The sequence below is a fragment of the Mesoplodon mirus genome (genome assembly GCF_964341445.2).
Source record: "Mesoplodon mirus genome assembly, chromosome: 2".
Lineage (NCBI taxonomy): Eukaryota > Metazoa > Chordata > Mammalia > Artiodactyla > Ziphiidae > Mesoplodon > Mesoplodon mirus.
The window spans coordinates 162,926,444-163,070,622 of NC_138977.1; positions in this window are offsets into that span (position 1 = coordinate 162,926,444).

The window sequence follows — 144,179 nt, forward strand, 5'->3', positions numbered from 1 at the left end:
TTTATCTTGTCACTACTAATAACAACACATTTTTGAGACTAATAACATGCCAGGCACTATTCTGAGAACTTTACATTTATTCACTGTTTGTTAATTATTGGAATTGTCTTGCAATATAAAGAGACATTTGTTATCTCCATTTTTCTGATGAGGAGACTGAGTCATGGAGTAGTCATTTAACTTGGCAAAGGATATAGAGCTAACAAGAGGCAGGGTCAGGGTTTGAGCCCAGGCAGTCTGGCTTTAGAGTCTATAGTCTTATCATTTATGGTTACAAATATGTGGCTAACATAAGGCTTTTCATATATGAAAATAATAAAACAAGGTTTAAAGATGCTAGGAAACTCATTGGAAGATACAATAGTGTGTATCAGAACCTAGACTAGACTCCACAAGACTGCAGGCCCATTGCTCCTTCTGCTTCATATAGAAGGTGCATCAGTATGGTAATATACAAGAAGGTTTTGGGGACATACTTGGCTGAATTAAGAGAAATACTTTTATACTATAAGAGATGATAATGCTGTTTCCTTTTGCACTGGTCAGACCAGAAGACAGAAGTGAGGTAGTTAACTGTCGTTTGTCTCGCTCTCCACATACATCAGCCTGGGCTTGAAGTTAATGTATTCAAAGGTAGAAGTAGTTTGTTATTGCTCCAGGTGAGTTCAAATTTGGGCAAAAAGACATTGATTGTTGAGGATGGCTCAGCTATCTTTATGTTCTTCTATTAAGCATGGTGTATGAGGTTGTACAGTCACAAAATATCTCACCATGAACTGCCTTAGGGAGACTGGCTTTACCTCCCCCAGGACTTGATCTATTGTGAAATTCATTCAGCGCTAAGAAGTATCAGTAAAACGGACTCAGGATTTATTTCTGGCTAGAAGTCAGCTTGAGGTGATGTCACACATATAAATTAGACCAATTCAGTTCCATTCTCAGCATTGTTTCCATTGAACTTGACACAGAGACAATTAATGCTGACTCAGAGCTATTTTCAAATGGAAACAGCTTTCTAAATTATCACATCCCACATAATCCTGGCCTAATCCCACTCCAGTCTCTGTCCTCATTGTCCCATCCATGGGGTGAGCCCATTCCAGGTGACAAGACTCCACTTATTTTGGACCCTTTTCCTTTCCTGCAAGACCCTGAAATTCCCCCCACCCTCTATCTATGTAGGCTGGCCCAGAAGAAACAATCCTTGAAAATAAACTAATCATTAGATGAAAGTAAAATATCATCTTTATTAGTGACACATCATAGTTTGGAGGATGTAGTTCATTTGTCCTGGCAGGTAGACTCCCCAGGGTTGGCCCCCTCCCCAAATTAGAAAGACTTACTCTTCCCTGAACAGGTATCACTAGACTCCTACAAACCTCTGCTCCTGGGGAGAGAAAACTACAATATATGACTGAAAGGAACAGAAGAGAACTCAGACTCTTCCAAAAGGAAAAGGAGGAATGGTGCCAAGGATGTACAGTTTATTATTTCCCAAATTAATCCAAGATTAGTCAGTTTCTCCATAATGTAGTGAATAATGGAACAGAGAAAAGCTAGGAGTGTTTCACTAAGTGATCTCGCTCCACAAGGAAGGAAATATGAGGGACAGGGGAGAAGTATTTCCCTTTTGCCTTCCTCTACATTTTGCTCTCTTAACACTGTGTTTTCCCTGACCGGGGAGGAGAGTGAAAATTTAACAAGCCAGTTCTTTCCAGACCTGCATGGGCCCCTCTGCCAATGCCAACATTACACCTTGGAGTAACATTCAGGAGGACTGTGATCAGAGCTGACTTCCCCCAACACCTCCTGCCCAAAGACTCTAAAATGGGTTAGAAGAGCACTTTACTTAAATCAACTACAAGGCTGAAAATTTAATCTCTAGTTGATTTTCCAGTCTACATTTTTTCCCAACAACATTGCTCAACATAGTCTGTTATGAGATCTGTTTTGAGAGCATGGTTGATGACATAATTATAGTCCAATAACAAAATTTCAATAAAGAGATTTCCCAAATTTGAATATAAACACTCTGCTAATATACTATTATTGGGCAAATATTAAAAGAGGGAGATTAAATTATTTTGCAAGTAAAAGTCCAAATATATTAAATTTCCATAGAATTAATAATTAAATTTCCATAAATTAATTAATTTTCCTTATGCTAGTGATTTAAAATTCCAAAGATTATAAAGTACTTAATTTTTAGTCCATTCAGTCTCAGTTGGAAGAGTTCTCAGCATGTTGGTAGAAACAGTGTTCTTTTAACTTATATATTGGCTTCTTTCTCACTGAAATATATCTCCTTAATGGCCTCAGAATTGTATTTGTTTAACACGGAGTCACTGGTGTTCCTAATTATTTTAAAGATTCCCAGGAGTTATTATGAAAAACAAGATCTCAGAGCACTGGCATCATATCCCCAGAATTAGAAAAACAAAGTAATCTCTGCTCTTAAAAGAGTTATCTCAAACAAAATTGTTTTCAAGCCAATCTTTTGTGTTGTTAAAGACCATAGCAGAGACTTATGATTATTCTGAAAGAAGATGTATGTCTTGGTGGGGTCTTGCTGGGATACCAGGCAGTTTATGTCAATTTCCTGCTACCTAAGACTTGGAATTAAAACTCATTTGGGCGACTCTCTCAGCAAGAGGTTAATTTTGGAACTATTTACTGTATCAATAAAATCCACTTATGAATACTGCCTGATAGATCAGAAGAGTGGTTGCCTTGCCTCCCGATTCAGGCAAATAGTGCTTAATTGAATCAGGGCTCTACAAAGTAATGTGGGATCTACCACCCACTCTTATGAGAAGGCATTTTTAGTCCTTCAATACTAAGGCTGTTTCTCCTTCATTTATTTTTGGAAGTTTTAAGACTTAAAATAATTTTACTTCTTAGAGAGGATTTCCTTCCATATAAGTAATTAAGCAATACAGTACTAGCCTGACACCAGATTGTGGTGAGAACTGGAAGGGTTAAGTGGCTTGATGCTTGACCCTGTGGAGAAGCCTGAGCTGGTTCCAGCCCTGAAATTTCCCTCCTTGGCATTGAATCCTTATTGAACCTGGGGGAGACCAATGCAGTCTCCTACCTAGGGCTGGTGCTAACGATTTACAGCAGAACGTCCTTTGTGCTCTGTAACAATCCACACTTCATTCATTTCAGACCCAACACAGCACATATTCTTCAGCTACTGATGCTGGAAAGTTCTGTAGTGACAATCTGTTCTCTACAATCAAATTCTTGCCTCTGCTTCCTTTTTATTACCAAAGCCTATGAGGGCAGCCCCTAGTAACCATGGTCCCCGCTCTTTACACACATAAACTAAGTAAAGGGCAAGGTTGAGGTGCTCTAACCTGCTTGCTGAGGCAGTCCACACATTTGTTGGGGTTTGAGAAGACCCTGCACATGAGTTGGGTCATTCTAGTCACTGACTCCATTTGCTGCAGTAACCTGCTAAAGTCAAAATACAGCAAAGGTTCAATACTACATACCCAAGCCACATATTCATAAAGCCAGTTCTACAACTGAGAAATCAGCAGTTGTGCAATGCTGGCTGCAAATCACTAGGATTTAAATGAAAAATCAACATGGTCTATGCTTAGGAAATTACTAACAAAGCTTATAGCCATCTGTTCAAACCATGCCCAAAGCCCAAATCATTCCATGCGTAATTTATTCTACAAAATTTTACACCTTGTTCATTTCTCAAGGTCCATAAGGCACACATTAGACTTACTTGAAAAGAGCTAAATAAACAACATTAGTCTTTGCTATGCCTGGGTCATGAACTAACTGAGAAATAAATAGCAAATAGGAGCCAAAGTATTTCCTTCATTAATAATAAAGAGTCGGTGGGAGGACACAATTTACATGTGTGAGAAATTGGATTTCCTAACATTAAACATCAGAATTAGCCACACTTACTGGTCACCCTACAAGGAAGCAGACTCTGTACAGTTACAGCATGGAGGAACAAGGGAAAATGTGTTCTTTGGAGGCAGCTCCTTCTCAAGAGGCTAAGAAAAGGAACAAAGCCAAGCAGGCCAAGTTTCAGTGAGAAAAGTTATTTCCTCAGCCGAAGTATAGAGAGAGTTTAAGGCAGACATCTGAGTACATCTGTACAAGTTGTGTACTGAATTATTCCACTGGGCCTATTTAAATAGAATACAATGTGAATGGTATCCATAGATTTGTGCAGTGCACAAGGTGAGCAACCACACTTAATGCACTGGTAAAGAGGCTGAAAGAAGCCAGGACATTACACTATTTGAGCTTTCTTCAAAAGGAAGGAAATATCAGGAGTAGGGAAGAAATATTTTTGCCAACATGAAGTGCCTAAGAAATTACTGAATACAAAATTCTCGTTCTTGGTTCAGTATACAAACTGTTCCTTTATTTCTTCCCATGTATCTGTTCAAGACAAAAGTAGTCTATATGTTGATTCACTTCTACTTAGTTTATTTCCTAATTTATTTGTGACTTTTCTTATTGTATTCTCATTATCATGAAGATGTTGGACTTCAGCCAGAACAACTCAATTGGACTATTTTGTTGAACTTTAACTCTGTTCTTTGTCACCTCACTCTTATCATGAATGAAGTTCAATATTAAGCAATCCCTGCTCATTATTTTTTCTGTTTCTTATAAATGCCTATTGATCTATGTTCCCTAAGTTTGCAAACTTAACTAACTTTGTATCTAACAAATATTACTGGTACATTTTCAGTCTCCAGTAACTCTTCCTGGTTTTCTCTCTCTCAACTTATTTTGCTCTTTCTCTCTCTCTTGATGATAGATACATAGATAGATCACAATAGTATGTCAGGAGAGACCTTCAAGATGGCGGAGGACTAAGACATGGAGATCACTTTCCTTCTCACAAATACATCAGAAATGCATGTACAAGTGGAACAACTCCTACAGAACACCTACTGAATGCTGGCAGAAGACCTCAGACTTCCCAAAAGGCAAGAAACTCCCCACATACCTGAGTAGGTAAAAAGAAAAAAAGAAAAAAAAAGAGACAAAAGAATAGGGATGGGACCTGCACCACTGGAAGGGAGCTGTGAAGGAGGAAAGGTTTCCAAACACTAGGAAGCCCCTTCACTGGCAGAGACGGGGGCGGGCAATGGGGAAGCTTCGGAGCCATGGAGGAGAGTGCAGCAGCAGGGGTGCAGAGGGCTAAGCAGAGAGATTACCACACAGAGGATTGGTGCTGACCAGCACTCACCAGCCTAAGAGGCTTGTCTGCTCACCCGCCGGGACAGGTGGGGGCTGGGGGCTGAGGCTTCAGCTTCGGAGGTCAGATCCCAGGGAGAGGACTGGGGTTGGCTGCATGAACACAGCCTGAAGGGGGCTAGTGCACCACAGCTAGCTGAGAGGGAGTCCACAAAAATGTCTGGAACTGCCTAAGAGGCAAGAGACCGTTGTTTGGGGATGTGTGAGGAGAGGGGATTCAGAGCACCACCTAAACAAGCTCCAGAGACGGGTGCGAGCCATGGCTATCAGCGCAGACACAAGAGATGGGTGTGCAACGCTAAGGCTGCTGCTGCAGCCACCAAGAAGCCTGTGTGCAAGCATAGGCCACTATCCACACCTCCCCTCCCCAGAGCCTGTGCAGCCCCCCACTGCCAGGGTCCCATGATCCAGGGACAACTTCCCAGGGAGAACTCACAGCACACCTCAGGCTGGTGAAATGTCATGCCAGCCTCTGCTGCCACAGGCTTGCCCCACATTCCATACCCCTCCCTTCCCCTGGCTTGAGTGAGCCAGAGCCCCCTAATCAGCTGCTACTTTAACCACGTCCTGTCTGAGCGAAGAACAGATGCCCTCAGGTGACCTACATGCAGAAGTGGGGCCAAATCCAAAACGGAACCACAGGAGCCCTGAACAAAAAAGAGAAAGGGAATCTCTCCCAGCAGCCTCAGGAGCAGCTGATTAAATCTCCACAATCAACTTGATGTACTCTGCCTCTCTGGAATACCTGAATAGACAATGAATCATCCCAAAATTGAGCCGTGTGGCTGACAGGGTCTTGGTGCTCCAGCCGAGTGTCAGGCCTATGCCTCTGAGGTGGGAGAGCCGAGTTCAGGACATTGGTCCACCAAAGACCTCCTGGCTCCATGTAATATCAGACGGTGAAAGCTCTCCCAGAGATGTCCATCTCAATGTGAACACCCAGCTCCACTCAACAGCCAGCAAGCTACAGTGCTGGACACCCTACACCAAACAACTAGCAAGAAAAGAGCACAACCACGCCCATTAGCACAGAGGTGGCCTAAAATCATAATAAGGTCACAGACACTCCAAAACATACCACTGGATGCGGTCCTGCCCAGCAGAAAGACAAGATCCAGCCTCATCCACCAGAACACAGGCACCAGTCTCCTCCATCAGGAAGCCTACACAACCCACTGAATGAACCTTAGCCACTGGGGGCAAACACCAAAAACAAAAGGAACTATGAACCTGTGAAAAGGAAACCCAAACACAGTAAATTAAGCAAAATGAGAAGACAGAGAAGCACACAGCAGATGAAGGAGGAAGGTAAACCCCCACCAGACCAAACAGATGAAGAGGAAATAGGCAATCTACCTAAAAAAGAATTCAGAATAATGATAATAAAGATTATCCAAAATCTTGCAAGTAGAATGGAGAAAATACAAGAAATGTTTAACAAAGACCTAGAAGAACTAAGGAGCAAACAAACAATGATGAACAACACAATAAATGAAATGAAAATTCTCTATAAGGAATCAATAGCAGAATAACTGACGCAAAAGAATGGTTAAGTGAGCTTGAAGATAAAATAGTGCAAATAACTACCACAGAGCTGAATAAAGAAAAAAAGAATGAAAATAATTGAGGACAGTCTCAGAGAACTGTGGGACAACATTAAATGCACAAACTTTGGAATTCTAGGGGTCCCAGAAAAAGAAGAGCAAAAGAAAGGGACTGAGAAAATATTTGAAGAGATTATAGTTGAGATCTTCCCTAATATGGGAAAGGAAATAGTCAAGTCCAGGAAGTACAGAGAGTCACATACAGGATAAATACAAGGAGAAACACACTAAGACACATATTAACCAAACTATCAAAAATTAAATACAAAGAAAAATATTAAAAGCAGAAAGGAAAAAACAACAAATAACATGCAAGGAATTCCCATAAGGTTAAGAGCTGATCTTTCACCAGAAACTCTGCAAGCCAGAAGCAAGCGGCAGGACATATTTAAGCTGATGAAAGGGAAAAACCTACAACTAAGATTACTCTACCCAGCAAAGATCTCATTCAGAATCGATGGATAAATCAAAACCTTTACAGACAAGCAAAAGCTAAGAGAATTCAGCACCACTAAACCAGCTTTACAGCAAATGCTAAAGGAATTTCTCTAGGCAGGAAACACAAGTGAAGGAAAAGACCTACAATAACAAACACAAAACAATTAAAACATGGGAATAGGAACATACATATCGATAACCACCTTAAAAGTAAATGGATTAAATGCTCCAACCAAAAGAGACAGACTGGCTGAATGGATACAAAAACAATACCCATATATATGCTGTTTACAAGAGACCCACATCAGACCTAGTGAAACATACAGACTGAAAGTGAGGGGACGGAAAAAGATATTCCATGCAAATTGAAATCAAAAGAAAGCTGGAGTAGCAATTCTCATATCAGACATAATAGACTTTAAAATAAAGACTATTACAAGAGACAAAGAAGGACACTCCATAATGATCAAGGGATCAATCAAAGAAGAAGATATAACAATTGTAAATATTTATGCACCCAACATATTAGCACCTCAGTATGTAAGGCAAATGCTAACAGCTATAAAAGGGGAAATCGACAGTAACACACTCATAGTAGGGGACTTCAACACTCCACTTTCACCAATGGACAGATCATCCAAAATGAAAATAAATAAGGAAACACAAGCTTTAAATGATATATTAAACAAGATGGACTTAATTGATATTTATATTTATATTTATAGGACGTTCCATCCAAAAACAACAGAATACACTTTCTTCTCAAGTGCTCATGGAATATTTTCCAGGATCATGTCTTGGGTCACAAATCAAGCCTTGGTAATTTAAGAAAATTGAAATCATATCAAGTACCTTTTCTGACCACAACACTATGAGACTAGATATCAATTACAGGAAAAAATGTGTAAAAAGTACAAACGCATGGAGGCTAAACAGTACATTACTAAATAACCAAGAAGTCACTGAAGAAATCAAAGAGGAAATCAAAAAATACCTAGAAAAAATAACAATGAAAACACAAAAAACCAAAACTCATGGGATGCAGCAAAAGCAGTTCTAATAGGGAACTTTATAGCAAAAATATCCTACCTCAAGAAACAAGGAACATCTCAAATAAACAACCTAACCTTACACCTAAAGCAATTAGAGAAAGAAGAACAAAAAAGCCCCAAAGTTAGCAGACAGAAAGAAATCATAAAGATCAGATCAGAAAGAAATGAAAAAGAAATGAAGAAAACAATAGCAAAGTTCAATAAAACTAAAAGCTGGTTCTTTGAGAAGGTAAACAAAATTGATAAACCGCTAGCCAGACTCATCAAGAAAAGAAAAGGGAGAAGACACAAATCAATAGAATTAGAAATGAAAAGGGAGAAGTAACAACTGACACTACAGAAATACAAAGGATCATGTGAGATTACTACAAGCAATTATATGCCAATAAAATGGACAACCTGGAAGAAATGGACAAATTCCTAGAAAAGCACAACCTCCTGAGACTGAAACAAGAAGAAATAGAAAACATAAACAGTCCAATCACAAGCACTGAAATTGACGCTGTGATTAAAAATCTTCCAGCATACAAAACCCCAGGAGCAGATGGCTTCACAGGCGAATTTTATCAAAAATCTAGAGAAGAGCTAACACCTATCCTTCTCAAACTCTTCCAAAATATAGCAGAGGAATACTCCCCAACTCACTCTACAAGGCCACCATCACCGTGATACCAAAACCAGACAAAGATGTCACAAAGAAAAATACAGGCTAATATCACTGATGAACAAAGAAGCAAAAATCCTCAACAACATACTAGCAAACAGAATCCAGCAGCACATTAAAAGGATCATACACCATGATCAAGTCAGTTTTATCCCAGGAATGCAAGGATTCTTTAATATCTGCAAATTAATCAATGTGATATGCCATATTAACAATTTGAATGATAAAAACCATATGGTAATCTCAATAGATGAAGACAAAGCTTTTGACAACATTCAACACCCACTTATGATAAAAACCTTCCAGAAAATAGGCATAGAGGGAACTTACATCAACATAATAAAGGCCATATATGAGAAACCCACAGCCAACATCATTCTCAATGGTGAAAAATTGAAACCATTTCCTCTAAGATCAGGAACAAGACAAGGTGATGTCCACTCTCACCACTATTATTCAACATAGTTTTGGAAGTTTTAGCCACAGCAATCAGAAGAAAAAAATAAATTAATCAAACTTGGAAAAGAAGAAGTAAAGCGGTCACCGTTTGCAGATGACATGATACTATACAGAAAGAATCCTAAAGATGCTACCATAAAACTACTAGAGCTAATCAATGAATTTGTAAAAGTAGCAGGATACAAAATTAATGCACAGAAATCTCTTGCATTCCTATACACTAATGATGAAAAAATCTGAAAGAGAAATCAAGAAAACACTCCCATTTACCATTGCAACAAAAAGAATAAAGTACCTAGGAATAAACCTACCTAATGATACAAAACCCCTGTATGCAGAAAACTATAATAAAATGATGAAAGAAATTAAAGAAGATACAAACAGATGGAGAGATATACCATGTTCTTGGATTGGAAGAATCAACGTTGTGAAAATGACTATACTACCCAAAGCAATTGACAGATTCACTGCAATCCCTATCAAACTACCAATGGCATTTTTCATGGAACTAGAACAAAATATTGCATAATTTGTTTGTAAACACAAAAGACTCCGAATAGCCAAAGCAATATAGAGAAAGAAAAATGGAGCTGGAGGAATTAGGTTCCTGGACTTCAGACTATACTACATAGCTACAGTATTTAAGACAGTATGGAACTGGGACAATAACAGAAATATATATCAATGGAACAGGATAGAAAGCCCAGAGATAAACCCACGCACATATGGTCGCCTCATTTTTGATAATGGAGGCAAGAATATACCATGAAGATAAGACAGCCTCTTCAATAAGTGGTGCTGGGAAAACTGGACAGCTGCATGTTAAAGAATGAAACTAGAACACTCCCTAACACCATACAAAAAAATAAACTCAAAATGGATTAAAGACCTAAATGTAAGGCCAGACACTTTAAAACTCATAGAGGAAAACATAGGCAGAACACTCTATGTCATAAATCACAGCAAGATCGTTTTTGACCCACCTCCTAGAGAAATGGAAATAAAAAATAAAATAAACAAATGGCCTAGAGCTAATCAATGAATTTGGTAAAGTAGCAGGATACAAAATTAATGTACAGAAATCTCTTGCATTCCTGTACACTAATGATGAAAAATCTGAAAGAGAAATTAAGAAAACCCTCCCATTTACCATTGTAACAAAAAGAATAAAATATCTAGGAATAAACCTACCTAAGGAGACAAGAGACCTGTATGCAGAAAATTATAAGACAATGATGAAAGATGATACAAACAGATGGAGAGATATACCATGTTCTTGGACTGGAAGAATCAACATTGTGAAAATGACTATACTACCCAAGGCAATATACAGATTCAATGCAATCCCTATCAAACCACCACTGGCATTTTTCACAGAACTAGAACAAAAAAATTCACAGTTTGTATGGAAACACAAAAGACCCTGAATAGCCAAAGCAATTTTGAGAAAGAAAAACGTAGCTGGAGGAATCAGGCTCCCTGACTTCAGTCTACACTACAAAGCTACAGTATTCAAGAGAGTATGGTAATGGCCCCAAAACATAAATATAGATCAATGGAACAGGATAGAAAGCCCAGAGATAAACCCACACTCATATGGTCACCTTATCTTTGATAAAGGAGGCAAGGATATACAGTGGAGAAAAGACAGCCTCTTCAATAAGTGTTGCTGGGAAAACTGGACAGCTGCATGTTAAAGAATGAAATTAGAACACTCCCTACCACCAGACACAAAAATAAACTCAAAATGGATTAAAGACCTAAATATAAGGCCAGATACTATCAAACTCTTAGAGGAAAGCATAGGCAGAACACTCTATGACATAAATCACAGCAAGATCCTTTTTGACCCATCTCCTAGAGAAATGGAAATAAAAACAAAAATAAACAAATGGGACCTAATGAAACTTAAAACCTTTTGCACAGCAAAGGAACCCATAAACAAGATGAAAAGACAACCCTCAGAATGGGAGAAAATATTTGCAAATGAAACAACTGACAAAGGATTAATCTCCAAAATATACAAACACCTCATGCAGCTCAATATCATAAAAGCAAACAATGGGTAGAAGACCTAAATAGACATTTCTCCAAAGAAGATATACAGATTGTCAAGAAAAACATGGAAGAATGCTCAACATTATTAATCATTAGAGAAATGCAAATCAAAACTACAATGCGATATCATCTCACACTGGTCAGAATGGCCATCATAAAAAATCTACAAACAGTAAATGCTGGAGAGGGTATGGAGAAAAGGGAACCCTCTTGCACTGTTGGTTGGAATGTAAATTGATACAGCCACTATGGAGAACAGTATGGAGGTTCCTTAAAAAACTAAAAATAGAACTACCATATGACCCAGCAATCCCACTACTGGGAATATACCCTGAGAAAACCATAATTCAAAAAGATTCATGTAGTACAATGTTCATTGCAGCTCTGTTTACAATAGCCAGGATATGGAAGCAACGTAAGTGTCCATTAACAGATGAATGGTTAAAGGTGTGGCACATATATACAATGGAATGTTACTCAGCCATAAAAAGAAACGAAATTGAGTTATTTGTGGTGAGGTGGATGGACCTTGAGTCTGTCATACAGAATGAAGTAAGTCAGCAAGTGAAAAACAAATACTGTATGCTAACACATGCATATGGAGTCTAAAAAACAAACAAAACACGGCCATGAAGAACCTTGTGGCAAGACAGGAATAAAAACACAGACCTACTAGAGATTGGACTTAAGGATATGGGAAGGGGGAAAGGTAAGCTGGGACAAAGTGAGAGAGTGGCATGGACATATATACAATACCAAATGTAAAATAGATAGCTAGTGGGAAGCAGCCACATATCACAGGGAGATAAGCTCGGTGCTTTGTGACCACCTAGAGGGGTGGGTTAAGGAAGGTGGGAGGGAGGGACATGTAAGAGGGAAGAGATATGGGGATATATGTATATGTATATGTATAACTGATTCACTTTGTTATAAAGCAGAAACTAACACACCACTGTAAAGCAATTATACTCCAATAAAGTTGTTAAAGTAATAAAAATTAAAAAAAAATAAACAAATGGGACCTAATGAAACTTAAAAGCTTTTGCACAACAAAAGAAAACATAAATAAGGTGAAAAGACAACCCTTAGAATGGGAGAAAATATTTGCAAATGAAGCAACTGACAAAGGATTAATCTCCAAAATTACAAGAAGCTCATGCAGCTCAGTATCACAAAAACAACCAACCCAATCCAAAAATGGACAGAAGGCCTAAATAGACATTACTCTAAAGACGATATAGAGATTGCCAGCAAACACATGAAACGATGCTCAGCATCATTAATCATTAGAGAAATGCAAATCAAAACTACAATGAAGTATCACCACACACCAGTCAGAATGGCCATCATCAAAAAATCTACAAAGAATAAATGCTGGAGAAGGTGTGGAGAAAAGGGAACCCTCCTGTGCTGTTGGTGGGAAACTAAACTGGCACAGCTACTATGGAAAACAGTATGGAGCGTCCTTTAAAAACTAAAAATAGAACTACCATGTGATCCAACAATCCCACTACTGGGCATATACCCTGAGATAAACATAATTCAAAAAGAGTCGTGTACCACAGTGTTCATTGCAGCTCTATTTACAATAGCCAGGACATGAAAGTAACCTAAGTGTCCATGGACAGATGAGTGGATAAAGAAGATATGGCACATATATACAATGGAATATTGCTCAGCCATAGAAAGTAACAAAATTGAGTTACTTGTAGTGAGCTGGATGCACCTAGAGTCTGTCATACAGAGTGAAGTCAGAAAGAGAGAAACAAATACTGTATGCTAACACATATATATGGAATGTAAAAAAAAATAATAATAATAGTTCTGAAGAACCTACGGGAAGGACAGGAATAAAGATGCAGATGTAGAAAAGGGTAAGCTGGGGCGAAGTGAGAGAGTGGCATGGACATGTATACACTACCAAATGTAAAATAGCTAGCTAGTGGGAACCAGCTGCATAGAACAGGGAAATCAGATCGGTACTTTGTGACCACATAGAGTGGTGGGATAGGGAGGATGGGAGGGAGATGCAAGAGGGAGGAGATATGGGGATATATGTATACATTTAGCTGATTCACTTTCTTATAAAGCAGAAACCAACACACCCTTTTAAAGCAATTATACTCCAATAAAGATGTTAAAAATGAAATAGTATGACAATAGTAATCAATAATTAATAGTGATATTTTCTATTTATTTAGTGCTTTTTAAATCCTGCACATTAATGTATAATATTATGATTTTTAATTTTTAACAATGCCTTGCAAATTGGGATTATAAACCCTCTTTAAAGATGGAGAAAAACTGCCTCAGCAAAAATAAGTATCTAGAGTCTATCCAGCTAAAAAGCAGTATGAATCTAAAGCACATATTCCCTCTACTCCACAGTGCTGCCTCAACATGGGTATAGAGCGTTAGGAAAAAAAAAAACCTAGAGTATTATTTATGCCAATTGTCACAATTTATACAGGGAAATTGAAGCCAATTATGTAAAGATCAAACATATGCTTAAGATGTAATATATATCAACCTGCAAACTAGATAACACAGAAACTTTACATCAAATTCTTGAAAATATATTGAGAAACCCCTCTATCTGTGATCTCTGGTTGCAGCTACTGGAACTTGGCAGAAAGTGCCTTAAAACTAGTCTAATTTACTGCTATTCATTAAAGTTCTCATGGGTCGATTCATTCATTCAAAACTTGGACTCCTAGTAAGTATCAGGAATCTTTACTAAGTCTTGAGGACATACCAGTGATGGAATAAAGAACTCAGAATCTAGGTGAGACCTAGAATGATAGGGCTATCACTAAAAATGTATAAATTTATCAGAACGAGCATGCTACTGGATGCACTTTCAAGGCCCACGGGTTGCACAGAGAGGAACATTTGTTCAGCTTCAGTTGGAGATTGTGAGCCTGGATTCTCAGAGAGGGTAGAAGAGGGATCTTTACTTGAGTTGGATTCATAAGGTTTAGTAGGACCTTTCCAGGTTGGGAAATGAATGAATGGAGATTCTTAGTATTAAGGAACACACTCTGTAAATACAAAGACATATGGTGTTTTTTGAGGAAGAATATAATTCGTTGTTATTGGAATATAAAGCATGGCAGGATAGATGGCTATGAGGTAAAAGAGATAAGCAGATATCAACTTAGGAAACTCATTTAGGAGGTAATTAGAAGATTTTGCAGGTTTTAAGCCAGAAAAATGTATGATCCCATGTGCCTTGCCATTTTTTGCTTGTGTATCTAATAGTTCTGGCAATGTAAATTACATTACCTTAAGCAAAATCAAAAATAATAAACATATCACTTTACTGAGGACTTACTGAGTACTGTGACCTGCACCCAGGCATTTGCACGTGTTGCCTCTTTTAATCCTTAAGGCAACTCTCTGAGGGTGGGGCTGATGTCATCTACAAGGTACGAAAAGTTACCTGGGTTCAGGGACATCCAGAACTTCATCTGAGGTCACACAATTAACAAATGATAGGGTCAAGTTCAAATTGAAGGTTTCCTTCTCCAAAGCCCAGGCTCTCACAAACTACATTCCACCTGAATTTATACATTCTGGACTCCCTTACTGTGTTGGAAAACATGAAGTTTTCCTTCAAGGGAGGAGGGGGAAGAAAGTCATTTGTAGTTGGAGAAGTTAGTTGGCGCCAGTGAGCAAGAAGCAGGCCCAGAGTTGAGGGTGAAATGGGTCCGATGTGAAGGAGCTTTAAGGGAAGAGAATGAATAAGTTGAAGATGTCCTGGAACCAAAACCAAAGAACTGAGCAAGGAAGCATTGATCCAACAGCGAAATCCAGGTACAGCATAAAACTGAAGGCAATTCTGGAGAACTGAGACCCTTCAGGAGGAAGGTGCCAGCCAGAATGCTGGATAGGAAGACGGGAACCGAGGTCTAGTTCAAGAAAATCTGCTTAAGGGTCAGGATAAGGTGAGATCAGATATGTGCAAAAACACCTAGGTATGGAGTAAATTAACTGAATGGAGAGTGTGTGCCTATAGTAAGTATTTATAATAATAATAGTGCTAATAATCTTATGGAACTAGTAGATTATAAAGAAAGCATAGAACCTGGAGAGAGATCGTCTGGGTTCACATCTCAGCTTTGTCACTACTAGCTGTGTGACTTTGGGCTGGTTAATTAACCACTCTCTGTCCCAGTTTCTGGATGAATAAAATGGGGTTAATGATAATGCTTATATTTACAGGTTGTTCTGAGAATTAAAGAAGATAATACATATATGTATATATAAAACATTTATTACAGCAGCTGGCACATCCCATAATACTTGCTGTCATCATTCTTAAAATGAATTTAATATGAGAAAAATGAAGCACAGAGAGGCTGTGTTACTTTCCTGAGATTAAACAGCTAATACGTGTTAGAGGTAGGATTTGAACTGAGAGCCTGTGGTTCCGTAATCAATGCATTTAACCATTATGCAAGGCTTCTTCTTTCAATATAGTATGACTTGGGCTTCTTCCTTAATATGATCAAATCTTGCTTTATAAAACATAATCTCAGTTGTATTATCAAATAATATTAGCCAGCAGCTGAATTCTATTCACTTATCCAGTCATCCATCTCATAGTTTAAAGAACATTTCTTGTTTTAACTAATGACTGTGTTCAGATATATCGTAAAATGTTTCACGCCTGTGGTTATTCATTGCTTTTGAAATGCCGTCAATCTCTGGTGATAAGTTGTATTAATTTTGTTATAAATTTGAAATCATGAAAAAGAAACACAGACATGAAGCTGTTCACTTTCTCAAGCGACCTGTCTCCATCTGTTGTGATCAGTCCATTCTAGCACCCCTCAGGATCTCTGCCAATAAATTAATGTCCTTTTGTAAAGGTGGCTTTTTTTGTGGGTTCTGTCATGTGGCTTTCCCCATTACAGGTGAGGTTAGCAAACAGTCACAAAGCAGAGAATGTTCAAATTGTCCAAAGATGAAGCAGAGGGTGAAATTCAACTTTGCCAGTGTATCATCCTCAACACTGTAGGGATCTTTTTATTTTCTTGCTAGGAAGTCAGTGGCTCCTGTTAACCAACTACTTGCTACCCTCTGAGATCTGAACCCTGCTGAGAGCCCAGATTCATCTTGCCATGCATATTCCCATTCTGTCCTCCAGTCAGATACACTTAGGGTTTTGTTTTGCTTTGTTTTATTGAAGTATATTTGACTTACAAGGTTGTTTTAGTTTTGGGTGTACAGTAAAGTAATTCATATATATATATATATATATATATTCTTTTTCAGAATCTTTCCCAGAATAGGTTATTACAAGATATTGAATATAGTTCCCTGTTCTATACAGTATGTCCTTGTTGTTTATTTTATATATAGTAGTGTGTATCTGTTAATCCCAGACTCCTAATTTACCCCTCCCTCTCTGCCCTCTCCCTTTGGTAACCATAAATTTGTTTTCTATGTCTGTGAGCCTATTTCTTATTTTTTGTAAATAAGTTCATTTGTATCATTTTTTAGATTCCACATATAAGTGATATCATGTGATATTTGCCTTTCTCTGTCTTACTTCACTTAGTATGATAATCTCTAAGTCCATCCATGTTGCTATAAATGGAATTATTCCATTCTTTTTTATGGCTGAGTAATATTCCATTATATCTATCTATCTATCTATCTAATCTCACATCTTTTTTATCCGTTCATCTGTCAATGGATATTTGGGTTGCTTTCATGTATTGGCTATTGTAAATAATGCTGCTATGAACACTGGGGTGCATGTATCTTTTCAAGTAGAGTTTTTCTCTTTTCTGGATATATGCCCAGGAGTGGGATTGCTGAGTCATATGGCAGTTCTATTTTTAATTTTTTAAGGAAACTCCACACTGTCCTCCATAGTGACTTCACTAGTTTATATTCCCACCGACAGTGTAGGAGGGTTCCCTTTTCTCCATACCCTCACCAGCATTTATTACTTGTTGACTTTTTGATGACAACCATTCTGACTCGTGTGAAGTGATACCTCATTGTGGTATTGATATGCATTTCACACTTTGAGGTTTTTTTTATTTTTTTTTATTTTTATTTTTTATTTATTTATTTATTTTTTAATTTTTTTAATTAGTTTCTGCTTTATAACAAAGTGAATCAGTCATACATATACATCCATTCCCACATCCCTTCCTTCATGCATCTCCCTCCCTCCCACCCTCCCCATCCCACCCCTCCAGGCAGTCACAAAGCACCGAGCACACTTTGAGTTTTTTAATGTTCCCTGCTCTCTCTCATTGCCTGAATTTTTCATGTATTGTTCTCTCTGTTTGGAGACAGACACTATCATTTCCCCTAAATCTGCCTCCACTGATAATGTCAGAACCTGATAAAGTTAGGATACCCTTTACAGACACTTGCCCTCTGTATTGGTTTGCTGGGGCTGCTGTAACAAATTAACACAGACTGGGTGGCTTAAGCAACAGAAACTTATTGTCTCACAGTCCTGTAAGCTAAAAATAAAAAATCAAGGTATCAGTAAGTTTGGTCTCTTCTGAGGCTTCTTTTCTTGGGCTCTAGATGGCCTCTTCTCCCTGTGTCCTTACCTGGTCTTCCCTCTGTGTGTGTCTGTGTCCTAATCTCCTCTAAATTTTACTGGATTAGAGCCAACCTAATGATTCCATTTTACTTTAATTACCTCTTAAAAGACCCTATCTCAAACACAGTCACATTCTGAGGCCCTGAGAATTAGGATTTCAACATATGGATTTGGAGAGGGTGACACAATTCAGTCCATAACACCCTCCAACCCTGGTGACCCTTCTGCTGAGATTCCTGAAAAGCAGAATGCCTCCATCAGAGCTCAGTTTACCTGTCTTATGATTCTCTATTCACTTGTTGTCTCTTAAAGACTGATCCCTCAAGTCATGGCTACCTCCTACTCATCTTCTCTCCTTAATTATGTAGCACACTTCCTAACAATATAGGTGGCTAATAAATATATGTTAAACTGGTCAGTGATCCAGGAGAAAGGAATAAAATTAATTTAAATACATTCATTAAAGTATAAGTATAAATTTGACTATATATCTATCTATGTATCTATCTATTGATCTTCCATGCACTAGTTACCTACTATTATTTCATTAGGAGATTTGATATCTGTTTGTTCTTCTATACTTGAAAAATTATTAAACGACTTTGATTTTTTTAATCAACTCTCAAGGTAACACTCAGCTTCTATTCTTGCTTAAGTATCACTTTCCCTTTCCTTCTATATTTCCACATATTTTAAAGAAGCTCCTATATTATGCAATTAGCAACAATTAATATATGGCTTTGAGACAGGGTGCCTGTGAGTGATTTTCCACATGAGGCATGATTTACTCTGGAATTTAAAGAGGAGGGAGTGTGGAAGTCAAACTAGAAAAGTAGTAAAAATAGTAAATATCTGGTTTATGGAAAGCACAGTTTGATTCCTTAGTCAGGATTTGCTCTGGTCAAATACAGCTTTAGGGAAAAGGACCATCAGGTTACATGATTTCTAAACCTCTGTGTTGGACATTCTTATATTTATCTGACTTCATTAATCACAGGAGACCTTCTAAGAAGGTCAACACATCAACAGAAAAGAGATCTGGGATGAGAGTGGGGTTGGACAAGGAGAGACAGATACTGATGGATCACATCCCTGCTCTGTCTGTAAATCTCTGTGCTCCCACCCATTGCCCTTCCGGCTCAGGGCAATGTTTGCTTCAGGTGTTTAATGAACTGCTGAGAGATCAATAGCCTATGGCAGATAACTTTGAAAAATTTCCCTTGATTCAGTCAAGTGTTTTAATTCCTCATTAATTCCGATGATGTAAACCTTTTGTGATTAGCTTGGTAGTTAAATATCTACTCATGAGTGGTGATAAAGTATAAGAAATTCATCCTCTTAGACCTCTGAACCCTACTGGGTTTAGCACTTCATTGGTGCCCATAGCTGTGAAAAATTACCTTCCCAACTTCCCAACTGGTAAGGTCATGTCTTTAGCCAGTTCCAAAGTCAGACAGGATACTTTTTTTCAGTACCTCTCTCCCCCAAACACTACATTACATAACACACACACACACACACACACACACACACACACACACACGAAGCATTTATTTATTAAAAATGTATTCTGTGACCAGTATATATCCAATATTGAACTAATTTTTCAATACACAAAGATGAAAAATTATGATCTGAATGAACTCAAATATGTGTAACTTGTTTTATTGTCAAACTGGGCTTGAGAAGGTATATAATAACTAGCTTTATTTTTTCTTCCACTGTCCCCTCAATTCCACTCTCTGGGATGGCACTTTCTCTATCTATGTTTGAAATTTTAGAACTATTCCACAACTTTGCTGATGCTTCCCACCCTTCTACGCTTTTTTGACGTTAAAAATCTGCTCTGATTGAATCATCAAAACTCTTAGCCAATTTAAAGCCCTAGATCTCATTTAGCCTTGGGAGTTTGCAGTGGGCAGTGGGTGAAAGTTGGCTTCTTTCTTCTTCTTCCACCCCATATTATTCAACTGCTATCCCTGATAGTTTCAGCAGAAGAAGTAATTTGAGAGAAATGGCTGGCAGTGTTGTGAGCCAGCATCAGTGCCCCTATGGTATCGGATGCCATTTTGATAGTTCTTTCATTGAGTACTTTTGTGGATTTCTCAGAGATTCTCTGCTTAGGACCTCAACTTCAGTGTCCTTGATTTGATCAATACTTCTTTTCTAGCTCTTTATGTTGACAGCACATAGGGGAAGTATATCTTGATTGCATCATTCTACTTTTTGCTCTGATATCAGAAAAGGACAACTCCTGAGCTTTTGCTCACAGTTAGACTTTCTTAGCCAGAACCAAAGGGCAACTCTATGTTCTGCCAACTCCTGAGAACCTGTGTCAAGCTCTCTGGGAGTTTTCCTTATAACCTTCATTTCCCTTAGGTGAGATCCTTGATGGACACATAGAACACCCATGATGTTCTTCAGAACAGTCCTCTCTTCTGAACCATTTCCACCTCAAGTATATCCTTGACAGGAGAGATCTTCTGTTTTGAGTAGGTGTTGATGAGAACTGATTCTTCTGTTTACAATTCAGTACATCTAATTATTAGAATAATTTTCTAGAGATCAGATGTTTGTTCCTTACATGTTAAACTTTATTGCTCCTCCATTATCCACATGCTTCTGGCACTAGGCTTCAAAGGACATGTTTATGTCATTGTATGACCCCTGCACTTTTGTGTCATAATGTACACCAGACTTACTCCTGAAAGACCTTCCCATGCTGGAATAGCTAACAGTAACTAGTCTTGAAAGTGAGTCTAAATTTTAAAAATATAACCTTCTAAGATTATGTTTATGAAACGTGATGAATCCCTACTTTATCTTCCCCATGGCCAGATCCCTAAATACCTATGAACTTGCCAATGAATTCAGAGGAAAGTTAGAGATGTAGAGGGAAGAAATAGTGGTTAAAATATTCTACTTTTGCAAACTTACAAACATATAGGATCCTACGGACTCACTGCCAGTGTCCTTCCCAGAGCCTTAGTAGGGACCCCTGCCAGAGAAAGCTCCTGAAGCCTGACATTTATTAGTTTACAGTTAATCTACTTCTGGATCCAATAAGCAGCCAGAGTTGGACATTTTGGAGCAACTCAAACCTAACAAATTCTGTAGTGAACACGGTATTGTGCTGCTCAGATTCTCCCTTTAGGACCAGGACACTCATCCCTCAGCACCTGATAGCTCTTGGCAGAATTCCTCTCTAGGAATGGCCTTAAATGAAGAGTTTCCTTACCGAAGATCCCTCTTTACTTAGCTAATATATATTGATCGTTCAGGTATCAGGTTTAAAAATATTAAATCAGAGGGTCCATTTCAAAACTCGCCCGGTTAGTTATGGTTATTCGTCAATGGTTATTGGTTATTTACAAGTAGCACCACTTAAAATCCTTTTTATGATGATATTCCCCATGCTTGTAGTTACAGGTGTGATGCCTGATACCCACTTACACTGCAAAAAGGAGAGGAAAAGAAAAACACCTGCATTGTTTATCACTTTAACCCCAGGATATAGTACCATACTCAGTGTATATTTGAAATTTAGTAAATATTTGTTAAACAAAAGGAAACACAGAATTACTGTTGTGCTTTAATCTAGGATCTATTTACTTTGTTAGGCTGCAATCAGATGGAGGGCTTCATTCATTATTATCCCATACCAAGTTAAGTCAAAATTCTTTCCAAAAGTTTTACAGCTAGCCCTCTTAGAAATCATACTGAAAAACCAAATGAACAAAATTAAAAGAAGAAAAAATAACCCCCCCATAAAAAAAAATCTCTCATTATCTATAATAGTGCCAACCAATGTAAATATAATATGTGTTGCAAATACAAGCTACATGTGCCTAGTTAAAGTCACATTAAAAAAAAAGCCAGGTAAAATTAATTTTACTAATTTATTTAATTTTGCTAATTAATTTTACTAAATTAATTTTACTAATATATATAATTTTATCCAATATAGTATTCTACATGTAATCAATGTAAATATTATTAGATATTTTGCATTCTGTTTTTAAATAGAGTATTAAAAATCAGATGTGTATTTTACCCTTACAACAAATCTCAATTGAACAAGTAACATTTCAAATCCTCAATAGACACTGTAATTATCTATTAATTACAGATAATCATGTTAGATACAGAAAGAAAAGAAAATCTCCTTAAAGGCCATTGGATTCTTTGACGATTAGCTGACCTTCAACTGGGAGGGTGAAGTTCCCAGAATAAGAATTGATCCTGTTTGAGTTCAGCAGAATATCACTTAGCATTTTGCCAGGAATACAAATTGCTCCTGAGAAGAAGGGTTCTATGAACTCTACCACTCTAGAAGACTATTTCTCTTCTCCAGCATGTGTTCTTTCTCTCCTAGAGAGATGGTGTCATGACCCACTCCTGTAAATTGTTTCTATTCCAGGTTAAATTTGGGAAAATTTTTCTTCTGCAAACAGGTTTGTTGAAAAGTCTTATACAGAAAGGCAAGAAATGTGGGTGAGAAGTAGTTTGGACCCACAAGTCACATATACAATCCTTAGGAGTTTAGATTTTATGTGTAGACTCTGAAGATCCATGCCTACATGCAAAGAAATTACTTATAGCTAATTAAACAAAAATATCTCTAAAAATCCAGAGTGAACATATTGAGATTGCTATCCAAGCAATCCCCAAGCCTTTAAGACTTTGGATTTATGCTGAATGATGACATCTAAATAAAAGTGAATTAAATGTTCATATACAAATTATGGACAACCTGGGTTATTCATCCACTTCCCAGTGTTTTGGGACATTCTTCCAGGAGCTTGCATTTCTCATAATCCCTTATTAATCTAATATTCTGTTTCCACTCAAATCTCCTATCTTGTTTCATTTAGTTGTTCCCTTTTCTGTACCAAATAATAATGAGAACAAAACAAACAAACAAATAAACAAAAACCCTTGGCCTTTATTTCCTCAAGGCACTGCTCTTACACGGTCATTTTTCCAAGCAGAAATTAACTGAATTTGGATGTTCATGCCAACAAAGAAATAGTAAAGAGCCAATCAACAAGTAATTTGTAATAATTATTTTTTAACATCTTTATTGGAGTATAATTGCTTTACAATGTTGTGTTAGCTTCTGCTGTATAACAAAGTGAATCAGCTATACATATACATATATCCCCATATCCCCTCCCTCTTGCGTCTCCTTCCCACCCTCCCTATCTCACCCCTATAGATGGTCACAAAGCACCAAGCTGATCTACCTGTGCTATGCAACTGCTTCCCACTAAATATCCATTTACATTTGGTAGTGTATATATGTCAATGCTACTCTCTCACTTCATCCCAGGTTACCCTTCCCTCTCCCTGCATCCTCAAGTCCATTCTCTATGTCTGTGTCTTTATTCCTGTCCTGCCTCTAGGTTCAACAGAACCTTTTTTTTTTTTTTTTATATTCCATATATATATGTTAGCATACAGTATTTATTTTTCTCTTTCTGACTTACTTCATTCTGTATGACAGTCTCTAGGTCCATCCACCTCACTACAAATAACTCAATTTCATTTCTTTATATGGCTGAGTAATATTCCATTGTATATATGTACCACATCTTCTTTATCCACTCATCTGTTGATGGACACTTAAGTTGCTTCCTTGTCCTGGCTATTGTAAATAGTGCTTCAATGAACATTGTTGTAATAATTATTAAGTAGCTTTAAAGTCAGCCCAAAGATCTATCTCTTGGATGCCTTATCTTCCAGAGCCCCTGACTCTTATCTTAAACATGGTCATTTCTTTCTACCACAAATTTTTGCATCTCTTTATTTCTGAGGATCTTTACCCTCTTCCCTCCTGTTCTGCCTATAGAAAACCTATGTTTTTATACAAAGCAATTAAGTTTTCCTTACCTTAAGCCCAGGACATCTGGGTCTTAGCCTGAAGACACTCTTTCCACACCAAATGTTCATCAAGAATTTTGCTAAGACACCACTATATTATCTCTGAGGAATTGTGCTGAAGTTGGCTCTTAGCCCATCTCTCCCTCCCACATTTCACCCCCAGCAAACTTATCAACTGTCTCAGAAATAATTCTAGGAAGCATAATGTACAATGTCAACTAAGATAATGGGATAGACTTTTCCACCAAAAGGTAGGAGTGATGTGGCAGCTGGACACAGTAGGCACTCCTATCACACCTAAGAACAAGGATACAAAATTAAAAATAAATGGGAGAGGTCTCCTTTGCAGGAGCCTAATGAGGCCATTCTAAGCTCTCCCTGGATATTCAAATCATAGTGTAAAACCATTGCATTTGCTAAGGAATTCTCTGAATGTTTTCTAGTTAATGACAGGTTCAAGTCCACTTTCTTCAAAAGACAATTCAAAACCACACCTCCCACTTAAAAAAAAAAGAAGAAGAAAAGAACACTATATAATTAAATGATTCATTCAAGAGAGCTGCATCTCCAGAGGAGGGGTGTCATCTGTTATCTGTAGAATGGTCTGATTGGATACTTTTTCCATGGCTATTATGGGTCCTGTGCGAGAAAATGCAGATTAGACTGGCAGGTTCATCCAAATGCTGTCATTCCGCTTTTGTGTTCACAGTGTGTAGCTACTTCACAGTGTGGAGTGAACCCACGTTGCCTCTACGTGGGGGACTGCTGAAGCAGGGGGATCCTCAGGGCTGTAACCTTGGCTCAGGCACATGTTCATTTCAAACTAGGCATCATCAACATTTCAGTACCTTCCTTCACAGCTAAGTTCTCTGGGAGCCAAAAATAAATACTATTTGAAAAGCTTTTGCATATATTTCCATTCCAGTGTTTTTTGTTTTTTGTTTTTTTTCCAAAATTAGAAAAGAAAAAAGAAAACAGATACTATCTCCTTGCAACCAATCAATCCAAAATATGTCTGTGTAAATGTGTGTTTGTCTAAAATGCTCCCTCCTCTTCAGTGTTTTATCATCATGTACAGAAATTGCAAAATGATGAAAATGTGACAAAAATCGTTTGCCGCATAAAGTGAAATCATGCCGTGTTTGTCTTTCTCTGTCTCACTTACATGTGCAATCTAAAAAACAAAACAAAGCAAGACAAAACCCAGACTCACAGATACAGAGAACAGATTAGTAGTTGCCAGAGAGGAGTGAGGTTGTTGGGGGAGGGAATGGGTGAAAGGGATCAAGAAGTACAAACTTGTAGTTATAAAATAAAAAAAGTCATGGAAATGTCAAGTACAGCATGGAAATGTAGTCAATAATATTGTACTAACCATGTATGGTGACGGGTGGCAGCTAGAGTTATGTGGTAGTCATTTGGAAATGTACACCAATGTCGAATCACTACATTGTACATCTGAAACTAATATAATATTTTATCTCAATTGTACTTCAATAAAAAGATGTTTTGCTTCAAGTTGAGATGTTTTATTGGAATTCATCACACAAGACCAAAGAGTTTTCTGTACTGGAAAAAAAGAGTGACATGTGTGGTATATGAATATCCCTAAAACTCTCATGGCATTTTTGCTTTGCTGGGTTGAAATTGGCTGCAATTTTTTTTGGGGGGTGGGATGGATTTTATGGCATTTATGATTTGCTGGATTAACAGCATAATTTAACAAGTTAGAATATCCCAAATATTTTATTAGTTGGGAAGAGAAGAGAAGAGTGGGGAAAAGATAATTAACATTTCTTGTACACCTATTTTGCCCAGATGCCGTAATAGACTTTACATGCATTATTGTTTAATCCTCACAAAACACTCATGACCTAAGAGTTATGTGCCCACTTCACAGATAAGTTGAAGTCTTAAACCTGCAATTCCATGAAAATATTATAGGAAGTTCAGACTACATTTTTCCAAGATGAGGGAATTATCACGTTCCATTGGTGTCAAATAGGGAGTTTCCAGGAGAGGAATAAAAATAAGAAGAGTGAATGTGCTGTCAATATTTATATATTGTGTAGCTCAAGTAAGCAATTCAGAATAGATTTCATACGCATTTGTTCAAAGCATGTTGTGAACTCTGCATTTGAGCCTGGTCTGACTTAAGGCACAGGTTAGAAGATACAGAGAAAAATACAGCCTCATTATGTCATGGTCACACTGAGTTATTGATTCCAAGCTGTGTCCTCACTTTCTCCACCAGCCATCTTCATTATTCTTGGTCCCATATGCCTTTGGCAGTTTCGAGATATTAAGTCAATGACCAAGACTTTGCCAAGAGTCAACACTGGTTAGTACAGGGAAGAGTTAGCACCAAAGGCAATTTTCAAGAACAGCTTCAGAAATTTTTTCAGCAATGTCTCCCCTGCTGGTAGGAATGCGTAGCCCCTTATAGGGCAATTAAGAAACTAGTCACAACCTTTTGCATGTAGATGCTGAAAATATCACTTATATTACTTTCTTAAATCACATGTGCCTGTGTATGAATAAATGTGTCTATTATGTGTTTATCTCTGGAGCTTACATTTATGTCATTAAAATATAATTTAATATCAGGTGATAATATTCAGTGATAGATAGGTCTATATCAATATTTTATATTATATAAAAGTATCTTATAACATACCATGTGTTAGGTTGAAAACCTGAAATGTGTGAATGTGTGTATGTGTCCGTGTGTGTATTTAGAAGCCAAATGCATATAATTTCTATAGTTTGAGCAATGGAGATATATTATACCTGATATCTATTAATTTCGCACTGTAGCCCAAGGGAAAAAGATAAATAGAAGCCATAACTCTGGGGAAAAGTATTTTAAAACTCCTATTTAAAATAGCAAAGTGAGATGATCAATTAAAGTGCCAGAAGTTCAAGAAGTTCATTGATATCCAGTCCACTAAGAGCATTCAATGTCAAAGTAATATCTTAATTATAAGCCTAATGCAACTTTCATCTGTTTAACATTTGCTGCTAAGGACAAGCTGCGTATAATTTTGTCCCATTAAAACATACCAGTTCAAGAATCAGAGGAGTAGGTTATAGCTCAAAGAAGATTGCTGCTTATAGATAGGACAAATCTGGCTGTTTGATTTATGTTTTGATAGCAATTTTATGGCAATATACTATGATTTTTTTCATTTATTTTCTTTATTTTAAATTTAAATAGGTATTTGACATCAGTGAAGGAACAGCAAGTCACAAAGCAAAAATATGGAATTAGCAAGGGTGAAGATTTGTAAGTAAAACAATTCACTACTATCATCTCATTGGTTTTCTGTGTCTGATATAAACTACTACTAATATTTTTATTATGTTTGTTACAAGTGAATAAGTTGACTTTTTAAAAATTAACTTTATTGAGGTAAAATGTACATAAAATCAAATTCACTTATTTTAAATTTTCCATAAATTTTGATAATGTATATACCTGTACAAACACTACTATAACCCTCACACTACATATATACACATATACATATAAATATGCTCAGTACACACATATTTATATATATATATATATATATATATATATATATAAATTGCACATGTATTTGGTTATGTAATGAGTAGTGAAACTCTAGTTTACAAATGACATAGTGATGTAGTATGAAACACATCCAATTGGAAATCAGGAAACCTGAAAATTGGTGTTTGAGGGTGGTTGTTAAATAGATGCTTCTTGTATAACCAGGGTCTGAACCCACTGAGAAATAAGGTAAAATAATAAAGTTAATAGTAGAGAGTTCTGAACAGAATCCATCTTGTGCAGGTTTATGAATCGATTATATCCATGTCTTTCCAAGTCCTCATTCAACTATGTTTAGTGTAGTAGCTTGAAATAAGCCCAGGTGTGGTTATGTATAGCACAGAACTTTGCAGATGCTACAGATCTGGGTTTTTTGTTTGTTTGTTTGTTTTCCCTTGTATAGTTAGTTGTAGGACATTTACCAGCACACCCCTGTTCAGAGATCAAAGTATTACTGTTATTACTACTAAAGACAGCATTGATGAAATGGGCTACCTGATGCTTAACTTCGGATACAGACTTCCCATTCCCATCCAGGCAACAATGGAGCTGTGAAGTCCATTTCCAGAGTGGCTGGGGTCTCTAATGAACTCACTGCACAGCCAAGGGCTGTCAACACTCATGCTCTACACAGGCAGGCCAGCTCCAGAGAAAAAGAAGGACATCTTTTCTATATATGCCTTGTTCTCGCTTCTGCATGCACCAAGCAGACAAGCAATCCATCTCCCAAGGAAGGAAGGTGAGGAGTCAAAGAAGGGACAGATGTTTTATGCTAATGGAGCCCTTCCACTTGGAAGAAAATAGCAAATGTGGGGGAAAATACTCTCATCCCTGCCATGCACCCCAAGACTGGATCTAAACTTATTCTGTGTCTCAAGTTTTTGGGCCCATTATCAGTGCTGTTATGAGTAGTTTCCACTTCTTTAAAATAATTTTTAAAAATTGCCTCAGATAATCTGAAAAAGCTCTCTGAGTGCCACATTTCTACTCTTTACAATTCTAAGTTTCTTTATCTGTAGTTTGCTCCAACAAAAGCTTGACGTTTATTTCAATACATGTATAAATTCTAAACAATTGAGCTGTTCCATTCAATAGCCCACCTTTCGGCAGGTCACTTTTGAAAACTTTTAACAGAGGGTAAATGGGAAGAGTCACCTGACCTTCTTTTATACGGGACCAAAGTCAGAATGAAGAAATAAGTTGTTACATTAATATAAATATGTATGTATATTCATAATATATTAATACATGTAATATATCTGTTCTATCTTACCATTTAGCAACTGAAGTAAATCTTTCTTTTCCCTCCTGAATTAATGGTCAGAAAGAATTGCCTTTTCACGTGAAGAAATCTCTAGGTTCAGATTTCTGTTGATTTGATATTATTCAGTAATTGTTAAGAAGGTCAGAGGTCCTCAGGTATGTGATTGTCCATCTTCTGTGCTTCTACTTCTTTCACAGCTCCTATCATTCGCTAATGTAACTTGTTTCTCATCAGCCCATTAGTTCCTTAAGGGCAGGGCTGTGTCTTTCATCTGTATCCTGAATGTCCAGTGGAGTACTTGGCATGGCAAGGGTTTGCAGTGTTTACTCAGGGAAGGCATAGTGAGTAGAGACACTCTAAAGTCCTTGCTTACCATATGGTCTAAAGTACATATGCTTATCAGGACATTTAGCTTCCATGCCTTGATATCTAGGGAAAAAATATCCAGGAAAAAATATTAGGAAAAAAATCCAACAACAGGAAAAAACAAAAGATCAATTATTGTGTGTTTTAACCCCTGATCCCAACTCAGTTCCATATTCTACACCACCTTGTATATTATTAATGGAATTCCTCAAACATTGAGAGAAAATGAGGACTCAAATGAGCATGATTGCAAGGACTGATGTGGAAATGTTTGATCTTCTAAAATATAGGAAAACCTCTCTGCAGGAGGCAGGACATCTTTGCAGTGTGAAGACTGCTGATGTTTATAACTGCTATCAAGTGAAAGCAACCAGAGGCAGTGACTTTCAAAATCAAATGTTAATTATAAAGAGAAAGCCAAATAGAAAGGCAAAGCAAATTTTCCAATTTAGCTCTTACTTAACTAGAAGTGGTACTAAGTAAAAAAATAAATTATTTGTAAAATCACTCAATGAATATTTGTGATTTCTCTGAAGTCCTTGGTTTTATTTGCACATACTTGGGGATACATTTGGTTCTAATCATCATCATTTTTTTTTTTTTTTTACTGAGGTATAGTTGATTTACAGATTATATTAGTTTCAGGTATACAACATAATGATTCAAATTTTTTTAACTTATACTCCATTTAAAGTTATGAAATAGTGTCTATATTCTCTGGGGTGTGTAATATATTCTTGTAGTTTATATATTTTATACATAGTAGTGTGTACCTCTTAATCCCCTACCCCTATCTTGCCCCTCCTCCATTCCCTTTCCCGGTTGGTACCCACTAGTTTGCTCTCTATATCTGTAAGTCAGTTTCTGTTTTGTTATATTCATTCCTTTATCTACTTTTTAGATTCCATATATGTGTTAACATACAGTATTTGTCTTTCTCTGTCTGACTTGTTTCACTAAGCATAATTCCCTCCATCCATGTTCTTGCAAATGGCAAAATTTCATTTTTTTATAGCTGAGTAGTAGTACAGTGTGTATATATATACACATGTCACATCTTTATCCATTCATCTGTTGATGGACACTTAGGTTGCTTCCATATCTAGGCTACTGTAAATAATGCTGCTATGAACATTGGGGTTCATGTGTCTTTTCCAATTAATGTGTTCATTGTATTCCAGTATATACCCAGAAGTGGAATTTCTGAATCATATGGTAGTTCTATTTTTAGTTTGTTAGGAACCTCCACACTGTTTTCCACAGTGGCTGCACAAATTTACATTCCCACCAACAGGGTTCCTTCGTCTCCAGATCCACATGTGTTATTTGTGGTCTTATTGATAATAGTAATTCTGACAGGTGAGAGGTGATATCTCGTTGTTTCGATTTGTGTTTCTCTGAAGATTAATGATGAGCATCTTTTCCTATGCCTGTTAGTCATCTGTATGTCTTCTTTAGAAAAATGTCTATTCAGGTCTTCTACCCATTTTTTAATTAGGTTGTTTGTTTTTTTGATATTGAATTATATGAGCTGTTTATGTTACATATGTGAATATATTTTAAAATATATTTAGATATTAACCTCTTATTGGTCATATCATTCACAAATATTTTCTCCCATTCTGTAGGTTTCCTTTTCATTTTGTCAGTGGTTTCCTTTGCTGTTCCAAAGCTTTGAAGTTTACTTAGGTTCCATTTGTTTATTTTTGTTTTTATTTCCTTTGCCTTAGGAGACAGATCCAAAATAATTGTTACGATTTATGTCAAAAAGTGTTCTGCCTATGTTTTCTTCTAGGAGTTTTATGGTTTCTGGTCTTACATTTAGGTCTTCAATCCACTTTGAGTTTATTTTTGTATATGGTGTGGGAGAATGTGCTAATTTAATTCTTTTACATGTAGCTGCTCAGTTTTCCAGTACCACTTACTGAAGAGACTATGTTTTCCTCATTGTATATTCTTGCCACCCTTGTTGTAGATTAATTGGCCATAAATGTGTGATATATTTCTGGGCTTTATCTTCTGTACCATTGATCTATGTGTCTGTTTCTGTGCCAGCACCATATCATTTTGATTACTGTAGCTTTGTAGTATAGTTAGAAATCAGTATATATCTGCTCAGACACAGACCTCCTGCTAATTTTATCCTTTGAAAATAGCACTCTGGATTGTGTGTGATTCCACCATTCTCCTTCCCCTCAATACAAGACAATCCTCATGGTTTGGCCTGTGACATATTTCTTGGGTTTAGTACCTTGTTCCCATACTCACTCCCAGGCCTTCCTCTTGTCTTGTCTTGTATTTTCCTATTGTGCTTGTCTTTTCCTGTTATTCAGGAACTAGTGTGATCTTTGCAGGATTCAGAGCTTTAATTAAACTCTCTACTGGGTTGCATTACATGAAAATATAGTAGATTCATTTACAAATTATTTAATAACCACCTGTTACATGCCAGGTACTGGACACTGCTCCAAAAAATAAACTTTCATAGCGTATTTTTTCAATTATATTTCTTGACAGTCTCAGATATGTATTGATCATATTGTCTATTTACACAGGAATATTGACTGGTCCCTGTGTGCACTGAACTCTATCTTACCTCAATGTCTTTGCACATTCTAATTCATATGCTGAGAATATCATAACCTAGTTTCCATTTGTTGAACTCTTATTCATCTTTAAGGCCCAATTCATGTATCAACTTTTCTTCATAACTGTATCTCACTACCTCTAAGCTTACTTAATGGTTATCTCTTCTGTGTTCCCTCAATCTTTATGCTAATCTCTATGACAGTACCTGCCTGATTACATGAGAATTGCAGCAATAGACTAGTGTTTCTTTACAGTAGAGATTCTTACTTAATCGTATTTATAATTGTAGTATACTGTAACATCCCTGAAATTCACTTCTTTCATGTGTTTCTTCATGAAAGAAATATTTACCAAGTATGCCTGAGCAGACACTCAATCCATCTAATATTCCTTGAATATAGCACAAGAACAAAAATTATAATACTCAGAACTCAATAAGGATAAACTTTGGGGTTAAAAGGATGAGTACAATTTTGACTACCATGTTCTAGCATTCTTTACTTTGGAGAACTTTCCTATCATTACATTATGTTTGTTTGTTTGTTTGTTTCCTAAACAGTATAACCAATGTAAAACATATACTCCATGACTGACACAGAATAAATACTTCAAAATTACTGATTATTGAATGAAAGATTTCATGAACTCTGGCTTACCAATTGCATGATTTATCATTATATCTTCATAAGCCCAGTCCTATGAGCTACATCCTCTTGTGTTAATCTCACATATGTACAAGGAAAGCAGAGTTGTATTACTGCATTATTTTATTTCCTTTCAGAAAAACAACAGAGACTAAATAAAAATTTAATGTAAATAAGTGCTGTTTTCCACTTAGAATAGGCAATGCCTTGAGTGAATGCAGATCAGTTATCTACTCCTAAATATTGATATTATCAATAATTCACTTAATCTTATTTTTCTGTTCAGGTAGGAGAGTGCTAATTAAAAACAAAACAAAAACAAAAATAACTGGTAATGCTGGCCTCCAAAGCCACTGATTTTGTGTGTGGCCCAGTTTTCCCTTTGCTGAGTTTTTTGCTTTTTGTTTTGTTTTGTTCTGTTTGTCTCTTTTATCCTCAAAGGAAACAGATGTGAACCTTGAATCCACATTCACTCCAGATAACCAGATAAGGGTGGGTCTTACCTTGGGAGAAGAAACATAACAACCTCCTGGTTACACATCAAAATAATTATTGCTCTCTGACTGGGGTAAATGAGTGGTGGCTTTATCACCCTATTAGAGGTTTCCTATGACTCTGACCAAAGAGGCTACTTCTACTTTGAAAAGATCACTGTTTGATTTACTATATATTGAGGTCACCACTGTACATAACCCAGAATCACTGATTAAATATTTATTATCTTCTGTATTTTAAACACAATGTTGGGTGTGGTTGAAACAGCAACTGTTGGTACCAAATTTCTTATAGTCAAGAAATGATCAATCTTGTAGAAGTGACACTACACATTTTCAAAAAACTGCAATCAAATTTGATATGTAATCTATGTATAAGAAAAAATAGATAACATATTCTCTAGAAATTTAAACAGGTTTTGATCATTTGGCTTGTGGTCCTCACTGGTTACAGGACAGAGTATTTTAGTTGAGTACTAAACATTGACTTGCAGTCTAATCAAGTCTGAGGATGCCACATATCATTTCTCCACAATGGAATTTTAAAAACAAAATCATACACTGCTGGGGCAAGAAGGTGGAGTAGAAGGACATGCTCTCACTCCCTCTTTGAGAGTACCAGAATCACAACTAACTGCAGAACAATCATCAACAGGAAGACACTGGAATTCACCAAAACAGATACCCCACATCCAAATCAAGGGAGAAGCCACAATGAGACAGTAGGAGGGGCACAATCACAATAAAATCTAATCCCATAACTGCTGGGTGGGTGACTCACAAACTGGAGAATACTTATACCAAAGAAGTCCACCCACTGGAGTGAAGGTTCTGAGACCCAAGTCAGCCTTCCCAACCTGGGGGTCTGGCAATGGGAGGAAGAATTCCTAGAGAATCAGACTTCAAAGGCTAGCGGGATATGATTATAGGACTTTGACAAGACTGGGGGAAACAGAGACTCTACTCTTGGAGGGCACACACAAAGTAGTGTGCACATTAGGACCCAGGGGAAGGAGCAGTGACACCATAGGAGACTGAACCAGACCTAACTGCTAGTGTTAGAGGGTCTCCTGCAGAGGCAGGGTGTGGCTGTGTCTCACCATCAGGACAATGACACTGGCAACAGAAGTTCTGGGAAACACTCCTTGGCATGTGCTCTCTCAGAGTCAGACATTAACCCCAACAAAGAGCCCAGGTAGGCTACAGTGTTGGGTCATCTCAGGCCAAACAGCCAACAGGGAGGGAACCCAACCCCACCCATCAGCAGACAAGTGGATTAAAGTTTTACTGAGCTCTGCCCACCAGAGCAAGAGCCAGCTCTAGCCATCACCAGTCCCTCCCATCAGGAAACTTGCACAAGCCTCTTAGATAGCCTCATCCACCAGAGAGCAGACAGCAGAGGCATGAAGAACTACAGTCCTGCAGCCTGTGGAACAAAAACCACATTCACAGAAAGATAGACAAAATGAAAAGGCAGAGGGCTATGTACCAGATGAAGGAACAAGACAAAAGCCCAGAAAAACAACTAAATGAAGTGGAGTTAGGCAACCTTCCAGAAAAAGAATTCAGAATAATAATAGTGAAGGTGATCCAGGACCTCGGAAAAAGAATGGAGGTAAAGATTGAAAAGATGCAAGAAATGTTTAACAAAGACCTTGAAGACTTAAAGAACAAACAAACAGAGATGAACAATACAATAACTGAAATGAAAAATACACTAGAAGGAATCAATAGCAGAATAACTGAAGCAGAACAACGGATAAGTGACCTGGAAGACAGAATGGTGGAATTCACTGCTGCGGAACAGAATAAGGAAAAATGAATGAAAAGAAATGAGGACAGCCTAAGAGACCTCTGGGACAACATTAAATGCAACAACATTCGCATTATAGGGGTCCCAGAAGTAGAAGAGAGAGAGAAGTGACCTGAGAAAATACTGGAAGAGATTATAGTTGAAAACTTACCTAACATGGGGAAGGAAATAGCCACCCAAGTCCAGGAAATGCAGAGAGTGCATACAGGATAAACCCAAGGAGAAACACCAAGATGTATAATAATCAAATTGGCAAAAATTAAAGACAAAGAAAAATTATTGAAAGCAGCAAGGGAAAAATGACAAATAACATACAAGGGAACTCCCATAAGGTTAGCAGCTGATTCTCAGCAGAAACTCTAAGAGCCAGAAGGGAGTGGCATGACATATTTAAAGTGATGAAAGGGAAGAACCTACAACCAAGGTTACTCTACCCAGCAAGAATCTCACTCAGATTTGATAGAGAAATCAAAAGCTTTACAGAAAAGCAAAAACTAAGAGAATTCAGCACCACCAAACCAGCTCTAAAATAAATGCTAAAGGAACTTCTGTAACTGGGAAACACAAGAGAAGGAAAGGACCTACAAAAACAAACCTAAAACAATTAAGAAAATGGGGATAGGAACATACATATTGATAATTACTTTAAACATGAATAGATTAAATGCTCCAACCAAAAGACACAGGCTCGCTGAATGGATACCAAAAAAACCCCCATGTATATGCTATCTACAAGAGACCCCTTCAGACCTAGGGACACAGACAAACTGAAAGTGATGGGATGGAAAAGATATTCCATGCAAATGGAAATCAAAAGAAAGCTGGAGTAGCAATACCCATATCAGATAAAATAGAATTTAAAATAAAGAATGTTACAAGAGACAAGCAAGGACACTACATAATGATCAAGGGATCAATCCAAGAAGAAGATGTAACAATTATAAATATATATGCACCCAGCAGAGGAGTACCTCAATCATAAGGCATTTGCTAATAGCTATAAAGGAGGACATCGACAGTAACACAGTAATAATGGGGAACTTTAACACCTCACTTATACCAATGGACAGATCATCCAGACAGAAAATTAATAAGGAAAAACAAGCTTTAAATGACACAATTGACAGATAGATTTCATTGATATTTATAGGACATTCCATCCTAAAACAGAAGATTACACTTTCTTCTCAAGTGCACAAGGAACATTCTCCAGGGAAGATCACACCTTGGGTTGCAAATCAAACCTCAATGAATTTTAAAGAAAATTGAAATCATATCAAGCATCTGTTCTGACCAAAATGCTATGAGATTAGAAATCAATTACAGGGAAAAAAACATAAAAACAAAAACACATGGAGGCTAAACAATACATTACTAAATATCTAAGAGATCAATGAAGAAATCAAAGAAGAAATCAAAAAATACCTAGAGAAAATGACACTGAAAGCACGACGATCCAAAACCTATGGAATGCAGCAAAAGCAGTTTTAAGAGGGAAGTTTATAGCAATACAAGCCTACCTCAAGAAACAAGAAAAATCTCAAATAAACAATCTAACTTTACACCTAAAGGAACTAGAGAAAGAAGAACAAACAAAACCCAAACTTAGCAGAAGGAAAGAAATCATAAGGATCCGAGCAGAAATAAATGAAATAGAAACAAAGAAAACAATAGCAAAGAACAATAAAATTAAAAGCTGGTTCTTTGAGAAGATAAACCAAATTGATAAACCATTATCCAGACTCATCAAGAAAAGAAGAGGGAGAGGACTCAAATCAATAAATTGAGAAATGAAAAAGTAGAAGTTACAACAGACACTGCAGAAATACAAAGCATCCTAAGAGGCTACTACAAGCAACTCTATGCCAATAAAATGGAAAACCTCGAAGAAATGGACAATTTCTTAGAAAGGTATAACCTTCCAAGACTGAACCAGGAAGAAGTAGAAAATATGAACAGACCAATCACAAGTAATGAAATTGAAACTGTGATTAAAAGTCTTCCAACAAAAAACGTCCAGCACCGAATGGCTTCATATTTGAATTCTCTCAAACATTTAGAGAAGAGCTAACACCCATCCTTCTAAAATACTTCCAAAAAATTTCAGAGGAAGGAATATTCCCAAACTCATTCTTTGAGGCTACCATCACCCTGATACCAAAACCAGACAAAGATAGTAAAAAAGAAGAAAATTACAGACCAATATCAGTGTTGAATATAGATGCAAAAATCCTCAGCAAGATACTATCAAACAGAATCCAACAACACATTAAAAGGATCATACACCATGATCAAGTGGGATTTATCCCAGGGCTGCAAGGATTCTTCAATATATGCAAATCAATCAATGTGATACACTGTATTAACAAATTGAAGAAGAAAAATGATATGATCATCTCAATAGATGCAGAAAAAGCTTTTGAGAAAATTCAGCACCCATTTATGATAAAAACTCTCCAGATAGTGGGCATAGAGGGGACCTACCTCAACATAATAAAGGCCATATATGACAAACCTACAGCCAACATTGTTCTCAATGGTGAAAAACTGAAACCATTTCTTCTAAGATCAGGAACAAGACAAGGATGTCCACTCTCACCACTATTATTCAACATAGTTTTGGAAGTCCTAGCCACAGCAATCAGGGAAGAAAAAGAAATAAAAGGAATACAACTTGGAAAAGAAGAAGTAAAACTGTCACTGTTTGCAGATGACATGAGAATGACATAGAGAATCCTAAAGATGCCACCAGAAAATTACTAGAGCTAATCAATGAATTTGGTAAAGTTGCAGGATACAAAATTAATGCACAGATATCTCTTGCATTCCTATACACTAATGAAGAAAAACCTGAAAGAGAAATTAAGGAAACACTCCCATTTACCATTGCAACAAAAAGAATAAAATGCCTAAGTATAAACCTACTGAGGGAGGCAAAATATCTGTATGCAGAAAACTATAATAGACTGATGAAAGAAATTAAAGATGATACAAACAGATGGAGAGATATACCATATTTTTGGATTGAAAGAATCAATATTGTGAAAATGACTATACTACCCAAAGCAATCTACAGATTCAGTGCAATCCCTATCAAGTTAACAATGACATTTTTTACAGAACTAGAACAAAAAGTCTTAAAATTTGTATGGAGACACAGAGACCCAGAACAGCCAAAGCAGTCTTGAGGGAAAAAAACGGAGCTGGAGGAATTAGGTTCCCTGACTTCAGACTTTACTACAAAGCTACAGTAATCAAGAAAATATGGTACTGGAACAAAAGCAGAAATATAGATCTATGGAACAGGATAGAAAGCCCAGAGATAGGCCTTCCCTGGTGACACAGTGGTTGAGAGTCTGCCTGCCAATGCAGGGGACACGGGTTCATGCCCCGGTCCGGGAAGATCCCACATGCCACAGAGTGGCTGGGCCCGTGGGCCATGGCTGCTGAGCCTGTGTGTCCAGAGCCTGTGCTCTGCAACGGGAGAGGCCACAACAGTGAGAGGCCCGCGTACTGCAAAAAAAAAAAAAAAAAAAAAAAACAAAGAAAGCCCAGAGATAAACCCATGAACATATGGTCAACTAATCTATGACAAAGGAGGCAAGGATATACAATGGAGAAAAGACAGTCTCTTCAATAAATGGTGCTGGGAAAACTGGACAGCTACATGCATAAGAATGAAGTTAGAACACTCCCTAGCACCATACATAAAAATAAGTCAAAATGGATTAGAGACCTAAATGTAAGACCGGACACTATAAACTCTTTGAGGAAAACATAGGAAGAACACTCTTTGACATAAATCACAGCAAGATCTTTTTTGATCCACCTCCTAGAGTAATGGAAATAAAAACAAAAATAAACAAATGGGGCCTAATGAAACTTAAAAGCTTTTGCACAGCAAAGGAAACCATAAACAAGATGAAAAGACAACCCTCAGAATAGGAGAAAGTATTTGCAAAAAATCAAAGGACAAAGGATTGATCTTCAAAATATATAAACAGCTCATGCAGCTCAAATTAAAAAAAACAAACAAACAACCCAATTCACAAATGGGCAGAAGACCTAAACAGACATTTCTCCAAAGAAGCCGTACAGATGGCGAAGCAGCACGTGAAAAGCTGCTCAACATCACTAATTACTAGCGAAATGCAAATCAAAACTACAAAGAGGTATCACCTCACACCAGTTAGAATGGGCATCATCAGAAAATGTACAAACAACAAATGCTGTAGAGAGTGTGGAGAAAAGAGAACCCTCTTGCACTGTTGGTGGGAATGTAAATTGATACAGCCACTATGGAGAACAGTATAGAGGTTCCTTAAAAAACTAAAAATAGAATTAACATATGACCCAGCAACCCCACTCCTGGGAATATACCCAGAGAAAACCATAATTCAAAAAGACACATGCACCCCAATGTTCATTGCAGCACTATTTACAATAGCCAGCTCATGGAAGTAACCTAAATGCCCATTGACAGATGAAAGGATAAAGAATATATGGTACATATAAACAATGGAAAATTACTCAGCCATAAAAAGGAATGAAATTCGGTTAGTTGCAGAGATGTGGGTGAACCTAGAGACTGTCATACAGAGTGAAGTAAGTCAGAAAGAGAAAAACAAATATCGTATATTAACGCATATATGTGGAACCTAAAAAAATTGTACAGATGAACCGATTTACACGGCAGAAATTGAGACACAGATGTGCAGTACGGATGGATGGACACCAAGGGGGGAATGTGGTGGTGGTGGTGGTGGTGGTGGTGTGATGAATTGGGAGATTGGGATTGACATATATACATTAATGTGTACAAAACGGATAACTTATAAGAACCTGCTGTATAAAACAAAAATTAAAAAATTAAAATTAAAAAAATAAAAATAAATTAATAAATAAAATAAAATTCAAGAGCAAAACATTAAAAAAACATACAAAAAGCAATTTAAGTTTAAAGCAAATATAAGAAATTGAAAAATAGAACATAAACCAATAAAAGTGAAAGTAGGAAAACAATAAAGAAAATCAACATAATCAAAGCTGTTTCTTTGAAAAGATAAATGAAATTTATAAATTCTACTAAGGGTAACTGTAAGGAGAAAAAAGAGGAGACACTAATTGCCTATATCAGAAGCAAAATAGGGGCTCATGACTACTCATCTAATAGACATTAAAAGAAAAGAATACTACAAACAACTCTATGTCCACAAGTGTGATAACTTACATGATATGGACCAATTCCTTAAGACACAAACTACCAAAATTCATACAATGAGATACAGACTATCTGAAAAAGCCTACATATATTAATGAAATTAAGTCAGTAATAATAACCTTCAACAAAAAAAGCATCAGACTCCTATGATTTCATTAGTAAATTATACCCAATATTTAAGAAAAATATTCTCCATACTTTATTCCAGAAAATTAAATTAGGGGGGAACACTTTTGAATTCTTTGGATGAGGCCCCTATTATATTCATATAAGGACAAGATAAAGATATTTCAAGAAAGGAAAATTATGGAGCAGGCCAATATCTCTCATGAACAGATGCAAAAGTCCCCCCACAATGTTAGCAACTAGAATCCAAGAATATATAAAAGATAATTATATGCTATGACCAAGTCAGCTTTATTCCAGGTATGTGAAGTTGTTTCAACATTTGGAAATCAATAAATACAATTAACTACATCAACAGGCTAAAGAAGGACAATCAAATTGTCCTGTCAATTGACATGGACATATCAAAAGCATTGACAAAATCCAGCACTCATTTATGGTTAAACAAAAGAGCAAAACAAAACAAATTCCAATAAACTAAGAATAGAGGGCAACTTCCTCAACTTGACTAAGAACATATACAAAAGTTCTACAGCTAATACCTTACTTAATGTTGGTAAATTCGATCCTTTCAAAGATTGGAAACCAGGTAAGGATAGCCTCTCTCATCACTTCTATTCTATGCTGGAAGTCCTTGCTAGTGAAATAAGATGAGAAAATAAAATATATAGAGTTAAAAGGAAGAAGCAGAAAAGTAACTTATTCACAGGTGACATGATTATCTATGTAGGAAATTCCAAGAAATGGACAAACACTCCTAGAACTAGTAGGGGAATACAACAAAATTCAAAAATACATGATTAAAACCAGTTGATTGTCCATATACCAGCAAAGAGTGATTTTGAAATTAAATTAAATTTGAATTTGACTTTAAAAGAAATCAAGACTAATGCCCAAATGTGGAATAAATTGAGCAACAAAATAAAGTAACATTGAATTACTTCCCAAAGTATAAAATAAATATCTGTGAGTCCACACTGATGTAAATAAATGAACAAATATGTAAGGGAGATGGGACAAATCTCAATGCAGAAGAATTTCAAATAATTTATGGAGATATTCCACACTTCAGAGGTGGAGCATAACCCCCCAACTCCTTAAGTATGAGATGCTCTAAGTGACTTCTTACTAAAGAGTACAGTGTGGAAAATGGTTTATACTGGAGAAATTATAAGTTTATACTGGAGAAATCTCACAAATACTACTTCAGTTAGGTGGTCAAGGTCAACAGCAATAGTAGTAAGTCATGCTGAATTCTGAGAAAGTGTCACAACCAAAAGGAGCCTCAAGAATCTAAATATAATATGGCATTATGGAACAGAAAAAGACATTAAGTGAAAAGTAAGAAAATCTGAATAAAATATGGATTTCAGCTAACAATAATGTATCAAGATTGGCTCATTAATTATAACAAATTCCCATACTAATGTAAATATTAATAATAGGAAAACTATTTGGGGGGATATATGGATATGCAGGAACCATTCATATTATTGTCCCAATTTTTCTGTAAATTTTAAGCTGGTATAAATAGAAAGTCAAAAATTATCACATTTTCTAAGACATAATCGAGGCTTAATGCTTCAAATGAATCTGAAAGAATTTTGCACTTTGCAGTGAAAATATTAAGCTTCTTTTTTCTTTTTTCTGTTCCATCATAAACCTGATGATCTTGGAAAAGTCATTCAATATATTTTTTAACATCTTTATTAGAGTATAATTGCTTTACATTGTTGTGTTAGTTTCTGCTGTATAACAGAGTGAATCAGCTATACATATACATATATCCCCATATCCCCTTCCTCTTGGGTGTCCCTCCCACCCTCCCTATCCCACCCCTCTAGGTGGTCACAAAGCACAGAGCTGATCTGGCTTTACTATGCAGCTGCTTCCCACTAGCTATCTATTTTAAATTTGGTAGTGTATATATGTCAATGCTATTCTCTCACTTTGTCCCAGCTTACATTTCCCCCTCCCCATGTCCTCAAGTCCATTCTCTACATCTGCATCTTTATTCCTGTCCTGCCCCTAGGTTCGTCAGAACCATTTTTTATTTTGAGATTCCATATATATGTGTTATCATACAGTATTTGTTTTTCCCTAACTGACTTACTTAACTCTGTATGATAGACTCTAGGTCCATCCATCTCACTACAAATAACTCAATTTCATTTCTTTTTATGGCTGAGTAATATTCCATTGTGTATATGTGCCACATCTTCTTATCCATTCATCTGTCAGTGGACACTTAGGTTGCTTCCATGTCCTGGCTATTGTAAATAAAGCTGCAATGAACATTGTGGTACATGACTCTTTTTGAATTAGGCAGGTTCTGAATCTGTAAGTCGTAAGATTCAGTCCCATTCCCTTTCAAATTTTAGACTTCACATTCGAACCAGAGGGGGGAAAAAAAAAACTGAGGAATAGACCCGTGGGTACAATGTGAAGAAAGGTTATTAATTATTTCCTATGTCTCAAGTGAATTACCAAGCACAGTTTTTAACTATTATGGAAGAATTTATTTATTGCCAGACAAGTTTGAAATGAAGTATTTTTGTGAGAACTTAAATATTATAGCTACTTTTCTTCTTTAGTAATAGACTTACCTTCCAAAAAAGTCTTTTAGTGCCATAAGAATGCAAGGAAAATATAAAACTAAGAGGAAAAATACAAATTATTTTTTTCCATGGAGCCCAGTGTAAGTAACAAATCAGTTTCAGAATGAGAACAGCATGTCATAATTTTTCTCTTGTTATATGTGCTGCTGTGAAATCTTGCTTGTATAATTCAGGACATGTGCCACATAGTTGACAGAGAGATATAAAACAATCTAATAACAAGGGGAATCATTAACTATAGCAGGAAATATGGAAATCTCTCTCTCAAGCCTGTCAAGGCCCTTCTTTACTTAGTGTTAAGAGAATCCCTCAGAGATAACACCAGCAACTTTTGAGGAAAACAAGCTTCAAATCATAAAGTAGTAAGTGGTAGGTGATCTAGTAAAGTGTGTGGAGTTATAAAAGAGAGAGGGAAAAAAAGAGATTAAGCAAATTGTGGAAATTAGTTTTCTGGACATATCACATCTTCTCATTTTAAATGAAAAATAATTATTTGGGAAAATGTGTTTTTTTAATATGGGATTTTGTTATTTTTCTTGTGTTTTTAATTTGTTTTGGCTGCAGTGTGCAGCACGTGGGATCTTAGTTCCCAGACCAGGGATCGAACTCATGACCCGCTGCAATGGGAGTGCAGAGTCTTAACCACTGGACTGCCAGAGAAGTCCCAGGGAGAATGTTATTGACTGTTATATTAGCAGCACAAGACAGAAAAATAAAGCAAGTAATATTTATTCCAAGAATATTTGACAGACCACCTGCTATGTGTCAGTATCTCTCTAGATCCTGATAATGCAGGGCCGAAAACAGTAAATAAAAATACAAGTGAATTAGAGATGATATGAAAGTACACTCAAGCAAAACACTCTAGTTACTTCTAGTTACCTCTTCCCCAATCCCTTTTTTTAAACCCTATGGGACATTCCAGGGAATTGAAAACAAACACTCAAATAATTGTACACAAATTCTCACAGTAGCTCTATTCAAGATATTCAAAATGTAGAAACAAATCACAGCCCATTGACAAATGACTGGATAAACAAAATGTATATCTGTACAATGAAATATTTTTCATCTGTGATTAAGAATGAAGTGCTAACATGTGCTACAACATGGATGAAATCTGACAACATTACAAGTGAAAGAACCCAGGTACAAAAGACTGTGTATTGCATGATTTCATTCATATGAAACATCTAGAATAGGTAAATTCCTAAAAACAGAAAGCATAGTGATGATTGTCAGGGCCTTGAGATGGGAATGAGGACTGGAGAGGGTGTATAAGTTGTTTGTAATGAAGAAAAGATTCTGCAAATTGATAGAGGTGGCAGTTATACTACATCGTGAACATACTAAATGTAGCTGAGTTGTACACTTTAAAATAGTAACTGTTGTGTTATGTGAATTTTACCTCAATAAAAGCATCTATTAAAACAATAATGTTATCCTAACGTCTGGATGAGCTGAGAATACAAATTGCCTTGCCAACTAAAGTGGATCATTGAACAGTTGATTTGACTGAGATGACCATCAAGATGGCAGAAATCATTTAAATAGCCAAGGCTGGTTGTGTACCCATGTCTAGACATAGTCCCAGCCAGGGCTTTCTTTACTTCAAAATCATTACCAAGTAGATTGTTTTAGGGTTTGGGACATGGCCCTTGGTTGACTAAATTTGCATGATGTGGAGAATGTTGTATAAGAGCCAGGAGATAGCAGTTCAATTCTAATTTACTTGAAGACTTCAGCTTCTCTTACAGCTTGGAAGAAAAGTAGTTATTTCCAAGAAAGAAGTAAGTTATAACATAATTCATGAGGCCTTCAAATTTCTAGGTTGAAGTCAGTGAATAAACTATTCATCCTACATGCTAAAAATATGCATAAGAAATAAACAATCTTTAATTAGAAATTTTAAAGTCTCTGCTAAATCTGTCTTTAACCACATAAATCAGATGATCAACTGTTATTTCTTCTTAATGTGTAAACTCATAATGTCTGTAAAGTTGAGATAGTCACTTCCCCCACAGGCATCAGATGTACTGCATATTGGAAATGACTGCATTCTTGGAAAGGACATATTTATTAAATCCATAAAATGATACATAAAATCTAGGTTTCTAGAGATTAAAAAATAAGAAAGGGGAGAAACCATAGAAGTCAGACACAATTTGGGAAATAAAAGAGAAATAAGCCCCACCCTATTGATTTCTACATCTTATTTATGTTTGTTTCATCATAATTAGATAAAAACTGTATCCAAAATCTATTTTTCCAAGAACGTAGGATCAAAATTTGAGCATCCTTCTTAATCTACTCTTTCGAATACCCTGTCCCACCATCCCATCAAATTAATTATTCCAAGGTCTGTATTTTTTAAATTGTTCTAAATGAATCTGCTATCCGCTCCTATCTCTTTAGTTTTATTATCATATTTGTAGGCATGTTAGTATTCTCCAGAGAAACAGATGCAGATATGAGATATGATATACGGGTATAGATTATACCTCTACCTCTATCTCTATTTACCTATCTATCTATCTATCTATCTATCTATCTATCTATATATCTATGTATCTATGTATCTATCTATCTATCTATTTACCTGTCTATCTATCTATATCTATTGAGAAAGAGAAAGAGAAAGAGAAAAGGGAGAAAGAAGATGAGAGAGAAGATTGATTATAAAAATTGGCTCATGTGATTATGGAAGCCAAGAAGTCCCATCTGTAAGCTGGAGAGCTCTGAAAGTCAGTGGTTTAATTCAGTCTGAGTCCAGGAGCTCAAGAACCAGGAGAGCTGGTGTCTGAGGGCAAGAGAAAATGGATGCCCCCTCTCAAGCAGAGAGAGTGAATTCACCCTTCCTTCACCTTTTTGTTTTATTTGGGCCCTCAGTGGACTGTATGATTCCCACACACATTGGTGCAGGCATCAAACTTTACCCAGTCTACCAATTCAAATGCCAATGTCTTCCTGAAACACCCTCACAAACACATCCAAAAATAAAGTTTTACCAGCTATCAGGGCATTCCTTAGCCTAGTCAGGTTGACACATAAAATTAACCATCAGAGTTGGTAAACAACTTTATTTGAAAATTTAAAAAGTCAGTGCTAAAATATGTCATAATTCACATACATCACATTACTTCTATGTTTTATAACATGTTAATTTATTTTGTCTATAAACTGGTCTATAAACAGGGATCTTTGTACATTAAAGTGATAAGTTCTTGGAAAATAGCACATTATTAATTTTACTGCAATGCTACCAAAAAACTAGTTTGGTTTCTACAGTGATATTGAATATTGTATGAGTTATCTATTTCTGTGTCACGAACTACCGCCAAACTCAACCACAAGTATTTATTGTTTCACAATTCCTAAGGATCAGAAATTTGGGAGTGGCTTAGCTGGATGGTTTTGGCTCAGAATCTCTCGTGAGTTGGCAATCAAGACAGCAGACTTGGCTATAGTCATCTCAAGCCTTGACTGGAAGAGGTTCTGTTTCTGTGGCTGTTGGCAGGCCTTGGAAGATCCTTACAGCTCACCCAGCTGGTAGAAAGCCTCAGAAGACCTTCTGAGTTGACTCATGTAAGCCTCTCTGCAGAGCTCTCTCATGACAGGGAAGCTGGCTTACCCCAGAGCAAGTGATCTAAAAGAGAGCATCCAATATAGAAGCCATCATCTTTCTTTCTTTTTTTTTTTTTTAAAGAAGATGTTGGGGGTAAGAGTTTATTAATTAATTTATTTAGTTTTGCTGTGTTGGGTCTTCGTTTCTGTGTGAGAGCTTTCCCTGGTTGTGGCAAGCGGGGGCCACTCTTCATCGCGGTGCGTGGACCTCTCACTATCGCGACCTATTTTTTTGTGGAGCACAGGCTCCAGATGCACAGGCTCAGTAGCTGTGGCTCATGCACCTAGTTGCTCCATGGCATGTGGGATCCTCCCAGACCAGAACTTGAACCCATGTCCCCTGCATTAGCAGGCAGATTCTCAACCACTGCGCCACCAGGGAAGCCCTGAAGCCATCATCTTTTACAACATAACCTTTGGGGTGGGAATCCATCACTTTTGCCATTCTATTCTTGAGGGATGAGTCACTAAGTCCAGCCCACACTTGCTTACGTGGGGAGATTACACAAGGGAGAGAATATCAGGAGACAGACATCACTGGGACTTTCTTGAAGGCTTCCTACCACAAAGAGCAAATACATGCTATCGATCCTTATAGCTATTCATGAAAAATGTCTGGACTTTGAATCCAGATCTGGCCACAAAGTATCTTCTGAGAACTTGAGTCATTTTTTTAAACTCTTATAATTTTTGTTTTCTTGTCTTGTAAAACAGTATAATCATACAAATCTCACAAGGTTTTGGGGAAAATCAAACAATGATCTTCAGGGTAGATGCTATGAAGTGATGGCAGAGGGCTGTCACAGGCAATCACCAATCAAAAGAGAGTCCTCTGCTTATTGAAATCTCTTAAGTTCTTTCAAAATGTACACATCAGCATCCTCAGGAGAAGGAGGACAAAAAGCTGTTTTGGCCATTTGATATTGGTTTCTGAGTTATATAAGCCTTAAAATGCTTTATTCCTCATCATCTTCCTCAATCTTTTCTCAGTGGCTACCCTTGATCTCCATACCCTTATCTCTATTAGCTGCTGAGGCATTTAAGATGGGTCAGTGCTTGGTGGAAAGACACACCATACATACCCAAGTACTAATAAATTCCCCAATTTTAAAGAAAGTATATTGAAAACATAGGTGCTAGTAGATTTTCTAATCATCCCTAGTTTGGAAAAACAACTGAATTTGTACTATACCATGTCTTTTTAAACTCAAAACTTGTACAACAATACCAGGAGACCTTACAATTTCATTATTTCTGTTAAGGAAATGTTTACTAGCTCTAAGTCTGTAAAGACATGTCATCCTCTAGGAGAAGAAATGTTAGGGAAATGTGTGGAAGAAATCCAGTTTTTATGTAGAAATGAGGTAGATTTAACAATAGGTGTAATTTTCCTTGAAGACTATCTCTGCCTCTAACTAACTTTCCTCTATCATTGAAAGCATGGTGCTTTGCAGTCTTGAGAAAAAAAGCAGAGCTGGAGGAATCAGACTCCCTGACTTCAGACTATACTGCAAAGCTACAGTCATCAAGACAATATGGTTCTGGCACAAAAACAGAAATATAGATCAATGGAATATTTTATAGAAAGCCCAGAGATAAACCCACACACCTATGGTCGACTAGTCTATGACAAAGGAGGCAAGGATATACAATGGAGAAAAAACAGTCTCTTCAATAAGTGGTGCTGGGAAAACTGGACAGCTACAAGTAAAAGAATGAAATTAGAACACTCCCTAACATCATACACAAAAATAAATTCAAAATGGAGTAGAGACCTAAATATAAGACTGGACACTATAAAACTCTTAGAGGAAAACATAGGAAGAACACTCTTTGACATAAATCACAGCAAGGTCTTTTTTGATCCACCTCCTAGAGTAATAGAAATAAAAACAAAAATAAACAAATGGGACCTAATGAAACTTAAAAGCTTTTGCACAGCAAAGGAAACCATAAACAAAATGAAAAGACAACCCTCAGAATGGGAGAAAATATTTGCAAATAAATCAACGGACAAAGGATTGATCTTCAAAATATATAAACAGCTCATGCAGCTCATTATTAAAAAAACAAACAACCCAATCCAAAAATGGGCAGAAGACCTAAACAGACATTTCTCCAAAGAAGACATACAGATGGCCAAGAAGCACATGAAAAGCTGCTCAACATCACTAATTATTAGAGAAATGCAAACAAAACTACAATGAGGTATCACCTCACACCAGTTAGAATGGGCATCATCAGAAAATCTACAAACAATATATGCTGAAGAGGGGGTGGAGAAAAGGGACCCCTCTTGCACTGTTGGTGGGAATGTAAATTGATACAGCCACTATGGTGAACAGTATGGAGGTTCCTTAAAAAACTGAAAATAGAACTACCATATGACCAGCAATCCCACTACTGGGCATATACCCAGAGAAAACCCTAATCCAAAAAGACACATGCATCCCAATGTTCATTGCAGCAGTATTTACAATAGCCAGGTCACGGAAGCAACCTAAATGCCCATCGACAGATGACTGGATAAAGAAGTTGTGGTACATATAAACAATGGAGTATTACTCAGCCATAAAAAGGAATGAAGTTGGGACATTTGTAGCGATGTGGTTGGATCTAGAGACTGTCATGCAGAGTGAAGTAATAGAGACTGTCATACAGAGTGAAGTAAGTAAGAAAGAGAAAATGAAATATCATATATTAACGCATATATGTGGAACCTAGAAAAATGGTACAGATGACCAGGCAGGGCAGAAATTGAGACACAGATGTAGAGAAGAAACGTATGGACACCAAGAGGGGAAAGCAGCAGGTGGTGGGGATGGTGGTGTGATGAATTGGGCGACTGGGATTGACCTGTATACACTGATGTGTATAAAATGGATGACTAATAAGAATCTGCTGTATAAAAAAATAAAATTCTAAACTGCAAAAATAAAATAAAATAAAAGCCATAGAGAAAAGGACAAATTACCACCAAAAGAATAGCTGAACCAACATGTAACATTGATGACAAAGGATGGGGGAAAAAAAAAAAAAAAGAAAAGAAAGCATGGTGCTTTGAACTCCTTTTTATTCCTATATTCTTATCCTGATTTGGTGTGATGAACTTATTTCCAAATAGCAGCCTTGCACTTTACTTAGATGCTGCTTTCAGGAACTATTTTTCTTTTCCATGAACTTCAAGGATTGTCATGAGGTGCCCAATCTATGTCTTGCCCAGACTTTTTCAAAAACACCTTACCCAGGTACACAGCAACTATTATCCTGGGGCTAAGAATCTCTGGGCCTGCATTTCCAGTGAATCTGCAGAATGGGCTTGAGTTAGGGAGATTTTTCTGCTCTTACTATTATATTGATTCAACTATACCCACAGGCAGGGGCAGTCTAAAGAATCATGGGTTATATTGTTTGTGTAGCCCTCTTTCCAGAATCCAAGTCTTCCTGCTTTAAAGTTTGTGCTAATTCATCTTTATATTCCCTATGCTGGGAATTTAAGAAACACTCAGTTGATATTTTATTGAATGTAAATATGTATTGACTAAAAAATAGCAGATGAAGAAAAAATGTACATAGAGCATTATGAAATAAGAAGACCACCTTAAAAACCATATTTAAAGCAAATAAAGACTTCTGTGGGGTCCAAACAGAAAATAATGACCCCTGCCTGTCTACCACCAAATTTATTGATTTGTAAAAATCAATACAATAATGTGGGAATGAGTGATTCTAAGACTTAAAAAATCAGCGTCATTCCTTTTTTTTTTTTTTTTTTTTTGCGATACGTGGGCCTCTCACTGTTGTGGCCTCTCCCGCTGCAGAGCACAGGCTCCGGATGCGCAGGCTCAGCAGCCATGACTTACAGGCCCAGCCGCTCCATGGCATGTGGGATCTTCCCGGACCGGGGCACGAACCCGTGTCCCCTGCATCTGAAGGCGGACTCTCAACCACTGTGCCACCAGGGAAACCCCATTACTTTTTATGAACATCATAAATTCCCAGAGCTTCTCAACTCTATTTTCCCAGTGTACACACTGATAATTACACAGTGAATTTTCCCAGTGTACACACTGATAATAGCTAATATTAAGCCATATTAAAAAGCTACATTGATTTTATTATTTAATTGTTTCCCATTAATCAGCACACAAATGTTTGTAAGCATATGCTTCTATATTCTCCTGGTAGAGTATTAGACAAAGTGTATACGTATAATATAGTCTCTGTCTTCAAGAAACATTGACTTCATGGTGAGAAAGGCCACAATTCTATCTCTACTTGATGAAACAATGACTACTACTTTTACTACTACTACTAATAATAAAAATAATGTAAAGAAGAAAGAGGAGGAGTGACAGCAAAATTAGCAGTAACAAGCAATTACTTGCATATATTGAGCCCTGGGTTAAGTAATTTATGTGGATAAACTCACGGTTACCTTATAATGAAGACATTCTTTTTATCTCTGATTTACATTGGTGGTTAGCAAGTTAAATTATCAGGTTAGCAAGTTTAAATAACTTGACCAAAGTCAGGGATGGAATCGGGATATCAGAATTTGATTCCATGCTGTCTGAATCTCAGAGCCTGGTTGAAGATTATGATCACTTTACAGATTACTCTTATTTTCATTGGGTGGCTGAGGAAATTGAAGCTCAACAAAATTACACCAGTTCAAAAGGACTGGGAAATGGAAGAGGCAGCAATGGCCATGGTTCCCTGGGACTCCCAAGATCTAGCCTCTTCCCTTCCTAGTGACACCTAGTTTTCTGCCAGGGTTGTTTTCATGCATTTTGCCAATGATCTGGTCATGGGTTTAGTGCTGACTACTACTTACTATCCCCTGGTGCCTCTACAGTTGATATGACTGCAGAACAAAAAAGTGAGTTCAATTTTGAGCAGTAGAAGTATAGGCTTTGGAATAAAAATTTGCTTCAAATTTTGTCTAAACCTTTTAGTAGTTTTGCAACCTTGCATACATTATTTATGTTTTCTGTGTTTCCACTTGCTCCGTTCATTCCTTCAACCATACTTATCTGGTAAAAATTCTGTTCCAGCATCTTTCTAGACACCAGAGAGATGACAGTATACATAACCATGCCCTACCTTCAGGGAACACAACTTAAAAAAAAAAAAAGCATTGAAAATATAAAGAACATATAATAATAAAGCAGGGCAGAGAGTAAGTGAGGGGAAGGATGCAACTTAAAAATAAGGTGATCATAAACAGTGGTAATTCAAATATTATTATTTCAACTTGTGTTGAAATGTAATGTCAATAAACCATAGATTATACATTTTAGAGATCTGTTTCCAGATTTGGAGGTCACCCTGCAGAGTGAAATCTTTCTGGAAAGACGACAGCTGAGATTCTTGAAGAAGAGAGACTGTGAACCATGTGATTATAGTAGGGGGAAGAGAAGAGCCGGACATGCAGAGGAAACAGTAAATGCATAGACACTAGGGTTTTTGCAAAAAGGCATGAGATCCCATTGCTGGAATGGGTTGGGGGGTGCTGGGGAGTGGGGAGAGGAGTGGGGCAGGAAGTCAGGCAGGTGTGCAGGCCCCGGTTGGCCATGGTTAAGGCTTGGGGTTTTAGTCTGTGCATGAGGGGAAGCCATCTAACAGTTTTGAACAGGAGAATGCCATGCTCTTATTTTCTTTTTAAAATGGGACATTTTATAGGGAGATGATTGTTACTTAATTTGTGAGCTGCATGCAACCGTTATTTGAGATAAACAATAAAAAATGCACCCGACCCCATTCCTGACACAAAGATATTAGTTCTGGCCTGGCTCCTTCTCTTATTTAATACTTAGGCTTAGATTTCCACAGACACGAAGAGGCATTCTTAGAAGGGGGACTCTCAGTGGTGCTGTTTCCTTGGAAAGTAGTTCACTCTCCTTTGTTCTTTGGCTGCCAGTTGGGCCTGGGACTGAAAGAGTGGTCTTTAAACCCTGGCTCTTGCAAAGTCCCTTTGGAGGTTGGCAAATGCAGGGCCAGAATAAGAACGAAAGTTGAAGGGGGATTTGATCCAAGTGGGAGGCAGATAATGAGAGGATTAACTCAGGTCAGGCGAAGAAAAAAGTGAGAGAGAAAAATAGATGAAGTGGATGCATATTGGAATAACAGTTGACTGAATGTAACCTTTTCTGCCGCAGATGGCACAGCCCGCTAGCAGGGCGTGCTGCAGCAGGCTAGAGATCTTCCTGGAACTGCAACTCTCTCAGGGGGAGGTGGGAGGGAGTGCCAATGCAGAGCACAGAGAGGTCAGCTCAGTCCTCCTGCAAACAGCTGATGAATGGTAAAACTTGCTTTCAGAGCTGATAAAAGCACCCTCAGGGGAGCTGGTGGCTTCTACAGTTGCTTCCAAAAGAAAATTCTTTCACTCCCATGATTGCAAACTGGGTCAAACTGAACTCCACAAGCATATTCTAAATATAAAGTATGTCAGATGGTTATAAATGCTGGGGAAAGCATAAAGGAGGTTAAGAGAATTAGAGGGTTCAAAGGGTAAGTGGAGAGGGTACGAAGGTAACAACTGAGACAGGCAGGGAGAGGGTTAACCCGTGCTGTCTGGGGGAAAACATTTCCTGGAAGAGGAAAGGACAGGAAAGGCCAGCATATCTGACCTGGGTGAACAAAGAAGGGAAGCCTCGCTGAGGTCAGAAAAGGGAAGCCAGGACTTCCCTGGTAGTCCAGTGGTTAAGACTCCTGCTTCCACTGCAGGGGGCACGGATTCAATCCCTGGTCAGGGAAGTTCCAAATGCCGCATGGTGTGGCCAATAAGGTAAAAAAAGGGAGGGTTGGGTGGGCACAAGTCATGCCGGCCAGGTAGGCCATTGGACGGTGGTTGGTTTTTATATAACTGGTGAGGTGAGAATCCACGGGAGGGCCGTGAGCAGAGAAGTGATCTGAACCTGCTGTAAAGGGTCCTTCTGGCCTCTGTGCTGAGAACAGTCTCCAGAGACTTCAGAACAGGTATAGGGAGGCCTGTACAGTGATCTGGTCTCCTGGTGGCAAGGTGTGGACCCAGGATTGGAGGCAGTAAAATGGGGGAAGACTATGGGTCCATTTTAAATTTAAAGCCAAAGGGTAGGTTGATCTATTAGATTTTGTATATAGGAAAAAGCAAGGAGTCATTTGCTGAGATTAGAAGGACTTTGAAAATGTGGACGAAGAATGTTGCCCTCCATATCGGTAAACAAAGGGTGTTGTGGCTATCAAAGCAGCAGCCACTGCAGCCATCCTGACTGCACCCTGAGGGGATTCAGGCTGGAGAAAAACAGGATGCTGGCCCTAGATAGTTACGGTGCATATCAAAAGAATGATTTCAGTGAGTCCAGACTCTTGCATCTTCTAATATGTAGAAAAGTGCTAAATTCATTTAACTTGAGATGTCTGTTTTTTTTCTTAAAACAGTAATCTTTTGATGTTCTGACTACCTGCTTTGGGTTTTTTTTTGTTTTTTCCTGCAAAAACATCTATATATCCTGGCTCCTCTCACTTTTTCAAAGCAGTCCCTCAGAGCTATCTGAGATGCTGTTTCCTGGGTTTAAGTGCTCAGCAAGTCCACCAAGTAAAACCTAATTCTCAACTTTTTTGGTTGTGATTTTTTTTTCAGTTGACCAAAGCAAGTTGGGGTGCTACGGTTGAGGGGAGATCAGGGGTTCATTTGGGGGTTTATTGCATTTAACACGTCTATTAGACAGCAGAATAGAGATCTTCTGAAGGCCGAGTGTTACTTGGGGAAGGTTTCTTCTCTCATGTTGACTCTGATAGGTAAGCAGGGGCTGATCAGAGTGCCATGGGGTTCTGGATTGCAGAAGACCCATCTATAATAGAAAGACTTGATTGATTAGCAGTGCTGACCATGGCTGCAACAACAGAGAATACTTGAAATCCACATCCCTGTTTTAGATCCTGGTAAGCCTTTTTTTTTTTTTTTTCTGCGGTACGCGGGCCTCTCACTGTTGTGGTCTCTCCCGTTGCGGAGCACAGGCTCCGGATGCGCAGGCTCAGCGGCCATGGCTCACGGGCCTAGCCAATCCGCGGCATGTGGGATCTTCCCGGACCGGGTCACGAACCCGTGTCTCCTGCATTGGCAGGCGGACTCTCAACCACTACGCCACCAGGGAAGCACCTGGTAAGCCTTTTTTTTACACTTTTTTCCATAGATTAGGTGAATGACTTAAGGTAAATTTTATGTTTAAATTTGATCTCCAGAGGCTCCAGTTTAGACCACTTTTCCCAATCAGCTTCGATACCTCCCATAGATGGATTTAAAGGAAACCCACTGAGCTCAGGCTGGATCCAGGATGGATGCTGAATGCAGAGAGCTCCTTTGAATCTTATCCAGCTGTGCCTCCCTCCCCTTCACGACACTGGGGACCTCACCATCCCACAGCACCTAGTAGCACTTGCTATGAAGGAAGCTCTAATTAGAACTGATTACCTGCTTTTTTCTTGGTAGAGAATTATCACTAATCCCAACAAACGTATATCTTTACCTCCTAGTCCGCTAGTCACCTCGTTGCTCACTCTCTCTCCTAAGGCTATGTACAGCTCCTGAGCAAATTCAACTCTTCCTAAATTCTTCATCATCTGATGAATTCTTAAAGTCATTGCCTCTCACTAACAAACCTGAAAATAACTTTCTAATCTGCACATCCCCAAATTTACCCATCTATCTGTATCTCCACCTTTATTGCCTTCTTCCTGCCTATTCTTACTTCCTTTCCTACTACAATAGATGAACCATCCTCCCTCCTATAGAAGTCTAAATCCTGGATTTATGCGTCAAATCCTACAAACAATTATTTACTCAGGTAAGCAATTACTTACTCTTCTGTGATTATTCCTTTCCCTCCTGCAACTTGAGGTTTTCTTTGTTGAATCAAGTCTAATATTCCCTGTAGTGTATTACAAAATATTCTGCAATAGCTCCCTTCATCTTCCATCACTCTAGCTACTTCCCAACTTCTCTAGTTCACTTAAAGAAAACACTTGGCTCCACTCACTGTCCGCCCATCCTCACTTACCACATTTTCTTGAACTCATTCTTCTCTTTCTCCACCATATCACTAAAACTGCCTTGGTCGAAGTTACTAGTGACCTTAACACAGCTGACCCAGTGGTCAGTTCCAGTCCTCACTGTATTTGACTTTTTTGCAGTGTTGAGGAGAACTGAACCCTCCCCCAGATCCAAAATGTTTTATTCATTTAATATGTCCTAATTTCCCCTATATTTCACCAGCTGAACTTCCTCAGTCACCTTTATTGGGTTTTCTATTTCTCCTAGACACCTTGTTCTTATGAAAATTAAATAAGATGATGTCTCTAAACTACCTAAATGTACAACACTGTCAGTAGTTCTCTTCTTCCACCCCCCTTCCCCTGTTTGTGTGTGTGAGACAGTGTGAGTGTGTGTGGACCTGTGTGAGAGTTTTTGCAATGTGTGTGTGAGCTGGTGTGTATGTGTGTGTGTTGGTTTTGTTTTGTTTTTTACTTTTCCATGTGAGTTGATTTATTTAAAATTACTCTAGTGAGCACTTTTGCAGTAGCTTGGAGCTCATGTTTTAAAATTGTTGTCTCTCCTGCTCCATTTCCTAGTTGATCTAACTGAATTTCATGGCTTTCCAAAGCATCTGTATGCCAAACATTCACAAATTAAATTTCAACCCATCCTCTTTTACCTGACCTCAACATCTAATGCATTACTGGCATGTTCAAGAAATATCTCACAATTAATATATCCAAAAGAGAAGTCTCAATTAAAAACCTTCACACAACATCTTTTCCATCTCAGTAAATGACATCATCATTGAATCAGCTTCTAGTTCCAAAACCTTGTGGTCATCTTCAAATTCCTTCTTTCCTTCAAAATCTTTATGCAGTATACCACTATGTTCTGTTAGCTACACCTTCCTAAAGTAGACTGCATCCAACCATTTCTTATCATTTCCAGTGTTGCCAGCATTATTTCAGCTGTGGGCTCTCACAACATTCTCCCTAGTGATCTTTCTACTTCCATTTTTGCCCTCCTGAATATGTATACTATAAGTCTTTTTTTCCCTTTTTTTCTTTGGTCCTTTAAAAGAAAAACAAACAAACTAGAATGTAAGCTCCACTGATGAAAAGGACTTAACTGTTTTGTTTACCAGTATATGCTCTGTACCTTGAACTATATAGCCTGACACATAGTAATTACACAAAATATAATGCTGAATAGAATCACGGTAAGTGAATGAATGCACATATTATGAAAACTTATCTGAACACTAAAAACATCAAAGCACCAAGGTAAATGTTATTGTTCTAATATTACTCAGTTAATTTTACTCACCTTAGCTGTCGATACAGTAAACAAAGCCACCCAGATATCTAGAAATTATAGTTTAGATACAAACTTGCTATAAACTTGCAATTTGCTTACAGGCAAAGGCACTCATCTATCTGATATCATTATGCCTTTCTATAAAATGAAGATGTTAAAGTTAATTACTAAGTTTTTTCCCATGAATCCCAATTTCATGTCTACTTTAAAGCACCAAAGCATTGATTCTAAATAGTTTATATGTTTACAATTGTGCTTTAGTCTTAGGCCATATAACTAATACCAATATCCTCTTATAGCATAGAAAAATCCTCACCATGCCTTTTTGTATAAGGAGGTGCAATTTTTCCTTCAAAAGTATCCCTATTGTTGGAGGTGTTTTACTTAATAGATTTAATCAAATAACATATATATATTTAATATATTTATTACAATATATATCCCCCGCCAAAGTTCCAGTGGTATACTGCAGCCGGCTTGTCCTAGGTCATGAGAGTTAATTGATAACTATTCAGAAATTTTGGGAAGTGATTGTCAAATATAATATCTTGAAACTTGCCAAGAAGGAAGCCACAGACATCAGCAAGTACTACAAATCAATTTTTTGTTTGTTTTGATTTTTTTTAAAGGGTGCCTTAGCTAGGTGCTTTGTGGACTCTACTTTTCTTGATTTTCATAAAAATAAGGTCAATGTCATGATATTGTGTCCACTATATAAATGTGGAAACTAAAAGTAAGAGGGCTGCATCACTCCTCCATTGGGTATTCTCTCTTTTTTTCTTTTGCCTTTTCTTTCCTTTCCTTTTTTTTTTTTTTTTTTTTTGCGGTGCACGGGCCTTTCACTGCTGTGGCCTCTCCCATTACAGAGCACAGGCTCCGGACGCACAGGCTCCGCGGCCATGGCTCACGGGCCCAGCCGCTCCGTGGCATGTGGGATCCTCCCGGACCGGGGCACGAACCTGTGTCCCCTGCATCGGCAGGCGGACTCTCAACCACTGTGCCACCAGGGAAGCCCTCCTTTGTTTTTTATTCTCCTCTCTTCTTTCTTTTCTCTTCCTTTTTTTCTTTCTTCTTTCCTCCTTTCTTTCTTTCTCTCTCTCTCTCTCTCTTTCCCTCTGTTTCTTTCTTTCAAAGAAAAAAACATTTTTTAAAGAGGAGATATACTGTATTTTTGTGAGTATGATTTTCTATTTGTTTATAGAATTATAAAATTTTAAATATATGGAGCTACAGGTAGAGGTGATAAATGAGGCAAGGAGAAAGGAAGAGGAACTGTTAGAAGTAAAGTATGTAGAACACAAAAATTAAGGTCCATGGGGGAGAGGTGGAAAAGGAGGGAGGATAACCTCATTGCTAAGGTGTGAATTAGGAAGAGGAGGAATGGGATAGTAAGGTGGGAGCTTACTTCATATTCTTCATTCATTCATTTATTCAACAATGAAATATTGCATGTCTCCATGTGATGAACAACATGGAGACCCTATGGGACATTATGAGGCAAGTTAGAATTACAACTTTTTAAAAATATTCATTTATGTATCTAGATAATATAGTCTAAATAAGCCAGGAAATATAAAGTTTAGAAATTCTGCATTGATCAAGGATAGTATAGTAATCAGTGTTCTCCCTAGAATAGAACCAATAGATTTATTATAAGGTATTGGCTCACATGATTATGGAGACTGAAAAGTCTTACAATCTACCCTCTGCAAGCTGGATACCCAGGAAAACCAATGGTAGAGATTCTAGTTCAGGTCTGAAGTCCTGAGAACCAGGACCACCAAGGGGAAAAGTTCTATGTCCCAGCTCAAAACAGTCAAGCAGAGTTAGTTCAACCTTGCCCTGCCTTTTTTGTTCTATTCAGGCCCTCAATAGAATTGGATGAAGCCCACCCACACTTAACGTGGTGGGGGGGTCCATCTGATTTACTTCAGATTTACTCAGTCTACCAATTCAAATGCTAATCTTTTCCAGAAATAAACTTGCAGACACATCAAAAGAAAATGTTTAACTAGCTTTCTGGGCAAGTGCATGGCACAGTCAGATTGACACGTTAGAATTAACCATCACAGATGGGTAAGATTCAGGCATGAGAAAATAATATTAACCATGGTTTGCTTGGAAAGTATAGAATTTCCTCGAACTGGAAACTAGAGATCAAATCTCAGAACAAAGGAAATCCATTCTAGATTCAGAGAAGTACCTGCTATAAATCCAGCCAATCATATACAACTTCCCAAAAAGTACCACTTTAGAAGAATCAATTCCAGCCTCTATTCCAGGCTGTAGGAAATTCAAGTCAGCCTTCACTGGAAGAAAAGAGAGAGAGAGAGAGAGAGAGAGAGAGAGAGAGAGAGAGAAAGAGAGCTCAGATTTATTAGCCTTGACTGAGAAATTAAAGCTGCTTATATTTCTATTACAGAGTTTAGTCTCCTCAATTACACTATTTAAAATAGGAAAGGAAGTAAGGGAAACAATAGATGACAAATGTGCATGAATAAGAGTAGAGTAATAGAATATTAGAAAGTCAGATTGGAACAAGTTCATAGAGGATCCAACTTCTCCAGTTTAAGGAGTGTGATTTTGATCCTGACAGCTACAGAATTCCAGGTGTAAATAATTGGAGAGCTACTTTAGAAATAAGCAAACAACTGCCAGGAGATCTGCACTTTTCTTTAGAGTTCTATGATTATGCAACTAAGAAACTGAGGGCAAATAACTTTGTGATGTTTACATTGTCTCAACTGTAAAAGAAGGGATATTGTTATTATTTTTAAAAGGCATTATTAATACAGTCTCAATGTAAGTTGTTGAATGAATGAAAAAGTAAAGGATGAATGCAAAACAGTATGAGCGATTGAAGGGGTAGGTGATGGAGGTGAGAGATAAATTAGGGATCTGTGTGTTATGGTGTGATTTGGAGGAAATAAGCCCCTACACCAGCAGGAGTGATATAGCAAGGAAAGGGAAGGGTACCCATAAAAGAATTTTCATGACAGTAGATGGGAATGTACAACATGACTTTGAGATCTAAGTTTCGGGTACTCTTTTACATGACAGTAGAAATTAAACAACTATGCTTGCCTATTGAAAGCGTCTTGACTCTTATTCCTCCAGCCAGATTGCCTGTTGTTAGAGAGACCACTGAATTATAACGGGAAAAAAACTTTGCACGTTCTCAAACAGCCTATTTTTAGGGAGCATGAATAACTACTCCAGATGGCTCTTTAAATCTGTTGGAATTGTTTCTACTGTACATTCATTGTTTAGAGACCCATTTTGTTAGATTTCTAAGAGAAGTACAAAGTTGCAATAGTCGTCCTATTTAGCATTGATCTCTTTTGTAAGTTTTTAAAAAAACTTCCACCCATAGAAGGTTAACAGAGATGCTGATGTGAAGATTTTTAATAAAACATGTTGGCAGTGGAGTCAGAGAGCTCCTTCCATAAGAAGATAGTTTGAACTTCCAATGGTTGTTCTGCGTGCCTGTGTGTGTGTGTGTGTGAGTGTGTGTGCACACGTGTGCGTGCAGATATGTATCGTAGCTCCTTGTTCATAACGTCTTAGTTCAATTCTTTATGAATGCAGAATGATTCAGGATAATTTTTTAAAATAAATTTATTTATTTTATTTATTTATTTTTGGCTGTGTTGGGTCTTAGTTGCTGCACAGGCTTTCTCTAGTTGTGGTGAGCAGGTGCTACTCTTCGTTGCAGTGTGCGGGCTTCTCATTGCTGTGGCTTCTCTCATTGTGGAGCAGGGGCTCTAGGTACACGGGCTTCAGTAGTTGTGGCTCACAGGCTCTAGAGCGCCGGCTCAGCAGTTGTGGCTCACAGGCTCTAGAGCACCGGCTCAGCAGTTGTGGTACACGGGCTCAGCTGCTTCGTGACATGTGAGATCTTCCCAGACCAGAGATCTAACCCGTGCCCCCTGCAATGGCAGGCGGATTCTCAACCACTGAGCCACCAGGGAAGCCCCTGATTTAGGATAGTTTTATCAGCATGATTCAATAGAGAGGCACTGACTTTTTTATTTTCTGCAGCACATGAAAATATGATGTTTTTTTCTCTCTCTTTTTTCCTCCCTCCCTCCTTCCCTCCCTTCCTTCCTTCCTCCCTTCCTTCCTTCTTTCTTTCTTTCCTTCCTTCCTTTCTCTCTCTTTCTTTTGTTCATTGGTTCATGCATCTGTTCATTGATTTGTTTATATTTTTAAGCTTCTCTTTCCCATACACTCTGATTGGTAAGCCATAAATGGAAGCTCATTTGTGGTAAATTGTCAAGTATATGATAAAAAGCAGAGCAGGAAGACTAAGCAGTTATTTCTTCTAGCAGAGCAGATGCAGAGCCCGGTTATTATATTATAGGATGAATCTTGATACTAGACCTTCCTTTATAGCAGTGTTTCTCAAGCATGATCTACATGGATCCTCTAAGTTATCCCCACTCATATAATCACCTGCCGATTTGTCTGATGGTCAGACATCTGAGAAGCATATTCACCAAGAGCACAGTAGCAAATTAAGTTTATGTTTCATTACTATAGCAGTAAATAGCTTTCAAATATTCATGCACTTGGTTCTACATCAAGGGGAAATGATCTTTACCTAGAGAAGTGTTTGAAAGGGTTTAGAAGCAACATAAAGAGATCAAAATAGGATTGTGACAGATAATATCAGATAGATGAAAGAGTAAAAACTCTTAAAAGCAGGGAAGAAAAAAACACAAGATTAGCAACTGGGAGGCATTTAGTGAAAAAACAAAGAGCTCTACAGTCCTCAAAAAAACTGCAGATTTTAACAAATAGTGTTTATAATCAGAAACTTGAATCAGTAATAAAGTGTTTCCACATAATTCTGATCAGAAACAACTCTTTTAAAATTAGACAAAATAAGACTAAAATAACAAGATAAAGGAAGCCATCTATTACCTCTTTATTCAGAATTTTTTACAAGAAATTTTAGGCAAATATGAAGAAAAATTAACATGACATAATTATTGTAGGAAAAATATAATCTTTACCTTTTGGAAATAATCATATAAGCTCTTACCAGGAAAATACACTAGATTCCACTTAAAAGAAACATTTGAGATAATAAGTAATAATAGTGAAATTGTTAATTTTCAAGGCAAAATTAATATTTTCTTTATTACATTATAACTACTTCAAAATAAAAGATTCTAGACATAGTGAAAACAGAAATGTAAATAACTAAGAATACATTGATCAAGAAATCTTCAGCGACTATAAGATTATAGTTTTAAAAAATATGAAGAGACATTATATGAAGGACATTAAAGTTACACTGAGATGTAGGTAGAATTTAGATTATGAACTTAAATGAGAAGAATTAAATTATGAAGTTTTCATATCTATCCAAACTGGTAACACTTTTTAAGAAACAGAATCTTAAATGTCAATGGGGTTTTGGGACACGTTTGACAAAAATATTTTTTCAAGTTTCTCCGGAAGAGTAAACAGAACAGAAATGCAAGGAAAAATTATAGAATGCCTTGTCTTACTATTATTAAAACACAAAACTAAAATAATTTAAATGCTATTATAACAATTCATAAATAAACAAGCAAAATGATTCAATAGAAAAGAAAACTCAGAGATTGAACCATGTTTGTAAATTAAGAATATGGTAAAGGTTAAAATTTAAATGATCGTGGAAGAATAGATTATTTAGAAAGCATATTGGAAGGTTCTTCTGGAAAAATAAGATTTGATCAGTATCTTACTATTTATACCAAGATAATTTACACATGTAATAATATGTTAATGAAAGATATAAGTATAACAATTCTAGACATGTATGGATATTAATTTGTAGGGAAGAACTTCACAAGTCGTCTCCAAAGTCAGAAAGAAAAAAATGAACATACTATTACATTTGACAATTAAAAATGTAAAAAAAAATGTATCATAGAAATCATAATTCAACAGTTATACAGCAAATAATTATTTTGGGAATATTTTTTTTAATGTCAGGAAACGAGTTGCTCATATGCCAGAGAATTCTTATAAACAGGGGAAAGATGAACATTCAATAGAAAAATGGGCTATAGTTATTAAAAGCAACTTATTCCAGAAGGAACAGAAATGGAACATTCAACTCTTTCAATCATTTAACACATGTGTTTTTATTAATTGCCTATGATGTGGTAGGAACAAACAAGATGCTAGGGATAATCAGAATGGAGAACACAGGCAAGGTCCCAGGCAACTCTTTACAAAAGGGAAACAAAAATACAAGATACTTTCAGATAACAGTAGATGCTATTAATGCAACAAAACAGGGTAATCTGACAGAGAGCCACTGGATTAGAGCAAGGGCCTCCTTGATTAGAGTCCTCAGGGAAGACCTCTCTGGGTTGGTGATATGTGAGCTGAGTCCTGAATCAGGAGAAGGGGGCAGTTGTACAGCTGTTCCAGAGTGTTCCAAGCAAGGGAAGAACAAGATAATTCCTTAAGGAAAAGAGCAGAGTGGATAAAGCTTAAGAGGGTGGGAATGGGTCGGGGTGGGTAAAGCTGTGGGAAGGAGTTAATAAGCAGAGTATGAAATTAGATCAGGCAGGTAGGCAGGAACCCTATCTAATAGGATCAATTAGATTTTACTCTAATAGTAAGAAGACCTTATTTAAGGGTTTTAATTGGAGAAGGTGATAGGATGGTTTCACTTTATTAAGAAATCCATTAGCTGCTCTGTGGAGAAGAGATTGTCAATGATAAGAGCTGAAGCAAGAAAAAGAGGTAGGAGATAGAACCTTGGACCAGGCAAGTGATGACTGTGACAAAATAAAGCAACACTGACATATTTTCTACCTATAATATTGACAAAGATTAAAATAATGTTGTTAGTGTGAAAATGAACATTCGTATATGTGTGTATATTTATATATGCATATATGTATTTATATGTATACATACATACACTGTTGTCATATTTTTAGACATTTAATTACTTAGCAATATTTATCAAAGTGCTACTAACTAGGTGCATATACTTTGACCAGAAATTTAACCTCATAAAGAATTATCCTAGTAAAATAATTGAATCAATTCCCAAAGGTTTCATACCATAATTTCATCTCAGAACTATTTATAATATGGAAAAGTTGAAGTGCCTGAACTAACCTTCAAGAGAGAATTGGTAAATAAATCATGCTTTGTTCATTTCATAGATTGATTACTCAAAAGTCATTAAAAATGACATTGCAAACTTCCACTTAATGAAGTGAAATAGCATGCAGTGATCAATTTTGTTAATACACATGTCTATACATACATATAAAAGAATGAAATATTATAAACCAGAATATTAATTATTATAATTTATGAGTGTGAGATTATTACTTAATTTCTGATATATTTTTATTTTATTATGCTTCCATCATGTAATGAAATTCTTAAACATATCAAAAAGTAAAAACACAAGCTGTACTTGTTATATTATTAAAACCATATGGCATTGCCATTAAAAGTATTTGTATTTTATAGATATTATAAACTTTTATAATGGCCAGGCTTAATAAATAAACTTTTATTATTGAAAACTGACTTCGATAGGGATATTGCTTTCATAGCTGAATAGCCATCAATAGTTTTTATATATCACTCAGGTCCCCTTAATTTTGGCCTATGTCAACCACTCTAACTTTATCTCTCAGTGCATGAGACATGACAACACCTCTGAGCTTAACTTGCAGTTTCCCTCAGAGACCAGGCTGAACAACTCAAGACTCCAATCTACTACCATCGGCTGGTAAACTCTTCTGCTGTATTTTAGCTCAGTTCTAGGATTTCTTACTTCAGAAAGTTCTGGTCCCACTAAGGAAGAGATAGGTGTTTCTCTTCAGAGTTCTCATCGTTCCAGTATTCCCGTCTATGTTTGTCCTCTCTCTGTTAGACCATGAACTCCTAGAAGGCAGTAAGGTGCTGACTGAATCACCTGTTTCCTTAGTGCTTGGTTCAGGCTCCAGGACACAATAGGTACTAAATATATGCTGGGTGAATTGAAGTATGGAGCATCCCCATAGTTACACACACATACACACACATACATATACACATATATGTATACATGTGACATTATTATGAGTAATTTATACATTACTGTGTAAAAACAAATCAAAAAATACTAATATCATATGTCATTAGGGAGTTTCACATTAAAATAATGAGATGCCACTATACATATACTGGAATATCTAATTAAAAAAAAAGAAAACTGACAATACCAAGTGTTGGTGAGAATGTGGAGCAACAGGAATTCTCATCCACTGCTGGTGGGAATGCAAAATGGAACAGACACTGTAGAAGACAGTTTGGCAGGTCCTTACAAAGCTAAGCATACTCTTACCATACAATCCAGGAATCATGCTCCTTGGCATTTATCCATATGTGTTAAAAATTGTGTGACCACATGAACACTGCACGCAAATATTTATATCACTTTTATTTCTAATTGCAAAATCTGTAAGCAACTAAGATTAACTTCAAAAGAGGAATAGATACACTATGATACATCCATACACTGAAATAATTTCTCAGCGATAGGGCTTCCCTGGTGGCGCAGTGGTTGAGAGTCCGCCTGCCAATGCAGGGGACGCGGGTTCGTGCCCCGGTCCGGGAAGATCCCACATGCCGTGGAACAGGTAGACCCGTAAGCCATGGCCACTGAGCCTGCGCGTCCGGAGCCTGTGCTCTGTTACGGGAGAGGCCACAACAGTGAGAAGCCCGCGTACCGAAAACAAACAAAAAATAATAATAATTTCTCAGCGATAAAAAAGAAATGAGCCATAAAGCCATGAAAAGGCATGGAGGGACTTTTAATGCATATTACTTAGTTAGAGAAGCCAGTCTGAAAGGGCTCCATACTGTATAATTCCATTTACATGACATTCTGAAAAAGGCAAACTATATAAGCAGTAGCAAGATTAGAGGTTGCCAGGACTTCAGAGTAGGGGAGGAAGGATATATAGATGGAGCACAGTGGAATTTTAGGACAGTGAACTATTCTGTATGATACTGTAATGGTGAATACATGACATTGTACATTTGTCCACACCCATAGAACAGAACAAAGTTTGAACCTTAATGTAAATGATGAACTTTAGTTAATAATAATGTATCAATATTGATTTATTAATTCTAACAAATGTACCACACTAACGCAAGATGTTAATAACAGGGAAAACATGTATGGGAGGGGAGGCAGTATATGAGAAATTTTTATACCACCTGCTCAATTCTGTAAATCTAAAACTGCTCAAAAAATAAAGTTTATTAATTAAAAGAAAATAAGTGGGTTCATTGTTTAGCTGAGGTTTGTTCTAAATCTTTCTCGACCTTACCATTGATTCAAATAGAAACCCGAGTGATATTTTAATTGAATACAGGATTAGGTCTGAGGTGTTCTCTACAGTGCCCATATTAGAGTGCTCTGTAGCCTGAAATATTACATGTCCTGGGATAGACTATGTGCAATTAGGTGCTTAACAATCACAGTCTATTGCTCTTTTGTGTATATCCCTCCAATGGTTTGCAATTGCACTTAGAATAAAATCCAACTCAGGGGTCTGGCAGGAGCCGGCCACCTCTACTCTTCATTTGCTCAGTGCGGCTACATCAGCCTCTTTCTGTCTTCCACTTGAAGCTCACGTGAATCTCACACTTGTAATTTCTACTTCTTAAAAACATATTTCATCACTCCATTGGCTCTTTTTCAGAGTTGTTATTAACATGAACAGGAATGGCACACCCTTTCTTTTCTAGGCTACCAAAAATTACTGCTTCACCCCAGTCACTATCTCCAATGCTTGCATTTTCTTCATTGTGCTTATTTTTGGTCAAATGTATTTTGTTTCTGTTGGATGCTCACCACTAGACGGGTAAGCACCTTCAAAAGCAGGGATCTTGCTTATCTTTTCACCACTGCTTCCCCTATTGTCTGTCCTATAGTGGGTACTCCATACTTAATCATAGGGTAAAATGAAGGAATATGTGAAAATGAGATTAAGGTCATAGAGCACAGAAGTCTGGTTAGGTGGTCCTGGGATCCAGTTTTGCCACACATCACTTAAGAAGTTCATGCAACCTAATTTACCTCACTAAGCCTTAGCTTCCTTTTGTATAAAATGAAACTTTCAGACTACATGAGATCTCAAGTCTTTTTTCTTTCTTTCTTTCTCTGAAATCCTGCATTTATGGTTCAAAATGATTGAACTCCCACTAGAGAGCTGCTAATTCAATATATTCTATTAACAGTGCAGTTTCTGTGATGATCTATGCCAGTTCAGCATACTGGAACCACCTTCCAGAGTGACATTGTCACACATCTGGTCAAATCAATGAATGTTCCCATCTGGATTGACTCTTTTGGCAGGAACACCAAGTATGAATGCCACATGACCCTTCCTTAATAAAACAGAAAATGCGTTATGATTTGCATCATCAGGCAATGAAACTGTTGGCTTTCCATTTTCCTGTTTTTTCATGGAGATTCATTCATTGACCTACACCTGGCACACCACCCCGTCATATAAAGGGACCCAAAGTCTCACATGTCTTCACGGGGCTGTGTGTGCCCTTTGTTCTATCCTGTTTCTGTGGAAAACATCAGCATATACTACATCAGTCATTATTTTAGGTAAACTATAGCATCTGTGATTTGAAATATCAGTGGATATTCTTATTGGGGGGGCCCAGATCCTGAGAAGACCCCACATAATTTCAAGTTGATGCTCCAGGAGAAGGCAGCTTTCCTGCAGTGGTGTACGTGCAGACTTTTCACCAGGAGGATTAGGGACTCCTTTTTCTTTCCCTCACAAAGGCACCTTCAGTTGGTAATGACAAGACAACTGGTGTATCTATCAATCTCCTGACTTGTATGTAACTGCTTCTTGCTTCAAATTTCAGCTTAGTTGGTCATGTTGGATTTGAGCCAGCACTTATAACACTGTCACATCTCAAGGATTTTACCCTTTCCTCTCTTGCTGGAGGTAAAACAGATGAGTCACTGATAACAAAGTAATGGTTGCTTTATGAAGAGAGTGCTGTCTGCCAAAAAGCGCTAGAAAGCCCACACACCAGAGTGATAAATGACATTTAGGGACACTTCTAACAATGCTGTGAGATCGTACTGTTCTCTCTCAACCAGATCCTAGCAAGGAAAATGTTGATGCAAAAATGTGAAGACAAAATTGAAGAAAAAGGATTAGCTATTAACCCAACTGAACTTAAATGCCAAAAGAATCATTTATATTTTCCAAATATATATGAAGAATAGAAACTCCTGCTGGGAGGTAAATAATGTATTTTAAAATGCCTGACACATATATTTGGCAAACATTAGTTTTCTTTTTATTATAAAAAATCTTCATATTCTATTTGCTTAACTCCAAGAGCAGCGGTGCTTTTGAGAACTTTCTATGTGCATAACACCTGGGAGAAACTGGGGTGAATGAGGCACCAACTCTCACTTCATCAAGCTTTCCCTCTACTGGGGGAGACAAAAATGCAAACATGCTTGAGGATGAAATAAGTTCCAAGGAGAGGCATGGCAGGGCAGGGCTAAAAGCCTAGGTGTGTGTGATTAATTTGAGTCAGAAAATTGGAAAGGGACCATAGAAGAGATATACCAGCTGAGGTTTGCAGAATGCTTAGATTGTGAGGAGCAGAAAGATGGAGAGAAAACTATGATTTAAAACTTGATGGTGGAAAAAATCATATTATCACATTTAAGGTACCTGGAGTAGAGAAGATGAGAAGCTGGTTGTAATACTTGACAAAAAAAAAAAAAAAAAAAAAAAAGGAAGGAAAATATAGTATTAGATAAGCCCGGAAGGTAGGGGAGAGGTAGGTCATGAAGGGCAATTAATGCTGAGCTATGAAGTTCCAGTTTTATTCTAAAACTAAGGGAGAATTAATGTAAAAGGTTTTTCTGTTTATTTGTTTTTGCTTACTGGCTTAATGAGGGAAGTGACTTCAGTCTGAGCGAGAAAACTTTGTATTCCAAAACTCATGGCAAAAAAAAAAAACACATGCACACAGGTACAGACACACACACACACACACACACACTACATCACAAACAGACACAGGCACAAATTAGCCACGTGTGTCTATTAAACTTATTCATTGTGCTACTATTTACTGCTAGTATAATGTGTGTTTACTGTCATAACCTGAGCTGCCCTAGCTACATATTTCCAAATTGAGACTTCTAATCAGTGACACTGAGCTGTCAATGATGGAAGTTTGCTTCATGAATTGAAGGATACAACATGTGGTAGACACTACCTCTGTGGAGGGGAGAGCAAGTATAATGGAATGAGGTGACAGAGCAAGCTCCAGTATTACCAGGAAGCCACCATGGGAAGTAGAAAGGAGGACAAGGCCAGGGTTGGGTCATGGTGACTGATCCCTGTGGTGGGACTAAGACAGAAAGGCGGCAGCCTAATGGACACTTGGTTCCTAGAATCTTCTGCATGCTTCTCTCACTGGCCTGGGTGTGGACAACCCCAGTCTTCTCAGGCCATTCACTAGGAGGAATGGGACTCCTCTGATTTTGCAAAGTGAGATTTTGGTGGCTCCAGGGACTGAATGGGGCTGAGAAATCTCATGAGAGCCATCTGTAGTCTATACAGGTGAGACAACACTGGAGGTGAGGGTAGAAATTTGGATAACAAAGGATTGGGTAACAAAGGAATACAGAGTATAGTACGTACCCTATGACCTCTTACCAGCCAATTGAAGTATCAAGATATACTTGACAGTTGACATAAGCTCTCTCTCTTACAAGCTCAAGACAACTTTTGTGTATACACAATTCAAAAAATTTCCCCTTCATTACCCTTGACTTGTTTCACATTCCCCATTCCCCCGACCACTGTTCCACAGGATCCTACCATGTATTTACCATATACTCCATTTTCACATAATTAAAAAATAATAACGTAAGTTCAGGAAGATTGTGGTCCTATTTCTAGGGAACTTGTGGATCGTGTATGCAGTTTTGATAAAGTTACTTAACTCTGCTGATATTTTCTGATATATTTTGATTTATCTCACTCATAGATTAAAAACCTTATTCTTTCTATGATTCCTTGTTCTGGTAGGTAGATATAATTCTACTGAATAAACCAATGTAATTCTTTTTATTTCCACTTGATAGATTTTGTTTTAACCTTTCCTTGGCCTCTCATTGTCATCGTGGAGAGTCATTTCCATTTATCTGTAAAATGATGTATACACTGGAACTAGTTATTTCATATGCATGTGTAGATTTCAAAGGTTAATGTATATGAAATTAGTCTCAACATTGAAAATCATTAAAATTGTTTATTTGAGACAAAAGTAGTGTGACCTCTGTGTATTAGAAAGGACATTTTTATTGGTTTTGTTATTTATGTCTAAAAAATTGAACACTATGTTAAAAATGCCATCATATTTAGTATACTAGATGCCAGTGAGGGTGCATTACAATAAAAATTAAATTTAATTGCTGGAAAATTGGTGCAAACTTCTGTTAGAAAAGTGACAACGTGAAAAAAAATCTTGAAAACTTAATATCTTTGGATTTGTTAATCTGATTTCTATCAATTAATCCCTAAAATATTTCTCTTCAAGAATAACAATCACAACATTACTTATTAACTCAACAAGTATTTATTGAGCAGCTATTATGAGCTGGACATCATTTTAGGATATGGAGACAAGCATCAATTCTTTCATAGACCTTGCATTCTCGCTAGGGAGCCTAACAGTGATTAGTGCTAACATACAGTCTTATGGAGAGAGTTATTTTAGGTATCTGGGGAGACTTTTCCAATGAGATGTCACTTGAGCAGAGATTGAATTAAATGAGGAAGTAAGCCTTGAGATATCTGGGGGCAAATATTTACAATTGCAAAATCTGTAAACTACTCTAATACAGAGCAATAACGAGTAGTAAAATACTTAATATGGTCACATCATCTTGGTCTGACCAGGAAAGCTGTGGTTTACACCTGTTGATCTAGAATAAATGTAATAACATCCTACTTTCCTTTTATAAATGGTCTGGAATGAGCACTACATTTTATAAACATCCCTCATAGAATTAATTCATATGTAGTAAGTTGAGAAGATCTCTTTTTTTGTGTGACAAACCTTATTTTCTTACCCAGGTGTCTTAGACATCCATCTCCTTGGTATAAATGTAGGGTTTTATGAAAGGTCAAACTACATTTGATTTTGTTTTTCTATACTCTCTCCGTGTATGACTTCATTTACTACTTTAGCTTGAAAACTAACACGTTATTCATATTCAAGCCACAGCAATTTTACTGAACACTCACTCACTCTGACAAGTGCTGAGGATACATAGAAGAAAACATTAATGACCTCTGTTCTCACAAACCATACTGTGTAAAAGGAGGAGATGGATGAAAAAATCAGATACTCATAATACAGTTTGGAAAAGATCTGTGATATGCGAAGGAACCCATGGAACCACAAGGCAAGCATTTCCAAATTGGTGTGGGAGCTCTGAAAGAAAGTCACTTCAAATATGGTAATATTTGCATTCTTTTTTGGAGTGCTGTTAACTAGGTGAAGATGGAGGAGGGTAAACTATTCCAAGAAGCATGAGTTGAGGAGGTGTAAAGTGCAGAAGAGCTCATGGCGTGGAAAAGCAGAGGCAATTATTTTTTATGATTCAGAAAGTGGTAAACAGAAATGACTGGAGATGAGCCTGGGGACTTAGGAAAAAGCCAGTTAATAAAGAACATATGTGTTGACCACATGTGTTTGAATTTTATCCTGTAGGTCCAAGGAGATGTTATTTTAAACTAGTAAGTGACATAAAGGGAATTTGGTTTTGAAAAGATTATTTTTTAGCAGGCAGACACGTAAATCATTAAGTTCTCTTTTATTGAGATGTAAGTAATATATCATAAAATTTACCCCTTTAAAATCTATAATTCAGTGGGTTCTAGTATATCCATATACTAGATGTGCAACCATAACCACTATCACTAATTTCAGAATGTTTTCATTGAAACAAAAAGAAATCCCACACTCGTTTGCAGTCATTCTACATTCTCCTTCCTCTCAGCCTGTGGCAACCTCTAATCTAATTTCTATCTCTATGGATTTGCCTATTCTTGATATTTAATATAAATGGAATCAGGCAATACATGACATTTTGTGTCTATATTCTTTCACTCAGCATAATATTTTCAGTGTTCATTCCTGTTATAGCATGTATCAGTAGTTCATTCATTTTTCATGGCTGCATAATATTCCATTGTTTAACTATACCATATGGTGTTTATCGGTTATCAGTCAATTGGTTGATGAAACTTTGACTTGTTTCCACTTTTTTGGATATGAATGTTGGTGCTATGAACATTTGTGTGCACATTTTTGTGTGAATAAATGTTTTCAGTTATTTTGAGTGTATACCTAAGAGTGGAATTGCTAAGTTATATGATAAGTTTATGTTTAATTTTTATATGACCTGCGTCTGTGTTGGGTCTCCCTTATTCTTTAATTTTTCTATTTGAGCATTTGCACTTCAAGATAGAACACTACATCTATCCCAGTATTAAAGAAACTCCCTAATCATAACTCTCTATCCCACTATTATGTTTTAGCACTTGTAATTATCTAAAATTTTCATACTTACCTCTTTATGTTTGAACTTGTTTTCCTTGACTAGAATGTAAGATTCTGAAGGGAATTACTATTTATTATTTTTCTTATTAGTCAACACTATATTAAGAGCATCTATTTTAGTGCTTGACACATAACATAACTATGTGTTGAATGAAAAACTTGAAAACTATTATTGTTCATTTCATTAGTTTTACTATGTCATTTTATCCATTACATGTATTTAAAAATTGTGATTTGTTATCTAAAATATTAGCACTTTTTCTAACAGATCTCCTATTAAGGGACATGGATAAGCCATCTCTTTAATCTTGATTCCCTCTCTTTGTCTACCTCACTAAAATTTCTAATGACTTGAAAAAGGGCAAAAGTCAGACATCAAGAGGGAGATGAGGCAGTGTAGGACTGAATAATTCATGGCATGGATATTCAATGCCTGAATAATGTAGAGTAACTGTGTGTAAACTCAAAGGAAAGGAGAAGAAGTTATTTATAATAGCCATTTCTTTGAATGGATTTATTTTAAGCATCTCTGGTGCTGTTCTCTGGAGACCAGCTGATAGTATGGAGGTCTTGGAGATTAGGGGACATAATTCTTAGTAGGGTCAAGAGGCATGGTAGCCAACTCCAGATTTCTGTATCTCACCGAGCTCTGATATGGCTGAAATACAAATCATGACACAGGCATCTATTCTGCAACCAGACAAACTGTTCAAAGTCCCAGAGTCTTGTTGTTTCCATAAAAGAAATTTACCACTTTAAAAGTCTGAAAGAACTCAGAAATGAAGATAATACCTGAGTCCCAAAGTCTGGTTATCTTCTTTGTTTTTCCTACAAATGCTCTGTCATTTGTAGGAAAAACTCGCTGTTGTAAATGTCTGTCAGACTACAACTCACCACCAATACACTGCTAGTCTGTATTACTTTAAAAACCAACAAACAGGGCTTCCCTGGTGGCTCAGTGGTTGAGAGTCCGCCTGCCGATGCAGGGGACATGGATTTGTGCCCTGGGCCGGGAGGATCCCACATGCCATGGAGCTGATGGGCCCGTGAGACATGGCCACTGAGCCTGCACTTCCAGAGCCTGTGCTCTGCAATGGGAGAGGCCACAACAGTGAGAGGCCCGTGTACCGCAAAATAATAATAATAATAATAATAATAATAATAATAATAAAAACAAACAAACTTTTGGCTAATACCCTCATTTGGTTTGAGGGAAAACATATTAATTAGATCAAAAAGGAAACTAGGACATGCATCTCTCTATCCAGACCTATCTACGTACACAGCTTAGAGTTCATGTTCAACCAGTGTTTGCTCCAGTGGGGGTAAGAAGTTGAGTTAAGTAGAAAATGTAACTACTGGGAAAAGAAGGGGAGATTTTTTTTTTTAAAGAAAGGAAACAGTAGCATTAGAGGAATTCAGAATAAAAGGGAAGTCCTCTCATTCGACCTTCATTTGGCAAATAAGTACTGTGTCTATTATATATATGGTGGTGTACAATGATGATACCTGCCCAAGGGAATGAAAGGGTTAAACAGCAAAATTTCAGCAAGGTAGAAAATAAAGAGCTTTAATTCCTGTTGTTGAAATGGCAGTGAGAAACGGAAGGTTGTAGCATAAATAGTTGTAATTTGACTATAAGTAGTGGGGGAATTCCTTTTAGGGGGCATCACCGTGAAAAGGAGATGTCACCCCAAAATAGCTTAGTAAGAAAGAAGACCTTGGGGCAATTGTATTTGATTTTTTTTTTTTTTTTTTTTTGGTGAGGGGATGAGAGCAAAACTTGGAGAAATCCCTGTATTTCAGCAAAAACATTAAATAATGCATGAGAAAACAAATACCAAAAGCTGTAGGAATAAAAGTAATGACAACTTTCTTTCTAAGCATAAGACTTGGAAAGAGGGGCATATGGTTTCTTAATAAATGAAAGCAGAGGCAGTTTCACTACATGAACTTGGGTATGTTTCTCAGGTGCCTTAATAGGAACGTTGATATTGTAACAAAGCTATGCTGCACTTCTATGTATGGAGTATTTGTTTGCATTGTTTACCTCTAAAAGGAAAGGAGGGATGGATAAATGCAATGGGCTCAGAGAAGAGGGAAGGGGGCTTCTGAGACAGAGCTCCAAGTCTGAGATCTTGAGACAGGGTCTCTGTTGAGGACAATCTGACTGGCTAAAGTGTTTCTAGATTTGAGGAGAAAAAGGAATTGAGAAGTCAGATGTCACATATCTCAGAGGTCATAACATTTAGCTTTTGTAGAAAAATACTATATTTGTTCAAGATTTTCATATTTTTTTATATGGCAGCTCAGATATTGACATCCTGAGGTGACATGCCTTCTGGATGTTTATTTATCCAGAAAACATTTGCCCAGTATATACTATGCCTTTGGAACTTTTCTGAGGCATGAGAAATACAGTGAAGAAAGCCAAGTCCCTGCCATCATGTACTGACACCCCCATTATGAAGAGAGAACAATAAACAAAGAGGCGAATGCATTTAAATCAAATACTCAGTTACAGGTGCAAAAAAAGAAAAGAATGAGTCAGGAGATGAATTAATGGACTCACTATTTTATGTAGGAACTGGCAAGATCCTTTTCTGCTCCACCATCACCAAAGAGATGCTTTAAAAATATTATTTAAGAGCTGGTTCAGAAATGATGTTCTGAGCAGAGAAACCCTGGCTAAAATTGATAATAAGTTGGATTGGTCAGGCAGCCTTCTCATTCTGGAGGATGTAATAATTCATGCATTTCTATAATATTTTAAAGTCTGCCTTCCATATTCAACTGTAAGCTTTGTGGGAGCAGTGACTATGACTATCTGTTAGCTGGAGGGATAAATGAATGAATGAATGAATGAATGTAGCAATCAGTATTACCAACATTGGTCATTCTATGATAGTCACGGTGCAACAGTGCCACATTTTTGAAAATTAAAATATATATATATATATATATATATATATATATATAGAATTCAATTTGCTTGTCCCCAGTACCCAAGGATGGAAAGAAGTCTAAGATAAGACATGTTTAGGGCCTTCTCCCCATCCCTAGATTTACATGGTCCAGGAAAAGAAGAAGGACCACAGCTTATACTGTGATAATAGATTCCTTAGGGATCAGGGGCTGGTATTTCCAAATCCCTTTTCTATAGCTTGACCACAGGGGATTCTACTCAGTTTCTCATGGCCTCAGTGCTGGAGCCTAGTGTCCAGAATCATCCAGTGGTCACATCAGCCCCATCTGGATCTACTGTATTTGACTGCAGTTAGCTCACTGTCATTCCTCAGAAACTCCCCAGGTATTCCCATTTTTGAGCCAGTCCACTTTTTTAATCTTTTTTTATTTTTTGCGGTATGTGGACCTCTCACTGTTGTGGCCTCTCCCGTTGTGGAGCGCAGGCTCAGCGGCCATGGCTCACAGGCCCAGCCGCTCCACAGCATGTGGGATCTTCCCGGACCGGGGCATGAACCTGTGTCCCCTGCATCGGCAGGTGGACTCTCAACCACTGCGCCACCAGGGAAGCCCGAGCCAGTTCACTTTTAAAACTGCATGCATCTTCCCCTTTCTGAGACAACACAGTCTAATGCTATCAACAGCTCTACATGTTCAGAACATAAGACTACCCCACCAAATACATATTCTTACTGTGAAACAAACAAACAAAATTTTAAAATTAAGGAGAGGGACTAAACACAAAAAGGAGTGTTTTTCCCTTTGATGGTGAGTCCAGGCAGTGGATGGAGAAAAGGCATCACCACTGGCCAATTTGCAGCAGCCCTGCAACAGTTAACTGTAAGTTAATTTATACTCTATTAGCTAAACTTATTACAAAAAAGATGTATTACTTTTGTAATTCAAAGTAAATTTAATAAAGTTGAGAGAAGCAAGATAGTGCTAAAAAATCAATCTAATGTCATGGTAAATTATCACTCATTTTAAGAAGCATGGCATAAAGAAAAATTCAAATATGACTCTTACTTTGTCTAAATAAATAATTATAGTAAATTAGAAAATAATAGAATGATATGTTCAAGGTGAAGTAGGAAGGGATTTAGCTTGGTTCCCTTTTTTTGACAGGGAACAAACATATCACTTCAGCAAATGATGAGCATGTAATATTAAATAGAAGAGGAAAATAAATCATTTGAAATGTGGTGTCCATTGCTTTGGCAAAGCTATTGCACTTTTAGAAAATTTTCCTAAGGCAGTAATTTAGCAGTACTACAAAGATGAATGTACAAGGATATTCATCTCCATTTTGTTAATCAAAGCAATGGAAACAAGCTAAATGTACATCAATATTGGATAGGTTATATAAATGATGGTTATTCAAGTAATGGAATACTCTGCAGCCTGTACAAAATCTGATGCATATTTGTTTTTTACATTGACTTGGAAAAACTCCCATAACATATTTTTGAGTGGAAGAGCAATGGGATAATCTTTTTTATATAAAATTATCTGTGTATGTAAGGGAGAAAAAAAAAAGTCAGAGGAACAAGAGCCAGTTCCAGAAGGAGAAATCAAGCAGATTCTGGAAGAGAACACTGGTGTTTGATGTCCCAGGTTGCTTGAAATATGTCATCTATGAGTCTGTGGCTTTGAAGGAGTTTCTGCAATTAATAGTTACTGCTTACATATCCACCAAAATGTTAATATTTTTCTCATATTGTTATGGGCTGGATTGTGCTGCCCCTCCCCTCAAATGCATATGTTGAATCCCTAACCCTCCAATGTGACGGCATTTAGAAGTGGGGCCTTTGCGAGACAATTAAGTTCCGATGTGCTTATTGAGGGTGAAGCTCTCATGATGGAATTATTGTCCTTATAAGAAGAACCACCAGAGAACATCCTCTCTGCCATGTTAAGACACAGAAAGGAGGTGTTTGTATGCAAGCCAGGAAGAGAGCCCTCAATGGGGACCCAGATGCATTGGCACCTTGATCTTGGACTTATCCTCCAGAACTGTGAAAAATCAATTCTTATTGCTTAAGCCATCCAGCCTATGGTGCTTTGTGTGGCAGCCTGAGCTATGACACATTAAAAACTGTATTAGTCACATTTTTTAGTTGTTTACTGCCATATAATGAATTACTCCAAAGCGTTAGTGGCTTAAACAACAAACTGTTATTTTCTCAGTTTTTGCAGCTCAGGGATTCAGAGGCAGTTTAGCCGGGTGATTCTGGTTCAGATTGAATCTATATGTCAGTTGGGCTGCAGTCATGTGAAACCTTGACTGAGGCTGAAGGATCAATTTCTAAGGTCATTTTTGTAGCTGTTTGCCAGAATTCTCCATTCTTTCTGGCTGATTGCTGGGGGCCTCAGTTACTCACCAAATCATCATTTCCTCACACATGACAGTTTGCACCCTTCAGACGAAGTGATCCAAAAGAGAGAACCCTATGATATCATCACTTCTGCCCTATTCTATTTCTAATCAGACTGATATAACATGGGAGGGGACTACACAAGGTTATAAATATCTGAAGTCAGGGATCGTTGGGAGCCATCTTGGGACCCAACTCCTACAAAAAGTCACTGCCGTATTTCACTTGTTTTCTGTATTGCATTTGTATTATATTATTGTTTACTATAAGAGAGTATATTATCTCTACAAACAAGACATACCTTCTAGAATGATTTCAAAAAGGGTTAAGTATGTTAAAAATAAACCCAGAATTCCAAGAATAATTTTAATGTATCTTGTTACAATATAAGTTTAAAGTCTATTTTGTCTGATATCCCCAGCTTTCTCTTCATTTCCATTTGCATAGAACACCTTTTTCCATCCTCGCACTTTCAGTCTGTCTTTAGATCTGAAGTGTGTCTCTTGTAGGCAGTATATTTATGGCTCTTTGTTTTTGCATCCATCAGCTACTCTATGTCTTTTGATTGGAACATTTAGTCCATTTACTTTTAAAGTAATTTTTGATAAGTAGACACTTCTTGTTAATTGTTTTCAGGTTGTTTTTGTAGTTATTTTTTGTTCCCTTCTTGTTCTTTAGTTTTCTTCTCTTGTGATTTGATGACTACCTTTATTGTTATGTTTAGATTCCTTTTCTTTTTTTCCTGTGTGTATCTATTATATATATTTTTTTAGTTTTTGGTTACCCTGAGGTTTATATATAGTGATTCATATATCCATGTGATTATATTAACTTGCTGATCTCTTACATTCAAATGCATTTTAACAACCCTGCATAATTACTCACTCCCAACCTGTTTACTGTTTTTGATATAATAATGTACATCTTTTTGCCTTGTGTATCCCTTAACTCCTTATTGTAGATATTGCTGATTTTAATACTTTTGTCTTTTATCTATTCTACTAGCTTTATACATGGTTGATCTACTACCTTTACTGTATATATGCCTTTATTGATGAGAGTTCTCCTTTCATAATTTTCATGTTTGTAGTTGTGGCCTTTTCTTAGAGAAGCCCTGTTAACATTTCTTGTACAGCCGGTTTGGTGGTACTGAACTTTTTTAGCTTTTGCTTGTCTGTAAATTTTTGATTTCTCTATTAAATCTGAATGAATGTTTGCTGGGTAGGGTAGTCTTGGTTGTAGGTTTTTGCTTTTCATCACTTTAAATATATTGTGCCACTCCCTGCAGAGTTTCTGCTGAAAAGTCGGCTTATAACCTTATGGGAGTTCCCTTGTACATAACTTGTTGCTTCTCCTTGCTGTTTTTAATATTCTATCTTTATCTTTATTTTTTTTTCCATTTTAATTACAGTATGTCTTGGTGTGGTCCTCCTTGTGTTGATCCTTTTGGGAGCTTTGTGTGCTTCCTGGATCTGGATGTCTTTTTCCTTTGACAAGTTAGGGAAGTTTTCATCTATTATGTCTTCAAGTATGTTCTCTACCTCTTTCTCTCTCTCTTCTCCTTCTGGGACCTCTGTAATGTGAGTGCTAGTATGCATGATGTTGTCCTAGATGTCTCTTAACTGTCCTCATTTCTTTTTATTCTTTTTTCCATTCAGCTTCAGTGATTTCCACTATTCTGTCTTCCAGCTGGCTGATATGTTCTTCTCTAACATCTCTTGATTCCCTCTAGTGTATTTTTTTTCTTTCTATTATTGTATTCTTCATCTCTCTTTGGTTCTTCTTTATATTTTCTAACTTCTAACTCTATTTAATCTTCTCCTGAGTTCTTTAAACATCTTTATAATCATTACCTTGCATTCTTATCAGGTAGAGTGCCTATTGCCATATCAGTTAGTTCTTCTTCTAGAGTTTTATCTTGTTCTTTCAACTTACTCTTCTGTTGCTTCATTTTGCCTAACTTGCTGTTTTTTATTTCTAGGTATGTAGTAGTGTGGTTATATTTCCCAATCTTAGAGAACTGGCCTCTTGTAGGAGATAGCCTATGCATTCCAGCAGCTCACTCCTCTCTGATATCCAGGCTATATGCTCTAGGATTGTACCCAACGTGGGCTGCATGGGTCCTTCTATTGTTGCAGGCTGACTACTGTGGGCAGTGTGGTAGATGTGGCTGCCCTCACTCACATTGGATGCCAGGCCCTGCATTGTGTGGAGGCTGCTGGGAACTAGTGGGTGGGTCTTGTTCAGGAGGCTGATGGCTGTGAAGCCCTGTGGGGCCCTGGGGTTAATACTGGCCCACTGGTATGTGGAGCTGGTTCTGTTGTGGGTGACTGCAGGGCTGGGGGCACTGGATCTAGTGTCCATCTCTTGGTTGGCAGGTCTAGTTCCTGAAATGCCTGGCTATGGAGTTTATGAGGGGTTCCAAAGCTGGCGTTTGCCCATTGGTGTTCATGACTGGATCCTGGGCTAGCTAGCTGAGGGGTCCAAGGTGTCTCAGGGCCAGTGTAGGCCCCCTGCTGGATGGGGCTTCTGCCCTGGGGGGATCCTAAGTCTAGTGTTAACTCACTGGTGGATGGAGCTGGGTCCCTGGGGGTGTCTGGCTGTAGAGCCCTGGGGGTATTAGAGCTGGTGTTGGACTACGAGTGGGCACACTGGTTCTTGTCACAGCTGGCTGCAGGGTTCATGGTGTCCTGAAGCTGGTGTTAGCCTACTGGCGGGTAGGGCTGGTACCTGGGGCAGCTGGCTGATGGTCCCAAAGTGTTCCAGAGCTTGTGTTGGACTCCTGGTGGCCTGGGCTGGGACCCAAGAGTTCCCAGGGCTGGTGCTGAAATGATGATGGATTGTCTGTGTCCTGTCATGGCAGGCTATGGGGCTGTGGTGGCCTCACACCTAATGTCAGCCCACTGGTGGTTGGTGTCAGGGCCCAGGGGTTTCTGAGGCTGATGACCACCTACTGGTAGATAAGACTAGTCTCAGGGTCACTTGCTGCAGGGTTCTGGTGGTCCTGGGGCTAGTGCAAGTGCACTGTTATGCAGGGCAAGGTCTTGGGCTCTCTGGTGGACAGGACTGGGTCAGGATAGGCTATGGGGTCAGGTGATCTTAAGGCAGCAGGCCTGCAGGTAAGTTGGGCTGTATCTCCCCCCAGCTAGTTGCTTGACCTGAGGCATCCCAATAATGGTGCCAACAGGCTGGTAGGCAGAGCTAGGTCCTGATGCTAATAAGCTAGAGGGAAGATTCCAAAATGGTGCTTGTCAGAACCAGTGTCCTCATCATAGAAAGTGCTCCTAAAAATGGCTGCCACCAGTGTCTGTGTCCCCAGGGTGGGCTCCAGTTTCCTCTCAATTCTCTGGGAGGTCCTCTAAGGTCAGCAAGTGGGTCTGACTCAGGCTCCTTTCAAATTACTGCTTCTGTTCCGTGTCTTGGAGTGTGTGAGATTTTATGTGCACCTTTTAAGAGTAGAGTCTTTATTTCCCCCTGCCCTCTGGCTCCCCAAAAAGTAAGCTCTTCTGGTCTTCAAATCCAAATATTCTAGAGGCTCATTTTTCCAGTGGAGGACCCCCAGGCTGGGTAACCTAAAGTGGGGCTCAGACCCTTGACTCCTGGGGTAGAACCTCTGCAATTGTAATTATCCTCCTTTTTGGGTCATCTGCCCAGGAGTATAATTCTTAACTATATTGCATCTCTGCCCCTCTCTCCCATCTTGTTGTAGTTCCTTCTTTATATCTTTAGTGGTAGAGGATCTTTTCTGCTAGTCTTCTAGGGTTTATTATCAACAGTTTCTCTTTAAATACTTGTAATTTTGGTATGCCTGTGGAAGGAGGTGAGTCAGGATCTTCCTACTTCACCATCTCAGTCCCACCCCCTTCTTTACTTTAACCTATTAACACAGCAACTGTTCCATATTTTGTATCTGTTAATTCCAGTTTCTGAATTTCTCAGGGAGGCTTAAATACTTTCTTTACTTCGTTTTTCTTATTGTCATTCATTATGAACACTTTCTTTACCTATTTGGCAATTATTAATTTTGATCTCTTATTTTGTTGAATGTAATCAGTAGGAAACAAATACAAATGTCTTAAGAATAGGAATTTAAGATACAATACAAAATAGAAATTTAAGGATATCATATATAAATTGTGATTATTAATGTAAGCAACATAAAAACCTTCCAAAATATCAGATAAACAATAAATTAAAAAGAAAACATAGAAGAAAGGCCTTATAATGAAGTATTTTTTAAAGGTTATAAAAACAGAATAGACTGACAAATCTAAACCTTAGCATATATGTATATCCATAAATATAAATTAATTAAACTCAATTTTAAGAAAAAATAATATTTTATAATTTAGCAAACCCCAAATTTATGGTGATTATAATAGATACAAATTATTTCTAAATTTTTGAAAATAAATGCATAGTACTTTGATTTCTAAAAATATATTATGCTCTGTTCTCTGAAAAACTCTCCTTCTAAACATACCTCGTTCATGAAAAAATTATAAAATTGTAATTTCTAGGGTACTTCTGGCTCATTAGAAATTAAAGAAAATCTCTAAGGGTTAAAACAAACAAAAAATAAACGAATAAATAACAAAGATGACAACAATCCAGGAAGCAAAACAGGGATGAGGAGAGATAAGTAAACATATAAGACAGTATCTTCTTGAATGCAAACACTGCTATGATCATCTGCTTTACCTTGGGCAGAGTAGGAGATGAACTCGAGATTCCTCCATTAAAGTAGGGACTCTCAAGAGGGATTAAATAGCCTCAGGTTGATGTCAGCATGTAAGACCCAACAGAAACGAACCAAATCTTCTGGTCAAAGAAAAATAAAGACTAAATTAATCCTTTGGTGAGATTCAATAGAACATCAGGCACAAATGAGCAACATTAGGAATAAAAAGGAAACCATAAGTAGAAATCAAATTAAACAAGAAAATATCTAAAATAATTTGTGAATTACCATATACAATATGTTTAAAACTCAGGAAATTCTAGAAATTATAAATAACTGAAACTGACATAAGAAAAAAATAGAAAGCCTGAAAAACACTATAACAATTAAAGCAATCCAAATTAATAGTTAACTAAAATTGCACAGGAAAGACAAATGGGCAATAAACATACACAGTAAAAAAAAAACAAAAAACATAAAACATATTAAGTATGCTCCACTTCATTAGTAAGTAGGTAAATCTAGATTAAGACCACAATTAGATATCATTTTACGCCATGAGATTGGCAAAAAAAAAAAAGTCTAATAATATCAAATGTAAATATTTATTAATGAACCTTGGCATATTGCTGGTGGGATTGTAAATTAATCCAAGCATTTTGACAAATAATTGGGAGTTATATTATAAACTCGAATGGGTGCATAGTACCAACCAGCAGTCCCATTTATAGAACTTTCTTGTAGAGAAGCTCTTAAGTACCATAAAACAAAGGCAAAAATACTTACAGCAGTGCAGCTCATACTGTCAAGAAACTGCTAAAAACCCAATGTGTGAAATATTGTACTACAATGAAAATGAGTCAATCAGAAAAATATACAGCAACAAGAGTAAATTTATATTGAGCTAAAATACCATAGATGACCACAAACAATATGATTCCATTCTCAGAGATTACAAAGCAAGAAAACAAAATGTTATAATGTTTAATGAGACATAAGTGTGATTCTTTGTTCTTGTTCTTAAATTATATGTGGATTTCTTCTAGATAATCTAAATAGATAGATAGATAATTGATCAATAGATATACAAATAAGGTTCAGTACTATATAGGGACAGAAAATATTTATTAAATAACAAATAAACTGTGTTAAGATAAAAAATTTCTTTTTAAGTGTTAAATGAAACTAAATGTCTCCTAACCCAACCATACAAAATTTTCTACTTGAGGCATAACTGCATTTAGAATTCCAAGGTAAGTGTTCCTACTGATTAAAACTAACTATAACTTTAAAGCAGTGATAATTCCAAAGGTATTTGAATTGTTTTCAAGATTTGTGTGATATAAATTGACACTGAAATTCAACAAAAGAGGTGAAACAGAAAAATCTCAGTTCATTGAATTAATAAATGTCAATATATTCTTGAGAAATTACTTATATGACAGGCAGTTTTAGATGCTGAGGTTTTAATGAAAAAAAAAAGAAGATAAATTTTGTCCTTAAAGACCTTTATTGTAATGGGAGAAGATAGATAACAAAAATCAATGAAATAAATGATTTGATGCAAAAATCATAAATTCAGTTTCAGCAAGTAGATTTTAGAAGCATATCTGAAAAATTAGTAGACCATCATTATGTAATACTCAGGAAGATAATGATTCAAAACTAAGAATGTTTTAATATAATTAATCATATTACTTGATTTCAGGGGAAAAAGATTACATCTGTAGACATTAAAGTGGTCTTTGATAAAATTAAATATCTATTATTGATTTCAGAAAAAAACAAAAAATACAAATATAATAATTTATAACATTAGTAAATATACTTTCACCTCAGTCTCAAAGCCAACACACATGAAAGGAAAACAAGAAAGGATTCTTAGCAAAGCCTAGGGCAAGGACACTGACTATTAATTATCATATTGCTAAATACAAGCAAACATAAATATATAAGAGAAATACATTATAAGTATAAAAATGGTAGAGCTTCCTTGGTGGTGCAGTGCTTGAGAGTCCGCCTGCCGATTCAGGGGACACGGGTTCGTGACCTGGTCTGGGAGGATCCCACATGCCGTGGACCGGCTGGGCCCGTGAACCATGGCTACTAAGCCTGCGTGTCCGGAGCCTGTGCTCCACAACGGGAGAGGCCACAACAGTGAGAGGCCCGCGTACCACCAAAAAAAAAAAAAAAAAAAAAAAAAAAAAGTATAAAAATGGTAAAGTAGGAATTAAAATTATCACTACTGGCAGGTAAAATGATTATCTGGAAAATTAAAGATAATCAACTGAGAAATTATTGCAACCAATGCAAGCAGTAAGGTAATGGGATACAGCATAGAAATACATAAATGAGTAAAACCAATAAGCAAGAACATGGAATAAAGTAGAATTACATGGGATAAAGGAGATCCTTTTTATGATCTGAAATACAAGAGATAAAGTAAACTTTAAGACTTCAAACGTCTTTGAAGGACTATAAAAGAAAGCTTGAACAAATGGAATGTACATTATAATTTTGGATGGGGACTTTAAAACAGTAAATAAGTCAATTTGTCCATGTTAAACTATACATTTAATAATTTACCATTATACTCATAAAAATAACAATGCACTTTGTTTTCATTTGTCTTTTTTATTTCAATAGAAAAGATTATTCCAAACTTTTTTAGTGAAAAACAAATTAATCAAGAATAGAATGGACAAATATGAATCAAAAATAGTAATGACTATTAGATGCAGAAAAAATACTGTCTGATTCCACTTATATGAGGTACCTAGAATAGCCAAATTCATAGAGTCAGAAAGTACATTGGTAGCTGCCAGGGGCTAGGGTGGGGGGCTGGGGGGGGGAATGAGGAGTTAGTGTTTAATGGGGATAGAGTTACAGCTTAGGAAGGCGAAAAATTCAAGAGATATATGATGGTGAGAGTTGCACAACAATGTGAAAATACTTAGTGCCACTGAACTCTAGAGTTAAATATGGTTAAAATCGTATGTTTTATATTATGTGACTTTTACCACAATAAAAAACACATTTAAAAAGAAGAAAAAATAGTTATGACTAGAGTCTACACCTACTGGATATTTAAGTAATTACAAAATTGTTAAATGGTATTGATATGTTACATGAACTAAAGACATTAAATTATTAGAATACACATCCTAGAAATAGACCCATATCCATACAGAAATTTAGTTGTGACAAAAGTAAAGTCTAAAATACTTGGGAGAAATATTGGCTCTTTAAAAAACATCTTGGCATGAATACGTAGACATATGAAAAGAAATAAAAATGATTGTGCCTATACTTCAAATGTTAACCAGGAAAATTTCCAAATAATAAAAAAGGTTTAAATGTACAAAATACATCAAAACATAATGAAAGAAACAATGGAAGAATTACTGTATAACTTCTGAAATGGCAAGGTCCTTCATGATGTGTAAATAAATGCCATAAAGCATTCAACTTCTAAAACTACATCAAATTTAAAAAAATATATTATGGTAGTTTTGACATATTAAACATTGGCAATTCATATCACAGACACAAAGCTAATTTCCTTAATTTATAAAAGGCCCAACACATTGATGAGGAAAAGAATAACAATCCCCCAGGGCTTCTCTGATGGCACCATGGTTAAGAATCCACTTGCCAATGCAGGGGACACAGGCTCGAGCCCTGGTCCAGGAAGATCCCACATGTCGTGGAGCAGCTAAGCCCTTGTGCCACAACTACTGAAGCCCGCGTGCCTAGAGCCCATGCTCTGCAACAAGGGAAGCCACTGAGTGAGAAGCCCGCACATGGCAAAGAGGAGTAGCCCCCGTTTGCCACAACTAGAGGAAGCCCACGCACAGCAATGGAGACCCAATGCAGCCAAAAATAAACAAAAATAAATAAATAAATAAATTTATAAAAAAAAAAACAAACTCCCCCAAATTGTGCAAAGGATATGACCGGACTGTTCATTAATCAAAAACTATTACTAGATATTCAACATATTAACAAAATTCCCAATTTCAGTCAAAAATAATCTAAATGCAAATTCGAACTAGACTGGCATGCCAGTCTAGTTTGACAAAAGTCAGACAAAACATTTGATATAACTGTGTTCACCTGCTACTGTGGGAGGAAATGAGGAATGGGAATTGGAATAGCCACTATGCAGAACATATTGAAAGTTGCACCAAAGCAATGAATGAAGATGCATTTTTACCTAATAATCAATTCTGCAGATATACTTGCATATTTGTGAATTTTTGTATGTTTAAGTTTATTCGTTGAAGCATTATTTAAATTAAAAGAAAAGACTGGAAAGTACCTAAAGGTCTATATGTAAGATTTAATGTAAAAAACTATCGTGTATCCATACAATGTAGCATAAAGGAAAATAAGCTCTTATGTACTTAATGGAAAGATCTCCAACATAGGTAAGGAAACTGTAAAGTGCAGAGCAATGTCTATAGTAAGGTTACATTGATTAATTTATTATATTTTATATGTATTTATTTACTTATTTATAACTTGGACTTTTTGAACTTATAAATATGTTACCTAAAATAATAAAATGAAATAAAGTAAAACTCCAGTGATTTTCCCAAGAAGCATAATAATAATAAAAATAACCTTCAAAGAACATGAGAAAATTCAGGCTTAGCTAAGGGCCTTAATTGCCCATTATGTGTGCCCATCAAGATCCAACCAAGGTCTGTCTGATTTACAAAATATAAAGGTGTGCATTTTATGACACTGCTGTTCCAATGAGCATACCAAGGGCCCCTCAGACAGTGGGGATCCTGGGTCACTTCCCTATTCTCCCTTTCTATTAATTATGCTTTTGAAAGGGTTTCTTAACTGAGCAGTAAGCTTCTTATTTAATAACTTATTTTCCTAGCAATACACAGTAAACTAAAATGACTTTTTAATAAGATAGTCTCCGTTGCCAGAAAATTAGTTATTTAAGGGATTTCTCAGAACATGCATTAGCTATAACTGATAGAGTGGAACAGCTCTTATAATATGTATTCTCTGCGTGGAAAAATGAGTGTTTACAAGCTCAGAATTGAAAATGGGTCTCAGGTACATATTATTCATGATAAAGTTCCCTCCCCACTCCCAAATCTGTCTGCGAGGTGGGGGGAACAGCTTTAACTGGGTCCACATTTAATTTGAGATCTGTGACATAAAAGGTTTTCCTCCTATAAAACATGTTTTATTTGCCAAATGTAGTGTGAAAAGTTAAAGCACAAAGGTGATTTTTTTTCTTTACTTTTTACAGAAAGACATTTCAATAATTGATGTTAAGGATTTCCATGAATCAGGATCAAAAAACACATGAATCACCTTTTGTTTTATGAGAGTTAAAGAGCAAAGGGAACTGTACAGTAACTCCTCTTGAAGGTGCAGGGGGTTTTAGACAGATGAGGGAAAGGAATATAGGGTGGTGAAACTATACAATTGGAAGAAAAGTATAACAATTTCTCCCTTTAGCCTTTTCCCTATTCTGGGGATACAAACAATCATTAATGCCAGGAAAGTCTCCAGGCTCAGGTGGATCAAAGTTCATATATATGGTTTGAAATTAGTTTCTGCAGAAGTTTGATGTTCTTGGAAATTTGCAATCCATCAAATCAGGTTAAGAAGAAATATCCAAAGGTAATCTACACAACAGTGAGGCATACCAATATACAGGTTAATATTTTGATTCAGGCTTGGGACGTGATCTAAAGACATATTTTGAAGTTGAAAAGGATCCTAGAATTCACCTTATCAACCCTCATGGACCATGATACTTAGATAGAGTGGTTTTGAAGACTGGCATATACAAGAGATTCGAAACAAGATCATCTCTGTCTTTCTCTTGTTATGTGTCAAAGCTAAACAAAGCTGGACACTGACTAAAGCTGTAAGGATAGATTTTATTCACAATAACTATTGCAATGGGGAAGAAGAGGGTCCAGCATGAACTGAGCTCAACTTCACTGAAACAAAAGGCTGAAGACTTTTTCAAGATTGGGGGTGCTAAGGGAAAGGCCACCATGCTATTCCAAATCCCTAGTGGACACTGTGAGAGCTTAAGTAGAGGAGTGAACCCTGAAAGCACTATCCATTGGATATCCCCAAGGCCTGTACCAGCTCATGAGAACACTTTACCACCATTGGTCCTATATGGATGCACAGAGTTTTAAACATATGTAAAGTCTCACCAGCAAAACATGATTCAAGCTAAATCACTGTCCTCTTTTGTGGAACAGAAAAGCAGTGCTATTCCTAAACATTCTTTTTCAGGATTATAATTTGTGGGTCTTGTCTCTGTTCCAAGTGTGCAGGCAGCACCTGAGGTGGCAGGAAAGAAAGCTGGCTTGGGGTCACACAAACTTAGTTGCAAAATCTCAGCTTTTTCAATTTCTTATTACTTGTGTGATTTTGGTTAAAACATTTAAACTTTGTGAACTCGTCTTTTTATCTGTATTTATTGTATTTAATTCTCAAATACAAACAATAGTAGCTATTTCAAAGGGTCATTGTGAGAATCAAGAGATATGATGCATGAATTTAGTGAGGATTTGGCAAATAATACATATTTGGTTTTTATTATTAATGTGCTATTTAATTTATTAAGTAATTATTTAATGTTTTAATGAATTATATATTGTTATAAAATACATAATTATATAGTTCACCCACTTAAAGTGTACTATTCAATGTTTTTTATCCTTTAGCCAGATTTTGCCCTTCTAGCTCAGGGAGGTAAAAGAACTTTCATGGCTATTCTTTTTATCCCCAACCATTGCCAAGCTCATTTTGCCAAAGGATCAGAAGAAAAGTTGTACAGTTACTTGTACAGCAGGATACCACTGAGAAGTAATAACCACCTTTTGTCCCTACTCCCTACTTCCTTTTACTGTATCCATTGTCTCAAGAATTTGTTCTCTAAGTACAAAATAGTTCAATTATTGGCTTTTGCATTCCTAAAGCAGACATTCTGGCTTATACAATATAATCGGAATATTTCCTGAGCCAGCTTTTCTTTTCCTGCCCAAGAAGAAATAAAGCCTTTCCAGAAAAAGGAGTATGGATACAGTCAGATGGAAGAGCTACAGGGTCAGATTTTCATGGGGAGGTTGCAGGTGGGTCCCGCGCTCCCTCCCATTCTACCCCCACCCCCAGTGCAGCTCCAAGGCTGGGAAAGGGTAATAGGTTGGGGATCTGGAAGTGGAAATCACCAATACTAACTTGTCACCTGAGGCTCTTACAGAGGTCACCTTCCCATCATGGACTCAGAGCAGACCAGGCTGAGGCAAAGAGACAGCTATACTCGGCATCCTGCATCCCCAGGAAGTGCAAGACCACAGTTGGCCTTTCCAGGTCTTTGGGGAGGGTGCAGAGAGAGGAAGTCTGTAGACTTTCAGGGGCTTTGTGATCAGAACAAGGTGATCCCTGCAGAGGATATCAGCATGCATCCTGGGACAGGAAGCAGATGGAAATACAGAAGTCTCAGGAGGTGCCTGAATGAACAGCTGAAGGAGAAAGAACACTGGGCAGCCTACTCACCTCTGCAGATGCCAGGTGAGGAAGCAGGACAACCTCCAACCAGATGCATGCTCCTCCCCCAAGCCATGGTGCTCCTTAGGAATTTAGATGAAATTCTAAGTAATCTCCTCCCTCTCATCACCTCGGTAATCGAGATGAAATCCTGGGTGCGACAAGGAAGCGAGAATACCCAGTATTGAATTTTTCTTGAAGTAAGTCTCTGAAAAAGAGAAGCTGAAATTTAAAATATCAAAATTTTGACTCCACTGAGTTTGATAATTTTCGAACTTTTTACCTACTCTTTTATTTGGGATTTGGTGATGTGTTGGTTGTAACTGAGTCTGGAAGACCAGTTTAGCTTTTACCTGTACAGTCATTTGGAAGCCATGTCCTGCCAGTGTTTTTTCTCCAGTAATGACTTAGGGCTTTAAAATGTCAAAAAGCAGAGGCTGGTCTTTCACCTGTATGCACCTGTATATAGGAACTGCTCATCTGTTGTTCCAGTGATTTTCAGAGAGCATTTCCAGTCTCTCTTTTGGTGAGAATTTCCACTTTGCTCTAAAATTCAGATAATAGCTGAGATTGCCAAATAAATCCATTTTGTATGAAGAACTCTGGAAAGTACACCTAAAAAACAAACAAAAAACAAGGAAACAACACATAGATGCAAACCTGAAATCTAAGATTCTCAGAGCCAAACACAAACTTAGAGATCAATTCCAGTTTCCTCATTTTACAAAGAATGAAATCTTGATTCAATGAGGCATTTGAATTACTGAAGATACCAAGCAGATCTGTCCCAGGGCCTGACTCAAGTGTCGATCACTTGACCTGTTTGTTCACTTTCCCCTACCATGCGGGTGGCACTCAAAAGAGGCTCTAATTCAGGATCTTGGCAAAGAAGAGTGATTTTCCCTGCGACAGCAAGACAGACATGTGGGAGATAGCAACCTCCTCAATATACTAGATACATTTAAAACACATTTGCATAAGCGTCAAAATGCCGTGGATGTCTTGTGCTCTATATAAATTATAAACAGTAAATGAAGACTTTGGAAGAATGCCAATGCATCAAAATCAGCACTCAGCCCATTAGAATCTATGCTCCTCACCTTTGCTTTTTTAAAAAAAACAAACTATAAACATTGCACGGTTCATCTGTGGGTAACAATGAGCACGTCCATACATGGTCTCTTCCTTCCTGAGGATAAAGGAGCAATTATCATTCTCATTTTATACATGTAGAAACTGAGACTCAGTGAAATTGTCACAAGCTAAAAAGTGACCGAGTCAGGACTTGAATCTAAGTGTAAAGATTCTAACGGGATCATGTATCTTGACCCCCACAGCAGTTTTCTTCTGTCAGACAAGAATTATGAAGGATCTCAGGGAATCACCTGAATGTTATTTATTAGTTTGCTCTGGTAGAATTGCATACGGTTTGGTTTCTGAAATCTTGGTTCTATCACTTACTGTCTTTGTGACCATGGCAAGATCCTTAACCTCCCAGAACTTAATTCACAGATTCATTAATTCACTGAGCTTTTATTATATGCTTATTCTGTGCTAGACACCACCAGGTGCCAAATACATAGCCTCATAAAGGAAAATAACAATACTGCCCAGGCTTCATAAAGTTCCTTATTTTCTAATGGGTAGAATGTGACTTAGAGTTGCTCTCATGCTTACCTCAGAGGTCTGTTTCATGAACTGAATGAGATATTATGAATGCTTCATAAAACATAACATAATATATAAATCTAAAGGGTTGTGATCAGTATACTTTACCCAAGGGCAGAAAGTAACAACCTGTATATTTTTCTTTATTTTCTAACCCTTGACTTTTTAATGCTCCTAAGAAGGCCTTAGATTCTCCAGGCAAGTTAATAGGAACTGAATTGATTTTAAGAAAATGCAAAGTAGGTTGTTCCTTCTCAGTATACTCAGGCATTAGCTTTCCTTTTGTTTGAAGGAAACAAACAAAAAGGTATTGCATTTCCTTTAGTTTGAAATGCAATAAAGCATTGCTTTCCTTTTGTTTGAAGGAAACAAACAAAAAGGTATTTCATTTCCTTTTGCTTGAAATGCAATAATGCATTGCCTCCAGAAGTTCTGGCAAGAATTTGATCTCTTACCTGGGAGCGTATATGATTTCAGTGCAGGAAACAGAAAATACTAAAGTGTTTACCAGGAAAGGATTCAATATAGGGAATTAGGTGCTTACAAAACTGGGAAGGCTAAGTAAGCAAGTTTGGAGTAAGTTCTAGAACAATACCAGTCTCTTCCACTAGGGGAGCACCTGCCTCCGTGAGCTCCACCATCTATTCTGGAAGGAGGCTCACACGTGTAAATATAGTTGTTGGAACTGAAATCCTGGGATCAGGAAACTCCTATGGCTTCAGCTTCTCAACACTGAGAAATCTGGAGAATAAACACTGAAAAGCACCTTTAAGAAGACCTCATGCATCAACTATCTTGTTAGCACTAACAGCCTGGGCCTTAGGACATGGCCTCTGACCCACTCCTATCTCCCAAATATCTCCTGAATTCACCTAGAATCCTAGCAGCAAAGGAAGCTGTCCAAATGAAGTTTATAGCTTTCCAACCTTTCCAGCTTGAAAGAAGATAAAAAATGATGAATGAGCCAATCTTCAATTTTTCCTTTGCCAATTCCAGTTTCACCACGGAGAATGAATATATGAGGTTTTGGATAGAAACACAACCTCTATTTCTCTCCCTGTGAAAAGGAAAATATACACCTTTCTCATTTTACCAGATTGCTATATACAGTCTATGAAATTAACAAATGTGAATACGCTTTGTAAAAGGCTACAGAAAAGAAAAGTTGCCCGGTTTTTTGTGGCCTTTTCTTTATTTTGTGTATGTTATTTTTTTCTACTTACATGTATGTGAGTGCATGTATCTTTCTTTCTTTTTCTCTTTATTCTATGCAAATTGGAAAAGAGCTCAAAATCAAAAGCTACCTGAGGAGAATTGGTAAGGAGGAATGGGGAATCTCACATTAATGAATAGAAAAACTTCTTAAACTTAATAAAGGAAGATTGCCTGCCCAGCTTTGTGTGTACTGTGACACCTAGTACAGTCCCTGGAAGGCAAAGACAATCGTAGAGCCATTTTGGTATAGTGGCTGCTGTTCGAAATCAGGATGAGAAAATTCAAACCCCGGTATCACCTCTCCTTAGTGGTTGGTTATGCAATTAACTTCCACAATAAAAGTCAGGTTTCTTATTTACATACAGGGTAGCAATGTTTACCTTCACAGGATTTCTGGGAGGCTGGAATAAAACGGCATTACAAAATGGATTTGTAAGTTCAATGCTAATTACGTGCAAGAAAATATTGAAAAAATTGGCATAAGAACACTGAATCACTAGAATAAAACAAAGGGGAAGGTATGTTAGAGGCAGACTTTTTTTCTCAGGTGAGGTCCTTGAATAACAAACAGCTACTGGCTTGCATGGGTCCATTTGAGACCCCTCAGATAATAGTGAGGAGAGAGCTGGAAAGGAAAGAGCACTTAGGAGAACTCTTAAGTACCTGGGACTGTGATTTTATAAGTAAGCTTTTATTTTCAAAATAGATGTATGAGGTAGGTTTTTTTTTTTTTTTTTGGTTGAAGAAACAAACTTTGAAATGCTAAATGGTGCAAGGTCACTTAAGCACTGAGTGGTAGAGTCAGATTCAATCAAGATTTATCTGACCTCCAAGCCTGTGTTCTTTAAACTATACAATTCTGCCTCTGAGTAACAAAGCGATCTCATTTAAAAGAGTCAAAATGGTTTAGTAAATGCTCAAAAAGCATTTTCTGAAGAAAGTTGCTGAATTTTCCAGAGCTGGCTCTAGGGCAGACCACCTGGTTCTGAATTCTGGATCTTTCACTTGTCAGCAGTGTGAGCTAGGCAGTGACTCTGTGTCTCAGCTTCTTTATTTCTAAAATGGGTTTAAATTAGTAACAACCCCATAGGAAGTTTGAAGGTTAAGTGAATTAATACCTAAAAAGAGCTGAGAACAGGGCTTGTCATAGTGTGAACCCTCAATAAATGTTTGATATTATTAGGAAAATAACAGTGAAAAGACTGAGTGACACAATGAGCCCTGATATGAACCCCCAGCACCCTCTCTTTAGCTCTCACTAAGAAAACCACTTGAAAGAGAACCCCTGGGCTTTAAAATCAGCCAAACTGCTCAAACAGAAATCCAGCCACACTGAGAAATGCCAAATAACCCATTACCAGAACAAGAATGGATTCACTCACTGCACTTTTACGAAGTACACGTTAAGAGACTTCATATTCACTTGTTGTCCACGAAAAGAGTTGTAACCACAAATAAAGGTAAAATTCACTAAGTTCAGTATGAATAGTCTTTGAAAGAAGATAAGTAGCCATCAGGAGGGGATTCGTATTTATCAAGGCACTGCATGCCATAAATTTGATATATATATTTTTTTAACCTTCGCATCAACTGTATATAGTATAGATGGTGATTCCTACTTCACAAATTGTTCCATTGTGTATGAAAAAAATTGATTTGTCAGAAGCCCTAGAGTTATCAAGTGGAAGCACTAAGACTTCGGCGTATGTCACTTAGATCCTAAAGCCTACTCTTCCCATTACACCACTATATCCCAATGGGTATTGTTTAACACAATAGTTTTGCAAGGTGATTCTTAAACAAAGAAACCAAAGATTTCATGGCCAGAAGGGGTTAAATCACAATAGCTTTTTCCTATTAGAGGTTCATTCTCCCTAGCCCAGGTCTTGGCAAACTGTCACAATTTTTTAATGAATAAAGTTTTATTAGACCACGGCCATGCCCCTTCTTTTGAATGTCATCTATGGCTGCTTTAGTACTGCAATGGCAGAGTTCAGAGAGTTGAGTTGCAACAGAGAATAGATGGCCTGTCAAGTCTAAAATACTTTCTATTTGACCCTTTACTTAGAAAAGTTTGTTAATCTCTGTTCTAGACTCTTCAAGGATCTAACACAGGGCCAAAATATTTTTAGAAAAATACGTTCAGCACATCATTTCTACATTTGTGCGTGTACTTCTCCTTTATTTTTGTAACATCCCCACTGAGGTCTACACTTTGAGAAATGCCACTCTGAGCTGAGGGGCTTACGTTAAAAAATCAGACTTCTTCCCCACCATGTAGATATAACTCATAGCAGAGTTGTTTCTCACATTCTAGAATAAAATTTTAAAATTCAGTGAAAAAGATCAACTGTTACTGAATATGAACTATAGATACGCTTGAGAAAGTGGAAAATTCCATTAAGACAACAACTTTCCAGGACAGTTTAGAGAATCTTTAGAGATTCAGAAAGTTCTAGTATGTCTACAGTTTCTTTTATTAATTGAATATTCTGGAAATTGAAGTTCCTGAGTCTCCAGGAAAATCTTAACAACTGGAAAACTTCCTCAAAACAATTTGAAAGCCAAATTAGAAATTTAAGAAAAAAAAATTAAGATGTTTAGAATGTATTGGTCACTTCAACTTGGGGCAAAATTTCCCCTAGTTGTTAAATTTGAAATGAATGAATGAATTGATTAATTAAAAAGACAATAAAATAAAGCAAGAATAAAACAATACATAGCTAGGTAAGAGTAGCTCTGGAATTAACAACATGAAATAAGATTAAAGTCCTGATTTATTACAATTATGAAAGGATCATTACAACTGTGACCCATACCTTTATCAAAATTTTATCGGTATCTCTGGGAGTACAGGACTCTACCCAGAAGGAGAAAATTGAAGTTCAGTCAATGTTATTTATCTCACTTTCATTTGCAAATTTGCTAACTAGAGATAAACCAAACTGATGGGTTAAGATGACTTTGTTCTGATTAATTTTACAGTAATTCTGAGGGCTTCAGTTTTAAATGAATTGTTTGAATACTAAATTATGCAGCTTTATGATGCAGGAGATAAGCAGCAGCTCTAAAGATGCCTCTGAGACTTAAAAGAGACAACATTAGAAGCTCATTATTACCGGCACATTTAACATGGTTAAAGTAGGGGAAAATAGCCATTAAGTTAATGTAATAGTTAAACTGCATTAATTTGAAAAACTGCCCAATGAAACGCTTACAGCAGAAGATCTATTTTTTTTTTCCCCTTACATGGAGACATTTAAAAAAAAAATAAAATAAAAGGAATTTTAAGATATTTTCCTCCCTTCCTCAAGGCACTCTGCAATTTGAAATTCTAGGCTTTTTCTGTTGTGGATATACTAAGGACTATTCTCTGTTCTGTCATACGATAAAGAACAGAGGATGGTCTTGTCCCATTTGTGATCCATGATCTGTGAGGTCCCATGTTAAGATGGGTGGTCCATTCAAAGAACAGAAAGCATCACCAGAGTTCTAACCGGAAAGCCACTGAGAACATAAGAATTTGTATCTTGGGGAATGGAAGAGGATTTTTAACCACTTGCAATCTGGCTATTTTCTTGAGAAATCAATAAAAATTGAGTTAGAAAATTCTCAGTGATAATTCCCAAATGATCACTTCATCAGTTCTCTTTCTCCTTGAAAAAATTCAAGCTTTGGCTCCTTGAAATCTTTCCCTCCATTAGCCTTCATGTTAGTGCATTGTCCTGTCTCTGTGGGCTTTCCTGCTGTTCTTTTCTTTTATTACTCATTTTTTTGTTTTTATTTGTTTTTATCTCAAAGAAAGTCCACTGTTTTCTTTTAGTTACTTGAAAAAATAAAATGGTATACCAGGCTTCTTATGATCACTGTTACATTTGATGATCAGGATGAGGGGTGATTTTGATCACATGACTTCATCCCTGTCTTCCAAGTGGAAGACTCTTATCTCTGTTTTTGGATTTCTTAAGATCAGGGTGTCTATTATTAACTACTTCATGGACATATAAACCTGAACACATTACCAAAAATAGAATGGTCTAAAAGCTTAATGAATAAAATTAAAATAACATAATAAAATCTCATTCATACCCCAGTATACTCATTCTCAATTCTCCATTTCAGGAAATAGTACTAATACGTTTTCAGTCATATATATATATATTTTTTTCTTTCTTTCTTTTTTGTTTTTTGTGATATGCAGGCCTCTCACTGTTGCGGCCTCTCCCGCTGCAGAGGACAGGCTCTGGCTGCACAGGCTCAGTGACCATGGCTCACGGGCCCAGCCGCGCCACGACATGTGGGATCTTCCTAGACCGGGGCATGAACCCATGTCCCATGCATTGGCAGGCGGACTCTCAACCACTGCGCCACCAAGGAAGCCCCTCCTTCTTTCTTTTTATCCTCTCTCAGTCACAGAGACCAGCTCATAGAACACTGTTTAAGCGAGAAGCATGGTCACATCATTTGAAACTCTTTGAACCAAGGCCAAGGCAATATGTATTTTAAACTAAGAGTTTTTGTATAAAAGTTCTACTAGTGGTAACCAAGGATCATAAACCAGAGCCCAGGGACATTTCTGCGGAATACAAGTAAAATGGGGTTGGTTGATGAAATATGACTCGGAACTACACCTATACTTCATTCCGGCTTGAAACAGCAACACTGCTCAGGACAGAGGCATCAAAATGCTGTATTTTGACTTTACTCTCTGACCCTAGTTTAGAGACATAGGAACTATGCTGACTATGTAATGAGGAAACATCTTTTTGTATAGGTGGGAATGAGGAATGATTCTCTAACTTAATACATCAATAGATGTATTCTCTTCCCCTCTACTCCTCTCTCTCTTCATTGTGTTCTATAATTTGACACCCAATCATAAAACCAATTCTCAAACCATATAATATCTGGGCTAAAAGGATGAACTCCATATTCTAGAGAAAGTTCAGCTTTTTGATGTAGAGAGTAAAAGTACTGGGACTGTGTATGCAGTAGGCTGTTGCATTTAATATGCTACACCTGAATAAAGGACAAGAATTAGAGTTTGCTTCAGATTCTCTGCAGTGTCTCAAATTTTAGATAACCCTTGGAAGAGTGTTAAAAATGCTAATTCTGTGCCCTCCACCCTAATTTTGATTCTGTATGTCTGGAGTGGTACCTCTGAATCTAGAATCATAATGATTCTCACATAATTCAGATGTTGGACAGCAGGTGTTTACTTGAGTGATGCCTTAAAAGATACACTAATTTGCAAAAGATAAATTTTACTTCAATACGGAGAGGAATAGGATGAATGCATGATAGGCAGTGGAGAATCACCACCCTACTCTCCAGTTTTTCATCAATACAAGACCACTTACCAATGTGTAAGTGGACAATGAAGGAATTAAGTGTATGTAACTAACAATTGTTCAAAATGAGTCACTTTTAAGTTTGAAAGTGAATGCAAAATGTTTTATATATTTTTAATTGACTAACAAGCTTTATTATATTAGTGGACTTGTAAAATAGTTATATATGTTCAAAGTTGTATTTTTATGGTTAATAAATTTGAAATAGTTGACACTTCCAATTAATTTTTCTCTGTAGGACAGACTATTTTTAGTTAAATAAACTTCTGAGATACCTAGTAAATTGAAAATAACTTCATTAAATTGAATATATTTTCAATTTAAATTTTTCATTTAAATATTTTATTCTAAATATGTTCATGTTCAGAGGTACCATCTTTTTTCCCTCTGCCTCAGGCAGAATTCATTTATTTGACAGGTGATTTTATAAGAAACTTGTCAACTAAGTTGCCCCTATAGCCTTTTGTTTCACCAAATTTAGCTGCAGCAAAATCAGGTCTTCTCAATTTCATTCCTCTTGATAGAATATAAATTCGCCCAATAAAATATAGGGGCCCTATCAAGACATTCTTCCCTTGAGTTTAAATACCCAGGATGCAATTATTTCATATCAAAATTAAATATTGGACTCACAGTTTATATTTTTTTTCAGTCCTTCACTTGCTGTTGTAAAAATAAATCCAAGGTTTTCTTGTTTGCAAGGTAACAATTGGCCAACACCTTCAAAAGCTGAGGTTTTTTTTAATTTTTAAGTTCCAATCACTAAATACTACAATAAAAATTTCTAATTGATTTCAAAAACATGTGAAGAGTGTTTAAATAATTTATTTTAAACATTTCCACTCTCACCTTAGGATACTTAAAAAGATTTATAAACTGGATTCAAACATTTTTAAAATGAGAATGGAGATGAGCAGCAGAGAGAAACTGTGTATATTATACTTAAGCATTCATAACAAAAATTGTGTAGTACTACTATAAATGTGTATACATAAAGCTATTTGTATTTTTGACAAACACAGCTTTTATTTCAATCAATAGTATGTTGTTGTTGGTTTGGATGCAATTATAATTTATAAGTGGACAACAAATAATTCCACTACATTTCTGCTTCATAGTTGTATGGATTAAACAACCACATTGTTCTTCTATGATGTGGTGTCCTACCGAAATTTATATTATCACCATGAAAATAAATACTGCCACTTTCAGCACTGAATTTTTAATTGAATTTACAATGGCATTTACAAAATCATCAAATGCTTGATATTAAACAAAAAAGTGTTTCAAAAACTTCACTGGATTCTGTGATATAGACAAAACCCATCAAAATAGAGTTAACTGAGTTTTTTATTTGAAGCCTTTGAATGAAGTTTTCATAAAAGAAAAACTATTCTTTGAAGTTGATGCTGACATACCTTCCAGCTTTTACGTGAACAGAATGCACCATGGCTGTATGGTGGTCATTTTTGATAAGCATGTTGAACAAATTATTGGTTCATTGTCAACTTTTTGGAGAAATGGTAATTAAGAAATTAAATTTTTATTACAAATGGACTTTAATTTTTCTACTCAGTGCTGCCAAAGCAGCTTATAGAAAATGCAAAAGAAGTACTACCAATTAATTAATTAATGGACTAACATAGTTAGATTTATATCATATAATAAAGGAACAAACCACTGTAGCAAGAACATTCAAAACATGGTCTATATACTCTAAGACAGGAATTCTCAGCCTTTATTTTCTATGTTTATTTCACATACAGGTAAATTATAGCTGTACCCATTTGCTATAGGATCAATGGGATGGTGGCCTGACAACTTTATGCTTAGACCACAGTGAAGGTCAAGGCAGTCAACATTTCCTGATACTCCAAGTGGTAGCAAAAGTACTCATCTTGAATACTACTCCTACCTGCTTAAACAAGGAGTGAGAACTGTCACTAGCCAAGTCACCAAGCACCCCACAAACTTTCCTTGAAAAAGGGGTGTTAATTTTGCCTCATCTGGAAAGGTTAAGAAAAGGAGAATGAGTTGTCATTTGTTTAACTGAGTAAGAACTGCCTTCATTCTACGTGCATCTCACATGCATTTGGAGGAGACTGTGACATAAGTTAAAAAAACAAAGTGAGTATTTATAAAAGAGACTCGGGTTTACTTCCATGCAAATATTAATACAAATACCTTATTAAAACTAAAATCCTAAGACCAATTCTACACAGGACAGGATGCAGTGAAACAGGAATAAATTGACCTGAGTTGGCAGAACAGGATTTATGGTCACTGGGGTTACAAGCAATAGTACTGTTGGCCCTGGCATGTTTGCAAACATGGGTGCAGGGTACACAGAAGAGCAAGAGAAAATCAAGCCAAAACAAGAATGGAATGGGCACTATAAAAAAGAAACAAATGATTCAAAAGAGTACAGAAAATATTTATTACAGGAAACTGATAAAAGTTTTTTTTTGCATACAGTATGCCTGTGATCATTAATAAAATGCATCAAGGCAGGTTACTTCTTAAAAACCAAACAAACCTACATATTTATCTTCAAAAAAACAAAAATGAAAAAAATATTCTCCCCCTCTTCCTTCTTTTTCCTCTTCCCATGACCCTCCACCTCCCCTTCCTTCTCCCCCTTCTCCTCCACCTCCTCCTCCTCCTTCTTCTTTTTCTTCTTCTTCTTCTTCTTCTTCTTCTTCTTCTTCTTCTTCTTCTTCTTCTACTACTACTACTTTTCTCTCTTTCTCTCTCTCTCTCTCTCTCTCTCTCTCTCTCTCTCTCGTTTGCTTTCTTGACAGATGTTTCTCTGAATATGTACTCTGCAGGAAAAGGGCTTCATGTGACTTTGGTTATACCTGGGTTTCATAAATACTGGTGTACTCCTGCAAGATTGGTTTCTGTGCAACCCATTTGTGTAGGTATATTATTTTCGCTCAGACCGACATAACAAAATATCACATAATGGGGGACAAACTACAGAAATTCACCCTTTTCCAGTTTTATAGACATTCGTGATCAAGATGTCAGCACATTCAATTTCTTCTGAGGTCTCTTTCCTTTCCTTGCAGATGGCCTCCTTCTCCCTGTGTCTTCACATGATCTATGCTCTGTACATATCTGTGTGCCAATCTTCTCTTTTTATAAGGGCACCAGTCACATTGGGTTAGGGTCTATCTTATGAACTCATTTTGTTTTAATTACCTCTTTAAAGGTTCTATTCCAAACACAGGAACATTTTGAGATGCTGGCAATTAGGACCTCAACATTTAAATTTGGGAGGACACGATTCAGCTCATACAGCAGGGAAAAGGGTTGATAGTGGACTGATAATACAAATTCTGAAAAAAAAGTTCCTAAGTAGATCTGTAAATATGCTATACAATCTTATGTAAACAGTGAAACATATGTAAAAATGTGCTTATACACGTATCCTGTGTCTAAGCTACATGGCAAGGCTCAATTTGCATAAAATGTTAAAATAAAGTGTCAAAAATCAATCAGATAACCTAAATGATTGGAATAAATGTTACATAAAACAGTTTTGGGTCTTCTACAGAAACTAGGTTAGCCTATTCTTGTTCCATGCTGCAGGTACTTCAGTGGAGAAGCTCACACATCCAGTTTTGCACCAAACCAAAAGACTCTGTAAGTTGACCTTGCCCTGAAGAGGGTAGGCAGGAAATATGCAGTGGCAACTATCCCCTAACATTGGACTTGAAGACCTTGACTTATCACCTCTTTAAATATACATCCTATTAATAAGTCAATTTGTGTTTAGGTATATCACTATAGATATATTTATCCAGCTGAGGGTTACATACTTAGAATAAGGAAAGCAGCATAAGTAAATCAATATAGCATGAGACATTGGTCAAATAGCCTGGTTCTAGAAAATCTATGTTCATTCACATGAACAATATAACTGATCAGTCAACAAAACAACCAACCAAACAAAAATTAAACAAAAACATGTCTTTGTTATGAATCAGCTATGAATAAAGTTCATGGTCTAGGGTCATCACAAGCCAGTTGCTTTAGTCACACAACCATGGTGTTGCCTGCTTCATAGAGAGGAGTCTACGTGGTTCTAACTTATACATCCAGGGCCCTTGGGGGTTGTTTCTGTGCCTCCCCACCCTCATAAGGTTTACACATTAAGAACAAATATTCCATTTACTCTTCACTACAATGGACCTCAGGATATTAGACATAAAATAGACCATTTATCTCAAGTGAGTTTGAATACAAGTCATTTATTTTAGGTTTAATGAGATATTAGTCCAGAAGAAGAAAATTACTTTCCCAAGATCACACAGCAAATTAGTAGCAGATCTGAACTAAGCTGGGTAGAAAAATTAGCTTCAAACTTTTCCCATGAAAAGTGACAGATTTCCTCTAGCAGGTCCCATATAGACTCCAAGTTAGGAAATGACTTCCACTGTTCCTTTTGATGAATGACTAAAACAGTTTTTATTAAGCAAATGATTAAAAGAAAAGCATTCCAAGTAGATTTAATGACCCAGCTCTATTTCTTACCAGGTAGAAAGTGAGAGTTTTGACCTAGGGTGCAGCACAGTTTATATTTGATGTGGATAAGCACTGAGTTAAACTTGAGAAGGAATGAGAAAGAATATATATATATATATATATATATATATATATATATATATATATATATATATTTAACTCTAATGTCTTTTCACTTTTCTCAGGAACATAGTGCACCTCTCTTAATAAGTTTCCCATGTACCCTCACATCCTGGCCTCAATTGGTATTTTGTCATCACTCATCACATCCTTTCTCATGTGCTTTACCCTAATTACACCAAAAGTACTTGTCATTCCCCAGACACACGATATTACTTTCTACTTCTGAAACTTTGTGTGATAATCCTTTAATTTCTCCTTTGTTTATCTCTACAGGAAAAATCATTACCATTTATTGAGTGCCTGTTCTGTATAGGTACTTTACCTTACTTGAACATTTTAGTTCTGAAAAATATTGACTCTGAGTCCCTAGTAATTCAACAACTTTTAAAAATTCAATTTCTTGCTATATTTTAATGCCCAATTTCTCATTTTGTTTCCCAGTTTCAATGAGTAGGTATCTGCCAAAATCCTTCAGTATAAATCCATCACTGGGACCATCATGTTTTCTGTAGGATTACACCTGTAAGGTTTGGAGTATCTCTATTTGCCTTCAGACTCACAGTATGTTGTAAAGAATATGACATCAATACGTAGCAAAAAGATGTGGGCTAGACTCCTGCATGTACTATTTCCTAGTTGCATGATCTAAGGAAAAAATCCTAGTCTCTCTGAGTATTGACTACAGAGTTTGGCTGCTGATAGCTATCATAGTGGTAGATAGGATCTTGTATGTGATATATGCAAGAGTGCATATAAATACTAAAGCACTATGATAGAGGACGGGGAGAATCAACATTACATCTCTCTGCTGGCTCCCTCGCTGAAGCTCTCCCTTATCCATCTCATCTGCTGGTCCTTTCCCATATACCTGCTGCCAGGCTTGGCACATAATCCACCTGCTTGCCTTGACTCTCCTAGCATCAGCTTCTGAGACCTTTTTGGAGAGATCCCAGACACAGGATGAGACCTCACTCACATTTTAAAGTGTCTGAAAACTAGTTCAAAGTAGTGAAGGAAAAAATGGGAAATTATAGGTCACATACATGAAAATTCCTGTCAGACATCACCATATCCAGTGGATTTTAAAAAATCTTAGTTCTTCTTCAACTATCAGCTCTGATGGACTAATATGGTGGCAGAAAAGTAGCCAAGTGCACTGTTAAAAGTGTATCTTTCTAGGTTCAAGATCAACAGAAAAGATGATTCTTTATCCCAAGAGTTCCAGAAAAAACTATGGAATTGAATCTTTTTGTAATGGTTTGTGCTAAGCATTCTTTCTTTCTTGGCCATGGGGTAGACATACCTATTGTGCAGACTGGAATCCCATACCCCTCCTGGGGCTTAGTTCTATGGAAAATGAGCCCATTTAAACTACTTGGTCTTAGAGAGATGGAGAAGAAGTCTACATAAGGAAGTAGAGAGTGATGTAAAGCAGAATAAGGATGAATATGACCCAGGGAGGAAAAAACAGCAGACGTCCATGAGACCAGGTTTGCTTTGTCCTGCTCTCAGTCATTTCATACTATGGCAACTTCCTTCAAATGTCCCAAATATCCCAGTCATGTCATAAACCTTCTCTGACAGGAGGTTCTTCTTCACTCCTTCTCCTGAGCTTATTTCAGATGTGTCCTTCTGCTGAATGCTTTTCAGTAGAGCTAAAGACCAAGAAGAAGAAAACCAAGTTAATGACTTGAAAGGAGAGAGGTGACTCTAAAAGTATCATGGTCTTAAATTATTAAGGAAATGATATTAGTTCTGATATTTCCCATCTTGGAAAATGTGAGATACTGTGTGAAGCAAAGGGTACTCAAATATTTCCAGAGACTAGCCCTACCCTGATGTTCTCAATATGGTAGGGTCAGTGAGTATAGCTAGATTTCTATTTGTGTCCATTTAATTTAGCCTGACTTCATTTTTGAAACAAAACACTAATCAGAAAATCAATCATATGGAGGACACAAAAAAATAGAGATGGTACAAAATAATCAAGAGAAGAAATGTATTTCAGCGCCTACAATGTTCACTGTGTTAGATACTTTACATGGGTCATTAATAAGCTTCTTGTCTTGGGAAAATGAAATGTGAGCACTGTAAAGAACTTTAAATGTGTGAAGCAGTTAGTGCAGGATGATAGAGTGAGGAACCCAGGAGGGTTAAGGGGAGTGGGAAGTTATGGGTTATCACCATCTTTGGGAAGTCTTCCCTGGTCTCACAGTCTTGAGTAATGATTCACCCACAGGACAGTTCTCATCAATTCTGCAATCTTGAGCAAGTTATATCCCTTGTTTGAGCCTCCATTTTTTCATCTTTAAAATGAGATTATTGGAATTAGTGCTTTCTGACACCTATTTTATTTCTAACATTCTAAAAATTAGCAGTAAATAATGAAACATTTTATTCCAAAAAAAGGTTGTCCTGGTGTGGACAATACATCACAAAGTCATGGCCCATGGAAAGGATCCCAGTAATATTTGTTGAATTACCCTTTCCTTTTAGTAAAAATTTCTTCACGTAAGCCTCTTTGTTCCTTCATGTAAAATGGTTCTACTCTAGGCATACTTGGATGTGTCTGAATTTTCAACAAACATTCAACTTTGATTGTCACCAGTGAAACACAGCTCCTCAAAAACAGTTGAGATCAGTGAATTCTATATTTTAAAAAATGTCCAACTCTCTACTGCCATCATGGCTAAAAATACTTTTAATGTGCACTATTGGTCTGAAACTCCCTAACAGCAGTTAGTCACTTATGTCTGAAGTTAGCAATCATGCATCCGGAGAAAACTGGGCTATTTAGCATATTGGTTCAGGAACATAGGCTCCAATACCTTATTCCCATGGACTTCTGGTATAAGGATCTCACCATTGAAAAGAACATAACTAGTAAAAAATATATATATGGAAAAAAACTACTTAAATATCTGGAAATTATCCTAAGATCACACAAAATTTTTTTTTAAAAATTCAAGAAATCTACTAAATCTCAGTAAGAACAGCAGAAGACAAAAACATAATTAAAAAGAAAGCTATAGAACAATATATTTTATGAATATAGACACAAAGATCTTTAACCAAATACTAGCAAACTTAATCTAGAAGCATATTGCAAAAAATATTCACCATAACCAAGTGAAATTTATCCCACGGATTCAAAGTTGGTTTAACATCAGAAAATCAATTCATGTAATACACCATATCGATTAGAATAAGAGAAAAAAAATACATGATCATCTGTAGTGATATAGGAAAACCTTTTGGTAAAATCCAGCATGCTTTCATAATAAAAACACTCAAGAAACTAGGAATAGTAGGAAAAGTTCTCATCCTGAGAAAAGACTTTTTTTTTAAACCCACAGATAACATCATACTAACTGCCAAAAGAGTGGATAGTTTTGCCTTAAGATCAGAGACTATTAAGAATGTCCATTCTTACTCTTTCCATTCAACATCATACCTGAGAGTATAGCCAAGACAATTACATAAAAATAAAAATTAAAAGTATAAAAATTGGATAATGAGAAATAAAGCTATATGTATGTGACAATATCTTAAACTAAATGAAAAAAAATAAAACATCAAAATTTGTGGGTTGCAGCATTATTATGTTAGTGATGTCATTGGCTAGGAATGGCCGAGGCACTTGCTTGGGCCCATATTCCTTGTGGTGAGCCCCACAGACATTTCCCAGGTTGGAGTCAATGTTGTATCTTGATCATCTCTTGTGGTTTTTATTATGATTTCAGGAGAACATCCTTCAGCAAGAAACCATCAGGGAACTTTGAACAAGACAATTTATTACTCACAGGTTATGGAGGGTATACAGTATGCATGAAGGCCACACAGTGATGTCACAAAGAAAGCGGGAGGGAGTACAGACTTGAGGCTCTGCCTTTATTAGGGTCTGAGAGTGGGTTACCTAGGATTTTGCATGTTCACTCTTTATTGGAAAATTTAAAACAGAAGAACAGAAATTAGAGCATGGTAAAGGAGAAGTAAATCCATTCAAGTTGTCAGGTATCTAGGCTACCCAGGGCTTTCTAAAAGGGAAAACTCATGGGTGGGGGTGTCCCCTTTTTCCTTCTCTAGTTGCTTTGCTAGTAGATGTGTCATTCAGCTGTCAATATGTTTGTTCAAGGTGGATGTCTGAAATGAATGCCTCAGCAATCAATAGCTTAATGTCTGGCACTTACATTATAATAAAAAAGCTTAATGCCTGGCTTTACACTATAAGAGAAAGCAGCACTTAGAAGGAAACTTAAAGCATTGAATGTGTATATTAAAAAAGAGAAGAGATCTAATCAATAATCTAAGTTTCCACATGAGGAAACTAGAAAAATAATAGCAAATTAATTCCAAAGTAAGTATATAAAATAAAAAGAATTAGAGCAGAAATCAATGAATTTGAAATCAGGAAATCAAGAGAGAAAGATCAATGAAACCAAAAGCTGGTTCTTTGAAAAGATCAATAAAATCAATAAGCCTCTAGCCAGGCTAACTAAGAAAAAAATTCTAACATCAGAAATGAAAGAGAGGACAGCACTACAGATCCAATGGAAATTAAGTGGGTAATAAAGAAATACTATGAATAACTCTTGGCCTGCAAATTTGATAATGTAGATGAAATGGGCCACTTCCTTGAAATATATGGTGTGCCAAAAGTACTCAGGGAGAAACAGACAACCTGAATATGGCTATATTTATTAAATGAACTGAATCCATAACTAATGAACTTACGAAAGAGAAACTGCAAGGCCCAGATGGGTTCACTCATGGATTCTACCAAATATTTAAGGAAGAAATTATACCTATCCTCTACAATCTCTTCCAGAAGACAGAAACAGAGGGAATACTTCCTAACTCATTTTATGAAGCTAACATTACCTTAATACTAAAACCAGACAAAGATATTACAAGAAAATAAAACTACAGATCAATGTCTCCCTGGAAAATAGATGCAAAAATCCTCAATAAAATATTAGCAAATCAAATCTAAAAAAGTATGAAAAAAATCATATACCACAATCAAGTGGAATTTATGTAAGGCTGGTTCAACATCTGAAAATCAATTTAATCCATCACATCAATTGACTAAAACAGAAAATTTGCATGATCATATCATTAGATGCAGAGAAAGTATTTGAAAGAATCCAATACCCATTCATGATAAAAGTTCTCAGTAAATTATCAACAGAAATTTTTTCAACATGAAAAAGACTATCTACAAAAAGCCTACAGCTAACATTCTAATCAATGGTGAGAAACTTGAAGCTTTCATTTAGATTAGGTGCAAGGCAAGAATGTCTCCTCTCATTACATTTTTTCAACATCATACTGGAAGCTTTTGCTAATGCAGTAAAGAAAGAAAAGGAAATAAATGGTATATAGATTGGGAGGAAAGACTTAAAACTGTTTTTGTTTGGAGATGACTTAAGTATCTATGTAGAAAATTGGAAAGAATCAACAACAACAACAAAAAATCTCAGGACTAATAAGTGATTATAGCAAGGTTGCTAAATATAAGGTTAATACACAAAAGTCAGTTGCTTTAACCTAAGTGTCCATTGACAGATGAATGGATAAAGAGGATGTGGCACATATATACAATGGAATATTACTCAGCCATAAAAAGAAACGAAATTGAGTTATTTGCAGTGAGGTGGATGGACCTAGAGTCTGTCATACAGAGTGAAGTAAGTCAGAAAGAGAAAAACAAATACCATATGCTAACACATATATATGGAATCTAAAAAAAAAAAAAGAAAAAAATATGGTCATGAAGGACCTAGGGGCAAGATGGGAATAAAGACGCAGACCTACTAGAGAATGGACTTGAGGACATGGGGAGGGGGAAGGGTAAGCTGGGACAAAGTGAGAGAGTGGCATGGACATATATACATTACCAAATGTAAAATAGATAGCCAGTGGGAAGCAGCCACATAGCACAGGGAGATTGGCTCCGTACTTTGTGACTAGCTAGAGGGGTGGGATAGGGAGGGTGAGAGGGAGGGAGACACAAGAGGGAAGAGATATGGGGATATATGTATATATATAACTGATTCACTTTGTTATAAAGCAGAAACTAACACACCATTGTAAAGCAATTATACTCCAATAAAGATGTTAAAAGAAAAAGAAAAGTCAGTTGCTTTCCTGAATACCAACAATAAACAAGTGGAATTTGAAATTAAAAACACAATGCCATTTATATTAGCACCCACAAAAGAAAGATCATACACAGAATGACAGGCAATATTTGAAAATCATATGCCTGATAAATAACATATCTAGAATATATAAAAATTCTTACAGGTCAATAATAAAAAAATCATAATGAGGAAAAAAAAAACTCTGAATAAACATTCCTTCAAAGATGTACAAATGGCCAGTGAGCACACGAAAAGAGGCTCAAAGTCAGTAACCATTAGGGAAGAACAAAACAAAGCAAAACAAAAACACAATGACATACCACTGTACACCCAACTAGGAGGGCAATAATTAAAATAAAAATGAAGACAATAACAAGTGTTGGGGAGGAGGTGGAGAAGATATAGATCCTGCTAATGAGTTTTTTTTTTTTATTTTGGGGATGATGAAAATGTTCTAAAATTGTTATAATGCTTGCACAACTCTGAATGGATGAAACACCAATGAACAGTACAGTTTAATTAGGTAAATTTTATGATATGTCAATTTTAGCCCAATAAAGCCAGTTTACACAAACACACATATAAATATGTATTTATAATTTCTGTTACTTTTAAGTGCATAGACTCCAGAGAAGATGGGTTGAGTTTGAATTCTAGGTCTGTTGATTCCTAGATATACACTCTTCAGCTTTGGCACAGCTTTTATCACTTTTGGGGGGACACGTCTTTTATCTCTTATGTAAACTGCTACATCATGAAGTTTTTGTGGATATTAAGAAGGTTACACTGCTTGTTGGAGGTCACATAGGTAGTAATTTGTAATAAAGCATTTAGAACAAGGATCAGCAGACATCTTCTATACAGAGCCAGAAATTAAATATTGTAGGCTTTACAGGCAATATGGTCTTTGTCACAACTACTCAACTCTGATGTTGTATAGCAAAAACAGCCCTAGGAAATATGTGAACAAATGGGCAATAGTGTATTCCAATAAAACTTTATTTATAAAAATCAATGGAGGGCTGGATTTAGCCTGAGAGCAGTGGCTTTTCTTTGACTTAAAACATAGTCTAGCATTTGGTCGACACTTCATATTTGCCTGTTGCTATCTCCTATGTACTAGGAGATCCAGACCTAATCCCTTCTGTCTTTCTCTCTGACAATCAAACTATAAAGCCTCCCTTTATGATTTTGATAATATATTGAGCAGTAATACGAGCCTAGGTAGACACTCAATTACTGAACTAGATACATGAAAGGGAGACTTGGTGACAGGAATGAGTCCTAAGTGAAATGGCTGGAGCAGATGCCAAAGGCCAGAACAGGAAAATGCACTGCTTTGTTACCAAATCTCCTTAGTTACTAAACTACTGCTCTTTAAATACCCTTTGATCCATGGGTTGGCTCTCAGAGCTCAAAACAAAGCTGAAATGATGGAATCAGATCTGTGGAGAAGCAAGACAATGGGTCCTGCCCTCTGTGAGGAAGCTCAGAAACTGTTATGCATCAGTGGATAGTATATTTCTATATACTTTTTTGGGGGACAAAAAGTATAAAACTTTTAACCCAGAATTCTAATGTCTTTAGAATACTGCCTCTAACCACATTAATTCTTTAGTCTAAACTTTTTCCTTAGAAATTTAAAATTGTATACCACCAATTTCTTATAAAACTTTCTACTCCTCCTTAACTGTAAAATATTATCATAGAATAGATAGATAGATAGATAGATAGATAGATAGTGTGTGTGTGTGTGTGTGTGTGTGTGTGTGTGTGTGGTACATGGGCCTCTCACTGTTGTGGCCTCCCCCATTGCGGGGCACAGGCTCCAGACATGCAGGCTCAGCAGCCATGGCTCATGGGCCCAGCTGCTCCATAGCATTTGGGATCTTCCCGGACCAGGGAACGAACCTGTGTCCCCTGCATCAGCAGGCAGACTCAACCACTGTGCCACCAGGGAAGCCCATATCATAGAATATATTTTTAATCCTGACCTGAAGCCTTTGCTGGTTTATCATTCTCTCAGAAGCATGTGGAGAATTTCAGGCCTTGAAACAACAGGGAGGTACCTCCAGTTCAACTTCCCAGATGCTTTTCATCACTATTCTGCTACTATCCCTCTCTTCCAATCTTGGCTCTGGGATATTTACTGGCATATTTTCTTAGAGACAGTGGCTCTTGTAGCATTGAGCACATACTTTGGGTATGATGGGCTTTATACATACATATGTACTTGTTGAAAGGTTTAATGACTATGACTTGGACTGGGTGATAGAGGATCTGGTTCTAATTCCAGTGTCCCAAAAAGTACACTTTAGGTATTTAGAAAAGCAAAAATAAACACACATTTTCTTACCCTCAATTTTTTAATTTGTAAAATAAAATTATTATTGTAGGATCCATCTAAGTTTTTTTGGTTCAAAATGCAATGATTTGAATAAAAAATATTTTATTCATACATATACATGCTTATGGTTGACCACATAACTTACATTCTCATACATTTCTGTAAGAATGGACTATTAGCAAAAAATGAAAAAAAAATGCAGACCAGGGAGATGATACAAATTGGCAAAAATCAAATGCTGCCTTGTCATACTTGGTCATCAGCATCATAGGATTTTAGTTCCAGTAGGATCTTTGTGTTTCTCAGGATTATTCACAAGTCTGGAACTGTAATCTTGGCCCCATGCTACCTAGAGTGAAAAAATGACCATCTAATTCACATCTGATGTTATGGGCTGACCATTCATGTCCTCACAAAATTCATACCTTGAAGCTCTAATTCACAATGTGAAAGTATTTAGAGGTGGAACCTTTGGGAGGTATTTAGGATTAGATTAGGTCATGAGGGTGGGACCCTAATAATGGGATTAGTGCCCTTATAAGTACCTGAAGAGAAGGTGACATCTCTCTCTCCATGCACAGGCTTGGAGGAAAGGCCATGTGAGCATATAGGAAGAGGGCCCTCACCCAAACCCTGCTGACACCCTGATCTCAGACTCCCAGCCCCCAGAACTGTGAGAAATAAATGTCTGTTGTTTAAGGTACCCAGTCAATGGTATTTTGTTGTAGCCACATAAGCTAACTAAGACAGATGCATTTTGAAAAAGAAAATAAAACTGGGCCATTCTGAGGTTTATATGGTCAGTTTACCAAATACATAAACCCTGGGTCTATCAGCAAAGAACACAGGACTTGGATCATAGTTATATGTGGAATTTTGACTATATTATAGGAAAGTAATCAGGAAGTGATCATATATGTACCCTTATGGAGAAGCTACATGTATAAGTCAGCTTGGATTGCCTAATATAACAAAATACTACAGACTGGGTCATTTAAATAACAGAAATTAATTACCTCAAACTTCTGGAAGAATTGTCCTACAGATAGCCAACTTCTTGCTGTGCCCTTACATGGCTGAGAAAGAGGTTTGGTGTCTCTTCCTCTTCTTATAAGGCACAAGCCCTACAGGATTAGGAACCCAAATTTAGAACCTAATTTAACCTTTATCACTTCCTTGCAGTCTCTATCACCAAATACAGTCACATTGGATTAGGGCTTCAACATGTGAATTTGGGGAACACCACTCAGTCCATAATACTTCAGTGCTCACTTTTTAATGATTATAAGGGAATTATTCCTCTCAAAAAATCAAAACTTTTGGGGAATCTATCTTCTCTCTAAAAGTCCACTGTTGTTCCCTTTTAATCTACTATTTCCTTTGCATTGTGAGTCGATACTGATGATTCATAATATATAAAAGAAGAAGTACAGTGCTATCTATTATGACAGCACATCCTTATTTCCCATTTCTCTAGTGTGGTCTGGAGATATTGATATAGGCAGGACCACCAGGTTCCCATGGAGCGTCTTTATGCAAATGAGAACAAATATTATTTTCCTCTGAGGAGGCAGCTTCATTGGGGGCCCATGACTTGACAAGCAGGCTGTAGGCTGAAGTTTATCCCCCATTCATCCCCATCTAGGTATGTATGCAGTTGGCAAAACAAGTGAAAAGCGTATGCACCATCACTGGATGTAGGTATTTCATTCCAGCTTCATCTGAGCTTGTCCAAGAAACCTCCCTCAACTTCAAGAGGTGTATGGGGGTGAGAACCATGCTGTCTTATCATACCACGACTGTATTTTTATTCCTCTCCTCTTATGGTGCTAGTTATGCTATGTAACTACTGTTCAACTGCAGTTGCTTACTCCTGCTCTCAGAGGCTGCTATCTCTCCTCCCCTTCCACACACAGAAACACTCACATAAACAACCACAAACACACACACATCCACATCCACTCACATCCTCACTCCTACACACACACACACATATAAACTCATACCCAATCTCATCCTGTTTTTCCAGTCCTCTATGCTGCCTTCAGTGTCAAATATTAGCTCTAACTCAGAGAGTTGAAGTTTATTGTTTTCTTAATAAGGGATGAATTTGGTTGTTTTGCTCTTTGTTTACCTGACTTCAATTCCAAGACACAAACTCATGTGCAAAAACTCACTCCAGACATAATTCTCTAAAGCTATTCATCCCTAATATATCTGACACCTCAGTGAGGGCGCCTTCTCTCATCCCATCCCATTCTAGCAAAAAGGAGGTAATTTTTATTGATTGGTTACAATTGATTGATCATCATTGTTTACATTTATTATCTCACTTGATCATTAAGTGATCAAACAAGACTACTTTATTGTCCCAAGTTTACAAATCAAGATCTGAGGCTCAAGAAGGCTCAAGAGACTGTCTGATGAGGACAATATAGCTAAGGATTTGTAAATATGGGAGCTCAACAAATTATTTTTTTTTTCCTTCTGAGCTCCTGCCCATTTTCCAATATTAATCTCACATCTGAGAAGCTCTTAACAGAGCTTTATGTGGTCAAGTAAAATTTACAATCAAGTTATCCTAGTTTATACTTTATTCTTTTAATTTTGTAGCCTAACAAAATAGGCATGAGTAAACAATTCACAGCAATGATTGTAATTAATATCACATCTATATTTACCACAGTCCTGATCCAACATTAAAAATAGATAACAATAGTTTACTGAGTGAATATCAAATATCTTATAATTATAGTAAACTTAAATCTTCATAATTTTTCTTTTTCTTGATTTTACACTGTCTTTACCTTTCTGCCCAATTTCTTTACTGATTGTTGTGAAGCTATATGCTTTATACTAATTCTCTCTTAGCAAGTCTTTATATACAAAGCCATGAATACAACACTGAAGTAAAGATGAAGATTTATTTTATTCTATTCACATATGTCAGAAATTGGTATAAATATAGAGCTGGATAAGGAATGGGGAATAACAAATGCTTCCAAAAAGAACTTGTACAAGAAGAAACAGCTTGAACATTTTGGATTAAAGCTGGTTGTTATGGACTTTATGTATGTGTCCCTACCCCAAATTCATATGTTGAAATCCTAACCCTGAGGTGACGGTATTGGAGGTAGGGCCTTTGGGAGATGATTAGGTCATGAGAGTGGAGCCCCAATAAATAGGATTTGTGTCATTAAAAAAGGGACCCAAGAGAAGTCTCTGGACACTTCTACCATGTGAGGACACAGTGAGAAGGCTGCCGTCTGTGAACCAGAAAGTGGGCCCTCACTGGACTGAATGGACCAGAGCCTTGATCTTGGACTTCCCAGTCTTCAGAACTGTGAAAAACAAATGTTTGTTGTTAAAGCCACCCCGTCTGTATTATTCTTGTTATAGCAGCCCAAACAGACTAAGACATGGGTTATGTACTGGAAAGTTGAAAGGGAAAAATAAATAAGTGACAAATTAGAACCATTCTTACTGAATGCTGAATCTAATGTGTATTTGAACACTTGTGATAATTAAGAACTTCTTGAAACAATGCTCTTTATAGAGGTCAGACAATTTTGGAACTATTTTATTAATTGAGTGTAAACCTGACTCTGAAAAATGTCTCTTCTTAATTCTATCTTTGGAAGTGACAGAGAATAACTGCTAAGCCCCTTCCACGTAGTAATTCATATATAATAATGATAAATCATCCAAATATATGATCTATTTTCAGAATCAGTATATTAGAACATCATCTCCATTCATGAATCCCCAGTCACTGTAGAAAAACAGAAAATTAGCTGTTTCTTTATTTCACCATACATGTTAGTTGGATTCATTTCTTGATACATTTCTCCCCAGGCCTTATACTGAAATCACACTGAACAACGAAACCACCCATTGTACACTCTCTGTCCTCTTCCACTTTTATGTCATAAATATTAGTGTCCTCAGCCTGTAGTGCCCTTCTCAGCATTCTTGGATGTCAAAAGTTTATTCATTTTTAAAAGCTCACTTAAAATACCATCTAATAGGTGATAAAACATAAAAGTATGGACTTTGGAGTCATATAGGATTTAAGTTTGCCACTTACTAGCCCTGAAATTTAGAGCAAATTATGTATCATCTCTAAGAGAATAAGCCCTGGCTTAGGTTTATGCTCTCTATTTTTCTCTACATAAAATCTCACTTTAGGTGATCTCACAGTAGCCCATGCCTTTAAATAGCAATTGTAAGTTGAAAACCCAAATTTGTATCTGCAAGAAAACATTTTGAGCCTCAAATATATATGCCCTACTGTCTACTGGATATCTTCAGTTTTATATCCCAAACAACACACCCAAATAGAACAATTAATATCTTCTGTACTGTATTATTTTAAAGCAAAACAAACACAAAATTGCTATGTTCACAGTTTTTCTTATCAGCAAATGAAATTCTCATGAATCTAATTGCTTCTGCATAAAATTTACAATTTATCCCTTTTTTTCATCCTCCCCTATCCAATCTAACACCAATCCTGTTTCTGGAAACTACTGAGTCCCATATCCATGTCTGATACCCCTATCCTAGTACAAGTTCACATCTCCTTTCTGGGACACCTTAATAGCATTTTAACTTGTTTCCCTGCTTCTACTCTTGCCCTCTATTGTCCATTTTCCAGAGAACGATAGACAAATAAAATTTAAAATAATTACATAACCATTCTGCTTCAAAACTTTCAATGCCACCCCATTATTCTTGGAATGAAATATGAGTTCTTTGTCATCATATACAAAGTTGTACAGGATCTGGCTCTACACACCACCTGTCTCAACTCTCCCTTACCACATTCTCCTTGTTCACTCGCTTGTCAGCTTTGTTGCTTCTCTCCCTTTTCTTTGCTCTTGCTTTTCCATGTAGAATGATCTTCTGCAGAATTTTCTCATAGCTGATTTATTTTCAACCTTCAGTGTTTGACACAGTTAACAGATTTCTGACTGTTTTTTAAATTTTTTATGATCTGTTTGTACCTCTAAAATAATAGTAGAGTGAGAATAGACGTCTTGTATATTCTGTTCACAGACATATCTCAAGTGCCCAGTATAATGCCTGCCAAACAGTAGATCCCAATATCTAATATCCCAGATCTCAAATAAGTATTTGCACTTGAATGAATGTGTGTTTCAGTTTTGTCCCTGCCAATAAGGATAATGACAGTCTCTTCTTCAAGATGCCTTGTAAGTTAAATGAGATAATGTTGTATATTGAACTATTTTAGGGTTAATATTATCTTCTATTTCACTCCTGAGTGTTTGACAGTTTCTGCAACAATGTGAGTGCTTGATATAATCTGGACACATTTTTCAAAATTTATAAAAAAATTGTGCTTTGTTTCTAAAATTATACCACATGTCTGAACCTAAAAATTTTTAAATCCTAGTCTCTGCAGAATTTTTATCATATTTAAAAGACTTCTAATTTTAGCCATATTTCTAAATGCCGTCATTTTTGTTGGCTTTAACTTCAAAACCCAAAGCTTGCAATAAGCAGAGAAGGAACTCAATTAAGTATAGCCCCTAGTGCAAATATTTAATTCTATTCTCATCTCTCTATCATTAATAGAGCAATCATACAGAAATGGGGGGATTGATCATCAGCACATGGAATAATAATTGTGAAATGATGAAGAAAAGATACCACAAAAATATTAGAGTTTTTGAGTCAGTGTTCATATCTACTAGTTACAGCTCATTTTTAAATATGTCTTCTCTCTGCTAGGATCAACAGTTCTTAGAAACAGACTAGACAAGAGGCACACAGTTCTCTTATTTGTAAAGAAAAATAATAATAATAGATTATAAAATTAGGGGCCCTGAAATAATAAATAAGTAAAATTGAAAAGCACTAGGCAATTTAATGCATGGTATTAATTGTTCATTCTTTATAATTATTCATAGAATTAAAATAATCAAGTAGTGGTAGTAAGCTTTAGCTTTTATGTAGTATTCTTTTTTCCAGTACAAGTTAATTATATCAAAAGGATAATCTCATTTGATACAGAAAGGAAGATAAAGTTCTTACTACTTAAACATTTTAAACAGAAAGAACAGTAAGGCTTACCCAAGGAGAGGAAAATAAACATCTATTATGTGTGGGTTGCTCTGTATCATATTTTTCCTATTTAATCTTCTTTATAAAAATTATAGGTAAATCAGATTTCGTCTCACTCTGTACATATGCGACTCAAAGCTTATCAAAGACATTTAAAGTTACACAGCTTGTTAGGAGGCAAGGCTGGAGTCAGTTTATATGGAATGTCTGAAGTACTGAGTAGGGATCCATGTGGAACTGGTAGATTAGGCGCTTTCTATACATAATCTCTTAAAATTCTCCCCAGTGCCCTGCATCTTGTAGAATTATTATTATTATCATTATTAGTATTGTTATTATTATTATTTCACAGACAAGGAAGATTAAGGTTCAGAGAGGCCAAGCTGTTTGTCTGGCATCACACAGTTAACAAAACAGATAAGTTGTCTTCAGACTAAGATACCAATATGGGCTCCCAACCTCATGTTTTTGGTAGCTCAAGTTGTGGGAGTTATAGTAACAGCAAAGGCTTCAAACAGGGTGATCCAAGTTCAAATCCTTTCCCATGACTTGTCAGCTGTGTGGTTTCCTGCTAGTCCCTTAACCTCGCTGAGCTTATTTTCCTACCTGCAAAAATGAAGAAAATAATAAGCAATCTTCTTCTTGAGGGTGGTTGAGAGGATGAAATGAGGTAATTTTTATAAAGCTTAGCCTGGTGCCTGTCTCCTACAAATGTTCAGTACCTGTGAGTAACTATTACACCACAAGTCAAGGTCTTTTCTTCATCATTTCCAGGGTCACAGAATAAGGACATGAACTTAATAAAACACCTTCTGACTTCAAGCTTAACACCTTCTGACTTTCACCAACCATGAAATAGTAATATTTATTCGTTGGTATCATTCAGTCCTACTTTCTTCTCTGCCGTAGAACTTATGACAAAAGAACATTGCAAGAAGCAGTAGAAGTAGTTCCCAAAATACTTACTAAGACACAGGAATAGTCTTGGAGCCCCTGGAAATACCCCAAGGGACACATACGTGAGCAAAGCTAAGGAACTGAGTCAGCACATGTGGAAGATGGAGCTTGCCCAGAATTAGAACAATCAAGTGTGGAGTGTTCTGGAGAAGTTTTCCACCACATGAGAAAAAGGAGAGGCTGTGACAGTTTCTCAATAACAGCCTCGTGTTATTTTGAGCCTTTGCTCCAGCTGGTCTGTGGGGAGGAGATGAAGACAGCAAAGCCTTTATTCACCTGGCTGCCTTTCTCATCATCTTCAGAGGCTCCTCTCTCTGAGGTGAGTCTTTCTGGCACTTACCTAAACTGAAAGCTGATGGGACCAGCATCTCCCCTGCCCACAGGGACACAGGAGACACTCAGCAGTCTGGGGAGGGGAAGGAGAGTGATGGGAGTAGCCCAGGACTCTCCAATTTCTGTCTGTGTCTCAGTCATCATCTTGGTTCAAACTACCATGACCTCATGCCTGCACTACAGCAGTTTCCCACTTGGCCTCCTAGCTTCCAGATTTGTAGTCTCCATTGCAACTGATCACCTTTACAAAGCACAGATCAGATGAGGCCACTGCCTTGACCTTCTCTGTTTAAAGCCTTTCCCTGGAAGAGTCCCATGAATTGTAGGATGAACACCTAAATATGGCCAATACGACCCAGAATGACTGACCAAATCTTCCTGCCTCATTTGGGTGCTCCTTCTATATTCTCCAGATCTGGTGCTATTCGTTCTGTTATTGAAAATTTTCCACTCTCTCCTGGAACAGGGCTTTCACGTATATGCCATTTCCTTTGAGAAACACACCACCCTTGCTTTCCCTGCTGACTCCTCTTCATGCTCCCTTCTCAAAGAATAATATGCCACCACTTCAGGCAGCATCTCCCTGGATAGCTCCATTGGATTGGGAGAGTCCTGTTATGTGTTGTCCCATGCACTGTGCCTTCCTCTAAAAGAATTTCGGATGATGGTGTACCAATCAGGGTCTAAGTAAAAAAGCAAGGATCCAAAGAAACAGCCAGAAATGCCTTCAGGTTTCAAAGGAGAAAATATAATGAAGGTAATTAGTTCCATGATTAATTGAGGAACTTAGAACGAAAACAGCAGAAAGTGAGACAATACAGATATTATCACCAGCAAGGAAATACTAGGAACCCTAGATGGGAGAGACAAGGAGAAGAGGTTCTTGTACTTCACAGAGGAGATGCAGCCACTGCCTGAGGTAGAGAAGGAAGATACATGTCCCATTCCTCCCTTCTCCTAGCCTTCTAAACTCATGCTAATTGGCTCCTATCAGTCAAACTGAACCAGAAGCCTACAGGGCCAGACACCCTCTAACATACAGCAGACCAGGAGAGGGACAAAGCCTGGATGTGAGGGGACCAAGTCCCTTTACGAGCAGAGGTTGTTATAATTTTTATTTTAGTAATTGTTTTATTTAATATCAGTTTCTTCAACTATGGAGCTTGCCATGGACTATGCCTATTGATGTTCACCATGGTATTCACATTTGTACAGAGCAGTCACTGAGTGAACAGTTTGAATGTATCAGTCTGTTCATTCACTAGTTGTTGAGGAACTGCTACATGCCAGCCACACTAAAGGAAGCAGACCGAGTCCCTGCTTTCATGGTCCTTATAGGTTAGAGGAGAGGGAAAGATAACAGACAAATAATTACATCAAATTAGTAGGTCAAATGGTAAAATGTACCAGGGAGAAAAGTAAGAAAGAAAAAAGGCAAAGGACATTCTAGATGTAGGTAGCGTATGGGAATCCCTGGGTAGGGAGGGAATTCCAGGCAGAGGTGGGAGAAGCCTGGAGGGTAAGGAGGTAAGATGGCTGCAACAGAGCAAATGAGGGGGACATTTGATGAGTGCAGGGACAGTGGATTTGGGAGAGGAGGTTGAGGCAGATTGCTTAGGGTCCTGCAATCACTTTTACTTTGAATGAGAAGGGGAGGCACTGAATGCATGAATATTGTCAATGAATGAATAAACACTAATTGGTGCCCAATTCTAAGGGAATCCTGAATGTTTTAGGAAATCTCAACCCAGCCCAGCTCACCTCATCCATTAACTCTTGAATTTGTTGATTTCTCTCTAGATTATGCATTTAATCTCCAAAACATTTAGAAATATCTGCTGAGAGCACTAAAGAGAAATAGTGTCTCCTGACAATCTAGAGGCAGAAAAAGAGTCAAGAGAAAGGAGAGGATATTAAAAACTTGTATTATGTACCAGACAGTTTTCCATCCACTGATTTTTAAACTTTGCTACATCACTGCAAGTTATCCTCAGTTTTCAGGTTAGAATATTGAGGTCTAGCAATTTTACATGACATGTCTGTTGGAACCCAGAATTACTGGTTAATGATCATTAGGTGCTATACACTATGCTTGATACAGATATATCTTACTGAATTTTGGTAACACCCTTTGGGACAGGTGGATGAGGCAACCAGAGAGAAAAGTTAAAGACAGACATTTATAAAAGAATAGAAAATGAACTCCTGTATGTACCCACTCCTGTATGTACCCACAAATAGTATCTGCTAGTATCCTTGTAGTCATTATTTAATGCTGACTGTACACCATGCATTTATATGGTAAATTGTTAATTCAAAGATGCTTCAAAGTTAAGAATCATTATATTCATTTTATATATGAAGAAATGCAGATGCAGGGAGGTTAAGTAGATTTTTAAGCTCACAGGGCTAGGGAAGATATACTGTAATTTTGATCTGGTGTCCAGAAGTACTCTTGAACCTTGCTCAAATCAGATCAAATGAGCAGTAGGAGGTGCAGGGGATCAGAAGAGGTGGATATTATGATTAGACAATGGGAAATTTTTTTCCGAGGAGCAGGGCTTTAACTGGGCTTGACCATCAAATTCTCAGTGAATTCATTGTTGCTAGGATATTGGCACCCTCTTCTTCATGCATCATCCTACCTTTTTCTCAGTGAAGGAGAAATGTGACTTTCTCACATTTTCATGTTTGATGACTTAATTATGGCCAATTTTCCATATCTGTGATAAGGTACAAATTCTCCAGAAAGAGTGATCATGTATTTACTATTTTTGACAAGGGCTTTCCTGTTCCCTGGCATTCTTTCCCCTGGGGTATAGTGTCCTTAGACTGGATTTCAGTCTTCTTGTGTATTAAAAGGAAATGGCAGCATCCACAGAAGTGTTATGAGGATCACACATGACAAAATATTTAAGAGAGTTTATTTAATACTAGGCATTGGTCTAAGCACTTTATACTTTTTAGTTCATTTGATTTACAGAACGCTTTGCAGCTAAGACCAAGCAAAGTTAAATAAATTCTCTAGAGAAAAATAGCTAGCAAAGCCAGAGTTGATATCCAAAGTCAGGAGTTTGATTCTGATGTCCTTGCCCTTCAGTTCTTGGCAATGTTGCCTCTTTGTAAATAAAAACAACACATGTAAAGGGTCCTCACACTGGAGCCACTTCATGAGATGTAACAATTGTGACAACTGTGCTTCTTTCTGTGGATGAACATCCTAGACTTATCTAAAGACTTTTTGAAAATCTCTATAGCTTTAGGCATGTTTGTCATTTGATCTTGGACATTCTAAGTCACTTGCCCTTTCTGAGCATCATTATTATTTTTACTTTAATTTAATTTCATTCAATTTTTATTTATTTAATTTTTTTTGCCATGCAGTGTGTCATGGCACGTGAGATCTTAGTTGCCTGGCCAGGGATCAAATCTGCACGCCCTGCGGTGGGAGCACAGAGTCTTAACCACTGGACTGTCAGGGAAGTCCTGAACAACATTATTTTTAATTTAACTTAATTATTCTTATCTGTAAAATGGAATTAATAATACTGATAACATGGTAATTGTTGATAATCAAATAGGATATTTTTGAGTCAAAATACTTTGGGAAATATTTTGTTAATATTTAATAAATGATATTTATTTATTAATAATAAATGCTATTAATTAAATGTTATTAATTAAATAATAAATGTTTATGTATAATAAACATCAATTACTTCTTGTTAGAACTTATAATTCCTAATTGTTCCTAATTGTTCTCCCCATCACCATAAAACCAAGATCAAGTCATGCAAATCCCTCCTCCAAAGGTTTTCAGGTTTTTTTTCAGATAAATCACTGCAGCATTCCCTACCTTCCATTCACACCTCTCCATGATCTGATTTCAAACTGCTTTTCAATTTCATGTTTAATGCTTTTGCTCATCCACTGGGTTCTAGCCTAACATGACTTCCAATATATTATTTACTTGTTCCCTCTTCCTTATCTTTGATCACACTTTTCCCTCAAACTGGATGGCATTTCCTTTGTTTTTCATTTGTCCAAGTTCAATACAGTGTTACAACTGAATGCATGGGTTCTATGGTCTGTCTAGGTTCAAATTTCTGGTCAGCTGCTCACTAGCTGTGTAATCATGTATATGTTACTAATATCTTAGCTTCAGTCTTGTGGTCTGATGTTTGTGTCCCTCCAAAATTCATATGTTAAAATCCTAATGATCTTTGTGGTGGTGTTAGAGGTGGGGCCTCTGGGATATGATTAGATCATGAGGGTGGAGCCCTCATAAATAGGATTAGTGCCCTTACAAAAGGGGACCTGTAGGGCTCCCTTGTCCCTTCCACCATGTTCCGATACAGCCAGAGGTCTGTGACCCAGGAGGGGACTCTCACTTGACCAACCTGGCACCCTGATCTCAGACTTCCACTCTCCAGAACTGTGAGAAATAAAATTTGTTGATTATAAGTATCCCAGTCTCTGGTATTTTATTACATCAGCCCAAATGAACTAAGTCAAGTGCCCTCACTTACAAAGTGAGTATCTATTCACTAGGTTTTTATGAAAATTAAATAACATTATCTATAGACCAGACTTAGGTTATTGTTTTACACATAGTAGACACTAAATAATTATCTATAACAACAATAACAATTATAAATAATCATTATTTGAGAGCCAACTCTTGCTCAGTGATAGCCATTCTAGCATGATTGCTCCCTTTCATAACATCTCATAGAACTTTCTGGACTACTTTTTTTTTTTTTTGCACTGATGATCCCTTACCTGGGATTGCAGATACATTCATTGTCGGTAAATTATTCAGTCAACCAGTCTGCAGTTGTCATTTAGGGGGCACCTACTATGTGGTTGATCCTTTGTACAATGAGGATGCAATAGAGATTACGATGAACAAAATCCCAGCCTATTACTTAAAACGTGCACTATGGGACAACCTCAAAAAGAAAGGACTATAGCTGACTTCTAAATAATGAGAAGCAGTTAGTTAGCTGTATAGAGATCTGTGAGAAGATCAGACAATGTAGAGAGGCAGCAAGTGCAAATGTTCTGAGCCAAAGACTAACTTGGAATGTCATAGAAATAGAAAAAATGTCTAGTGTGGTGGCATGGGGTGAAGAGAAGGGTGGATATTAGTGAGAAGTGTGCTAGGAGAGACAGAAAGGGGCAAGATCATACATAGCAGTCCTTGTCATGCTGATAATTTTAGATTTTACTTCAATAGGAAGCCATTAAAGGGCTTTGTGTGGGATAGAAAAATGGTTAGATTTACAGTGAGATAAAGTCACCCTGGCTAGTGGGTACGGAATGGCTTAGAGAATCTGGGAGTCTATCACAATGCTTCAGATGTGGATTAACTATGGCTTGTCCTAGGTTTAAATACTATATTTGACAAATACATGATTTGCCATTTCTTCTACTAAATTGTAATGCAATGTTTTTTACTTTTTTATTTGCCCCCGAGACAAGAAGCTCTCACACTTGCACATAGTAGCTATGACTTCTTTTTTATAATGAAGTAATACAGGATGAGGAAGTTAAAGCTGGAAAATACAGGTGAAAGCAAGCAAGACACCTGCTCTATATTAAGATCAAAATATTCAAGAGACAGAAGGAAAAACAAGCCACTCAGTAACTCTTAACTGCTTCTATTTTTAGCACTGCAAAAAAATTTATGCACATCAAACATAAAATGCACTTGTCAGCAAATCTATCACATTTTCAACTTTTTACAGAGCAGCTGATGTACAATGCAGTTGATCGTGTGCCACAAAGACTTTTAAATGACTGACTTTTGGCAAAGGCTAGGAAAATAATCACATGAACCCTGCTGTCTTCCAAAGATCAAGTCTGCTTCATGCCAGCTTGGAGAGAAAATTAAATATATAGCCAGAGATTGATATTCTCTAGGAAGTCTAAATTTAGGTATAAAATATCCTGGGGTGAAGATACAGAAATCCACATTTCAACTCATTATATTTTCCCCCTAAGTGTTCCTCCTTTTGTGTTCCTTGCTGTGTTGTGGTTAAAAACACAGTTTGGGTGTCAGTGACCTGAATGACACTTACTACCTACTTGATCTTGGCCAAGTTAATTGGCTTCTCTGAGCCCCATGTTCACAATGTATATGTAAAATTGATAAAATATTTATTGTAATGATAATAGCTAACATTTGTTTAGTGTATACTCTGTTCCAGAAAATGAAAAGTTTTTCATGTGTTAACTCTTTTATAGGTATAACAATATCATGAGGCAGTACTAAACGTATGTCCCATTTCAAAAATGAGAAAATCTTGGTACTGAGGCAGGAGGAGAGGGAGGCTCACTTCACTTATACAAGGCATCACACCCAGTAAGGGGCAGGGTCTAGACTCAATGTCATGATTCATGGCTTAAGATCCTGAGATATTCTCTACTAATGACTGCCTTTATCTACTATGCTGCACTACTATAGAAAGATGCAGACTACAAGGTTCTTGTAAAGATTTGATAAGATGGTACATGTAAGGTAATCAGACCTGTTTCTGGTATAGAACAAGCATTTAATAACTATTAGTTTTTAATACATGAAAAACAAGAATAAATAACATCTATGTAGGCAGACAAGTCAAAACCTTCATATATATTTTTTAACATATATTTATTGAATACCTAATACATGTCAGACATTGTTTTGGGTGCTTTGCTATATCAGGAAACAAAAGACATAAAGATGCCAGCTGTTGCATGGCTAAAATTCTAGTGAAGGAGGAAGGATCCCACAGTAAATAATAATTATAATAAATAAATTATATTGCATGTTAGGATGCAATAAGAACTACAGAAAAAACAAATAGAAGAAGAATGGATATAGACAATCTTGAATGTCAGGGTGGTGGTTGGTGAGTGTTAGTTTGAAATTATATAGAGAGTAATTGAGGTAGGCTTCATTGCCTGGGTCTGATTTGAGCAGAGGTTCATGAAGATAAGAAAATTTGGTATTTAGCTATCTGTAGGAGGAGTGTTCCAAGCAGAAGGTTTAGCCAGGACTAAGAATCTAAGCACGGGTGTTAGAAGAAAGGAAGATGAGGTATGTGAAGTGAAGGGAGCCAGAGTAGTAGCTGGTGAATAGGTTATGTCATTGGGAGCCAGTCATATAGAGTTTAAGCACTTTGGCTGTTATTTTTAGTAAAATTGAATGCAAGCAGAACCACCCTAACGTGCCCTCCAGGGTACAAAATTCTTCTGGTGTTCCTAGTGTCTTGTTTGTGAGGAAAAGATTTCAGCCTCTTAGACCTTCCTTGAGTTCCAAAGGACAGATTCAAACAGTTACTAATTAGAGGAGAGAGGGAACACAGAAACAAAGGAAAGGCAGTCAAGAAACAATAGTGCAGGAGGAGCTTCAAGACGGCGGAAGAGTAAGACGTGGAGATCACCTTCCTCCCCACAAATACATCAGAAATACATCTACATGTGGAACAGCTCATATAGAATACCTACTGAACATTGGCAGAAGACCTCAGATCTCCCAAAAGGCAAGAAACTCTCCACGTACCTGGGTAGGGAAAAAGAAAAAGAAAAAAACAGAGACAAAAGAATAAGGATGGGACCTGCACCAGTGGGAGGAAGCTGTGAAGGAGGAAAGGTTTCCACACACTAGGAAGCCACTTTGTGGGCGGAGCCTGCAGATGGCAGAAGAGGGAGCTTCGGAGCCACGGAGGAGAGCACAGAAACAGGGGTGTGGAGGGCAAAGCAGAGAGATTCCCACACAGAATATTGTTGCCAACCAGCACTCAGCAGCCTGAGAAGGTTGTCTGCTCACCCGCTGTGTGGGGGCTGGGAGCTGAGGCTCCAGCTTAGGAGGTCAGATCCAAGGGAGAGGACTGGGGTTGGCTGCGTGAACACAGCCTGAAAGGGGCTAGTACACCACAGCTAGCCAGGAGGGAGTCTGGGAGAATGTCTGGAACTGCCTAAGAGGCCAGAAACAATTGTTTTGGGGTGCACGAGGAGAAGAGATTCACAGCACCGCTAAATGAACTCCAGAGACGGGCACAAGCAACAGCTATCAGCATCGACACCAGAGACGGGCATGAGACACTAAGGCTGCTGCGGCAGCCACCAAGAAGCCTTTGTGCAAGCACAGGTCACCATCCACACCTCCCCTCCCAGAAGCATGTGCAGCCCACCACTGCCAGTGTCCCGTGACCCAGGGACAACATCCCAAGGAGAACACATGGCACACCTCAGGCTGGTGCAATGTCACGTCGGGCTCTGCCACCACAGGCTCACCCCACACTCCTCCTTCCCACTGGCCTGAGTGAGCCAGAGCCCCCTAATAAGCTGCTCCTTTAACCCTGTCCTGTCTGAGGGAAGAACAGATGCCCTCAGGTGACATATATGCAGGGGCGCGTTCAAATCCAAAGCTGAAACCCAAGAGCTCTGCGAACAAGGAAGAGAAAGGGAAATTTTTCCCAGCAGCCTCAGGAGCAGCGGATTAAATCTCCACAATCAACTTGATGCACCCTGCATCTGGGGAATATCTGAATAGACAACGTATCATCCCAAATTGAGGAGGTGGGCTTTGGGAGCAAATATATATATATATATATATATATATATATATATATATATATATATATATATATATATGTATATATTCTTTTTCTTTCCCTTTTCTCTTTATGAGTGTGTATGTGTATGCTTCTGTGTGTGATTTTGTCTGTATAGCTCTGCTTTTACCATTTGTCCTAGAGTTCTGTCTGTCTTTTTTTTTTTTTTAGTATAGTTTTTAGTACTTGTTGTCATTGGTGAATTTGTTTTTTGGTTTGGTTGCTCTCTTCTTTCTCTTTTTTTTTACTACTTAAAAAAATTTTAGTAATTATTTTTTTAAGTTTTATTTTAATAACTATTTTATTTTATCTTCTTTCTTTCTTTCTTTCTTTCTTTCTTTCTTTCTTTCTTTCTCCCTTTTATTCTGAGCCATGTGGATTACAGGCTCTTGGTGCTCCAGCCAGGTGAAAGGGCTGTGCCTCTGAGGTGGGAGAGCCACGTTCAGGACATTGGTCCACAAGATACCTCCCAGCTCCATGTAATATCAAATGGCAAAAAAAAAACACCCAGAGATCTCTATCTCAATGCCAAGACCCAGCTCCACTCAATGACTGGCAAGCTACAGTGCTGGACACCCTATGCCAAACAACTAGCAAGACAGGAACGCAATGCCACCCATTAGCAGGGAGGCTGCCTAAAATCATAATAAGGCCACAGACACCTCAAAACACAACACCAGACGTGGACCTTCAAACCAGAAAGACAAGATCCAACCTCATCTACCAGAACACAGGCACTAGTCCCCTCCACAAGGAAGCCTAAATAACCCACTGAACCAACCTTAGCGACTGGGGACAGACACCAAAAACAACTTGAACTATGAACCTGAAGCTTGTGAAAAGGAGACCCCAAACACAGAAAATTAAGAAGACAGAGAAACACACAGCAGATGAAGGAGCAAGGTAAAAACCCACCAGACCTAACAAATGAAGAGGAAATAGGCAGTCTACCTGAAAAAGAATTCAGAATAATGATAGTAAAGATGATCCAAAATCTTGGAAATAGACTGAAGAAAATACAAGAAACATTTAACAAGGACCTAGAAGAACTAAAGAGCAAACAAACAGTGATGAACAACACAATAAATGGAATTAAAAATTCTCTAGAAGGGATCAATGGCAGAATAACTGAGGCAGAAGAATGGATAAGTGACCTGGAAGATAAAATAGTGGAAATAACTACTGAAGAACAGAATAAAGAAAAGAGAATGAAAAGAATTGAGGACAGTCTCAGAGACCTCTGGGATAATATTAAACGCACCAACATTCGAATTATAGGGGTCCCAGAAGAAGAGAAAAAAAAGGGACTGGGGAAATATTTGAAGAGATTATTGTTGAAAACTTCCCTAATATGGGAAAGGAAATAGTTAATCAAGTCCAGGAAGCACATAGAGTCACATACAGGATAAATCCAAGGAGAAACATGCCAAGACACATATTAAGCAAACTATCAAAAATTAAACACAAAGAATAAATATTAAAAGCACAAGGGAAAAACAACAAATAACATACAAGGGAATCCCCATAAGGTTAACAGCTGATATTTCAGCAGAAACTCTGCAAGACAGAAGAAAGTATGAGGACATATTTAAAGTGAGCTAGGGGAAAAAGCTACAACCATGATTACTTTACCCAGCAAGGATCTCATTCAGATTTGATGGAGAAATTAAAACTTTTACAGACAAGTCAAAACTAAGACAATTCAGTACCACCAAACCAACTCTGCAACAAATGCTAAAGGAACTTCTGTAGGCAGGAAGCACAAGAGAAGGAGAAGGCCTATAATAACAAACCCAAAACAATTAAGAAAATGGTAATAAGAACATACATATCAATAATTACCTTAAATGTAAATGGATTAAATGCTCCAGCCAAAAGACAAAGACTGGATGAATGGCTACAAATACAAGACCTGTATATATGCTGTCTACAAGGGACCAACTTCAGACCTAGGGACACATACAGACTGAAAGTGAGGGGATGGAAAAAGTATTCCATGCAAATGGAAATCAAAAGAAAGCTGGAGTAGCAATTCGCATATCAGACAAAATAGACATTTAAACAAAGACTATTACAAGAGACAAAGAAGACCACTACATAATGATCAAAGGATCAATCCAAGAAGAAGATATAACAACTGTAAATATTTATGCACCCAACAAAGGAGCAACCCAATACATAAGGCAAGTACTAACAGCCATAAAAGGGGAAATCAACAGTAAGACAATCATAGTAGGGGACTTTAACACCCCACTTTCACCAATGGACAGATCATTGAAAATGAAAACAAATAAGGAAACACAAGCTTTAAATGACACATTAAACAAGATGGACTTGATATTTATAGGACATTCCATCCAAAAACAACAGAATACACTTTCTTCTCAAGTGCTCATGGAACATTCTCCAGGATAGATCATATCTTGGATCACAAATCAAGCCTTGGTAAATTTAAGATAATTGAAATCATATCAAGTATATTTTCTGACCACAATGCTATGAGACTAGGTATCAATTACAGGAAAAAATGTGTAAAAAATACAAACACAGGGAGGCTAAACAATACACTACTTACTAACCAACAGATCACTGAAGAAGTCAAAGAGGAAATCAAAAAATACCTAGAAACAAATGACAATGAAAACACGACAACCCAAAACCTATGGGATGCAGCAAAAGCAGTTCTAAGAGGGAAGTTTATAGCAATACAATCATACCTTAAGACACAAGAAACATCTCAAATAAACACCCTAAACTTACACCTAAAGCAATTAGAGAAAGAAGAACAAAAATACCCAAAGTTAGCAGAAGGAAAGAAATCATACAGATCAGATCAGAAATAAATGGAAATGAAATGAAGGAAATGATAGCAAAGATCAATAAAACTAAAAGCTGGTTCTTTGAGAAGATAAACAAAATTGATAAACCATTGGCCAGACTCATCAAGAAAAAAAAGGAGAAGACTCAAATCAATAGAATTAGAAATGAAAAAGGAAAAGTAGCAACTGACACTGCAGAAATACAAAGGATCATGAGAGATTACTACAAGCAACTCTATGCCAATAAAATGGACAACCTGGAAGAAATGGACAAATTCTTATAAATGCACAGCATTCCGACACTGAACCAGGAAGAAATGGAAAATATGAACAGACCAATCAGAAGCACTGAAATTGGAACTGTGGTTAAAAATCTCCCCAAAAAACAAAAGCCCAGGACCAGATGACTTCACAGGCAAATGCTATCAAATATTTAGAGAAGAGCTAACACCTATCCTTCTCAAAGTCTTCCAAAATATAGCAGAGGGAGGAACACTGCCAAACTCATTCTACAAAACCACCATCACCCTGATACCAAAACCAGACAAAGATGTCACAAACAAAGAAAACTACAGGCCAATATCACTGATGAACATAGATAGAAAAATCCTCTACAAAATACTAGCAAACAGAATCCCACAGCACATTAAAAGGATCATACACCATGATCAACTGTGGTTTATCCCAGGAATGCAAAGATTCTTCAATATACACAAATCAATAAATGTGATACACCATATTAAAAAATTTAAAGAGAAAAAACATATGATCATATCAATAAAAGCAGAGAAAGCTTTTGACAAAATTCAACACCCATTTATGATAAAAACCTTCCAGAAAGTAGGCATAGAGGGAACTTTCCTCAACATAATAAAGGCCATATATGACAAACCCACAGCCTCAACTATTAGAAAGTAGCAGAATTTTAGAAAATAAATTAAAAAAGAGAGAACATGTAGCAATGTCAGACTTACAAAAATGAGGTAATGTAATAAAGAAGCATTTAAGTAAGTAATTACACCAAATCACAAAAGGCATTTTGACTTGCTACTTGAAAATGCTATTTCATGTTGACTTTTGCATTAGAAGATGTGGCTGCTGACAGTCATGTACTTGAAGTTATGAATGCTAAGTAGAAAGGTTGGGTTTGTTTTTGGATTTTCATAGTAGGGTGCTGCTACCTTTGGGTGTGTTGAGAGATAGCCATCTGCATTGAGTGGCTTCTAGAAACCCTGGGGTTCATCCACCATATTCTTCATGGCCACACATCATCCATGACATCATTGTGATAGCTTGAAAGCACACAATTCAACCAAGCCTTTCCACTGACTAAAGTCTTTCACGGATTCCTCATTATCTGCAAGATAAAGTTGAAACTCTTTAGCATGGTGAAAAAGATGCATCAGAATTTGACCCATTTCATTTTATGTTCCAGTGATACCAAATATCTTGTTTGTTTTAACTTAGCCAACAGTTCTTACCATTTCTTCTGGTAAAAACCATTTATATTTCCTTTGGCAAAAGGAACTATGCATTTAAAGTGTTTTTGGGGAATAGTCAGTCTCCATGTCCTGCCTGCCCCACTACAAAGAGAAGCATTGGCCTAAGCAGGCTATGGGCTTTATTCAAGGTGGGTGCATGGGGGTCAAAGACATCAATGAAAACTGGTACATGGCCTTGGGAAACATACAATCTTTCTTCTCCCAGCTTGGCAACCATTAGAATATAGGCTTAGAAGTACAAATCACATTTTCCATCAGATGAAGTAATCTTGCTTGTTTGAGAATAAAGCCAAAATAGTGAGAGAAGGTCCAAGAAAGAGAGAAGGAGGGCATAGATAGATGATAGATAGATAGATAGATAGATAGATGATAGGGTAGAGAGGGAGAGAGAAAGAGAAAGATGAAATCGCTGACAACGTTGCATGAGACCCTGGATTCATCATGCCTAGATTCTCCCTCAGATTATCTTTATATTTGATGCAATAAAATACCTGTAAACCTCATCTGGTTAAGCTTACTTTCTGACATTAGAACCTATATGAGGCCTTATACAGTCTACAACATTTATTATCTCAGAGAAATTGTACAATCTCCTTGCTCTGCTTGGAATACTTTTTCAGTCTTTTGACTATTTGATCAATTTCTATTCATTCTTCAAAACTCAAATGAAATGTCAACAAATCTGAGAAAGTCTTTTCTTCCCCTTCCTGCCCTCCATCTAAGCTGAGAGTTGATCATTCCTTCCTCTGTGCTACCTCTGTCTTCTGGTTACTCTTTTACTGACCACATTAAAAGATAACAGTGGGGCTTCCCTGGTGGCGCAGTGGTTGAGAGTCCACCTGCCAATGCAGGGGACACGGGTTTGTGCCCCAGTCTGGGAAGATCCCACATGCCGCGGAGCGGCTGGGCCCGTGAGCCATGGCCGCTGAGCCTGCGCATCTGGAGTCTGTGCTCCGCAACGGGAGAGGCCACAACAGGGAGAGCCCTGCGTACCGCAAAAAAAAAAAAAAAAAAAAAAAAAAAAAAGGTAACAGTGATATCTTTGCTTACGTGTAGGTTTTTCCGACTTATTTGGAAAATCTTTTTAAGTAAATGTTGTGACATTTTTCCATCCTATCATTTTTATTCCTACAACCTGGAAGAAAGAAAATGTTTATTAAGATTCAATGAGTGAAATCTGGACTCTACTAAGTTGTGTATTAATTTATGTTTATAACTAAATTTATAATATATTTTTATATTAGGCCTCATACAGCTACCTAACAGGTGCAAGGACGATTGCTAAGCACTGTATGTGCATAACGAAAACAAAGCTTTGAAAATGAGTACTGCTATTTATTTTATAAATAAGCCGACTAAGGATCAGAGAGATTTTTATTCAATTTTTCCAAGTTTCCAGGATTCAAAATCAAAGTGTCCAATGCTAGGTCCTGACTCTTCATAGCTAAGCTATTGTGCATTTCACATGAGCAGGATCCCTCAAGATTTAGCCAGGTTAACCAGCACACAGGCATACCACTTCAATGGCACCAAGTGACACAAGCTTTGCTGGTCCAGGAAAGGGAGTAACACTCTGTCAGTGGGTGTGGGAATGTATTTATTTTTTATTGCTTTTAAACATGTTAGCACAAAGTTAGTAGCTTATAACAGTACCATTTATCACCTCACAGCTCTGTAGGTCAGAAGTTGAATCAAGTTTAAACTATGTTCTCTGCTCAGGGTCTCACATTCACGGTATTGGCCAGCTTTCATTCTTATGTGGAGGCTCTGCTTCTAAACTCATTCATTGTTGGGAGAATCCAGTTTCTTACAAATGTGAAACTGAGATCCAAGTGTTCTCAATGGCTCTTGGATGAAGGTCATCATCAGCTTCTAGAGGTCACTCGCCATTATTTACCCCAGGATTCCCTCCATCTTCAGTGAAGAATCTTCGTTTTGTCAGACCCTCTTCACATTTCAAATATCTTTTTTTTTCCTGGAGTATTCTTGTCTCTTTGAAGGTCTTACCTGATTAGTTTGGGCCCATAAAGGATAATGTCCTTATTTTAAAGCCAAATGATTTGGGAACTTAATTATATATGCAAAATCCCTTGACAGCAGCACATAGATTAATGCTTGATTAAGTGACTGAGAGAAGATATATATTCACTAGATGTTGGGAATCTCAGGGAGCATCTTAGAATTCTACTTATGAGGTAATGCATAATTTTATGAGAATAGGATTTATATTTCCCTATTGATATCCTTCTACTGTGGAACCTCTTATGTGATCCATAATTCCTCAAAAATCACTGTCAGAATCTGCAGTTTCTCTTAGTGCCAGATGGGGAGGTTAGATAATATAAATGCAAGTCCTGCTTTGTCATCAGACCCTGCCATCAGACTATGACCATAGCCATCAGAAGTTAGCATTCCCTTCTGAGTGGTAGACCAGAATACAGAAAGAAGTGATCAGATTTTGATGATCTGGAAAAAACAAGATAATAAGTGGAGGACATGTTGGTGTTTAGCCTTGACAAGAAAAAGTGAATTGGGACTTTGAAAGACATCGTGGTGAAATTGAAATATAGAACTAATCTCAGAAGCATTCGTTTCCCAGCAACTACCTATTGTTAACACATGGCCTTCTTCCCACTGGGAGAAACACACTTTCTGGAGTCACTGAAGTAAAGTGGAAATTGCAAAAGTATGTCACATCACCTTTCTTGCCGTTCAGCCTTTTCCCAATCCACCATGAAACAAAAATCCAGTGATATTTCTGAGTATGTTTACTTCCTACAACATTAACATGTGGTAAGAATAAAATACAAGAGTTTGTGCATTTGAATTAGTTAATTTAATCGCTTTGAACCATTACATAGATTTCAGAGGCAAACCACCTTCTCAGCGGTTCCATTATTTTCAATTATTCTTTTGGTCATCCTCTGATTATCTATATAGTTTTTTAGACTTAAACTACCTTCTTTCATTCACATAGCTTCCACAAATTTTCTGTCTTCTATTAATAGACATTAGGCAACCCCAAAAAGGTACTGAAAACAACTTCACTTAGACTAGAATTGTTATTGAAAAAATGCTGATTTGACTCAGGAGCATGACAGCAAATGATCTTACAGAAATTTTCAAGAAGAATAAAGTGAAAAAAAAATGCATGTTACTTGCCTCCAAAATGGTGAGAATTCAAATTTAATGTGTATACCTAGAACTGATCCCTTTGGCATTGGATGCTAATTTGATTATACCTTTGTTCAATCGATTTAGGTGCATAGATGATTGAAAAGTAGGTTCACTTAATTTGCACAAGATGAAAAGGATAGATGCTTAGAAGCAATAATGTGATTCTACCTTGAACTACTTAGTTTCATCAATGAGCTGACTATAGATTCATATATATATATAGAAATACATATGAAATATTTATAATGTAAAATATATTTTATATATTATTTATATATCTATATGTATATTGGAATAGGCCAAATTATCAGGCTAGCTTCACTGTGGGCAACAACTAGACTTTAATCCTGCTAGTGTAGAGCACACTCTTTGGAGTTATCCTACCTGAGGGTCAAGGGATTCATTTTTATGTACCAATTCCCATTAATATATGAGTGAAGGCTGCCTCATGAGGTAAGGTAGGTAAAGTCCCCACAGACTCCATAAGCAAGAATAAACTCTCAGGCAAAAGAAAATACATAACAGCTGCATTTGGAGGTCAAGCATGCATTTGTGCTAAAGTGGTATGAGCACTATAATATGAGCAGGACACCAAAATCAAGAAGAGCCAGAGAATGAGTTCATTTCAACATTATTTTATAATGAAAATGATTAGGAGCTGGGAAAACATATCCAAAGTGCTACCAGTAGGCTATACCGAAGAGCTCAGAATCAAGACAGGGAAGAAAGAGGTAACAGGTGACCAGAAAGGAGTACCCAGTGCTTTTGCTATGGCCGTCTATCTCTTCTTGAATGAGCATGTATTGTTTGAACAAGTATGGCTGACATAGGAAAATAATTTTTGAAAAGGTAGATGAGACCATGTCTTGCAATTTTCTTCCTCTCTGACCAGTCTAGTCCACCTTCCTGGAATGTAGAGTGCCCTGATATTTTCCTTTTAAATGACCTACCCAAGAGTAAACTTCTTACTTTCACTTTCACTGATCTCACTAAATTAATGTACTAAATGCACTAAATAAATTTTCTCTCCATGACCAAAACATGCTGTGCTTACTCTTTTCACTGTCAGTTTCCTTGGTTCCTATGTGCTTCTATCTTTGTCTCCTGGAGAGTGGGCCAGGTCCTCAATGGTTAGAACAGTTGTGTGAATCCTTTAGTCACATATAAGGTGCACTCTGGCACCTTATGTTAGAATCCCCTTTGCTCACTTGCTCTCTGGTTGGGTAAATAGTACAGAGCAGCTTGGACAGAACTCTGCTGTGGGGTGCTTGGAGCAGGCATTGAGGCAAGTCCCACCACACCTGATGTTGGGATACATAGAAAGAATGGACAAATATAAAACAGATTCCTGAAGGACTGCAAGATTACAGCCAGGTCTGGCTATCCAGGTGAGGGTCATGTATTTTTTCCATTTGTTGAGCAAGTATTATTGTAAGCCTTTTCTGATCTCACCAAGCACTGGGGATTTAAAATGTAAAAACAGTATTGAAGGAGATGTGCAGAAAGAGAGTCAACAAAGAAAGGTTTAAATAGGGGCTAAGACAGAGGTGAATAGAAGTAGGGTAGTGCATATTATGAGCATTTCGGAAGCCCTGAATATGTGGCTTTAATGGCTACTTCCACGTTCTTGTTCAAGCAGGCAGCACTATGTAGCCCTTCCTTGAGTCAGGAAACTCCCATCCCCACCCCCACTTGAACCTGTTAACAAGTATTAAGGTCTCAGAAACCTAACAGTAGCTATGTGTATTCTTCAAATGTTCAAGCATAATTAAACTAAATCTTGTAAGCAAGAAAAAACATCAAAAATGTTTCATCCTATACCTTTCCCTTCTCTACATACTACTTTCACTAATTTTTCATCCTTTGTGTTCAGGGCAAGCCTCTGACATTATCTCCTCAATAATAGATACCATCAAAAAGCTCCGTATTTGATTAATTATTTTTCTCTGGAATGATTCTACTACTTTATCTTTCTGGTCTATAAAGTTTTATGCATCTTTGAAGAGATCCTAGATTTTCTTAAAATGTGAAATATAGGTGTCTTTAGGTCTTTTATCAGTTTGGATTAAGCTCATCTACAAGAGGCAGAAAAAACAAAATAAACTAGCTTAAATAAGCTAAAATGTATGTCATTAAAGTTGGAAGCTAAGTATACAAAACTAGTAGCTCCATTTTTTTTTATCCTATGGTTCTACTTTGAGATGCTAGCATTTTAAAAGTAACTTCAGAATCCAGCATGGATGCTGGAGCCCCATCCATTAAGACTATCTTTTAGCCAACATGAAGGTAAAAAGAATAGAGGGTAGGTTCTCTTTCTTCAAGAATACATTTCACAAGGTGAATTCACCCCATTCACATGCATTCTATTGGCCAGCTCTTAGTCACAAAGTCATATCTAGCTGAAAGGAAGGATGAAAATCTGGTCTATTTTTGCAGATTATCATTTGCCTATCTAAAAAAAGAAAAAATGTGTACTTTATCTCTAAGGCAGAAGGGGACAATGGGGACTGTGCAAAGTTTTCAATATTGGGCTCATTTCCAACATGCAATAGAAAAATTTCCAGTTAAAATACAGCAGATTAAAAGAAGTTTTGCTCTACTGTTTCACCTTGAAACAAATAGAGGAAGAGGGAATATCAACTAACTCAGTATGCAAAACTTAATAATGAGAAAACAAATAACCCAGTAATAAATGAGTAAATGACATAAACAGATACTTCACCAAAGAAAACATATAGCAGGCAAAGAAGTACATGGAAATATGCTTAACATAATTAGTCATCAGGGAAATGCAAGTTAAAAACACAATGAAATGTCACTAAAACTTGTTAGAATGGCAAAAAAAAAAAAACACACAAACAAACCCAGAAATAAAAACCTGACAATCTCAAATGGTGACAAGGATGTGGATCAATTAGAATTCTCACACATTGCTGATACAGATGCAAAATGGGACAGCCACTTTGGGAGCTAGTGTGCCAGTTTCTCCTCAAAGTAAATATACATTTCTCATGCAACCCAGAGTTTCCACTCTCAGGTGGAATCTAAATGAAATAAAAATCTATGTTCATGTAAAAACCTGTACATGAATGTTTGTAGAATATTCATAATCACGACAAAGTGGAAACAAACCAAATGTCACTCAGCTGGTGTCTTAATTAAAAAAATAAATAAACTCTGGTACACCCATGCAATAGAACAAAAAAGTTACTAATATAAGCAACAAAACAGATAAATCTCAAATGCCCTATGGTAGATGAAAGAAACTGGCCCCAACAGGCTATACGCTGTATAATTTGCTTTATGCAACATTATGGAAACAGCACAACTGTTTCAGAGACAGAATCAATCATTTCAAAGAGCTAGGCATTGAGGAGGATTTGATTAAAAAAAATAAAAGAACAGAAATTGGTGTGTGTGTGTGTGTGTGTGTGTGTGGTGGAAATGTTCTATATCTTTTTTTGTGGTAGTGGTTACGTGCCCATATATGCTGGTCAAAAGTCAGAGAACTGTAAACTATACTCTCTAAATTGTACTGTATGTAATTATACCTTAAGTAAAAAATGTAAAGTAAAAAAAAAAAAAAAACTAAAAAAACTAAATCAATTTCGAGGCAAAGTTAGAATAAGGGTGTCACCATAACACCCAAAATCTCTCAGCTGGTTAAGTGCACGATGGCAAAAAGCAGATTAAGTGTATTCTGACCTAGTACATTTTTCTGTTAGGTAAGAATTACTCAGGGCAGTAATCAGATTAAGATCAGAGGAAAAATAGAGTTATTTTGCAGAAACTATATTGTTGAGAGAGAGAGAGGAGGGTAGGGAAAAAGATGTGGTAAAACATCAATAAAATATAGCAGAGTTGAGAAATTTTCCTTTTAAAGGACAATCTGGTAGCAGTTACTGGAACATGGAACTGTATAAATCAAATATGTTATAAGTCTACTATTTTTTTTAAAGAGAGTTGTACTGGCAAGACCCAACAAACCTAGATGAAGAATTCTTATACAAAGTTATTCTTAAGCCTCAACAATTCTTGAACAGGAAGGGAACAGAAAAAAAGCAATACAGTTCAAGGAGAGTATATTCCCTAACACTCTCTTCAAATGTAGTAAAGGAAGATAAATGAAAACAAAAACACATGAAGAAGATGGAGCTGAGGACCATGAGGAAGTATAGATGAAGAAGAACTTTCCTGAGGACACAATCATAATTTAATCAAGAAATAAGACCATAGCAAGGGTAAAGGAAACTCAGTGCCTGCCCAGTGGAAATTAAAAATTGCTAAGGACCAGTGACTAGAGTGCACCTCCCATTTATCCTTTCTCTGTTCTGTGTTAGGAGTCTGGGAGTGAGAACTAGGCTTTTTGTTTATAGTTCTCTGGACCAAGTGAAGAATTTCTGGACTTAGAGTAGCAATGACTTTGCAATATTTAGAGATTCCAGACTTTGACCATGATGGGCTTATTGGCTTGAACTTGGAACTTGACTGGCCTCCCTTTGGAAAGGGATGGCTATGCACTGTGTGTGGGAGGAAGGGAAGAATGATTGACCAAAAGAACAATCTGTGCCAGAGATGTAACTCTAAACACACATTATATCTGATCACCCACATTTTTCTATCCTCTTTGCAGTTAGACAGGACTATGTGACTATAGCTGTCTGATGGGCTGTGAGCAGAGTGAGAATATTCTCAAAGCATGTAAGAGCCTAATACACGATCATATAGCTGTCTCTCCCTCTTTCATGAAGCCCCAGATGTTCTTGCATTTCCATTAATGCAGTTACGAAGTGGTATATCATATATCAGCTGGTCCCTGAGTGAAAGAATCAGAACCCACCCTCTCCTCTCCTAATCAGTATCAGCCAGCAATGAATATGCATTATAATGAAGATAAACTTTACTTTCAATAAGCCCCATAGCAATATCTAGCAATCCTAACAAAACACCTTGCAATCCCCCAAGTCATTATGTACCAAACGTGCATAGTATTAGAAAATGAATTATAGATTTCTTGAAAGTGCATCTAGACAGAGGAGTTCCTCTAACTAGAGAAGTATATATTTATTTAAAGTATTTATTGACTGCAAGACATCTCTATTTGATACTTGAGTTGATTATATGACCAGGTTTTCTGAGATCATACTTGTGTCCCCTTCACTAAAAAAATCTTCTAACTACAACAGCCTACTCTCTCTCTGTTTCCTGTATATCTTTGGATTTTTTCTCTAGTGCTCATTTTGTTACTTATTCACATAAAGCATTCTACAGTTTATGTATATTCTGAAAATGAGGATGGTTTGTCTTTGTCCACTGAGACTAAAAACTCTTTGAGGGGAGACCCATTTCTGATACAGGAACATGCTCCACCTCAGCTAGAAAGAATTACACTGCAACAAATATATAGAAAATGATGCTATGCTGCTCAATCAAAGTGAAACAAAGTATAGTTCTTCAAAAGGTATATTCAACAAGTATTTATTGGCCACTTATAATTTCTATTCCTCTTTGTTTTGGGGAAGAGTATTCAAACTGCATGTAGATGGTGACCTCTTTCTTAAATGCATCTGGCTTTAGCTGTTAAATCTGAGACAGGTTTTCACCAGTTTTCTGAAAAAAAAAAAAAAAAAAAGAGAGAATCCATCCCAGAAAGGAAATTCCAAATGCTTTTCATATCAGACCTTTGGATTGATTTAATGCATTCAGGAATGCAAAGGTCTCATGTGTTGTGTAAATATACTGAGAATCCATGAGGATTTGCCACCCATAATTTGCGTTGATTAACCTCGTGAGCTTTGAGAAAACAGACTGTTTCCTCTAAAAATATGAAGCCATAAAGAGAGTATGAATCAAAAAGACAACCAATCAAAGGAGCCACATTTACTCACACACCCAGAAAAAGATAGATACAATAAATTATCATTAAGTGAGCATTTACTGTGTATCAGAAACTGTGCTGATGTCATCACAATCATTTATTATTAAGGTAATCCTGCAAAGTAAGTGATATTATTGTCACTTTCAGATCAACTTAACAAAGAAAAGTTTGCATATATCTCATGTACCTCAGTGTACCTCATCAGATTTTGGATTCACCAAGCCTTCAAAATCACATGAGCTAATTCCTTTAAATATCTCTCTCTCTGTCTCACTCTTACTCCATCTCTCTGTCTCTGTCTGTCTTTCCCTGTCTGTCTTGCTCTCTCTCTTTATATATGTATGTGTTTATATGTATAATTTTTGCACATACATATCTTTTGGTTCTTATTCTCTGAAGCACTCTAAATAATAAACATTTTGGTTCAGAGAAGTGGATTGCTGCTGTAACAAATATCTAAATATATGGAAGTGACTTTGGAACAGTGGAATGGCTGGAAGAGCTTTCAGGCGCACATTAGAAAAAGTCTAGATTATCTTAAAGAGATGATTGATAGAAATATGAACATTCAAGTTGATTCAATGAGGTGTCAAGTAAAAATGAGGACCATGTTCTCGGAAATTGGAGGAAAGGTAATCCTTGTTATAAAGTGGCAAAGAACTTGGCCAAATTGTGGTCCATTGTTTTGTGCAAAGTAGAAATTGTAAGCGATGAATTTGGATATTTAGCTGAAGAGATATCTAAGCAAAATATTAAAAGCTCAACCTGGTTTCTCCTTTCTGCTTATAGTAAAATGTAAGAAGTTTCCTTCTATGACTAGATTGTTTAATATTTTATTCATGAATAGATATTGAACTTATTGTAAGACTTTCCTATATCTATTTAAATTATCATGTAATCTCCCACTTGATTGTATTAAATGTTACATTACATTGACTCATTTTGGAATGTTATATAGGTACCCATCTATTCTTGGTATAATCTCCATTTAGGCATAGTGCATTGCCCTTTTAATATAATGCTAAGTAAGTTTTGTTAGTACTTTGATGAGGATTTTTACATCTATGTTTATTAAGAATATTGGTTTATAGAATTACTTTCTTATAATATTTTTGTCAGGTTTGTTGTGAGAATAATGCTAGCCTCATTAAATGAGTTGGGAAGTTCTTCCTACTCCTCTATTTTGTTTTTAATAAATTGTGTATTATTCCTAATTTAAATGGTTGATATAATCCATCAATGAAGCCATCTGGGTCTGGGATTTTATTGTGAAATGGTTTTCAATTATGACTTCAATTTGTTTAATAGACATAGGGCTATTATAAATTCTAAAATGTCATCTATTGTCAATTTTGTTAATTAGTATCTTCAAAAAACTTAAACACTTTAATTTGCTCAAATTTTCATCATAGAGTACTCATCATATTCTCTTATTATGGTTTCAATGTCTGTAGACTCTGTAATGATGCCCCTTCTTTCATTCCTGGAAGATAACCACAGGATGGGTCTCTGCACCAACTATGCCCACTGTGAGTAAGACATGATGAACTACCTGACTACCAGGACCCCCACTTTTGATTAGCAGGACACAAAGTTGTCCTGAATCCACAGGCATTAACATGATTTCAGAGCCAGTGTCTAATACTTCCCCTTAAATCTGGGTATATTTTTCTAATGCATGATCACTCTAGTAAATGGCCAGAAATCCCTTGGGGAAGGTTTAGAGGATAATCACATGCTTACTTGTGGCAATGGTGCAAGATTCTTCCTTAAGGGGATTTGTCATATCCTTCATTCAAGGGATTTTTCTCTTTTTTTTTTGTCTGTGAATTAATTTGCGTTTAACTAGGTCAGATTCTCTGACTTTCTACTATGGAAATTCAGGCATGTTTTGGTTACTAGACCTACAGTTTTCCCTATTTTTAGATCAAGAAACAGTCTAGTAGGCTATTTAGACTGCTTTGAAGATGACATGTACATGGCTCACAAGTTTATTGAGATGTCATACAAGTGAGATTTGTTGTGTATTTTCCCTCTGGCATGGGGGTAGCTCACTATAGGGAAGCTTTGTTGCTGATGGTCACTGGACAATAGTCAAAAGAAGGGCCCACTCTGCAAAAGACCAGCAAGATGAACACAGTGGAACCATTTTCTCATCCCTTTATAAATATTTACTCATCAAGCCTAACATTGAATAGGTGAAGAAATTCCTTAAAGTCAAGCAGAAGTCAAACCAGTTTTTTTTCTTAATCCCTAACACAGCTCTTAAAAAAAATGTTAACCCATTTCTGTGAAACAGTTCAGGGAAGACATACTCAGAAAAGTAAATTATATTGCTTCACTTTGAACAGTGGAATCACGTAGTAGAACTTCACATATTTACACAGCTGAAGTTAAGTTGGGCAGAACCTAGCAAAACCATAAAGTATAAGGGGTATTTCTTTTGTATCTCTCTTTTTCTCTTTCTTTAAATCTTCCCCATTCTTCCACTCACAGCCTCTGAAGAAAAAAACAATTTTTGTCCTATTTTTTCTCTTGGTTGCTCATGCTAAGCCAGAAATCTAACAAAATTCCTTATCCTTTCTTTGTAATCCTATCCCTAATTGTATCCATTTTAGGATATGAGAGCTTCCCCTATTTTCTGTCTTCTACAATTGCATTAATTCAAGCTTTTATTATCTATGAATGTGTGCCTGCCATAGCTTTCCAACTGCAATGGTTTTCCAACTCCCTTCTCTGCCCAACCTTGTCCAGCACAATTTATTTTCCACGCTGTAGCCAGTGAGATTGTTTATGATTAGATTATAGCAACTGTAGGCTTAGAAACGGTTCACTGGCTGCCCTTGTCCCTCCAGAGTTCAGACTCGGGACTGAGTTGGTAGATACCTGTCTCCTGGGCTTCATCTCAATTTCCTTCTCACAAGTTTTATCTTGAGGAAATGAATGAATGAATACATTACTTCAAAAAAGCCATCCCCAGTAACCTATCTAACTCTTGTTCATCCATCAAAGATGAAACACGTTTATGGGGAGGCACTTTATTATACTGTGTTTCACCTCCCCTATATATTATGTGCCTATATTGGTGATAATGCTAAAGCTATTTTTTATACTGGTATCAGGCTACTTCTATAAAGACAGTATTCCAAGTACCAGGGTTTATATTATACCATGTAGGTCTCAGCAAAGATTTAGGACCCAACAATTGCCTCAACCTCAGGCAAAGCATCCACCACAAGTATAGTAACCAGCCAATCTAGGTCAGTCTGGTTTATAGGTAATACTCCTACATAAATAATAATAATTCCCCTTTTCCCCTTGGAAATATTCTGGTTTAATAAAGTATGTGATCACTTTTGCTATAAGGGGGCATTTTAGCAAAAACAAAATTAGTCTTGCTTCAGCCATATTATAAGGTTTTTAGGGTACATGCTGCTACAGAATGACCTTGAACTATGCAGGAACCTGTCTTAATGCCTGTATTGCCTTGGAGTCTTAGAAGATATAGGAGGCTGAGTTTTGCTTCTGCTCAAGAATATTCATGAGGATTTCATTTTAAATTAT